Here is a 144,179-nt window from a genome sequence, read left to right as displayed (position 1 = left end):
GTTTCACATGATCTCTGTTTGCGGAATCCATGTTGGTTATGATGAAGGAGATTTGTATTATCTAAGAACGTCATAATACGAGAACATAAAACATGTTCCATTATTCTACAACAGATTGACGTAAGCGAAATAGGCCTATAATTATTCGCATCTGATTTATGACCCTTCTTGAAAATGGGAACGACCTGCGCTTTCTTTCAGTCGCTAGGTACTTTACGTTCTTCCAGAGATCTACGATAAATTGCTGATAGAAAGGGGGCAAGTTCTTTAGCATAATCACTGTAGAATCTTACGGGTATCTCGTCTGGTCCGGATGCTTTTCCGCTACTAAGTGATAGCAGTTGTTTTTCAATTCCGATATCGTTTATTTCAATATTTTCCATTTTGGCGTCCGTGCGACGGCTGAAGTCAGGGACCGTGTTACGATTTTCCGCAGTGAAACAGTTTCGGAACACTGAATTCAGTATTTCTGCCTTTCTTCGGTCGTCCTCTGTTTCGGTGCCATCGTGGTCAACGAGTGACTGAATAGGGGATTTAGATCCGCTTACCGATTTTACATATGACCAAAACTTTTTAGGGTTCTTGTTTAGATTGTTTACCAATGTTTTATGTTCGAATTCGTTGAATGCTTCTCTCATTGCTCTCTTTACGCTCTTTTTCGCTTCGTTCAGCTTTTCCTTATCAGCTATGATTCGACTACTCTTAAACCTATGATGAAGCTTTCTTTGTTTCCGTAGTACCTTTCGTACATGATTGTTATACCACGGTGGATCTTTCCCCTCGCTTTGGACCTTAGTCGGTACGAACTTATCTAAGGCGTACTGGACGATGTTTCTGAATTTTTTCCATTTTTGTTCCACATCCTCTTCCTCAGAAATGAACGTTTGATGGTGGTCACTCAGATATTCTGCGATTTGTGCCCTATCACTCTTGTTAAGCAAATATATTTTCCTTCCTTTCTTGGCATTTCTTATTACACTTGTAGTCATTGATGCAACCACTGACTTATGATCACTGATACCCTCTTCTACATTCACGGAGTCGAAAAGTTCCGGTCTATTTGTTGCTATGAGGTCTAAAACGTTAGCTTCACGAGTTGGTTCTCTAACTATCTGCTCGAAGTAATTCTCGGACAAGGCAGTCAGGATAATGTCACAAGAGTCTCTGTCCCTGGCTCCAGTTCTGATTGTGTGACTATCCCATTCTATACCTGGTAGATTGAAGTCTCCCCCTATTACAATAGTATGATCACGAAACTTCTTCACGACGTTCTGCAGGTTCTCTCTGAGGCGCTCAACTACTACGGTTGCTGATGCAGGTGGTCTATAGAAGCATCCGACTATCATATCTGACCCACCTTTGATACTTAACTTAACCCAGATTATTTCACATTCGCATTCGCTAATAACTTCACTGGATATTATTGAATTCTTTACTGCTATAAATACTCCTCCACCATTGGCGTTTATCCTATCCTTGCGGTATATATTCCATTCTGTGTCTAGGATTTCGTTACTGTTCACTTCCGGTTTTAACCAACTTTCCGTTCCTAATACTATATGCGCACTATTTCCTTCAATAAGCGATACTAATTCAGGAACCTTGCCCTGGATACTCCTGCAGTTTACCAATATTACGTTAACTTTTCCTGTTTTTGGTCTCTAAGGACGGACGTTCTTTATCAACGATGCTGATGTTCTCTCTGGTAAGCCGTCAGGTATTTTATCGTTTCGCCCAAGGGGGGGGGGGGGGGTCCCTCTAACCTAAAAAACCCCCGTGTGCACGCCACACGTACTCTGCTACCCTAGTAGCTGCTTCTTTTCACTTCCGCCTGAAGCTTTCAAATTTTTGTCTCATTCTCAGCGATTCTCTCTCTCCCCAATGGAATTCCAAACCACAATCCTCTTTTACTACTTCCTGTATGTCTTCCCTATGGCAACATCTACACTTAACACGCTCTGCAACACAGGAAAAGAGTAAGGCGATTCTACTTTTTAAGCGCAACTTTAAACTAGAACTAAGTCACTAAATTAGGCGTGCAGTTAAGCTACAGGTGTATGATTCAACGTAATAAGTCAGTTATGTACGCGTAATACAAGAACTCAGCAACTGCTTAATTGAAGTATGAGCTAATTAATCTGTTCACCATAAAATGTAAGTTTAAATACTACTTACCGCGAGCATTACCTGATTTTAGACTGTTTACCACTGGCACAGCACGACCTACTACACAATATGCAATTTTACATTATAATTTAAGCGCAACACGTCGGATGACAAAATTCTTAAACGGTCAGATGAAGAGAATGTAAAGAAACTTATTTAACCTATGAAAATCGTCAATTTTCCACTAGTAACATTGATGCAGCTGCAGACGGTCCCTAGTGCTGCGAAACAAATGTGAACTGCCAGATTCACATATCATGTACAGTTCAATGAAATAACAATGCGAGCTTAGACCATAGTTTCAATTATCGTTTATGTCCAGGCATACATATCAGTTACTTTAAGTAGCTACTGACAAAGTAGCTATGAGCTTTAGGCTATTTTGAAGAACTATGATTGAAAATGTTAACAGTACATAAGTTAACTACTAGAGACTACTACCGTACGTGTCTTACAAAGATATGAGAAAATTTAATACACTAAAAAGTTTTGATATTCAAAACAAAGAAAACTTCCTGAGATCGTTGAAGGAAAATATTAAGGAGATTCCACTTTTTAAGCTCAATTTCAGTTCCGTGACAGTCTTCACTTAGTCTCCGTCAGCTAGGAAATTTAAATGCCATGCATTGTGCTACGGTAGGAACATTAAATACTATTGTCAATCCCTCTTGTAATACAAACATAGTTCTCTTTGTATCCGTCTACAAGAAGGATAGTTGAAGTGATACACGGAACTACCGTCCACTATCTTTGACATCAATCTTTTGTAGAATCTTTGAACAAAATCTGAGCTCAAACATAATGAGTTTTGTCGACAACATAACCTCTTTCATACCAATAACCACGGCTACAATAAAGAGCGTAGTGTGAAATCCAGCTCTATCATTTTTCACGTGAGATAGTGAAAGTGACGGATCAACATAAGTAGGTGGACGTAATAATTTGTAACAATTTTTAATCTCTGTTGGTCCATTACGGCCAGGGGACATCGGCTGGCAATAAACTTTACCAACAGCCGCACGCTTTAAGATATTTTATTTTATTCTGAAAGCAACCACTTTCGGACGCTTTTATCATATCAACGAACATATCGCATAGCGCTATATCGTGATTTCCATTCTTTGTGCAACTGATTTATACGAGTTGAACTGCTGTCACACTTTCGTGTGAATCAGCTGCACGATTGGAATTCACGATATCCAGTTTTATGGCGCTGTACGATAAGTTCGTTGATTTGAAACATGCGTATGGGGCCTGAAGATCGCAAAATGAATTACCGAAACTGTTTGCTTTCAGAACAAGATATCTTAAAGTGTACGTTGTTGGTAAAGTTTATTGAATTGAAAACTAATAATTTTTGGCTGCCGAAAGGCAACTGACTCAGTACAACACCAAAGTTCGTTAAAAACAGTACAGTTATCTGTAATCATATGGGGTATCGTAGGACTAGTGACTAGACTGAAAATTTCTTGGTTGGGAGGACGTAGCGTGTTATCTTCGATGGGGAGTCATCCAAAGACGTTGAAGTACACTACTGGACATTAAAATTGCTACACCAGGAAGATTACTTGATACAGACGCGAAATTTAACCGACAGGAAGAAGATGCTGTGATATGAAAATGATTAGCTTTTCAGAGCACTCAGAGTGCCGGTGGCGACACCTACACCGTGCTGACATCAGGAAAGTTTCCAACCGATTTCGCATACACAAACAGCAGTTGACCGGCGTTGCCTGGTGAAACGTTGTTGTGATTCCTCGTGTAAGGAGGAGAAATTCGTGCCATCACGTTTCCGACTTTGATAACGGTCGGATTGTAGCCTATCGCAATTGCGGTTTATCGGATCGCGACATTGCTGCTCGCGTTGGTCGAGATCCAATGACTGTTAGCAGAATATGGAATCGGTGGGTTCAGGAGGGTAATACGGAACGCCGTGCTGGATCCCAACGGCCTCGTATCACTAGCCGTCGAGATGACAGGCATCTTATCTGCATGGCTGTAACGGATTGTGCAGCCATGTCTGGATCCCTGAGTCAACAGATGGGGACGTTTGAAAGACAATAACCATCTGCACGAACAGTTCGACGACGTTCGCAGCAGCATGGACTATCAGCTCGGAGACCATGGCTGCGGTTACCCTTAACGCTGCATCACAGACAAGAGCGCCTGCGATGGTGTACTCAACGACGAACCTGGGTGCACGAGTGGCAAAACCACATTTTTTTGGATGAATCCAGGTTCTGTTTACAGTATCATGGTGGTCGCATCGCGTTTGGCGACATCGCGGTGAACGCACATTGGAAGCGTGTATTCGTCATCGCCATACTGGCGTATCACCCGGCGTGATGGTATGGATGACATTGGTTACACGTCTCGGTCACCTCATGTTCGCATTGACGGCACTTTGAACAGTAGACGTTCATTTCAGATGTGTTGCGACCCGTGGCTCGACCCTTCATTCGAACCCCGCGAAACCCTACATTTCAGCAGGATAATGCACGACCGCATGTTGCAGGTCCTGTACGGGCCTTTCTGGACACAGAAAATGTTCGACTGCTGCCCTGGCCAGCACATTCTCCAGATCTCTCACCAACTGAAAACGTCTGGTCAATGGTGGCTTAGCAACTGCCGCGTCACAATACGCGAGTCACTACTCTTGATGAACTGTGGTGTCGTGTTGAAGCTGCATGGGCAGCTGTGCCTGTACACGCCATCCAAGCTCTGACTCAATGCCCAGGCGTATCAAGGCCGTTATTATGGCCAGAGGTGGCTGTTTTGGGTACTGATTTCTCAGGATCTATGCACCCAAATTGTGTGAAAATGTAACCATGTCAGTTCTAGTATAATATATTTGTCCAATGACTACTCATTTATCACCTGCATTTCTTCTTGGTATAGCAATTTTAATGGCCAGTAGTGTAATTTTGTTTGTGCCGTAGTGGAGTGCACTGGGATCCTTGATAATGTTGATTTACGGTAAGGCCTGTACCGTTACGCATAATTAGGCAAACTAATCGGCCGCCTGGTATCGGTACGAGGTAAGATGAATTTGAAAGCTAGTGGGCCCGGGGCACAATGCGCGCGGCAGCAGATCCTGCAAAATTACCGTTACGGGCCAGTCCAGGTACAAAGACGTGCAGCGTCGCCGGAAATGGCTAAATCCCAAAGCTGGAAATTTGGCGGCTGTTGATAGTACGGTTTTTGTGCAAGAGATGCACCAAAAACAGCGGAGTGTCAGGCAAGCCGAAAGATGGCTTCTTACAGCTCTCTGAGAATCTATAATAATTTACAAGTATTCAAGCAAATCTGAGAACATTTGCGATCTAAAGAAAGCGAGGCGCATGCATGGCACAACAGAATGTCAATATCTTTAAAACCACAGAAGTTATATTTCACGGCGAATAAACATTTTTACAGTGAACCTTTGAATTAACAACTTTTAAACGCGTCAGGCCATTTCAACACACGATATCTCAGATGATAGCATTGCACTATAACTGTCATCCGTGAAAGTCACTCACCAGTATCTGTTTTATTTATCGAGTTATGCCATCTTTCACGTCTTTTTTATTATTCAGATGTTTCTCAGAACATCATATAATCCACAATTACACAGCTTCTGAGTGCAGCATGAATACCTCATATTTTGTCACACTTGTATATTTATTTAATTAACAGTTTACTATTTTGCCAGTAACTTTATTTAAATATTAATTGGCTCTGAACACTATGGGACTTAACATCTGAAGTCATCAGTCCCCTAGAACTTAGAACTACTTAAACCCAACTAACCTAAGGACATCTCACACATCCATGCCCGAGGCAGGATTCGAAACTGCGACCATAGCTGTCGCGCGGTTCCGAACTGAAGCGTCTAGAACCGCTCGTCTACAGCGGCCGGCTAAATATTAATTACAATTGATATTACTAATTCATGGCAGTTTGAAAGGTGCTCAAAGGCATATGTTAGCTGACACCACCTTTGTAAATGACGCTTCTGAAACTGGCCTAAATAATTATTTAAACAATATTTAACGCCAGTCTTCTGACATTTATCATGAGTGTACTTGTGCAAGAATTCTGGCTTATTTATTTAGCTGGCTTATTTGTTTATGGAAAAACCTATGTTTGTATTTATTGTGAATGGGTTGGGTGCGACTGAATGTGTAGAATACGAGGGTTGTTTTTTAAGTAAGGGCCGTTCGCGCGTGTAGTCCCGTAGTTCGCGCGGAGCCGCAACAAGCCACCGCGCCACTTGCCGGCATCCTTCCCGTTCACACTGATGCAAGTTGCAGCTCTGTAGCTGACGTGTACGCATCGCTGTGCTACTTTATAATGTTTACGATTATTGAATCGCCCGCCGTGTGTGAGATACGGTCAGTGATACGTTTTTTGACCGCGAGAAGCCTATCAGCTGCAGAAATTCATCGTCAGTTAACAGAAGTTTATGGCTTGAATGCAATGAGTGAAGGTGAAGTGCGTGAATGGGTTAGAGAGTTTAAAAATGGCCGTCAAAACGTCCATGACGAAGAACGCTCAGGCCGGCCCTCTGTGATGACTGATGATTTGGTGGCTACAGTCGAAACAAAGATTCGTGAGGACAGAAGATTCACAATTTCCACTCTTTCTTTGGAATTTCCACAAGTTTCAAGATCGGTTTTGTACAAAATTGTTTCTGAAAACCTAAACTTTAAGAAACTGTGTTCTCGATGGGTACCCAGACTCCTCACAGAGGAGCACAAAGGGAAGAGATTTGCCACTTCATTGGACTTTTTGATTCGTTACGAGGAAGAAGGGGATGACATGTTGAGTCAAATTGTCACTGGAGATGAAACATGGGTATCCCATATTACTCCCGAAAGCAAGCGACAATCGATGGAATGGCGACACACAACCTCACCCGTCAAGGTCAAAGCCAAACAGACGCTGTCAAAGCGCAAGATTATGGCAACTGTGTTCTGGGACCGATGCGGTGTTTTGCTAGCGACGAGGAACGACAATCAACTCAGATGCCTACTGTGCAACTCTGAAGAAGCTCCGCAGAGCAATTCAGAACAAAAGGCGCGGCATGCTGACAAAAGGAGTTTTGCTCCTGCACGATAACGCTAGGCCTCACATCTCTCAAAAGACTCGGGATTTGATTGATTCTTTTGGCTGGGAAGTTTTGGACCATGCACCATACAGCCCCGATCTTGCTCCTAGCGATTTTCACCTTTTCCGGTACCTGAAACACCATCTTGGCGGGCAGCGCTTCAATGACGACGATGAAGTGAAAGCGGCCGTGAACTCTTGGCTGTCGGAGCAGGCGGCCGAATTCTTTGAAGAGGCAATTAAAAACTTAGTTGTACGTTATGACAAGTGCTTAAATAAACAAGGCAACTATGTAGAAAAATAGGTAAAAGTGTGTAGAATCAGAAAATAAAAGTTTTTTTACAGACGTATTTGTATCTTTTTTTAAAAAATAAAAACGGCCCTTACTTAAAAAACAACCATCGTATTTATTTATTTAAATATTATTGTAATAGTTTAGTCTGGGAAGTGGTCATGTTGATTGAAATTATGTCTGTAGAAGGTAGGAACGATTTCTTTTTGGTGGGGACGGCCTTCAGGCAATGAAAAAGCAGACAGAAGCAGAACACCACGGGAGTCAAGTGGAGACTGGGACATTTCGAATGAACAGATCAAGGAAACGATTGTGGACACATGGTTGTTTGTTCTGGAAGGAGGCAGACCTGCATATGGTGTCACGAGGTTTTTGATGCAGTGGGTGATAGATTGGGGGCAGTGAACGGCCAATACCATACTTCTGAAGGAACTTCATGTTTCGAGAGATCTGTATGTGCTCCAAAGTAGTTATCTTAACATTTTCTTCTTATATTACGGAACTGAGGGTAATCACAGTATGAGTTACAATTCTTTCTATTGCATGCATTAAGTTGTAAATCATCATACTGAACTCTGAACTGTTTGGGCTGGTGAATATTTTGTGTATTGCGATTACAGAATGGACTTAGTTTTTACGCATCTTTGACGACTGTTTAGTTTGGCGATTTTGCTACATTCTCATAACGTTCTCGAAGTAACTTTACTATATTTTATAAGGTATTTTCTATCTGTATTTAAACTGAATATCGTGGGATCACTTCCGTTTATTTGAGATATCCTTTCTTGAATAAACATTGTTAAACGTACTTGCCTGTGCTCTAAATTAGTTACAGGTGTTAGAATAGAACCCTTGTTATTAAATTATTCGTTTCTCTTTTATTTTGTATTTCTATGCATTTTATTATCTCGCAGTTCTAGCCAATGAATAGATTTTTTGTCTGCAGGATCACAGCTAAGAGTTATAACTTGCTGCTAATTAGCTACAGGGCATGAAAGTAAACGTGCACGGCTTGGCCCTATGATAACATAGAGAGCTGTGCAAAGCCCAGATGGCAATGGTACCTCTAACCGTAGGTAAAGTGGCAACTGAATTGCTCGTATGGGATGTTGTTTAGATAAGCAACTCAGCATTAAATATCGGTTGCTGTAGGACGCCTTGGCATAAAATAGAAACGTCAGACTCTTTTAATTGACACGGTTATGTACAATGAAGTACTACTTGTAAAAAAAACCTTATTAATATTCAGTCAGTTTTTGATAAGATTAAAAAGAGTGGCTGGGACTGGGAATTTGATGTAAATGTTTGAAGATGTAAGATTGGGTACCTAAAAAAAACACCAAAACTTAATCTGCTGTGGCTACAGTATCAGTGAGTTACGACTGTAGGCGCCCATGCTATATACTGTAAGTGTCTTGGCCGGCCGGTGTGGCCGAGCGGTTCTAGGCGCTTCAGTCGCAGGTTCAAATCCTGCCTCAGGCATGGAAGTGTGTGATGTCCTTAGGTTAGTTAGGTTTAAGTAGTTGTAAGTTCTAGGGGACTGATGACCTCAGAAGTTAAATCCCATAGTGCTCGGAGCCATTTGAACCATTTGTGTCTTTCTGTAAACATTTATGAAGATATAAAGTGGAGTGGCCACGGAAACTCAGTCGTAGGCAAAGCAGGCGGTAAACCTCGTCTCACTGTCTGAATTCTAGGAAATGTCAGCATCATTACAAGGAAGATAGCTTACAAGGTACTCTTTCTAGAGTACTGTTCAAGTTTTTGGGACCAAAGAAAATAAGTATAACGTGAAACAAATGTATAAATTGACGGATAACACGAATGATAACGTGTTTCCAGAATGAGATTTTCACTCTGCAGCGGAGTGTGCGCTGATATGAAATTGCCTGGCAGATTAAATCTGTGTGCCGGACCGATACTCGAACTCGGGACCTTTGCCTTTCGCGAGCAAGTGCTCTACTAACTTTTTTTTTTTAATCTCATTTTGCTCGTTATACTTCGTTGAAATTGTTCGTGCCGGACGTCCCTTGACGTCCGTTGAAGTTCATTATTGATCCATTCTCTCAGTTTTTTTATTACAGAGGGCAACTAACGCTCTGACCGAACACGCTGAGCTACCGTGCCGGCGAATCTCATTTTGTTCGTTTTATCTGCTCGGGGCGGACGTCGCAAGACACCCGCTTCGATTCGTCGTTGATCCATTTACTCAGGTTTTTTTTAAATTTTTTTTTTATTTTTTTATTTTACAGAGGGCAGCTAACCCTCTGACCGAACACGCTGAGTTACCATGCCGGCGTAACTGAGCTACCCAAGCACGACTCACGCCCCTTCCTCACAGCCTCACTTCTGCCAGTACCTCGTCTCCAACCTTCCAAACTTTACAGAGGTTCTCCTGCGAACCTTGCAAAACTATCACTCGTGAAAGAAAGGATATTGCGGAGACATGGCTTAGCCACAGCCTGGGGGATGTTTCCAGAATGAGAGTTTCACTCTGCAGCGGAGTGAGCGCTGATATGAAACTTCCTGGCAGATTAAAACTGTGTGACGGACCGAGACTCGAACTCGGGACCTTTGCCTTTCGCGGGCAAGTGCTCTACCAACCGACCTACCCAAGCACGACTCACGCCCCGTCGCAGGAGAGCTTCTGTAAAGTTCGGAAGGTAGGAGACGAGGTATTGGCAGAAGTGAGGCTGTGAGGGCGGGGCGTGAGTCGTGCTTGGGTAGCTCAGTTGGTAGAGCACTTGCCCGCGAAAGGCAAAGGTCCCGAGTTCGAGTCTCAGTCCGGCACACAGATAACATGTTTGTTTGACTCTGAGGAAAGCTTCATCGAAGCGCTTGAAAAATCTCAAGTGGTTGAAAGCCAGTTGTCCCAGAAAGTGTTCTTACAACGTTTCAAGAAGCAGTAGTAAGCGAGGAATACGGGAATGTACTGCAGTCTTCTTCGTATCTCTCCTGTAGGACCGTGAAGACAAGATTATACCAATTAAAATGTTGCAAGAGTGAATGGGACGGAAAAGTATCCTAAAATTTAGCACAATAAAAGGTATCCTCTGTCACGCAATTCTCAGTGTTCTTCAGAGTACGGATAGAGATGTACATGTAGCTGAAACGCCATAGAAGTAAATAACTATTAAAATAAAAATGAATTTTTGATATCCCACGGTTTTAAACCGGGCTACGTGCTGCAAAGTAATTTCTCATAGCCCCATACAGATCTCTATCCTCATGCAGATAGTCCTGAAAATTTGAGATGGTGAATTTTTGATAGCTATGAGAATACTTACAAAATTTAAAACGAAAAGTGCGGGGCGTGCGCAGTAGATAATGGTAAAGAAGTAAGCTATTCATGCATCAGTTAGTAAGCAGTATAATAGTAAGGATGTGAATTATTCATACATCAATTATGTATTGAATGCGAATCATGTTTTTCATAGCTGTTAAAAACACAGTCACATGTTTTCGGGACCATCTGTATGGAGTTAGGAATCTGCATGCGGCTAGAAGAAATTGTTTTAAGTTATTAGTTCGACTACAAAACATGACATATTAAAAATTCATTTTTATTTAAATAACTGTTTTCTACTTTTTAATCTTGTGTGTGTAAAACTTTTCAATCGGGTTCAAACATTTTGATGAAACACTTACGGTAAAGTTCACGTTTATTTCATTCACTTGACTCAACCAATATATTGCTTCCTTCTGCGGAGTGCCGGCCGCGGTGGTCTAGGGGTTCTAGGCGCTCAGTCAGGAACCGCGCGACTGCTACGGTCGCAGGTTCGAATCCTGCCTCGAGCATGGATGTGTGTGATGTCCTTAGGTTAGTTAGGTTTAAGTAGTTCTAAGTTCTAGGGGACTTATGACCACAGATGTTGAGTGCCATAGTGCTCAGAGCCATTTGAACCTTCTGCGGAGATCTCTCGAAAAGACCACGACGAAAAAAACTAGAGAGATTCAAGCTCATACAGAGGCTTACCAGCAACTGTTCTTCCCGCAAGCGATTCGCGATGTGACCAGGAAAAGGGGAAATGAGAGTGATAAATAAAGTACCCTCCACCAAACGTCAGAGAAGAAAACGGGGTAATACTGTGTTGTCGTCCAGTTCTTGGCTACATTTAAAACTTCAAGCCTCTACGTTCAATGGGAACATAACTCAAACTTCAAAGACAAGAAAGCAATATCCAGCTCCTCTTCTCATTTCTCTGTGCTACCAAAGCGCATGGATAGGAAAACAGTCCAGTAATGTTTGAGTACAACGTTAAGAGTGTGCTGCACGACATGATAACGTCCATTCACTAACTAGACATTACACTGAAAAGCGAAATGAAATGGAATGAGCAGGATTGTACTAGAGAAAACGAATGATCGACTTTGATATATTGGGAGAATTTTAGGAAAGTATTAAGGTCGGCACACACACGTCCGGGCCGTGTCACGGCCGAGCGTCGGACGAGTGGCGGCCGTGCTGCGGTCCGTTCCTGCAGGGGCCACACATGACCGGGGCACGTCCGTGCTTTGTTGTTCCTTGTAGTGACTCGGACGCGGTGATCTGTGTTTCTGTTTGTGAAAGTTGTAAAACATGTTCACTAATTTTCGTAATAGTGAATTAGGACTTATAGCACTTGCTTTAGACGAAGAGGAAAAAGAACGAAGGCAAACAAGAAGAAGAAAATTATGGATCCACAGTGCCTGGAAAACAAGACCAGTATAGGGAGAGTTTCTAACATTATTTTCTCATCTCATAGAAGATGAGTTTAAGTTTTATGAATATTTTAGGATGACGCAGTACACCTTCTGTGAACTTTTAAAGAAACCAGAACCAAGACTGAGAAAAAACGACACTTTCTGGAGAGTATCAGTTTCACCCAAAGAACGACTGGCTGTTTTTTTAAGGTAGGTTAAAGCAAAGTACACAGAACACAAATAAATAAGAAATTTTAAGGACAGCATTTTTATTTTATTACTTTAGTAATTGAAAGATAAATACATAAGTTAGTAAATATTACAGTTAAATTTCTACTAGCATAAGAAAAACAAATGAGTACTATTCGGTGAATCAATTTCTGAAGCTGATGAGGATGCAGGGGAACTTGGAGGATGATGGCTTTGGTTATTTATATACGAATTGTGGGAATCCCTTTACAGATCCAAAAGCTGCTGTGTAGGTTCTGTTGACTCGTTTTCCGCAGGTGAAAGATATAGTGTTGAAACAGATTTTGCTGAGGAATTAGAGGATGATGGATTGAATTGATGGACTGATACGTCATTCATGAGTTGCTTCAGTTCAAAGTCTTGTACAATTGAAAAAATCCTACTTTTAACTTGATGAAAAAGTAGTGGATGCAACGATTTTAGGGCTGGTGCTATACCAGCCAAAAAAGCATCAACTGGGTTTTGTATTTCTCTCTGCTTTTCAGCTTTTCTTCTGCCAAAATGTAAGCCATGAGCTGGCTTGATGCAGATTCTTGTGGTTGAACCTCATGCTGAAATTTTGGTTTCAGTGGTGGTTTCATAAACGTGTTCTTATTTGAAGTGACGGACGAATAAACTGAGGACGTCTGGGAATGCCGAGTGCGCTCCATCAAATTCTCTGCTTCATTACCCTGGGTTTTAATGGTCCATTCTTCATCTGCAATGTTTTCTTGTGTAAACTCTTTTTCGTTTTCAACAATAGACTGCTCTTCTTGGCAATCTGTATTTGATTCTTGTTATTGTCTTGCGTGTAAGGAACATTGGAAACTGTTTTTCGTTCTGCCATGTAAGGTAGCAGGAACTTTAAGAGATCTTCATACTTATATTTATGTTGATGAACAGCAGCTTGTCCTGAAACAGTTTTCCTTATCTGCAGGGTATTCCTTAGTTGGTCACGAAAAGATGCCCATTTTTTTGCATTCCTCTATTCCACCTGTAGCAAAAATAATTTAAATCGCGTATTTATATTACAAGGTTTAAAATGCTGCAAATATTTTATAGATTATACAGTATTTCTCATCTTATACAGTTCAATTTTTTTTTTCAGGCTCCTTGCTACAGGAGATTCCTTTAAAACTATTTCCTTAAGCTACAGGTTAGGAAAATCCACAGTTGGAGCTATCGTTCGTGACACCTCTAGAGCAGTTATCGATTTACTGTTAGAAGAGGTGATGCCTGTGCCGAATGAAGAAAAATGGAATGCTATAGCTGAGGAGTTTTGGATAAAATGGCAGTTTCCAAACTGCATTGGATCTTTAGATGGAAAGCACGTAACAATACAGGCTGCAAACAACTCAGGAAGTCCTATATGAATTACAAAAAAACATATTACATTGTGCTTCTTGCTCTGGTTGACCCATGTTATAATTTTATTGCAATAGACGTGGGAGCGTACGGAAAAAACTCTGATGGAGGCGTTCTAGTAAATTCAAACCTTGAAAAGTCATTGGAAAACAATAGCTTAGCGTCCCAAAGAGTAAAACTTTACCCGGAACTGATGTTGAACTTCCAATGGTAATTGTCGGCGATGAAGCTTTTCCTCTCAAAACATACTTGATGCGACCATATCCTGGCAGGAACTTAACAAATGACAAGGGTATATTTAATTATCATTTGAGTCGGGCAAGAAGAATATCCGAAAATGCATTCGGTATATTGCAACAGAAATTTCGAATATTTAGAAGAATCCTTCAGGGAGATCCTAAAATGATTGTGACGGCTGCGTGTGTACTGTACAACTTTATTCGAAAAATGGAAGGTTATAGGGTGCCCGAACAGAGGATGGATCAAAAGGAAACTGCTGAGGGATCCGGAAGATCATCAAATCTTCGAAACCTACCTCGAATTCGTGGGAGATCAACAGATGCTGCATTTACTGTACGAGAACAACTCAAAAAATTCCTGAATTCTCCACAAGGGACTGTGGAATGGCAAGAACATGTCGCCTTGGCGATATAACGATGACATAAACCAAACATCTGTTTGTAAAATAAAAAGTAAATAAATATCTTTCGGGTATTAAAACTTGTATAGTTTTTATCTTACCTTTGGCTTGTAGATCTGTTGCAATTGTCTTCCGAACTCTGTAATTGTACTCAATATTCCTATAATTTTCACTTCCCTGATCGTAAAGAACAGGAAACTTACGAACTTCTTCTATTAGTCGTTCCACATCCGTGTTTTGTACACAGAACAGTCTTGCGCAGTTGCACAGCTCACAAGACAACTCTACCATCAGGCCGTATCCGTCACGTGAAAAATTAAACACGGCGAATCCCGCCCGGCCCGGCCCCGGCCCGTTGACGTTCCCCGTGCACGGCCCGGTCAAGTGGGGCCCACTGCGCTACGTTTGTTTTAATGATGTATTTCGTTGTTCGGATGACGGCCGATACTCGGACGTGTCTGGGCACGGACTCGGTCCGGACATGTGTGTCCCGACCTTTACACTAAAAAGCGACACGAAATGGAACGAGTAGGATTATACTAGAGAAAACGAATGGTTGACTCCGATAAATTGGGAGAATTTTAGGAAAGTGTAACTCATTAATAAAAGTGAACGCGTATACAAAACTAATGCGACGAATTCTTTAGTATCGCTGGAGTGTCTGGGATCCCAACGAGATCGGATTAAAGAAAGAATTCGAAGCAGTTCAAAGGCTTGCTGCTACATTTCTCACCAGAAGTTCGATTAACACGCAAGTATTATGGGAAAGCCTCGTGAGCTCAAATAGGAGTCCCTGGAGGGAAGACGACCTTGTTTTCGTGAAACACTCGAGAAAATGCGGAGAACCATTATCTGAAGCTGACTGTGGCACGATACTAGTGCCGCCAACAAACATTTTGCAACTACTGCCGAGATAATATAATAGAAATTAAGGTTCGTACGGAGGTGCATCGATAATCATTTTTCCCTTGCTCCATTTGCGAGTGGAATATATAAGGAAACGACTGGTAGTGCTAAAAGGTACCCTTAGTGGTAAAAGGTACCCTCTGTCAGGCACCATACGGTGGCTTGCGGAGCATATATGTGGATGTAGATGGAGATAGTCCTGCAGGGCAGCTGATATGTCAGGCGTTGCCCATCTTTTCACCCCCAGTCCCACCCCCTGTCGAACAGACCGACAAGAAAGTCAACATTTCATTGTCGTCCTGTTCTGAGCTATGTTTCAAAATTTCAAATCTGTGACTCTTAAAATTAATTGCAATATTTGTATCGAACAGACAGAGAGATGCGAAAGCAGCCTAATAAATACTTGGTAATATTTACTATGGATGCTACCTGGTTTACTGTTAGTGTGTACTTTCACAGTGACTTATCATTAAATAATGCACAGCAAAAATGTGAAGCAAATTGTGTTTATGTTCTTGGTGGTCTTCGTGCTCGGAGTATCGTTACATTGTTGAAATAGATTGATGTAAATGAAATTCATGAACAATTTATGTTTTGTTAGCGACTGTCACTATATTTGGAATCAGTCAAATAATACAAATAGCTGGGGATATAAATGGCTCACACATGCATAGGATCAATCAATACGTAGGCTCAGTCGAGGAATGAGCAGATAGCAGACAACGGTTCACTAGGATATTGTAGTCGGTCGACAAAGTGAGTAGGGCGCGTACTTAATACGACAACAGGGGATATTGAACATGTACAAAATACGAATAACAGGGGATAAAGAACATCTACAAACAATGGCAACGCAAATGATCATATGTTTGCTTGCCTAGCGGAAGAGTGACTTAGCGATGCAGAAAAAAATCTGAATTGACAGACGATTAAACATAACGTCAACAATAACCTATTTACGAAGTTTCAAGAAAGTGAGGAGTCCAGGAACGTATTATAGCTCCCTACGCATCGATTTATCGGTAGGGAGCGCGAAGACAGAAGATCACAACTGCAGGACGCAACAGGTGTTCAAGCAGTCGTTCTTTACTTACTGTCTGGATAGGTTGTTGCTGTGATCTTCAGTCCGAATACTATTTTGATTTGGGTCACCACGCTACACAATCCCTTGAAAGCCTCTTCACCTCTACATAACTACCGGAATACACATCCATTTCAACCTGACCACTGGTAGTCAAGTCTTGTTCTCCACCTACAGTTTTTATCCCAACGCTTCCTTCCATTCCATTAGCAAAGCAACTATTCCTTGTCGTTTTAGAATTTCTCTTACCAGCCAATCCCCTGAGTGAAAATGTGCCTCAATCTGTAAAACCGAAACCCTTATCGTATCGCTTTGTTCTCAACCAGTCTGTATGTCTGACCGTCTGTCTGACTATTAAGAACCCTGTTTTTCAGGAACGGGTGGACGTAACAAAGTTCAAATTTATGTTACATGTTAAGGCCTATGGTCCCTTGGCAGTGTAAAAATTTTAAGCTTGTAAGTCAACTCAATCAATACTCATTAAAACCTACAGGGTATCACCCGTTGACCTAGAAACATAAAATTAGACAAGAAGGAAGTTTTCTCAGTACACGAAAAGGGAAAAATCCGAAAATTGTTAATTTGCAATTACGCATATGAAAAAAATATTTTTTGTCACTTAGCATCGATCTGTCTGTTCGTCTGACCGTCTGTAAAGACCCTTTTCTCTTGAACAGCTTGATACATAAACTTCATGTCACATAATAATGACTGCAGTCCCTTGTCAGTGTAAACATTTTAAGCTTCTAAGTCAATGTAATCAACAGATATGGCAATTTATGTCACAAATTTTGATAGTCGCAAACTCACTCAATATATCTGTAGAGTACTTCCCGTTGAAATAGAAACATGAAATTTGGCAAGAAGAAAGATTTTACAGCACGAGCGGAGTAAAAAATCTGAAAATTGTTAGATTGCAATTATATTACATAAAAAATGTCTTTTATCCGTTAGAGCATACGCTGCATTCATCATCTGTCAAAAGCTTAATAGGTAAACATCATTGCATGCAAACTTAAAATGTAAGTTTTAGTCATGTTTTAATAAGTAAATAAAAATATTTTATTAAATCTTCTATATCTACATATACGAACTGAAGTCCCCTGCTCGCTTCTTTTTGCATGTCCGTGCTAGTCCGAGGAATTACTGAAGAGATTTTGATATGGCCTTGGAATTCCCGTGACCGAGAACACGCCATTATCAATAACGGCAACAGGTACAAATCGTTGAGATTCTTGATTCCAGGATGGATGATACATGTTTGCACGGAACCACCAGCGAGCGAGTCTTACTCGCCCTCGTTCAATTTTGTCCTCACACATCATAAGTTGTCCGATACATTCACCTAATCTCTAGTATTCTTCAACAGAATTTCATTTCAAGATGAAGGGGTGACGTGATAACCTTGAAGGTAACAGAAATCCTATGTTTAAGAATACGTGGAAACCAAAACAATGTTTAAATGAAAGCTTGTTTATACAATTCAGTAACCGCTTTCGGTATAATCATCATCAGATTGATCTATCTCCTTAAATTTAGAAAAAGACGCAAAAATTTTTATTTGATTCATTTACTAGGTTTAAGGAGAGAAATTAGTCTGATGATGATCGTAACAATTGAAACGGGCTATTGTTTTGAGTGAACAAATTTGTGATCGAAGACTTTAGTTTTCACATATTCTCAAACATTTCAAAAGCTTCTGTTCTGTTCTTGTATCAACCGTTCATCGTTCACGTTTCTTTTCCGTACAAAGCTATTCTACAGACAAATACCTTCATAAATAAACTTCGGCTGAATAACCCGAGACAAAAGCTAACAGGTGATTTGTCACTTTCAGAAAAGATTTCCTAATACTTAAATTTACATTCAGTTTTAAAATATTTCTCTTTTTTCGGGAACGGTTTTCTAGTTACTGACAGTGTGGTTTCTGTTTCGGCCATCGTCATTTATTTTGCTGCCCAAACAGAAAAAAGTCATGCATTACTTCTTGAGTTTCAAATCCTACTCTAGCTCTCTCAAAATTACCCCCTTTCATTCGACTACATTCCTCTTGCACTTGGGGTGGGATACTTGCTCTAAGAGGCGGAAGAATTAGCAGTGATCAGCGGTATGAGAATATAGAAGGACGTATTAAAGACACACAATGTGTATCCTCAAGACATATGGCCTGTAACTGACAAAGTGTTATTATGATCTCTCCATTGGTAGAAAATTTCACATTAAGTCCTCAATCTGATCTCTGGGACGTCACTGCCAAGGGCGAGACAACTGTGAGAAAAAGATGCAATAGCCAACGAAAGTGTAGCCTACAACGAGACGGAACGTGGAATTTCAAAAGTTTGAACGTGGTACGGAAGTTGTAAAACCAGGAAAAGATAAATGCAAAGGCACAGTCTGGATGTAGAAGGGGTTAGTGAAGGAAAAAGGAAAGAAGATAGATTTAGTTCAGATGAACATAGGATAATATCAACAGCAGCTGGAAATGTTTTAAAACAAGGGGGATTAGTTATGAACGGTAATGTAGGGTAGAGAATGAGTTACTGGGAACGGTTCAGTTCGTAGCCTCACACAGTATTTTCTATATTGTCAAGAAATTAGTAATATAATTCCGTTTTACTACCCGAATCTTTTATCTGTTACGTTTCGACTGGTCCAGCGCGTCTGTTCTCGTAAACTTGTCGCATATCGGAACTTTTTGCTTTCGAAACAAGCCATGAATTTATAGTTTAACTATCAATGCGTTGGGATTAAAATTGCTAATAAACAGGAAATGGACAAAACTGACAACAAATTTGACAAGATGTAACCGTGTTTACACCTCGATGTGAACCTTTGCAAAAGACTATCGTACGAGGGTTGTCCAGAAAGTAAGTTCCGATCGGTCGCGAAATGGAAACCACTGGGAGAATCCGGTAAAGCTCTTTTCAGTTTTGAGTGAACAGTGAGCCCGTAAAGATGTGTCTCTCGCCAAGTATGTGGGCCTGGTTAGAGATTTCGCCTGTGCCATGCAGCCCACGTAACACAACTGTCGAGCAGTTCCTTCTTCATGCCAATTCTCGGCCGCACACTGCAGGGGCAATGAAGACGCTCCTGCGGCGTTTCCGATGAGAAGTGTTTGATCACCCACAATACAGTCCGTAACTGGATCCCCCATGAGTCTCATCTATGCTCACAAGAATCGCTGGCTATGAAGCCAAAATTTTTCCGTGGACAACGACCTGCAGAAAACACAGGCAGCTGCTTTATATGACGTGGATACTGGAAAGTGATACAACACTACGACAAAAGTCAAAGTTGAGCTGCGACTATGTAGAGAAGTGGGTGGAAGGTGTGCCTAACTGTTGCAAATAAAACGTTTCTGGTTTTCACTGTGGTTACCATTTCGCGACCGATCGGAACTTACTTTCTAGACAACCCTCATATACGGGGTTCAGTTCGTTTCATATGAGGTACATTCACAATTTTCTTCTAATATTAGAAGAAGAAATACGCCGGGAAAATTTCAGAAGTTACATTCACAATACTTGTCACTGAACTGACCACCTGAGATACCACTCTGATAGCGATATTAGGAAACAACATTGCGTGTATTCAGCACTAGGATCAGAGCAGCAACTAACTTAACGTTAGTGTTTGCTCTGTAAGGCCGAGACACTGCAACGTTCACTGAACAGTTGTCGAGGAGACACTGTTGGTAGCCCCTTAGTTCATATGGCGGTCAGTTGCTCAACAGCTGCACATCTACTCGCCTGTAGACACCTCCACAGCTACTGTTCACCCGTGTCATCTAAGGCTCGGGATACGCCTCAGTTGCCTCGGCGCCGCTTGGATACAGCCATTTCGCCGTACACGGTATACTTTAATCAAGACAGCACGCGAATGGCTTACAAACTTGGCCGTTTGGAAACTGCTTGCACCATTGGCCCAAAAGTCAATGATCAAGCTCTTTTGGACGTTGTAATGTCGTCCCTCCTTCCTAATTCCACCTATTGTCCACATTAGTCTTCTATGAAGATTTGAGAGGAGCGAAGATCACAATAAACTTTCTGGTTTACTCAGCTCGTCATGTAAAGTTGGCTCCATTTCACATTTCAGCTCCTCACGGCTGGATTGATCTAAATAAATTTGAAGCTTGTTGTTGCACAATTTTTGTTTTTACGTAAACCTGGTTTCTCACATTTTAGTATGTCATACAGTCTTTTGATTTTCACATTAATATAGCTGAAATTACATTGTTCGCACAAATACAAAAATACGTCCGATCACATCAGAGTCATGCTTACGTCTCTCGCACTGTCCGAAAATAACCATATTCCAAAGGGTTTACAATTTTTCCTAATAAATGAAATTATAATAGTTTCTGTTACATTGTTAATTTCGATTATTATTTCATAAATGAATCTAGAAACAAACATAGTAACCAGTACATTATTACGTAATTAATAATAGAAATTTTAAGTGTGTCAATAGTTCGTAATAATGTTTCAAAAAACAGTAATTTAAACTGTACATTCAGAACTAGTACTTGTCGATTGTAACATCGAGCCTGAAACAGTTTATAAAATAATTAATTTTCATAAATTTTAGCTTGAAATACAACCTACTGTGTATAAAATTATATGAACGGTTCCAGAAAAGCAACTGAGATAATATTGCCCTGTCCAAAATTCGAAAAATAATAGTGGTATCGACAAGTACTGTTGAGGAAAAGTAATGGTAGAGGAGTACGTCTCGTTACAACGTCAGACAATGATTGCACTGTCATCCGCGTCGCCCGGACACGATTTATGTACCCTCCACTGCCAGTGCTGCCACCTGTCGTCTGTGAGAGTTTGTTGCACGTTCATGTCGAACATAGATGGGGCCGTGTAAAGGCGAATTTTGCAGAAAAAAATTAAAATTTGTGGAGTTATCACATTATAGATGATTAAAAGGGTTATTTTTTTGTGAATCCACAGCAAACCAATGCTAATAACAACAGTTCAGGTATACATGCTGACGTTCCAAGGTGAGCTAGAAGAAACAGAGAATGTATATGAGGATGTTGGAATGGGTAGTTCAGTATATAAAGCAAGATGTTAACTAATATTCAGCTTGTTGTGCTTGGTGCTGTTCTCCTGTGCGTGAAGTGCTGTGTTTTTAGTTGTACATAGTGTTATTGTCTGTTATGTGCTATGCCATCTGTCGATACTTTTATGATCCAGTGTGTGGTTTTCTTTCGTGCGCAAGTTTTTTTACGGTTTTTATCTCCATTTTACAGTTCCCCCATTTTTGTCTGTTCTCTTCCGTACTGTTCCCCCTTTTTTTTATATCTATGTACGCCATATTTTCACCATTATGTTATTTTAAATGTCTTCTTTGTATAATTACTGTCTTTCGGATGAAGAGCAGCGCATATGCTGCTGCCAGCCCGCCCCAGATGGAGCACTGAAACACAATAAAGGCAAAAAAATGATTCAGCAGAGATTGGAACGCTGTACTAGTGTAAGAAATAGACGATGAAAAAGAGGGCTTAGTAATAATTATTACGGTAGAACGTAGGCTTGGTAGTAGGAATAACAGAGGAGAAAGACGGAGTTCAGCAATGGATTTCAGCTAATTGTAGCTAATAAACTGTTCAAAAATCACAAGAGTAGATGCTGTACTTGGAAAACGCCTGGAGATGCGATAAGATTCCAGCTGGATTACATCATGGACAGAGATTATAAAGTCAGATATTGGATTATAAGGCATACCCAGGAGCAGATACAGACCCGGAGCACAATTTAGTAATGATGAAGAGTATTATGAAGAGAAGAATCAATGTGTAAAGAAGTGTAATACTGATATGCGTTTGAGTTCTTTCATCTCTATGACTTCGGAAATGAGTACCACAGGTAGAGATGCACTTATGATGTTTGGGTTGATAATGGTAGCAAGACTTAAAGAAAATCAAGAGACTTTCTCAGGATTTGTCGACGTAGAAAAAGCGTTCGACGGTGGAAAATGGCGCAAGACGTTCGGTATTCTGAGACAAATTGTAGTAAACTATATGGAAAGACAGATAATGTACAATGTGTTCAGGAAACTAGAGGGAGAAATAAGATTGGAAGACGAAGAACTATGTTTTCTGATTAATAATTGCGTAAGTAAGGGATGTAGAAAGTTCAGTTTAACATCGAAGAAGCACTGACAGAAATAAAAGAAAGGTGCAACATTAGGATTAAAATACAAGGGAAAAATGTCAAAGATAGGATTAGCTGATGATGCTATCCTCAATGAATGAGAAAGATTTACAGGAAATGTCGAATGGAATGAACCGTTTGATAAGCACACACTTCGGACAAAGAGTAAACCGAAGGAAAACGAAAGTAATGAGGGGAAGCAGGAGTGAAATTGACCATAAACTTAACATCAATACTGGGGACCATGAAGCAGACGAAGCTACGATATTCTGATACCTTGGCTGCTACATAACACTTACGGGCGAAGCAAGGAAGACATAGAAAGTAGATTAGTACGTGAAAAGAGGGAATTCCTGATCAAGTGAAGTCTGCAAGTATCAGGCATCGGTCATGATATGAGGAAGACATTCTGATTGGTTGGTTGATTTGGGCGTAGGGGGCAAAACAGCGATGTTATCGGTCCATCGGATTAGTGAAGGATGGGGAAGGAAGTGGCAGTACCCTTTCAAAGAAACCATCCCGACATTTGATTAATAATCTCTTACAAAAGATTGTACGTTAAGAAGTATTGTTTGGAATGGAAATTAGAATCCTGTAAGCAGTTCATTCCTAGGTTTTTCATCTCTGGTAAAATTTGTTGATATGAAAAATACCATTGCACTGTGGTACGGAGCAACAATAGACTGTACGTTCCGCTGGGTAAGTGAGTCCAGAGTTCAGGCGAAGGCAACGGCATACCAGATACAACAGGATGCGCCTAGTAAAGAACTGTGATGTGACTGGCTCTGAGCACTATGGGACTTAACTTCTGAGGTCAGAACTCTGATTTCCCTAACAGTTTTTCATAAAAGTGACAATTAGCTGTGTTATTTACCACATATTTGATGAATTTTAAATTTAAATCACTTAGGGGTTCGAAATGAACAACAAAAAAAAAAAAAAACAAAAAACGAAAGAAATAATGTGCGATGTTCTAGTGCTGTTGCTGCTAAGAAGAACGATACTATGTTCGAGTCCAGATCCGGTCCAAGTTTCCATACATATCCTTCTGATATGCAGCTGATGGTTGTTTGTATCCGCAACTACGAACAAACTTCATGTATAAAAATAATGACCGAAACGAGACTTCTTCCAGCATTTACCAGTCTCGAGCGCTACCCCATTTTTTTGTATATATTGCAAGCTCCATGGAAATGCTCGTAGAACATACAACTTAGTTTAAAAATTTGGTTCCATCGAGAATCGAACCCCCCCCAACGTGACATGCAAGCGCTTTACCACAAATCACATTGATTTTCGGAAAATATATCTTATTTTATCGTATTAAAGATAGTTGGAAAAGGTTGAAGCCGATTTTCTCGAAAATTTACAAGATTTGCACGGAACTGCTTTGGGATATTTATATTTCAGATCTGAACTTCACGTACCAAAAACATAAAAATTACAAAAAATCCAGTTGCTACGTGGTCTCCTTGTTAGAGACAATAAAAGTAAATGACACCTTGACATGTAATCAGCCTGCTACACAATCAGTTTTAGGAACGTAGGAAAGCTGATTTACAGCCACAATTAAAAGAAATGGCTGATAATAATGCTGGGTGTCAGCCAAATGGAATCAGTATACAAGTTACAGACGCACGCACTGTTTCAAAAATGATTACTGGGCGGACGTCACGACCCTAAATCCTTGAGCCCTGTTGACCCGACGCCCTCGACGCCGCCTCCGGGCGTCGCGACGCCTCGATGTGACCGCCGGGCACGTGTCGACGCTCTCAAGTGAAGCACTCTCTGCCTGGAATGCGTCTTCTGGGAATAACTGCAACACCAGATACCGTGTTGCTAAATAGTACGAGCTAATGAACGTACGAGAGGCATTCAATAAGTAATGCAACACGTTTATTTTCTCTGCCAGTTTCGGGTGAAAAAACGCGGACTTTGTTCTAGAATGAAATTTTCACTCTACAGCGGAGTGTGCGCTGACATGAAACTTCCTGGCGGATTAAAACTGTGTGCTGGACCGAGACTCGAACTCGGGACCTTTGTCTTTCGCGGGCAAGTACTCTACCATCTGAACTATCCAAGCACGACTCAGGCTCAGCCCTCACAGCTTTAATTCGGCCAGTACCTCGTCTCCTTCCTTCCAAAGTTCACAGAAGCTGTCCTGCGAACCTTGCAGAACTAACACTCCTGGAAGAAAGGATATTGCGGAGACATGGCTTAGCCACAGTCTGGGAGACGTTTTTAGAATGAAATTTTCACTCTACAGCGGAGGGTGCGCTGATATGAAACTTCCTGGCAGATTAAAACTGTGTGTCGGACCGAGACTCGGGACGTTTGCCTTTGGCGGGCAAGTGCTTTACCAACTGAGCTACCCAAGCACCACTCAGGCCCCGTCCTCACAGAAGCTCTCCTGCGAACCTTGCAGAACTAGCACTCTTGGAAGAAACGATACTGCGGAGACTTGGCTTAGCCACAGCCTGGGGGATGTTTCTAGAATCAGCGCACACTACGCTGTAGAGTGAAAATTTCATTCTAGAACCATCTCCCAGGCTGTGGCTAAGCCATGTCTCCGCAATATCCTTTCTTCCAGGAGTACTAGTTCTGCAAGGTTCGCAGGAGAGCTTCTTTGAAGTTTGGAAGGTAGGAGACGAGGTACTGGCCGAATTAAAGCTGTGAGGACCGGGCGTGAGTCTTGCTTGGGTAGCTCTGTTGGTAGAGCACTTGCCCACGAAAGGCAAAGGTCCGGAGTTCGAGTCTCGGTTCAGCACACCGTTTTAATCTGCCAGGAAGTTTCATATCAGCGGAATTTGTTGTCAGACAACGTGGAGTATTCCCTTTTCAGCCCCTATAGTTTCGTGACGTCCCGATAGGTGGAGACGCTGTACGTAGCCATGAAAGTGGCGTCTGTAACGGAGGTACGCACCAAGCAGAGAGCTGTGAGTGAGTTTCTTTTGACGGAAAACCAGAGCATCACGGATATTCGTAGGCGTTTTTAGAATGTCTACAGAGACCTGGCAGTGAATAAAAGCTTGGTGAGTCGTTGGGCGAGGCGTCTGTTATATCGCATCAAGGTCGCGCTAACATGTCCGTTCTCTCGCGCGCCAGCCGACCGCACACAGCTGCGACCCCTTCAGTGTTGGAACGTGTGGACACTCTCATTGGAGATGGTCAACGGATCACAATCAAACATCTCGCAGCAGAACTGGACGTCTCCGTTGCTAGTGCTCGCAAAACTTTGTTAGCCAGATCTTTATCATCGACCCTAAAGGCCGCATCTGATACCTTACGACTTACATTTGTTTGGCCCAATAAAGGATGCACTCCACCGGAAGCAAAATGTAGATGATACACCAAGACGTTGGATCTGATGTCGACCAGCAGAGTAGTACTATGAGGGCATACAGGCCTCCTGACACAGTGTAGTAAGGCCGTCGCATCGAACGAAGATTATGTTGAAAAATAGGATTTTGTAGCCAAAAGAGTAGGAAATATCTTGGTGTATTGGAATCAAATGTGTTGCATTGATTACTGAACACCCTTCATAGAATTAGCGAAAATATTAAATAATAGTCTGTTACTTATCTTTGCGACTACTAAAACGTGGAATGTAGTGTAAATGATTTAGTGAACAGACTAGTAGATAAAATTACAGGGTTGGATAAATTACGGAAACGCCGTGAGAAATGCATGCTTGAGCATAATTGCAGAAGCAAGCTACGCTAGCAGGTTTTGCTGTTGTATTTGACAACGAACGCCTGCGCAAATTTCTCAGTTTGTTGTAGGTGTCAGTCCGGTCAGAACAGTGTTCCGTGTAGTTGTGAATGCATTATGTCGGAGCTAAGTGAAGTCAAACGTAAGCGTATTGTTAGCACTCGTATGGCGGGCGCTTCCGTAACCAAAATAGCCGAAGCGTTTCGAGACTAACTGTACTGAAGATCTATATCGTCTACAGGGAAAACGGAAAATCACCATCCGCTAAGTCACAACGCGGACAAAAGCGTGTGTTAAGTGATGGTGGCAGGCGGTCATTCAAGAGGACTGTGACGGAGAAAAAGATGACGACAGCCGCAAAAAGTCACTGCAGTAATGAATGTCGCATTAGCGAAGCCTCTCAGCACTGAAACAACACGAAGACAACTCCAGAAGCAAGGCGAGCTGGAATTCTTAAATCACTCATCAGTGATGCAGAAGCCCGCAAGAGGAGAACGTGGTGCCGAAGCCATACAATTGGGATTAAGAAGCAATGAAAGAATGTCGTTTTGTCGGATGCATCTTATTTCACACTGTTTCCTACTTCTGTCCGAGTTTACGTCTCAAGAGTGAAACGTGCGGCGGTTTAGGCTGCCATATCGAGGTATTCCATGGACCCCTTGGATATTCTGCAAGGTCGCATTTGTCCATGGATTTGTGACCATTTTGCCTGATCGTGGTACAACTTCTGTTCCCAAACAGCGATGCTTGGTTCCTAGACGATAGAGCCCGTGTTGACATAGATCTCATCGTTTGCTGAACACGGTTATGAATCGTCATCAACTTCCATGTCCGCCCCTGGTAGCTGAGTGGTCAGCGCGATGGAATGTCATACCTAACAGCCCGGGCTCGATTCCCGGCTGAGTCGGAGATTTTCTCCACTCAGGGACCGGGTGTTGTGTTCTTATCATAATTACATCCCAATGGACACGCAAGTCGCCGAAGTAGCGTCAACTCGAAAGACTTGCACCAGGCGAACGGTCTACCCGATGGGAGGCCCTAACTACACGCCATTTCCATTTCCATCCACCTCCATCATCGTTACCTCAGCTTACCACTATTTTGCAGGAAGAATAGATTCCCCTAAAAACCATACCCGTGCTGTATGTATCCATTTAGAGACGACTAGAAGCTGTTTTGAATGCCAACAGTTTCCTTAGACCGTAATAGGCATGGTAATGTGTTCTGTTTTTGACGTTTTTATATTTTATATTTTGACACCAAAGTGTCCTAAAAATGAAAGTTTACTATCACATGGGGATCAAATAATCAATTAATTAGGACCGAAGATAGATTACAAGCTCTCACATTCATTAACTCGTGCAAAAACCATGTCTCTGAAGAAAAGCAGTACTGTATTTACTGTAAAAATTATCTCCGATGAAGCGTTAAATATTTTTTTCGTTGCACAGTCTTATGGCGTCAATTTTGGGGAAAGTCAGTGCTTTTAAAATTATAATTAGCCAACAAAAGTGAAGTCAGAACAATCTGACGACCCAGTTTTCGAACTTGGTGCACTGTATTGTTCACGTGTCTTGAAATACTAATTCTACTATCCGTGAGCTATGCGGTTAAAAAAGAAACAGCAGACGGGGAAACGATTTGCGTCTTGATAAAACTTCTTTGACCACTGCTCACGAAAACAGTTCATCATTCTATAGGTTTGACAGATGAAAGGCGTTTCTGTGGCCCAGTGCTCTTATTGTGCACATTAGTTCCTCAGTTTAGAGTTTTTCAGTGCACTATATTATTTGTTGGTATATGACTGTAAATATGTTTAAGTTTCTATTACTTATACAGTCTTCCAAACCTTTGTGGGGGGTGTCACGAGAAACGGATTCTTAAAGATTTGGAGTTATTTGTAAAGTTGTTTAGAAGTAACTAAGTGTTATTCTTCTTAAATACTCGATGAACAGGCTGGGCAATTTGCGCATCGTGTGTTATGTTGCTTACTATAGTTTCTAGCTGTTATAATCTTATTTAACACGTTAAAGCTTCAACATATGATCACACTTAGTAATGAGTGGGTTATGAGAGCATTAAAAGCTTTTTAAGTTGGTCCATAATTATAGGAAATACACTAAAATCAATTTTTTTTTGCACTTAGAAGCAGTTAAATAGACAACCTGCAAAGCAGACTGTCCACCATGCACGGGATTAGGGTTTAGCAGTATAGATGAGCACTACATATCAAGAAAACTGCCCCATCCACAGAGCACCAATATGCAATATTTAACCGCATGATTCACACATAAACACTGGAAACACAATAAACTATATGAAATCATTGAGCTCATCATCTAACGACTTCTCTCTCTCTCTCTCTCTCCCTCTCTTGTAACTTCCTTGCTCTCGCTCTAATTCGACTGAATCTTCCGTGGTGGCACCTTCTCTATTATTACCGCTCTCCTTTACCCTCCCCCTCTATCTACATCATTTAAATCCAAAAATACCTCATCTACCAACTCAGAAAAGTAAATAAATATGGACATAAATAAAACTCCGTCGATCAAAAGATGACGTATAGACAAAGTAAGAACTGAATGACGTAGATACATTGCCCGCATCTCGTGGTCGCGCGGTAGCGTTCTCGCTTCCCACGCCCGGGTTCCCGGGTTCGATTCCCGGCGGGGTCAGGGATTTTCTCTGCCTCGTGATGGCTGGGTGTTGTGTGATGTCCTTAGGTTAGTTAGGTTTAAGTAGTTCTAAGTTCTAGGGGACTGATGACCATAGCTGTTAAGTCCCATAGTGCTCAGAGCCATTTGAACCATTTGACGTAGATACATTGGCAACACTACAGACATAAAATAGAAGGATATGCATTCAGTTAGGGGCACGAAATAAACCTTTGTGGTGGAATATTTAGTTGTGTTTTACACCAAGCAGTGTGTTGTGCTACCAGTCATAGTGAACTGGTCGAAAATAGCGGTACCACATGCAGGAACTTTCGTAAAATGTGTACGCAAATGACACTTCTGAATGTAAGCAAAAATAAAACTAAAATGCATTACGTTTTCAATTGCTTATGTAGCGGACTGTTTTGGTCCTAGAATAAAATCCAAAACTGTAAGTATTTTTGACAGTAGGTATCTGACGCAGCTTTAAGTGAATAATAAAACGCAACGCACTAAATATGTATGGTAAAATAAATACATATGTTCAAACATTGCAATACGAACTGTACAGCAACTATGGATATCATAGTCGCGAAAATGGAGAAAATAATGCAACGGTCGATACTTGTGAGTTTTTCATCCTTTAAAAAATGAAAAATTACTGTATCTACCGGAAATATTGGAGATAGGGCCATAAAGACAGGAAGAGATGGTATTGCACGGAAAGAAATGGAAGAAGGCAGTACCTATGGTTGACGACATAAACGAACCAACTACAAGCATAACACAACCTTCTCAGGCGTATAACTGTGTCTTCTGCTGATTAATACACCACTAGCGTTCATAAGAGAATCTTCTGGATTTCGATGTGTTTAACACAAACACCGTTCGTCTTAAGCTCTTATGACGACTTGTAGCTGGAGCAGATGTTATTAAATCTTACTAACACGAAGCTCTGTATTCGTAATAGTGAGAAAGAAGTTTAAGCAATGTTTCTTCAAACGGGAAACAGATGAAAGAATTTTATTATGTGCTTACTTTAAAAACTCAAACAACCGCTCAGAACTTGCATACAAACGATTTATCTTTGCTTACGAGTGGTTGGGTCCTAAGCGTTCTTGTAAATGATCGGCAACTGAAAATCGTCTAAAATTCAGGTAAAAACTTAATGGTATGTGAATAAAAGCAGCCACTCAATGGCGTAGCTAATTCACTAAGATAATTTATCCATGCATCTTGAGCATCCGAATTATTTGTACTTATGGGACGCAGAAACTGACACGTTTCTATCTTGTGCGTGTTTATTTCGTTTTAACGTTTATGCAGTTTCACAGACAGATTAGAAGTAAAAGGAATTTGAAATTTCATTGTTAGTACAGGCGGACTATGTTCGAAAGTACTACGGTTTTTGTATATGCGTTTCATTGGCATTTTTATAATTTGCGTTTGAGTGATACCAGGGTTAAACTTGGCTTAAAGCTTTGAACAGTTAAATGCAGTTTAGATACGTTAACTCTTTTGTTACTTGGAAAGAAGGGAGAGACACGGCGATTTTTTAGGATTTGTACTGCAGTCGATCGCATTATCGAGTCTCTGCCTTAAGAATGACATTTCGAAATCGATCAGTAGTACGAAAAAGCGACAGCGTCCCGAAAAACATCCAGTTTATAGCTTTAACCTTCAGCAGATTAGCTTTTAATGAACATTCAAATATTTGCAGGACGATATTTTCCCGCATTGCTTCCTGGTGCTGTGTGTCAAATCTTTCTTCATGCTTAGGAAAACGAGTATATTAATCGCACATACTCGTTATCAACATCGTACTTACACGGAACCGCCACGCTAACTCCGACGATTATTAACACTTACATTGATTGTAAGCAGCATAAAACATGAATCAAAGAAAAGTATCAAGAATCATAAGAAAATACACTACAAATAATGGAGAACCTTTAACAGTTACGATAACAAAAAAATTGCAAATAGAAAAACCCTAAAAACTGCGTCGAGGTGGAGAGCGCTTTAATACCGTTCAGCCTGTGACTGGAACTCTCGGTAAATACCGGATGGTAGTAGGTTCATCGTCTCCACTGTTCTGAGGTGTCGCCAGATAAATACGCATCTACAACTGTTGTCTCTGTGAAAACAGAATCATCTCCAGTTGTGCAGAGGCAGCTGTTACTATGCATCTGCGCTTATTCCCTCAATGAAAAACTTTTATTTATTGCTACAACTGAAATCATGCTTTGTTACGTGTAATCTGTACATTAAAATGTATTGCTTTTTCAAAAAAATTACATTCTTACGCACTACTGAAATTTAAATCGGGTATCCTCTGAATAACGTGTAATCTATATAGTAAATAAAAAGATTGTACAGTTTCCTGACTACCGAGTTTAAGACAAGAGTAATGGCTCGGATTTGTGAATACTCTGGACGTATTGACTCAGACTGACGTACATAAATATTCTTTATAGGTGAAAATTTGTCGAAATGTGCATGCATTCAACTGATTTATTGGCATCAAATTGACGCACTAACGTGTTTATCTAGCACTTGTCTCGTAAGTACAGGACCACAGAGTCACACCAATTTTCCCTACGATTGTCTTTATTACACTTCGTCTCCAAATTTTTCAACACATAAGGCGCCTGTTAGTAATATGATTGTAGTTAGATCTTTGCTGTATTTACAAAGAAAGTGACTTGTACATTGCCGCATTTCGATTTGCGTCCATTCCAGAGACAATTATTTGGCATTGCTGTAACTAATAAATAAATGTGTAAAACAGAGTAAATAAATGTAATATTACAGTTTCATACTTAGAATAATATTTAAACAAATAGTGTTGCCCGTAAGTCACATGGCACTTTCGGTTTGTTGTTGTAACATACGCAGTTCGATATGCACACTCCAGATATCCCTACTCTACGGTCGGCTACAAATGTTAAAAAAATAAAATACGTAATAGATCGAAACAACAAAATCAGCAGAAAGAATACTGAGGCGTTTGGAACGCGAATCTATGCTCACTGTGTCACGTGCGCCCAGCAGGGGTGATATCACTTTACGCCTCGTGCTTAGTACACTGGAGTGTCCTAGTGGACCGTCCAAGGCCGTAGGAGAGAAACAGCAACGTAATGGAAACAAACACGAAAACATGTTCCGCTACATTGTACTGGGGGATTCGTAACTGTGTCAGAGGTCGCAGTAAGTGAGGGAGTGTGTCGAGCCTCCGCGAACGTTACGACGTCACGACGCCGGCTGACGACATCACGTGCGGACGCCGCTGTGCGACAGATAACGGCCTCCCCTATATATTGGGCCGGTCCAGTGGCCACGGTACAGCGTCGCGACGTCTCTACAGCTCGTGGCATCACATCGACCGGCACCATGGCGTCTGCCAAAGTCATGGTGAATATCTGCTGCTGCCACTGCTGCTACTGCTCCTGCTGTCCGCTGCCATTGTTATGACGGCTTGAAATATGTGCTGGCTGGGGATTCGAACCCAGACCCTTAGCACTCAACTCTCTGACTCAACTATCTAGGATTGTATGGGAGGTATCTGGCCATCGTTGCCTCAGTCTCCCAACAGGTCGTTTACCGTTGGCTTTCAGCGAAAACCCGTTGTTTGCTGTTTCCCGTTCTTCTCGAAGTATTTGTCCGTTTCAGTGTACATATCATTGTCTTAGTTTCTCAATGATGGGTACCACACGCGAATTTGATCATTGGTCATATGATCACAAACTATCATGGCTGGGACCCACCGAATCATTTTAGTTTTCATCGCAGGAAGTCGTTGTTCTGTTTCTTTTGTTGTTAGCCAACATTGCGCACCATACAAGGTAACTAGGCTGTATATTTGAAGTATATTTCCTACTTGAATCGGTCTGGAATCTTCTTGTCCGCCATTTAACCCATGCAGTGCTGACACGGTTTACGATTTCGAGAACGAGTGGATCATCGACAGTGACTTTTGAGTCAAGATACTTGAAGACATTTGTCTCGTGAGATATGTGCTGTCGATCTTGATGGTGTGGTTCGTAAACTATTTATTTTCGCGGCTGGACAAGCAAAACTTATTCAGATAGTCCTGTGAATCGAATCTTCATAGAAGCAAATGGGGAAGAATCATTAGGTTGCTGCAAGACATCCATTCGGCCATGGCAAAACAGGGGGGGAAGTATACAGCTTATAGAGTGGCATATCAAGCGACGAAAATTTACGTTTTAGGAATCGAAGATGGGTTACTAATCACAAAATCACACATTGTAGCCGAAACGAAATATTTTTGGCATTGTTGCAGTAGCTACTTGCCGCACGGTGTCCTGTATACGTTCAATCTCGTCTAGCCAAACACTGTGCTACGTTTACGATTTATGACTATTCTCGTTACTTTAATAAATGTGCGAGTCAGAGACTTACAGCACGAGAGTATTTACGCGTTCGTATCTTTCGTTGCCTCTCAAGTCCTTTTTCAGAAGTTGAGTACACAGAAATTGTTGAGAATTGTAGGGAGATGTTCAAGCGATCTCCATAGAAACATTTTTGAGTAAGAATATGCGTGGAACTTCTGAGTTGGGAAGGAAGTCTACAGTTTCGATAATGATACTAGTTCGTGTTGAGCAAAGCACAGTAGTAGAGTGAACAGTTGAGAAGACTTCATCTGAATATGAAACTTCCTGGAAGATTAAAACTGTGTGCCGGACCGAGACTCGAACTCGGGACCTTTGCCTTTCGCGGGCAAGTTTCATATCTGCGCACACTCCGCTGCAGAGTGAAAATCTCATTCTTCATCTGAATAGTACAAGCGGTTTTAAGCCGGTCAACAGGCGAGTAGACACTGTGAAGGTCTGCGTGGCTAGTGGATAATGAGATACTATTTAGCCTCCCTGTCACACATTTGTTAGTGCATACCTTAAGAATATGACGTCTCGTCCACAACACCGAGCATGTTGGTATCGTTGTCGGAACACTCAACTTCCAATTAACCCTTGGTTTCCGCAAATCGCTTTACGCTTATCTCCTTCTCCAACCCAGGATATCCATGACTAGTGGCTGAATCTTGGTCTTCCTTCCTTCCTTCACCAACAGGTATTGGCTGTAGACCTATGTAAAGGACAGTGGACGAATTCTAGGTATTCGGTTATTCGAAGGGCAATCTGTCGCCTTCACCCTAAATACAGACTGCCTGCTCGAGATTTAAAGCCAAAAGTTCCAGAACGCACCTATTTTAATAATCCCGCAGTGTGCTGTGCAGGTCTGTAAGTTGAAATGTAATAATCTTTTTCCAGAACCGTCCCCTAATCGATCCTTCGGAGATCCTGCGTCCGGAACCCATCCACGCGGGGAAACCGATCGCCCAGTTCAGGGACTACACCATCGACGACACGGACCCAATCAAGGAGCGAGTCCGCAAGCTCTACTACGACATGCACAAGTACCAGACCGTCGACTTCGTCAAGAGTAAGTCCAGAAATGACGCGAATTATTCCTGACTGCTGGTTGCCGTGCACTAACTCTTACGGATATGCCGTCTATCTTACAGAACAGCATGCAAAGTGGCTGAAGTTCGACAAGTTCCGCGCGCCCATCATGGACACGCTGGAGAGGCTGAGCGGCATGCTGGACCAGAGTGACCCTGACGTCGACGTGCCCAACATCGTGCACGCCTTCCAGACGGCGGAGCGCATTCGCGAGGACCACCCGGACTGCGACTGGCTGCAGCTGACAGGACTGCTACATGACATGGGCAAGGTGAGCTCACACAAACACAACGAACTGGTCTTCTTTGAGACGAGTTATTTTATCCTGGAGGTTGTACACAGATGAAAGGATTAATAGATACGTTTTGTATGAAGTAAACGGCATGCTTTTTTCTCTTGCTTCACAAAACTTATTTTCGTAAGACGCAAGTGTCGGGTTAAGCCCATTTCCCAATACGCAACTAATTCCAAAGGTGGCAACCAATTGTGATCTTGAAAATGACTGACGACCCGAAACCCAGGTCGTATCAAGGTAAATCTGTGCGAAGAAACATAAAAATGTTTTTCATTTGGTTTATACGATATACAATATCTCACCAAGGATCTACAGTTGAATGAAATAAAATGAAAGGCTCTGTTTCCTTACTACTTAAATGCCAATCATAACTGAAGTGGTCTTGCAAAAACGGACGTTCGAACGCTATTACCGGATGTCTATCCAGGAGTCGTCAAGTGCATTTTCTCTGGTGTTTTGACGGATACTTGCAACTTAGATTTTCAATGTGTAGCTGGATTCAGTCAAAAGAAAAATTGCTCATCACGTCTTCCATGCGAAGCCCCGTGACGACGGGAAACGTCGGTTTGTTTTCCATTGCAAACTACATGATTTATAAAGTGGAATTTTATGTGTTCATGCAATAGAGTGGTCTCAAATTAGTCCGTCGCGATATTTAATTTATCGATTTGCCTTAACAAAGACGGTAAAACACGAAGAAAACCCAGTACGCCAGCAGCGACATCACGGCCCTGGATCGTTCTGACATACAGCAGTGCTGTTCGGTCGCAGCTCGAGACCGTCTTTCGATGTCCCTGTCAGTTCATATCAATAAAACGAATACCACAGTAGACTAATTTTGAACTTTTTTGTCCAATGAGCGCGTAAAATGCGGCTTAAAAGTAATTTCATTTGCAGTGGCAAACAGACTACCGTTTTCCCGCATGAAAGAAATGATGAGCAGTATTTGTTTGAGCTGACTTCAGCTACACATTGCAAAACCTAAATTGCAAACATCTGACAAAATAAGAGAGAAAATGCACCTGAGGACCCTTAGCATCGGCACTCTGTGTAAATCAATGTACAATCTGATATGACATCTGTCGCAGTCAATGCATATTAATCTGAATGTTGGAGAGAAGGAATCGTACCTCAACGCAAAACATAATTCAGTTTCAACAGACGTTTGTTCAAGACCAAATAACATTTAATCCATTAATCACTATTTCTTAAAATACAGAGAACATGAGAAGTTGATTTTTTTATTACTGGATACTTTTTGGCATCATTGATACAAGCGAGTCGTTTGCATCAAAAGTGATTCGCTCCGTCCAGTAAAGCTAAAGAAGGGTAATCAGTGTAATTACTATTAGGTACTGGTTTAGGAGACGTGACTGATGAAGTAAACCTGTCGTTCCAGATAATGGCGTTCTACGACGAGCCTCAGTGGGCTGTCACTGGAGACACTTTCCCTGTTGGCTGCGCTTGGGCTGACTCCATTGTCTACAGAAACACAACTTTCCACGATAACCCGGACACCCACAACCCCAAGTACAAGTAAGAAAACCTTCATGCAGAAATACAGGAATTTTTCGATCATTGTGACGTGACTTCGACGTAGAGAGACTAGCAACATGTTCAAGCAGTATGAAACGCTTATAGTGCGTAACCAACTTAGAAAACATTGTAATCTTACAGTACGAAGTACGGCATGTACACTCCCAACTGCGGCCTTGACAACGTGCTGATGGCCTGGGGACACGACGAATACGTCTACCGCCTGCTGAAGCACAACGGCTCCAAACTGCCAGAGATGGGCCACAAGATCATCCGCTTCCATTCCTTCTACCCGTGGCATTCATCTGGCGACTACATGCACCTCTGCAACGAGGAAGACATGGAAACCCTGAAATGGGTCCTAGAGTTCAAGTAAGTGTGAGGAAGAAACATGTTAATCACAGTGTTCACTACGAATTACTTGAAGCATACACCGAAAAAAAAAATTAGACACGGTTTCTTGAATGGCATAACGCAACCATATATTAAATTGGAAGTTATCGGCTTACTTGTGTCAAGGCTGCTACTGTCCCTGGCAAATTCAGTTTGTTTTATCTTCATGCCAGCTGCTTTCAACCCGAAAGACTTTTTTTCAAATGTCAAGTGACGTTTTCAGCACGACTTCAAATGTTCATTCGGAAAGTAGTTCTCTCAAGTGAGTGCCACTACGCGTTCAAAAACCTTAATGATGTTGTTGTTGTTGTTGTCTTCAGTCCTGAGACAGGTTTGATGCAGCTCTCCATGCTACTCCATCCTGTGCAAGCCTCTTCATCTCCCAGTACCTACCGCAACCTACATCCTTCTGAATCTGCTTAGTGTATTCATCTCTTGGTCTCCCTCTTCGATTTTTACCCTCCACGCTGCCCTCTAATACTAAATTGGTGATCCCTTGATGCCTCAGAACATGTCCTACCAACCGATCCCTTCTTCTAGTCAAGTTGTGCCACAAACTTCTCCCCAATCCTATTAAATACTTCCTCATTAGTTATGTGATCTACCCATCTAATCTTCAGCATTCTTCTGTAGCACCACATTTCGAAAGCTTCTATTCTCTTCTTGTCCAAACTATTTATCGTCCATGTTTCACTTCCATACATGGCTACACTCCATACAAATACTTTGAGAAAAGACTTCCTGACACTTAAATCTATAATCGACGTTAACAAATTTCTCTTCTTCACAAACGCTTTCCTTGCCGTTCCAGTCTACATTTTATATCCTCTCTACTTCGACCATCATCAGTTATTTTGCTCCCCAAATAGCAAAACTCCTTTACTACTTTAAGTGTCTCATTTCCTAATCTAATTCCCTCAGCATCACCCGACTTAATTCGACTACATCCCATTATCCTCGTTTTGCTTTTGTTGATGTTCATCTTATATCCTCCTTTCAAGACACTATACATTCCGTTCAACTGCTCTTCCAAGTCCTTTGCCGTCTCTGATAGAATTACAATGTCATCGGCGAACCTCAAAGTTTTCATTTCTTCTCCATGGATTTTAATACCTACTCCGAATTTTTCTTTTGTTTCCTTCACTGCTTGCTCAATATACAGATTGAATAAATCGGGGATACGCTATAGCCCTGTCTCACTCCCTTCCCAACCACTGCTTCCCATTCATGCCCCTCGACTCTTATAACTGCCATCTGGTTTCTGTACAAATTGCAAATAGCCTTTCGCTCCCTGTATTTGACCCCTGCCACCTTCAGATTTTGAAAGAGAGTATTCCAGTCAACATTGTCAAAAGCTTTCTCTAAGTCTACAAATGTTAGAAACGTAGGTTTTCCCTTCCTTAATCTAGCTTCTAAGATGAGTCGTAGGGTCAGAATTGCCTCACGTGTTCGAACATTTCTTGGAATCCAAACTGATCTTCCCCGATATCGGCTTCTACTAGTTTTTCCATCTTCTGTAAAGAATTCGCGTTAGTATTTTGCAGCTGTGACTTATTAAACCGATAGTTCGGTAATTTTCACATCTGTCAACACCTGCATTCTTTGGAATTGGAATTATTATATTCTTCTTGAAGTCTGAGGGTATTTCGCCTGTTTCATACATCTTGCTCACCAGATGGTAGAGTTTTGTCAGGACTGGCTCTCCCATGGCCGTCAGTAGTTCTAATGGGATGTTGTCTAGTCCGGGGGCCTTGTTTCGACTCAGGTCTGTCAGTGCTCTGTATCTCCCATTTCATCTTCATCTACATCCTCTTCCAATTCCATAATATTGTCCTCAAGTACATCGCCCTTGTATAGACCTATATACTCCTTCCACCATTCTGCTTTCCCTTCTTTGCTTAGAACTGGGTTTCCATCTGAGCTCTTGATGTTCATACAAGTGGTTCTCTTATCTCCAAAGGTCTCTTTAATCTTCCTGTAGGCAGTATCTATCTTACCCCTTGTGAGATAAGCCTCTACATTCTCACATTTGTCCTCTAGCCATCCCTGCTTAGCCATTTTGCACTTACGTCGATCTCATTTTTGAAACTTTTGTATTCCTCTTTGCCTGCTTCATTTACTGCACTTTTATATATTCTCCTTTCATCAATTAAATTCAATATATCTTCTGTTACCCAAGGATTTCTACTAGCCCTCGTCTTTTTACCTACTTGATCCTCTGCTGCCTTCACTACTTCATCCCTCAAAGCTACCCATTCTTCTTCTACTGCATTTCTTTCCCCCATTCCTGTTAATTGTTCCCTTATGCTCTCCCTGAAACACTGTACAACCTCTGGTTCTTTCAGTTTATCCAGGTCCCATCTCCTGAAATTCTCACCTTTTTGCAGTTTCTTCAGTTTTAATCTACAGTTCATAACCAATAGATTGTGATCAGAATCCACATCTGCCCCTGGAAATGTCTTACAATTTAAAACCTGGTTCCTAAATCTCAGTCTTTCCATTAGATAATCTATCTGAAACCTGTCAGTATCTCCAGGATTCTTCCATGTATACAGCCATCTTTTATGATTCTTGAACCAAGTGTTAGCTATGATTAAGTTGTTCTCTGTGCAAAATTCTACCAGGCGGCTTCCTCTTTCATTTCTTAGTGCCAATCCATATTCACCTACTATGTTTCCTTCTCTCCCTTTTCCTACTACCGAATTCCAGTCACCCATGGCTATTATATTTTCGTCACCCGTCACTATCTGAATTATTTCTTTTATGTCATCATACATTTCTTCAATTTATTCGTCATCTGCAGAGCTAGATGGCAAATAAACTTGTACAGTACTACTGTAGTAGGCGTGGGCTTCGTATCTATCTTGGCCACAATAATGCATTCACTATGCTGTTTGTAGTAGCTTACCCGCATTCCTTTTTTCCTATTCATTATTAGACCTACTCCTGCATTACCCCTATTTGATTTTGTATTTATAACCCTGTAGTCACCTGGACAGAAGTCTTGTTCCTCCTGCCACCGAACTTCACTAATTCCCACTATATCTAACTTTAACCTATCCATTTCCCTTTTTAAATTTTCTAACCTACCTGCCCGATTAAGGGATTTCACATTCCACGCTCCGATCCGTAGAACGCCAGTTTTCTTTCTCCTGATAACGACATCCTCTTGAGTAGTCCCCGCCCGGAGGTCCGAATGGGGGACTATTTTACCTCCGGAATATTTTACCCAACAGGACGCCATCATCCTTTAACCATACAGTAAAGCTGTATGCCCTCGGGAAAAATTACGGCTGCAGTTTCCCCTTGCTTTCAGCCGTTCGCAGTACCAGCACAGCAAGGCCGTTTTGGTTAGTGTTACAAGGACAGATCAGTCAATCATCCAGACTGTTGCCCTTGCAACTACTGAAAAGGCTGCTGCCCCTCTTCAGGAACCACACGTTTGTCTGGCCTCTCAACAGATACCCCTCCGTTGTGGTTGCACCTACGGTACGGCTATCTGTATCGCTGAGGCACGCAAGCCTCCCCACCAATGGCGAGGTCCTTGGTTCATGAGGGGGGGGGGGGGGGGGACCTTAATGATAGTCACACTTTATTGGAACAGATTCCGAAAGTGAACAAACGTTATGTTTTGTGACTTGTTATGAAGATGTTTGACGATTATTACTGCGTCTGGATATATATTGCTATACTTCATATGTCCATTCAATTTCGTAGCTTAGGAGAAGAAAGGAAGATTTGGTTTATCGCTCCACCGTCTACGAGGCCATTTGAGAAAAATTCAGCTGCGGCATTTTCAAAGGAAAAAACTGTGGTATTTGTCTTATTGTGTTAATGGATATCACCAGACACCGAAATCCGAATGGCTGGACGTGAGCCTCAACAACCTTTTGAGAATAGGTGGATCATATTTTGAAAAGATTTTGCTATTCACGCTGCGTCATTTCTTGCTATCATTTGAAAATGACAACTTTGGGCTGAAATTAATCACTCGTGTTACAGCAACGAATCTTGCAGATAAAGTAATTGCCTTTGTGGAAATAGTATCTTCAGCCCACAAGCTACATCACGTCTGCATTTAGAGACCAGTATCAAATTATCTGAATGCTATTTCTCATAAACTTGAATTTGGTACGTGTTCAAGATAGGAAACTCCATTCTCACAATTAATTACCTGCTGTGATAGTACATTTACAGAATCTGATTAAAATGCTTTACAACAGCATTTTTAAAATTAATCTCCTCCTTTACAGCAAATACGACCTCTACTCGAAGAGCGACGAGATGCCCGATATTGAGAAGCTGAAGCCATACTACCAGAGCCTCATCGACAAGTACGTGCCTGGCGTCCTCAGTTGGTAGGCAGCAAACACCCAGGCCTGTCACAGACCCATCATTCACAGCGAAACAACTAAATTATTCGTTTGTGCGAGAAATACGACGCTTTTTCATCACTGCCTAAAAATAAAGTCACTGAAAGACAGGATTCTGCTCATTTAATGTCATTATTGTGACAATTTTGCTCAAATAACTTATTTATTATGGTTCACTGTAAAGACTTTGTACAATTAACTTTTAAGTGTAAATTTATGTTGACTGTTATGCTCCATAACCACAAGTGTCTTGGGTGTAGCTTCAAATTTTTATAGCTCATACAAAACATCATCATGGTACCAGCAGATATTAACCATAACGTATTTGTGTTTATGCCTTGAAAGTATGAAATAGTTTTATTGTAATTGAAGACTGTTAATGTAACATACCGTTAAGTGCTATAGTTTGATAATTTTTTATAAATAAATTAAAATGATAATGAAGTTTTTGTTGCTTGTAATCTACTGATTTATTTACCTTTACCTTTTCCTTGTTTTGGAATCATTCAAACAAAATGTCATAATTGCCTACCTCCAAAGTTTCGAGTTGGGGGTGGGGTGCAATATGGAAACTACTTTCTATGTCTGGTCTGCATCAACGGTTGAAAAAAGATATTTTTCATTTCTGGCAAACTGAAAATAGTGTACAAAGAAAATAAAATGCACACTTGTCGGTAGTAGCACCAGTAAGAGTCGGAAGGTTTTAATTAATAACAGTTAAAAACACTTAATTATATTTTTTTCCAGTAATCGTCCTCTTGGGTAGGAACAAGACATATTAACGTCTATCTCTTGCGCTCTCCGAAAATAGTGAAGTAACGATTTTTGGATGCTGATTTAGGTTTAAGGTACGACGTACAATCTTCAAGATAAGAAACAATTAATTTCTAATTTTGTATATATACCTTTGAGAATAACATTCTTCCACGTGTGTTGCACTATACACATCTGGTAAAATGTTTTGTTTTGGTTGGTGCGGTGATAAACCGCTTGTTACAAGAAGACAGAGGTAATGACAGATGACTGCAACTATTGAACCGTAAACTGAATATTAACGAACCATATGTCACCTGAAACTGCAAGTTCCTTATAGGGTTCAGGAGCTTTCCGCCGCTAGAGTAGAATCAATGCGCAGCAACAAGTATTTTGAAGAAGATGGCTATAACTGAACACAAGGTTATATGCATTTGTGAGTTTGAAATAGATTTGGGAAGAACGTTTAGAGTTGAACGTTCTGCTGATGATATTGTCATTACAGTTGGCGGTCAGGTCTGAAGTGGACAAAACAACCATCACATCGTTCCCTTTAACCGATTTGGGGTAACGACAGGAAATCTATATGTGGACGGCCGACAGCAAATTAGTCTATATCAAGGTACCGCTTTCACTCAAATTGCTCGACATCTGCGTCGGAGGGTGCATTTCGACATTGCTGTGACATTCTACCTCGAACGAGGTAGGGTATTTGTTTATAGAATGTACAGTCTGATAAAACTACGCAAGCAGTTTAAAAATGCGACCTTTCAACAAAGTGGGAGTCAGTGTACAGAATATCGACGCTGCAACATTCTCCATACATCACTTGATCTTTCGGAATGTCGTTAATCAACTTTGGTTTCACAATACTCTGTTCCTAATTTGTTCTGTACCTTCTGGTTTACACCCCTACCTTGACTGCTATGTAGCAGCAACACTCTTCTTCCTGATCTCTTTTGTTATCGGCCTACACTTAGTTTCTTTGCTAGAAGTCTACGGCATCCTAGTATGACCTACAGCTGGACGAAGTTCTTCCCTCAAGCTTCAGGTAACAAGTTAAATGTATTAGATACCGTAAACTTAAATATAGTTGAAGTTAAAGAGTTGTTCCCTTTGGCCCAGTGCATCTTACTTTTCTCTTTTTCCGCTCAACCTGCCTGCTTGAAATGTCGCGTTATCCTATTCAACCTGAAGCAGACAAATCTTTGACTATTCATCGATTCCCTTGATTAGCTTTCCAGAGCCTACAGTTCCACTCGAGAGCCTCTTTGAGTTTCCCATTCAGATCCCCGCAACGAAACTCATATCCACAATCCTTGCCTCCTACTCCCTGTCTGTTTACCCCAAGGAAACATCCACGCTTATCATGCATTGCATCACAGACAAACATTTAAAAATGAAACTACATCACTTATCACACTTTAGACTACACTAATTTTCGTAATTTACGAACTGAAAAATTCAGACATGCAGTTTGGCGCTTCAGGTGTGTGGTATAACGTAAAAAGTTAGTTATGTCATCTTAGCAGTCAATTAACTGCAGTATGTGTTAATTCTCTCATTCAAAACAAAATGTAACTTTTAATTATTACTTATTACCAGCATACTTGATATTAGACAGCGTTTATTGCTGACACTAAACGGGCTACTAGGTATGTTGCGATTTTATCTTATAACTCAAATACGAAGACTCGGATCAAGAATTCCTCAGTCGCTTAGATGGAGTTGATATGAAGGAAAGAACTTACACTATGAAAATCGTCTATTTTTCACTAGTAACAGAAACACAGCTACGGACGTGTGCTAGCGCTGCCAACCATATGTGACTGGTAAGATTAATGTATCATGTGCAGTTCACTGAAATAAAAATGTGAGCTTTGGGCAGATTTTCAAATATCCTTTATGTGAAGGTGTACACCACAATTACTTCAGGTGGTAACCGACAAAACAAGCTGTAAGCTTTTGGAAAAGTATGAGTATAAACGTTAACAGTGCCCAAGTTAACAATAACACACTATTTCCGTCCGTTCTTACAAAGTTTGCGAGAAAATTTAATACACTAAAATGTTTTGAAATTCAAAACAAATGAGATTTTGCAGCATCATTCAAGAAAAATGTTAAGGTGATTCCACTTTCTAAGAGAAATTTCAGCTCCATGACAACCCTGAATTAGAGTTCATCGCCTCGAAAATTTACGTATACTACATTATGCTACGGGAGCAACACTAAATAGTGGCGTCACTCCTACATACAAACATAATTTTCTTTGTTGCCGTCTACAAGAAGGATAGTAGTAACGATACACAGAACTGCCGTCCAGTGTCCTTCTGTAAAATCTTAGAACATGCTCTGAGCTCAAACATAACGAGTTACGTCGATCAGCATGAACTATTCCAATGCCAACAAGCGTGGTTACCAAAAACAACGGTAGTGTGAAATCCAGCTCGCTCATTTTTCACATGAGATAGTGACAGCCATGGATCAAGATAATTAGATGGATGTAATAATTTTTGCTTGCTGTAAGACAACTGACTCAACACACTAACGTTTATTAAAGACAGTACAGTTATCTACAATCATATGGAGTATCATACGAAATTAGTGTTTAGACTGAAAATTTCTTGGTAGGGAGGACGTGGCATGTTATCTTCGACGGAGAGTGTTCCACAGACGTTGAATTAATGTCGCCTGTGCCATAGTGAAGACCACTGCGACCCTTGATGATCATGATTTACATTAAAGTCTTGGCGTACAGTACTGAAAGTAGTGTCAGACTTCATTTCCAGATGATACAGTTATCTATAATGAAGTACTATAGATAAAAAGAAGAAAAAAAAATGGCTCTGAGCACTATGGGACTCAACCGCCGAGGTCATAAGTCCCCTAGAACTTAGAACTACTTAAACCTAACTAACCTAAGGACAACACACACATCCATGCCCGAGGCAGGATTCGAACCTGCGACCGTAGCGGTCGCGCGGTTCCAGACTGTAGCGCCAGAACCGCTCGGCCACCAGCGGCCGGCGAAAAAAAAAAAAAAAAAAAGAAGCCTGCTATAATAGTTAGTGAGATCTTGATAAGATTAAACTGTGTGGCTAAAATTAGTAATCTTATTTAAATGTTTGGAATTAAAAAATCGGGTACCTACGAAAATACGAAAGCTTAATATACTATGCCTACGATATCAATGACTTAAAATTGTATGCACCAATTGTCTGGGTGTAAACATTTGTGAGAATACGAATGCTCGTTCGCGGGTAAATCTGGTGGTAGATTTCGTCTTACTGTTAGCATACCAGGAAATGCCAGCCATACTGCGGGGGAGACTGCTTACAAAATGCTCCTGAAAGTCATCCTACACTATTGTTCAAGATTTTGAGCTAAAGCAAATAAGCAAGTGACGTGAACGTGTACACTGAAGGATAACACGAATGTTCACAGGTTTTATTAGACTCAAGAAAAAGTATCATCGAAATCCTTCAAAAAGCCTAACTGGTTGACAGTTGCAGCGCTGCGCCAGTTGCCCCAGAAAGGTGTTCTTACAACGTTTCAAGAACTAGATGTAGGCGATTGCGGCAACATTCCTCTTGTCTCTCTCGTAAGACTGGAAAGAAGAGATTAGACTAACGTATTCCATACGCGAACTGGATGGGAAGAAACCTTAAAATTTAGTATAGTAGAAAGTATCCTCTGTCACGCACTTCACATTGGTTTTCAGACTATGGATAAGGATGTAGATGTAGTTGAAACACCACAGTGGCAAATAATTACTTAAATAAAAACGTTGTTAAATCGGACTGAATAGTACAAAATAATTTCTGCTAGCCCCATAAAGATTTCTAAGCCCACACGGATAGTCCTGAAAATTTGTGATTGCGAATTTTTAATAGCTATGAAAATACTTACAAGATTTAAAACGAACCCCGTGTGGCGTACGCTACACATAATAGTAAGTAACTGAACTATTCGTGCATATGTTGGTAACTAGTGTAATATTAAGGAGGTGAATTATTCATATATCAATTACGTATCGCATGCGAACAACGTTTTTCGATTTAAATGTTACTAGTATTTTCAAAGCTATTAAAAACTCACAGTCACTAATTTTTGGGACTATCTGTAAGGAATATATGTTGACTCTTACAGGGAAGACAACAACAACCAGCCACTTTTTAAAATGCTGTTCATTTATTTAAATAGCGCCGTTACCGGATTCGAACCGAAATATTCATCTTCAGACGGCTAGTTCATGTTAAGCTACATTTTACATTAGTTTTCACTATTTGTTTTCCCAGTTGATGAAATTTCCTCAGGGTGGTGGTGTCCTATAACCAAATACACGTTGTAAGAGAGTGTCTTTTTAACTGTAATTGTGTCTCATAGGGATTTTAAATGATGTAAACAAATTATTCTAGTGGAGATGTTTTGGTGACTTACGTTGAAAAAAAAAAAACCGCGCCATTACGTTCTCGTGCTGAAGCTTGTGATCATGCAGAAGCGAAGACTTTCTTTAAGACTTTCTTTAAGTATATAATCTGAAGCACCACTCGCACCATGTTTTACCACATGGAAGTATGTACACAAAGATGGCGATATCATAGCTATGACAATGCCAAAGACTTCCTCTCTCAGATATATCTCGATATGCGATATTAGAAATTTACAAATTACTTCTGTTCCATTACTTACTATTTATATTAAAAGAAACTTTTTAAAAATTAAGATAAAGCAGCCAGTTTGTTATAAAGTGACACATCAATATTAGGTATACATTGGAACGAAAGTAAATGATAAAGGATGGATCTCTGTAAATAAATATTACAACTATGGACATATTATGTAAATATTATGGCATACATCGGAAGCAAAGTAGATGATCTGGAATGGATGTACATAAATAAATATTACAACAGTGGACATTACATACCTTTTTCTATGATGAACCTTTAGGTTCGAAACCGGTAACGGCGTTATTTAAATAAATAAATTGTAAAAAGTGGCTGGTCGCTGTTGTCTTCTCTGTAAGTGTCAACCTATATTTTGTACACACCCACGGGCTCAGAATGTCAGTTTTAGGCAAAATGTCATCTGTATGGAGTTAAGAATCGGTATGAGGCTAGAAGAAATTATTTTAATTTACGAATTCGACTTCAAAATATGATATATTAAAAATTCTTTTTCATTTAAATAATTATTTTCTACTTTCTAGTCTCGTGTGTGTAATATTTTTCAATCGATTTCTAACAATTTTGATGAAAGACAAATGTAAAGTTCACTCTCATTTCATTCACGTGACTCGATCAATATATCGTTTCCTTATACGTACATCTGGTGAAAAGAGGACGAAGGTAAAAATTAAAGAGAGTCGACTTCACACAGACGCTTACAAGAAATCGTTCTTGTCGTAAGCAGTTCGCGACTGGAACAGGGAAAGTGGGAAATTGAAGTGATACAAAAAGCACCCTCGGGCCCAAGCCCGACAAGAAAGGGAATTAATATTGCACTGTCATCCTGTTCTGAGCTATGTTTAAAATTTAGAAACTGTAAATCTTAATATTAATTGCGAATTTGTACCGAAGAGACAGACAGACAGACACGAAAGTAACTAATAAATATTTAGTAATATTTGCTACCTGGTTTATTGTTAGTGGGTACTTTTACAGCTACGTACCGTAAAATAATAATGCACAGCCAAAAGTAAAGCATATTGATTCGTGCCCTCGGCGGTTTTTGTACTCTGTGTATCGTTTATTGTGATAGACTGACGCAAAGGAAATTCACGGATATTTTAGGTTTTCTCATCGACTGTCACCGTGTTTGGAATCAGTCACATAATAAAAATAGCTGGGGACATAAAATAGAATAATTACATATACTCAATTGAAGGTTCACTGGGAAAATAAAGTCAATCTACAAAGGGAGCAGGAGCGTACTAAATACAATAACAGAAGATACGGAATATCTACAAAATACGAATAACAGGGAATAAAGAACAGCTACAAAGAATGGCATCGCAGATGATCACCTGCTTGCTTTGGCTAGCAGAAGAGTGTCGCGGAGATGCTGAAAAACCTGAGTTGGCAAAAGCTGAAAGATGTCAACGGAACCCTATTTACGCAGTTTCAACAACTAGTAGTATGTGAAGAGTCTAGGACTATGTTACAGCTGTCTAGGTATCGATCGATTCCATAGAAATCACAAAAACAAAAGGAGACAATTACAGCACTCATACAGACATTTAAGGCGTCTCCACGCACTATATGGATCATTATTGTTGTGGTCTTCAGTCCGAAGACTGATTAGATTTAGTTCACCACGCTAGACGACCCCCGAAAGCCTCTTCATCCCCGCATAACTACCAGAATATACATCCATTTCAACATGGTGACTGGTGGTTGAGTCTTCGTCTCTCATCATAACTTCTACCCCCACACTTTCCTCCAGTAGCAATGTGACGCTCCTTGCTGTCTTAGCCGGCAGCTGTGGCTGAGCGGTTCTAGGCGCTTCAGTCCGGAACTGCGCTCCTGCTAAGGTCGCAGGTTCGAATCCTGCCTCGGGCATGGATGTGTGTGATGTCCTTAGGTTAGTTAGGTTTAAGTAGTTCTAAGTCTAGGGGACTGATGACCTCAGATGTTGAATCCCATAGTTCTTGGAGCCATTTGAACCATTTTTGAACCTTGCTGTCTTATTGTTTATCCTATTAACCAATCCCTTTACTCAAAGTGCACTATAATTTTTTTCTCTGAATTCTACTGATTACCTCTTCATTAGTTATCCGATACATTCATTTATTTTTTAGCATTATTATGTATCACTTCATTTCAAGAGGTAAAGATATGAAATGATATCATTGGAAATAACAGAAATCCAGTGTTTGAGAATACGTGGACACAGCCTTTGACTGCAAGTTTGTTTGCCCTATTCAAAAACCGCTTTCAATACTGTCACCATCAGACTGGTCCGTCGCCTTAAACTTAACAAAAGGATCAGAACATCTCATTTGCTCTTTTACCAAGTATAAGGAGATATATCAATGTGGTGATGATCGTAAGGATCGAAACCGTTTATTGATTAGGATGAACAAATTTGCGATCAAGGACTTTTGTTTTTCACGTATTCTCAAACAATTCAAAAGATTTAGTTCTGTTCTTGAATGATCGGTTTATCTTTCACGTTTCCTATCCGTACGAAGGCATTCTACAGAAAAATACCTTCAGGAAAGATTCCTAAAAGTTGATCTAATATTTAATTTTAATTTATTTCTCTTTCCAGTAACGGTTTTCTTGGTATTTACAGTCTGGTTTCTATTTCAACCATCGTCATTTATTGTGCTGCAAAAATAGCAAAAGTCATCCGTTACTTTTGCTATCTCAGTTCCTATTCCAATCCTCTCAAACTCGCTCTCTCTGATTTTACTACATTCGTGTTGCCCTTGGGGTGGGAAATGTACTCTAAGAGGAGTGAGAATCAGCCGTTCTCAAAGGTATGACGATGTAGAAGGAAGTATTAAAGACACACAGTGTATATCCACAGGAAGCTTGCCCCGTAATTGAAAAAGCATCACGATTATCTCTCCAGTGGCAAAAGACTCAGGATTAACCTCTCAGTCGGATCGCTAGGAGACCACAGCCAAAGGGGAAGATCACCATGAGATAAAGACGGAATAACCAATGAAAAGGTAGCATACTACGAGATGGAGCAGGCAATGCCTGAAATTTGAACTTGTAGGGAATTTACAAAATTGGAAAAGGTAAATACAAGGGTTCAATCTAGGTATAGTAGATTTCAATGACGTGAAATGGAAAGAAGATAAGGATTATTGATGAGATGAACATAGCTTAATATCGACTGTAGCTGAAAATTGTATAATAGGAGTGGGAATAGTTATAAACAGCTAAGTAGGGCAGAGATAGAGCTACTGAGAAAAGTTCAGTTTGTAGCCTCGCCCACTATTTTGTACATTTATCAAATAATTAGTACAGTAATCCAGCTGTCTTTTAACTGTTACGTTTTGAATGACCCAGCGCGTCTTTTCGAGTGAACTTGTCACGTAGCGGAACACTTTGGAATCGAAACAAGCTGTAAATCTATAGTTTAACTATTCTTGATAATAATGGACATTAATAACAACTATTCTGATATGCGAAATCGTGCTCAGATGTCGATCTGAATTATTGGAAAAGACTGTCATGTAAGATCCGATGCTTTTGGGCCTTAGCGGCTAAACATTCGTTTGCTGGGTACGGGCTCGGTGGCCCCGAGGTTCCTGAGCTGGGGACTGGTGAGCGCCGTCAGTCCTCTGTCACAGTAAGCTCGATAGTTTCCAAGACCGTTTGCCGATCGAAGAAGCGAGCTTCAAACGACAGATATCGAACGCGAGATTCTAAATCGATTACACGACTGTGATAGCGGGAGTTATGAGGAGAGTTTGCAGTGGTCACTACAGCAACGACATAAGAAGAACGTTGACTAAAATACTTGTAATTACAAAAGAAAAGACTTACCTCACTCGTCATAGACGGTCTCGTCATGAGCAAGTCCGTTTGATGTGTATGATACGGGAAGCATTCCCTTGTTGCCATAACCTGAGCAGACTCTTCCTATGTCACACAAAAATATGGGTAGAGTGTCACATGCGTCAACTTTTCCTTGCAACCGCAAGTTACGGGAATACAGATACTAAATCAAGTTGAGCTGGTCTCTTTCTATTGGACACCCTCCTCTTTTAATGGGAGATTTTACTGATTTCCACAGGCGCTCGATGTTCTGCGTGTGCACACTGCAATCATCGGAAGACACGAACTCTACAGAAGGGTTCACGAACTCGCGGTGGAATCCTTCTGTGTTTAATATCTTCTGGGATTGCTACCAGGCAGTATAAAGTTCTTTATCAAAGTCACCTTGTCTCTGGAAAGCACTTTTACCAAAAAGCTCTTCCGGGACTCTTGTGTGCCACCGAATACCCAAATATGTTGGAGTTCTTTCTTTAACAGTCGTTCTCTCTGGTTTTCCCTTCGAACTATGTGCGACTCGTCCACTTCAACAACTTTATTTGGTCCACCATATGTTACATAAGGTTGGAATTAGATTCTTCCACGTCAGGTAATCGGCCGAAGAAACGTCTACAACACCATACATCCCAACTCACAACCGACATAAAGCGTATAGGTTTCCATAGCAACTCACAGATAATTTGTCATTAACTCCCGCCTCCGTGATCGAATTAGAGTCGCACGTTCGATATCTATCGTTTGGGGCCCGCGGCTTCGATAGGCAAACATCGTACGACGGAGCGGCGGACCGTTGTGTGTCACAGGGAAGGGAGAACTTGGCTTGGCAGCTCGGATCACGAGGATGGTAAAAACCCATCCATCTCAAGGAGTGCCGCGCGCTGATGAGGTGTATGGCTGCTGAGGTGGAACAGTCAGTGGGCGACGACCTCTGATGAACCTGCCGCACCTCATCTGTACAATGTTTGCGGCATGTTGGTCTCTGTCTAGATGGACTTTTATTTCCCTAGCTACTTGTGGGACGGGGATGGATCCTTCGAAAATTTCCCTTCCTCCACCCCAACAGAAAGGGTTGGTCGCTGGAAGGAAGCAATGATCAATCTAATTTTTCAGAATGAACTCCCAAGTCAGGAGGACTGGCTATACGTGCCTACCTCGTCTCGCATAGCCAGTCCTCCTAACTCGGGAGTTCTTTCTGAAAGTTTTGTCTGGAATAACAGAACGCATGCTGGTCATCATAATGTGTTTTTAATAGTGAAATGGAAAGATGGCAGTTTTGAGAAGGTTTCACCCTTCTGTATTCAAAAGGGTTTAGGGGGAATCTGTGGCTCTTTGAAATTAGTAGTGTACAATGGGATATTGTTAGCGGAAACTCCTAATTCCCAGCAAGCAGCTAACCTCTAAAAAGCTAGATGTCTAGGAGAATATGCAATAGACACCGAACTGCACAATACATTGAACTGAAGCAAAGACGTTGTGACTTGCAGGGATCTAGTTGACATTCCCTGGGAGGAAGTGCAATGTGAGTGACCTCCAGAAGGTAGAGTGGACGTGCTTCGTGAAGAGTGTGGATTCTAAACGTCCTGAGCATATTAAGGCGGGTGTCCTGCGTCTAAGCGTGCAGCAGTTCTCTGTTTCAAATGCCAGCGCTTCGGGCATACCACTCTTGGGTGTCACGGAGAAGTCACTTGTGACAACTGTGGTAAGGCCGCTTACGAAGGAGTCGATTGTACAACCCCTCTGAAGTGTGTGAATTGCTCTGGGGCTCACTTTGTCTGGAATTGGGACTGCAGCATATACTCTGAAGAAAGAATGATACGAGAGCTTAAGACTAGGAAGGGCATCCCATATAAATATGCATAAAGCCCCCCCCCTCCCCCTCAACGTTCACTACCTCCATTTCTTCCGTTCTGAAACAGCCAGCACAGAAATTCGATACTGCTACACAAACGGAGATTGCTGGCTTCAGCATTAGTACCTGCGTTTGTCAATGGACTTGTGCTGCGGCAGTCATTTAGAAGCCTGTCTCTCCCCCAGAACTTCAGAAAGAGCCGTGGTTGCCGACATCGCGGAAATACCTGCACCTCCAAAGATTCAGTCTGGTCCACTGTCCAGCAATGCCACTACCACTTCTATAGTTGTGGTTCCGAAGCTTCTTCAGACTAAAAAATCCAAGTCGAAGACGAAGAATCGCCCACTGACAGAGATGGGAAGTACACAGTCCGACGATGTCGACGTCATCCTTTAGACGGCTCTCTCGTCTGTTCTTCAGAGGTGATGGACCTCGATGTCGGACAGGGACAGTCATCTCGCCCCAAGATTCAGCCTCCATCCATTGTGGGCTCCCCTCCCCGGCAAAAAGTTCGGATGAAAGTATTACTCTCGTGATAGATGGCTCCCTACTGTGTGAAACATTAATGGTTTCAGGACACATTTGGGGAACTGAAACTCCTAGCATGGTCACTAACACTATGCTTATGTTTACAGGAAACACATTTCCTGTGGGCATATACCCTCCGTCGAAATATGACTAGGAGAAGTGCCAAGGGAGCGGTTCCTACGTTTGTCAACAACACACACCGCTCCTTAGCTCTTTCCTTGGTTATTGACCTACAAGCAGTAACGTTGCTGTTCATGTGGGTCATAAGATCAGTATCTCCCCAATGTAGTTATCATCACAGGATGCGATAGATACTGCGCTCTAACAGGTATTATTGCACAACCTCCCCTCCCGTTTCTCCCAGTGGGTGATTTCAATGCCGACAATTTATTATGGTGCTCGAACTATACTTTCCTTAGGTGACGAGTCTCGGAGAGCCTCATGATGCCTTAGGAGCTGCGCATCCTCAACACAGGTAATACTACTCATTTCTCGCCTCCTAATGGGTCATCCTCAGTCATCGACCTCTCCTTGCAGACACAGCACACTGGGAAGCAACTGACGACCTTCATTCCAGTGACCACTCCCCACGGTGGACCCACCTACTGAATGAAGGAACAGAAGCCACCGAAATCGATGGCCAGAGGGCTAAATGGACGCTGTTCAGCAAGCTGCTGTGTTTGAACATCGCGACGGCGTCCAGGTCGTCTTAGGAGGGAACCTGTACCTCGGTGAACTGATGAGAGCCGTTCAGCAATCCGGGGTAGGCGTGCGGCTCTTCGACGGTTTAAATGCCGCAGGCAACCTCACTGCTTTTCGAGTCGCGAGAGCCCAGGCACGACGCGTGATGAAGGAGAGCAAGAAAAAATCATGGCAAGCGTTCCTGGACTCCATCAACCGTTCCACTTTTCTACAAAAGTGTGGGAAGCCATCAAGAGGCTTTCTGGCAAACGCAGTCATTTACCAGTAACAGCAATGATGAAACAAGGGTGCCTTCAAACGACATCTGGAGACATCGCTCAGACGATGGCAGAGATTTTGCCGCGACTACTGCCAATGCCAGTGGGGATCCGGCGTTTCTCCACTACCGTGCGACTGCGGAGAAGGGAAAGTTGGACTTCAATCCTGAGGCTTACAGCTACCCTTTCTCCAAGTGGGAGCTGGAATCGGCACAGTCTAAGACTCATGATACTACACGTGGTCACGACCAAATCCCGTATTGCATGTTTCGACATTTGCCAGCAGCGTGAAAGGAAATGCTCCGCGAGCTTTTCATCTGATATGGTAGACAGGTAACTTTCCCAACTCGTAGAGAGAAGCAATTCTGATACTTCTCCTAGAACCAAAAAAGGACCGCACGTGTCCCAGTAGTTATCGGAACGTCGCCTTAAGGAGCTGTGTAGGAAAGACCTGGTTAACCGTCATCTGGTCTGATCAGTGTACATTTCGGAGATTTCGGTCCACTGTCGGCAACCTGGCCCTGCTGGAGGCGGCTAATCAACAGGCTTTCGTGGCCACCTCCCCTTTCTGTCCAAGCGCTTTTTTAGGTCGTCAGTTATGCTGTCGGATCGTTTTGAGCAGGATCATGGAATTCCACAGGGCAATGTTTTAAGCGTTATCCTCTTTGCCATTGCCATAAACATTATCAAATCTACGGTAAGGAGGCCTGCACATTGCTCCTTATTTATGGACGATTTTGTTTTCTGTCCCTCCTCCATTGTTGCAACAGCGATCCGTCTGTTGCAACTTACAGAGCAAAAGTTAGAGAACTGGACGGTACAGACGCGTTTTCAGTTTTCTGCAGAAAAGTTTGCGTATCTTCACTTTAATCGTCTTCGCCGTGTTTTTAATTTACCTGATTTGCGAATGATGGACCTCATTCTACATTTAAAGACTCAGTGAGGTTTCTTGGCCTCATTTTAGACTCCAGACTGTCGTGGTTACCACACCTGAGAGATCTGGAAGCCAGGACCCAGAAAGGACTGAATATCATAAAGTGCTTTGGCCACAGGTCTTGGGGAGAACCAGAGCACGTCTGCTCCAGTTTTATAGAGCTTTTGAGCATTCACAGCTGGACTAAGGATGCATAGAGTACGAGTCATCGAGGCTTCCTTGCCTGAAGATTATTGACGCTATCCTCCATGACGGAATTAGGCTTGCCACAGGTGCCTACAGGACCATCTCCGTACACAGTCTCTGTGCTGAAGCTGGGAAACTGCCACTCACCATCCGGCAGCAGCTCCTCCTCATGGGGGGTCAGGCGTGTAAGTTCCTCGCAGCTCGTACTTCAACTGAATACTATACTGCTGCTCGTCCGCCTTTGGAATGTATTTTTTCCAATGGACCATGACCAACAATGCCGTTTGGGATTACAACATGTGCTGGAGTCCAGGGTTTTAAACGAATGCCGCCATTGTTACTGCAGAAGCCCAGGGCAATTTTAGATTTAGTGCAGTACGGCGGAGACTGCACTCCTGCATATGTTTTTAATACTTTATTTTCTGACATATCAGGTGAGCACAACAAACTCCGGTTCAAAAATGGTTCAAATGGCTCTGAGCACTATGGGACTTAACATTTGAGGTCATCAGCCCCCTAGAACTTAGAACTACTTAAACCTAACTAACCTAAGGACATCATACACACCCATGCCCGAGGCAGGATTCGAACCTGCAACGGTAGCGGTCGCGCGGTTCCAGACTGAAGCGCCTAGAACCGCTCGGCCACTCCAGCCGGCCTACAAACTATATAGTGGTCTTTACGGAGGGGTGAAACAGAGGCATTCCGTTAGTTGCTGTTTTCCCTGATTGTGTCCTCAAGGTTCGACTGCGTAGAGAATTATGCGATCTTGCGGGCGCTGGAGCAGATGTGTTTCAAGTGTTAGGTTCCTTTCTGTTCCGATTCCCTGAGTGCTCTTCACCATCTACAACGCTTGCACCCAGCAGATAAAGGTCACCCTCCTCCAACAACAACAGCTTTCTGCTGGCACCAGGGCACATGGGTATTGCGGGGAACGAAATGGCAGATGTTGCAGCCAAGGAAAAGTATCGTGATCCTCAATTATTTCAGTGTGCCATCCTCCTACACGCTATCTCCTCGCTGTTGAGGTACAGAGCCATGCGCCGATGGAAAGACGAGTGGCTGGAAGTAACAGTAACGTGTGTCTAATAAAGCCCACTACGCGGCCATGGCGCACCTCCTTTCAGCCACGAAGACGGGCTGAGGTACTCCTTACTCGTCTTCGCATAGGCCACAGTGCTCTGACGCGTGGTTTCTTGCTTTGGCGAGGCGACCCTCCGATGTGTTGTCTTTCTGGTGTAAAGAACACTGTGCGTCACATTTTACTAAACTGTGTTTTATTATCGTACCAAAGGGCAGCGGCAGATTCTTCGGAAGATTTCCCCTCCATTGTAAACGACGTTCAAACGAATGTGACGAGACTTTTAAAGATTTTTTAACAGTCCACCATTTTCCCAAGAGATGATCTTAATGTATTAACAGTGTGACAGGGTCATCCATCTTTTTTGTAATTGATCAGCCGGTCACATTTGCTTGTGCCCGTGTCTTAGATCTTCCGCCTTTTTCTTCTGTTGCAATCCCTGCTGGAGTACCTTTCATGCTTTCTCCGTTGTCTTAGGGGGTTTGACATAGAGTTATTGTTTATGAGTGAACGCGAGTGAAGTGCGAGTGAGTGCTTGAGTATCGTTTTGCAGGTTTCACTGTCTGTGAACCACAGTTTTTGTGATTTAACATTGGAAAATGTGTCAGGACGTTGATAAGCTCGCCCCAGAGCTCCCATATAGTCAAAACACACACTCAAAATACAGTGATGCTTTTTGTTAATATGGGGGTCACCTTCTTTCCATACAAATTACATTCACAATACACTTCACTGCACTGCCTAGCTGAGATATTCCTCTGATATCAATCACACAACAGCGTACGTATTCAGCACTGGAATAAGTGTAGGAACTAACAATTAGCGTATACCTCTGAAAATAAATACTAAAACTAAACGATAACGGTCGCCAGTCCTGAAGGAATAAAGTCTGTATTTTATTTTTGCAATTAATTAAGTAACATTACTGGGAGATTTTCTTTTAATATAGACGATTTACTTGAATAAGACATGGATGCAATCAGGAGCATTATGATATAGCTTTTAGCTTTCATACTTCGAAAAGCTAGTCCGAAAAAATACTGAAAATCGTTTGTGATAAACCTGAAAAATGAGCACAAGTCGAATTTAACCTTAACGATGGGAAAGGCGACTGTCTCAAACATACAGTCTCTTTTTTGGTAGGCATTTTCATTATTCACTTTTTTAAGTAAACCGTAGCTTAACGTTATCTTTAAAGTTAACAACACTTTCTGAAATCGTAGATTAGCACCAGACAAATTGAAATGACAAAGGAAAGACGACAATAAATGTTTGAAGGTAACATTAGCACAATGAACTAAAAAGAATTATTAAACTCTATTGTTCCAAATAATCAAAGTTCAAACACGTTTACTGATATGACTGTTACACCCCAGATAATTCTAAACACGAGAATTCGTGTAAGTTCTTTCTTGTAACTCATGGGCAGTCGTAAATCGTAGCGATGATCAATATTACACAGTTTCTTCGCGTCTCTGTCAATGTAGACAAAGGTAGCTCACCGTGCTAGCTCCTAGAGTCACTGTTCTTCGAATAGCAGTGGCGTAATTACTCTGCCTTCTTTATAGTCCGGAAAAATCTTGTATCTGAGACGACTTATAAGTGTGCGCTACTAACCGCACCACTTCCGTAGCCTTTTTATAAAGTCCCATGCACAATAATTAACAGTTTTAACTGAGCATTTCAAAACACCAGCTGCACCACAGAACTGCGTATAAGCTACTCCCACTCTGTTCTGTTCTAAGCTGGACCGCTGTGATCATGAAGGTTAGTGAAATGCACGCGAAAGGAAAAGACACAGTGTTTCTAAGGCTTACTTAACTGACAGTTACAGATCTGAACTGAAAGTGATATGAATCCTTGGGAATAGAGCAATCGTTCACAATTAAATGAAAGAAATCAGGATATATATATATATATATATATATATATATATATATATATATATATATATATATATATATATATATTCCAAGGTAGTTTTCAAAAAAGAACCAAAATATCAAAATTTATTGTGTCTTTACTTTACAAATGATGTGGTTGCTCTTATTAGAATTGGTAGCAGACCTACGCCAACAACAGTTCAATTATACATGCCGACGTCACAATAAAAACATGAAGAAATAGAGAAGGTACACTGTCCAGTCACGTTGATGTAAACACCTGTCAAAAGCCTGAGTAACCACCCTTTGCCGCTCAGTCCGCTGCGACACGTGCTGGAAGAGAGTCAACGAGATTCTCGCATATACCGACGGGAATATGGAGCCTTGCCAATGCCAGTGCTTTGGCCACCTGCATTAGGTTTCTCGGTTGAGAATCCAGTTGTGGACAGTCCGATCGAGGTAGTCCCACAGATCCTCGATTAGTTTTAAATCTGGGAAGCTTGTGGCCAGGACAGTACTGTAAACTTATGCTGGTGATCTTTGAAGCACGCAGATACACTGCGAACTGTGTAACATATTGCATTTTCCTACTGATAGGTGTCATCCTGCTGAAGAAAAACAAACTGCATATGGGTGTAGACATGAGCCCAAACGATAGATGCATACTTTGTGCCTTCTAGAATGTCAAGGTAACCCATGGAATGTCACGAAAACATTTCCCACTCCATAATGGTCCCTCCTCCGACCTGGAACCTCTGATGATTGTTGCAGCGTGTTTGCTTTCGGACGTTTCCCATTGATGGAGCATAAAATGTTATTAATCTGAAAAGATTACCTGTCGCCACTCAGTGGACGTCCAGTTGCTGTACTGGCTTGCAAATTCCGGCCTTCGTCGCTGAAGAACAGCAGTCAGCGGGGGAGCATGAACTAGGCCCCTGCTACGGAGGCTCCTATGCAGCAACGTTCGCTGAACGGTCGCTTAGGAAATACTGTTGGTAGCCCCTTCGTTCATCTGGGGGATCAGTTTCTCTACCTTGCACGTCTTTCACCCGAAGACATCCTCATAGCCGTCGTTCAGCTCTGTCATCCAAGACCAGTGGTGCACCACAGTTGTCTCGGCGCCGGTTTCCGATAGCGCTATTTTGCCATGCACGGCATACTTTAACAACGGCGGCACGCGAACATTAACGCGAACAGTACGCAGACCGAGTCCTTTGGAAAATTATTGCGCATTGGAACAACGATTGCACTTTATCTGCGTCCCCCGGACACGCTTTATACACTATCCTCTGCTAATGCCGCTATATAATGTCTGTACGTATGTTGATGTAGAACGTATGCGGTGGTCGCATTAATGTGACTGTACCACGTTATACATGTTCTTATCTGAATCGACAGCAAACCAACGCTACCAACGATAGCCAAGCGTACATCTCGAAGTCACAAGGAGAACGTGGTGAAACAGAGAAAGTATATGATGACAGAGAATGGGTACTTCACTACGTATGGCGAGATGATAAATAATACTCATGGCGGATTGGAATACGGTCTATTTTATGGAATAAACAACAAAGAAAGACGGCTTAGTCATATGTATTACGTGAGCATATAGGCTTGGTAGTAGGAATAAGAGAGGAGAAAGAGTAATTGAGTTCCGCAATGAATTTCAAATACTAATAGTAAATAAACTGTTCAAAAATCACAACAGTGGAATATGTACTTGGAAAATGACGGGAGGTGCGATAAGATATAGACTCAGACGACAGTTTATTAATTATGAAGAGTTGGGTGAAATTTAAGAGATTCGGATGGAAAAATTAATGCCCAAAAGAACAGGATGCTGAAATACTGAGGAATGATGATATGCTTTTGAGTTCTCTGAAGCGATAGAGATTGCGGTAATAAATACCACAGTAAGCACTATGTACGAAGAAAGAACAGAAATTCTCAAAGAGATTCAGGAATGAACTAATATGAATCATATAGGAATGAAATAAACTAGAATTGTAATGGATAAAGGGGAAATAATAGAAGGGAAAATGGGAAGAAATCGAGAAAGAAAAGTTCGTCGGGAGGACTTATTCAAAACAGTCTCCAGAGAAAATGAAAGCTAAGGCGGCAACCATTAACCGCAAGGTGGATATGTGGAAAGACTCATTGATGGCCCCTACGAGGAGGACTTGTAACCTAAGCTGGCAGAGGAAGGAAGCGGCGTCTAAATGACACCGAAACACTATTCACGTTAGTTTGTAGAGGCATACCGTCAGGCTTTTGGAAAAGTATCATTCACACAGTACAGAAGACAGCAGATAAGTGCGAGAAGTATCGGACATCCGGCTTTGCAGCTCGTGCACCAAAGTTGCTGGTAAGAATAATATACCGATTGTCTCAGAAATGTTGACAGACTTATAGAGAGTGCCACTAGAACCATCACCCCCTTCCCATACGTCGCCCCATCGGCACTAGACGCAACTTTTTAGGCTGAAAAACTGTAGGCGAGACGTATGAAAAGATGGAGCTTTCCGCTGAGTAGATAGGTCTTGCCTCCTATGAATGCGACCAACTGTTGCCTTATTGGATGAAGGTTTCGGAGAGGAGTTTCCATCCACAGTTTACTTTTCTCCTGTATACAGCAAAACATTGGAGATTTTAGGAGGTTCCAGGAGAGAAATAAGCTGGGGATAGTAACTCATTTCCGAAACCGTCATCCACTCAGGGAAGAGGGCACCGCATTCATTGGAGACAAGGCCTTTCTACGCAGCAACTAGCTCTATCTTCTCCATTGTCGATCACTGAATTGCAAACAACAGCGCGAGACTACAGTCACGTTTGTTGACGAAGGGGTGGGCTAGTGGCAGGCACCAGAGCCTGCAACTTCGACGCTATATAACGTCGTTCGATGACGTTTGCAGACACCGGTTCACATCCTCGCTTTGTTGCTTGGAACAGCCTCTACAATTCCTCTAAGTTTTTCGCAAAATTTATGGGACTCCCTATGTAGAAGAACGAAAAAGAACATTGAGAATCTGTCAGATGACCATCAGTTTCGCTTTCGTAAAGGTAAACGCACTAGAGACTCAGTTATGACGTTGCGTCTGATATAAAGGTACGTCACAGCATTTGTTGGAGTAGAAAAAGCGTTCGACAATGTGAAATGGTTCAATATGTTCTAAATTCTTGTTCAGATTGCAGCAGAACGTAGCGAACGACGGGTAATGTACAATATGTACAAGAAACGAAAGGGAACTAAATGGATAGAAAACGAAAAACGAAGAGCTTGGTTTAAAAATTGTGTAAGACAGGGATGTAGTCTTCCACCATTACTGTCCAATCTAAACATCGAAGAAGCAATGGGGGAAATAAAAGAAAGATTCAAGACTGGGATTAAAATTAAGGGAAAAATGATATCAGTGATAAGATTCTCTAATAATATTACTATTCTCGGTGAATGAGAAATAATTAAAGGAACTGCTAAAGGAGGAACACTGCAATAAGCACACACTATGGACTGAGAGTAAACCGAAGAAAAACAAAAGTAATGAGGGCTAGCAGGAACTGGGTGTTGTGTGATGTCCTTAGGTTAGTTAGGTTTAAGTAGTTCTAAGTCATGATGACCATAGATATTAAGTCTCATAGTGCTCAGAGCCATTTTTTTTTTTTTTTTGCTAGCAGGAGTGAGATTGGCGATAACCTTATCATGAAAACTGGAAGTGTTCTGCTACGATATTCTGCTATCTTGTAAGCTAAATAACAGGTAGTTGCGAAGGACGGGGGGCATAGAAAGCAGACTAGTACGGAGAAAGAGGGCATACCGGTCAAGAGACGTCTGTTAGTATCAAGCATCGCTCACAACATGAGCGAGACTTTTCTGAGAATGTGAGTTCGGAGTACAGCACTGAATGGTGGGAAAAACATAACAGAAGGGAACTGAGACGTTTGACATGTGATGGATTGGGATACATACAACAAAGGAAGTGGGTGCAAGTTCTGCTCAGAGTTGAAGAAACAAATTAAGAAATAAAAGGGAAAAGCGTCTTGAGTTTATAAGATGAACATCAACAAATTAACGAAAGTAGTTAGGGAAAGTTTTTGTTTGAGTCATCATTCTTCTGGCTGATCGGATGCGGTTTCTGAGAGAATGAGAATAATATCAACAAACAACGAAGTTTTCTTCTCCTTGAACTCTAATTCCTTTTCCTAGTTTCTCCCACCTTTTCTTATTGCTTGCTACAACCCTGTCTGATTCCTCGACTACCGTTTTCCTCTGACGTTCTGCGGGTCTGTAGTGTGCTTTCTTATATTACCACTTTATTAACAGGTTACATTTATTTCAGTGTTAGTTCTATGTCATTATTGTCTTACTAAACTTCTAGTCTTACTGTTTAGTCGTGTTGTAAAAAGCCGTTACTAGTAGTATAAGGTACGTACAAGGATACTACACGGAAATAGCATTTCTTTGTTTTTCTTTTTATATTACGGTGTATTAAGTTCAGAATTCAAATATCAATAAGCCAAAGCCATTCGATGTAACTCAAAAATTCTCTGGAAACGTAACTTTGAAGTTTTCCGATCAGTGTTAATATGGTAAAAAGAAAGTAAAAACAGTTTAGCTCTATGGTAGATTGTTTGCCAGACGCGTGGAAGAGTCTGGGTTGGATTCCTGAAGGTACATCTTCTTATAAAATACCGGTGATTAAGAAGCTATGTTTGCAATGAGAACTGGATTTTTATATGCAATAGACGGCTAGTTTTTCATCTGTCACCGCTCCTTCGATCTCTGACAATGTATATTGATGTAAAAAATGTCTAGTTGCACCGCGGTTCGGAGTCCACGTTAGATGTAGGTTCCCCTGTAACTGGCTGGGTGAGTCAGTTCAGAGTTCAGAGGCAGGCAACGGCGTACCTGCTCCAACAGGACCACCCCTAGTGTTAAAAACAATCTTCGGATTGATGACTGCATTACTTTACTTAAGGCATTAGAAATAGGAAGAAGTGCATTTTTCACAAAAATGACAATTAGATGTGTTAATTACCGTGTACTACTAATACTACTACTGCCACACAGGCCATGCAGTCCCGACGGTACTGATCGGCCGCCGTGTCATCCTCAGTCCATAGGCGTCACTGGATGCGGATATAGAGGGTGGTCAGCATACCGCTCTCCCTGACGTATGTCAGTTTCAGAGACCGGAGCCGCTACTTGTCTATCAAATAGCTCCTCAGTTTGTCTCACAAGGGCTGAGTGCACCCCGCTTGCCAACAGCGCTCGGCAGACCGGATGGTCACTCACCCAAGTGCTAGCCCAGCCCGACAGCGCTTGCCTTCGGTGATCCGACGGGAACCGGTGTTACCACTGCGGCAAGGCCGTTGGCGATAATTATCGTGTACTGATTATTGTTATCACGGAGTACTTGCCATCAAGACAGTGAGTGATTAACTTGAATGTTCATTGATTATTCATTTTTTTTCTTTTCCTCTTCCCAGAATCTCTTCATCCTTTTACTGTCTTTCTATTTCCTTCGCTCTGTCCATATTTTCCCTATTTTCTTCCTTTCTTTTGCTTCAGATTTCGTGTTTATAATTTTGTTTCTGAATCTGTCTCTTTTATTTACATTTCCATACTGATTCCTACATGATTACGTCTTCTTCTGTTCTTGAAACCAAATTGTTTTTTTGATTGAAGCGTTTACTACATCAAAAATCCTCTTTGTGAGTCTGCTGTTGTTCATTTTATGTATATGTCCATAGAATATTAGTCGACGTATTCTGATTATGTCTGAGAGTCTGTCTACGTGTTCGTATAGTTCTTTGCTTGGTCTCTTCATCCATACATCATCTCTGTGTAACGCTCCAAATATACACCCCTGGAAATGGAAAAAAGAACACATTGACACCGGTGTGTCAGACCCACCATACTTGCTCCGGACACTGCGAGAGGGCTGTACAAGCAATGATCACACGCACGGCACAGCGGACACACCAGGAACCGCGGTGTTGGCCGTCGAATGGCGCTAGCTGCGCAGCATTTGTGCACCGCCGCCGTCAGTGTCAGCCAGTTTGCCGTGGCATACGGAGCTCCATCGCAGTCTTTAACACTGGTAGCATGCCGCGACAGCGTGGACGTGAACCGTATGTGCAGTTGACGGACTTTGAGCGAGGGCGTATAGTGGGCATGCGGGAGGCCGGGTGGACGTACCGCCGAATTGCTCAACACGTGGGGCGTGAGGTCTCCACAGTACATCGATGTTGTCGGGAGTGGTCGGCGGAAGGTGCACGTGCCCGTCGACCTGGGACCGGACCGCAGCGACGCACGGATGCACGCCAAGACCGTAGGGTCCTACGCAGTCAACTACCCTGGCCAGCAAGATCTCCGAATCTGTCCCCCATTGAGCATGTTTGGGACTGGATGAAGCGTCGTCTCACGCGGTCTGCACGTCCAGCACGAACGCTGGTCCAACTGAGGCGCCAGGTGGAAATGGCATGGCAAGCCGTTCCACAGGACTACATCCAGCATCTCTACGATCGTCTCCATGGGAGAATAGCAGCCTGCATTGCTGCGAAAGGTGGATATACACTGTACTAGTGCCGACATTGTGCGTGCTCTGTTGCCTGTGTCTATGTGCCTGTGGTTCTGTCAGTGTGATCATGTGATGTATCTGACCCCAGGAATGTGTCAATAAAGTTTCCCCTTCCTGGGACAATGAATTCACGGTGTTCTTATTTCAATTTCCAGGAGTGTATTTCCAAGGATTTTACGTTATATTTTTTCTGTCTCTGTAATGCCTGACGCTTCGATTTTAGTCATTTGGATGCCTTTGATAGTACAACTGTATTGTAGTGCCTCATTTTGGCATGACTCGAAATGTTTGTTTTATTGCAATATATCTGCATTAATTTGTAAGTTTCCTGGACTTTCTGTATGTTCCCTTTTGGATGCCCTGTTGGACCTTCCGGTTAGTATATATTTCGCAAGGTGTTCAAATTTTTCCAGTCTCTTTATCTTCCAGTATTTCACATGCATGGCTTGTGTGTTTTTGTTGTTTTGTGGCATGTATTGCATTTTTTCGTATAGTACCTGTACACCTCTTTGGCAGAGACTTCATGTAAGCATTCCCGTGCTTCTTGTTCATCTTAATCTACATCTACATGTAAATCTACATCTACATCCATACTCTGCAAATGACACTTCACTGCCAGATAGAGGGTTCATCGAACCACCTTCACAGTAATTATCTGTTATTCTACTCTCGAACAGCGCGCAGAAGAAACGAACACTTGTATCTTTCCATGCGAGCTCTTATTTCCCTTATTTTATTACGAAGACCATTTCTCACTATATCGGTACGCGTCAACAAAATATTTTCGGATTTGTGGGAGAAAGTCAGTGATTGAAATTTTGTGACAAGATTCTGCCGCAATGAGAAACGCGATTGTTTTAGTGATGTCCATACCAAAACCTGTATAATGTCCGTGACATTTTCTTCACTATTTCTCGATAATACGAACGCGTTACTCTTCTTTGAACTTTCTCGATGTACTCCGTTAATCCTATCTGGCAAGGAACCCACATCGCGCATCGGTACTCCTAAAGAGGACGGACAGGCGTAGTGTAGGCAGTCTCTCTAGTAGATCTATTGCATATTTTAATGGTTCATCTAATAAATCGCGGTCTTTGGTTCACCTTCCCCACGACGTTGACTATGTGTTCTTTCCCGTTTTAAGTTATCTGTGATTCCTACATATTTAGATTTGATTGATTCATCGTGTAACCGAAATTTAACGAATTCCTTTCATGCGGGTGACCTCATACTGTTCATTATTTAGGATCAATTGCCAATTTTTGCATCAAACGGAAATCTTATTAAATCGTTTTTCAAGTAGTTTTGATATTCTGATAACTTTACTAGACAATAAACGTGAGCATCATCTGCGAACAATCTAAGATGGGTGCTCAGATACTTTCATAAATCCTTTACATAGATAAGGAACAAAAGAGGGCCTATAACACTATCTTGGGGAACACCAGAAATCACTTCCGTTTTACTGAATGACTTTTCGTCAGTTGCTACGTATTGTGACCTCTCTGGTAGGAAATCACGAATCCCGTGGCATAACTGAGACGGTATTCCATAAGCACGTAATTTTACTACAAGCCGCTTGTGAGTTACAGTGTTAAATGTGTTGTGGAAATCTAGAAATACGGAATCAGTTTGAAATCTCTTGTCAATAGCGCTCAACACTTCATGTGAGTAAAGAGTTAGTTATGTTTTACAAGAACGATGTTTTCTATATCCTTGTTGACTGCGTGTCAATAGATCGTCCTCTTCGAACACAATATTTGTTCCAAAATCCTACTGCATATCGACATTCATGACATAGGCCTGTAACTTGTGGGATTGCTCCTATTGCCTCTCCTGAATATTGGTGTGAACTATGAAACTTTGCAGTCTTTAGGTATGGATCTTCCGGTGAGTGAGTGCTTGTATGTGATTGTTAAGTACGGAGCTATTGTGTCGGCATATTCTGAATAGAACCTGACCACTACGGGACTTAACTTCTGAGGTTATCAGTCCCCTAGAACTTAGAACTACTTAAAACAAACTAACCTAAGGACATCACACACATCCATGCCCAGGGCAGGACTGAAGCCTGCGACCGTAGCGGTCGCGCGGTTCGAGACCGAAGCGCCTAGAACAGCTCGGTCACACCGGCCGGATAAATGATTTAAGTTGCTTCACTACCCTGAGGATATCTGCTTCTAAGTTACTCAGGTTGATAGCTGTTCGTGATTCGAATTCTGTAATATTTACTTCTTAGGTGAAGGAATTTCGAATGACTGTGATTAGTAACTCTGCTTTAGCAGCACTGTCGTCGATAGCATTTGTATTGCTATCGCGCAGAGAAGGCGTTGACTGAGTCTTGCCGCTAGCATACTCTACCTACGACCAAAATCCCTTTCGATTTTCTAACAAGTTTCTTGTCTATCGTTGCTGAGTGTTGCCAGGTCGCTTGCAAGTGCCAGGCATTTTATGATTGTCTTCTTGGACATGTTCTTCCTAACTGGATCACTTTTACTTTTTGTTCCCATTGTTTTTTAATTTTGTCCAATACCATGAGGAATAAAAGCAGTGAGAGACCATCTCCTCGTTGACGTATATCGAATAAGTCTGAAATTTCTCACATAAATTTTATTTTGGATGTGGTGTCCGTAAGTGCTATTTGCGTGAGTGTCCCAGTTTTATATCTGTTCCGTACTCTTCTAGTGTGTCAAAGAGAGTCTGCCTGTCCATGGTGTAGCACGCCTTCTTAAAGTTCACGAATGTGACTGCGGTGTTGTTCGTTTGATTGACGCTCAAGACCATTCAAGTTTCTTGATCTGTTGAACATAGGATATTCCTTTTGTGTAGCCTGTTCGATATTCATCTACCTCTGTATCAGATTGTGATTCTAATCGGTTGAGTAATGCTTTTACATTTAAATAACGCTGTCATGCGAAAAGAACGTAAAAGAAACAAAAACAGTATTCGCCGAAAGGGACTTGTTCCAGCGATTACCAATCTCGAGTGCTTCCTTTTTTTCTGTGTGTATTCTACGCTTCATGGAAATGCTCCTACGACATGGAGCTTTGCTTAAAATTTTGTTTCCACCGGCAGTAGAACACAAACCCCTTCCCTGTTGCTGTCAGTCACTCTGCCACAGAGCCACCCTGTTCGTAGGAAAAATAAACCATATTTTATCGTATTAAAGTCGGTTTTCTCGAAAATTTATGAGAGTTTCATCGAACTGCTTTGGGATAGTGTTATTTCAGTTCTGAACACAACGTACCATAAACATAAAATACATAAGAATCGAATTGTTGTGTGGTCTGCCTGCTAGACACCTTGACATGTAACCAGTCTGCTATACAACCAATTTAGGGACATATAAAGGGTGATTTTCAGTTACAATTTAAAAAAAGTAAATTGGCTGATAGTTATACTGGGTCGTCGCCAACTGGAGTCACTGCATAAGTTACAGAAGCAAGCACTGTTTGGAAAATGATTACTGGGTGGACGACACGACCCCAAGTCCTTGACATCTGTTGACTCGACGCCGGCTCCGGGCGTCGCGACGCCTCAATGTGACCGCCGGTCACGTGCCGACGCTCTCAAGTGCAACACCCCGTGCTTGAAACGCGCCTCCTGGAAATAATTACAACATCGTAACATGCGGGTAGGACTCCCAGATACCGTGATGCTAAAGAGTACGAGCTAACAAATATACGATAGGCGTTCAACAAGCAAGATAAAACATTTTTTTCCGGGCGGTTTTCGGTTGAAAAAATACGAAATTTGTTGTCGGACATCATGGAATATTCCCGCTTCAGCCCATACAGTTTCGTGAAGTTCCGACAGATAGCGTCGCTACATGTAGCCACCAAAATGGCGCTCGTAGTGGAGGTGCGTTCCAAGCAGAGAGCATCGAAGGTATTCATAGGCGCTTGCAGAATGTTTTCAGCGACCTGGCAGTTAACAAAAGCACGCTGAATCGTTGGGCGAGGAGTCTGTTACCATCGCTATGAGTTCCCGTTACGCTGTCCGATCTACCTGTGCCAACCGGCCGTACACAGCTACGACTTCTACAATGTTGGAAAGTGGGGACACTCTCATTCGATGTGATCAATGAATCACAATTAAACACCACGCCGCACAACTGGACGTCTCTGCTGATAGTGCACACAAAACTTCGTTGGATTGGTTTTCCCCATCCATCCTACAGCCCGCATCTCATACCTTATGACTTCCATCTGTTTAGCCAATAAAGGATGCATTCCAGCGGAAGCAGCACGTGGATGATGTTACAAGATGTCGGTTCCGATGTCGACCAGTAGATTGGTAACATGCAGGCGTACAGGTCTCCCAGCACGGTGACATAGGGTCGTCTCATTGACCGGAGATTATGTGGGAAAACAGGGTCTTGTAGTCAAAACGCCCGCATCTCGTGGTCGTGCGGTAGCGTTCTCGCTTTCCACGCCCGGGTTCCCGGGTTCGATTCCCGGCGGGGTCAGGGATTTTCTCTGCCTCGTGATGGCTGGGTGTTGTGTGATGTCCTTAGGTTAGTTAGGTTTAAGTAGTTCTAAGTTCTAGGGGACTGATGACCATAGTTGTTAAGTCCCATGGTGCTCAGAGCCATTTGAACCATTTTTTGTGGTCAAAACAGTAGGAAATAATTTGGTGCATTGAAATCCTGAATAAAACCAACTTCATTTTTAAAAAAAATAAAGTGTGTTGCATTTTTTATTAAACGCCGCTGGTAAAATTAGGGAAAATATTAAATAACGGTTCACTACTTATCGTCGCGACTGATAAAATTTATTCTATGTTGTTGACGCAAGTGTCGTACCGAAACACGTGGAATGGAACGTAAACTACTTAGCAAATAGAGTAGTTCATAAAATTATGCGGGGTTGGACAAAATATGGAAACGGCGTGAGGAATGCAAGCTTGAACATAAACGCAGATGCGATCCGCGCCAGTAGATTCTGCTGTTATATTTGACCACAAACAGTACCTGTGCAAAGTCCTGAGTAAGTTGCAGGTGTCAGTTGTGGTCAGAACAGTGTTATGTACAGTTGTGAGTGGTCTATGTACGAGCTAAGTGAAATTGAGCGTGGGCCAACTGTCGGTGCTGGTATGGTGGGTGAGTCCGTAACAAAAACAGACGAAGTACTTCAAGAGGCATTAAACATACCTACAATTCTTGATGTGATTCTAGACCTAAAAGAGTCCGTCGCATAAGCAGAGTTAAAGCATTTTAGTTTGGTTTTTGCTTACTTTCAGAAGTGTCGTTTGCTTACACACTTTTCAGAAGTTCCTGCATGTGGCGCTGCTGTTTTTGAGTAGCTCACTTACACTTGCAGCACAAAACATTTCATGAGGTAAAATACATCTGCATATTTCTCCACTGAGGTTTGTTTCGTTCCTATGACAAAACGCATGTTTGTCTATTTTATATGTGTAGAGCAGCTAAGGTATCCAAGACATTCGCTTTTCACTTTATCTGCAAATCGTCTTTTAATCTATGCTCACCCATATGTGCACCGTACTGTTTTATGTATGTGCAAGTGTATTTACCGCCTGAGTTGGATGAACGAATATTTTCGGAATTATTGATCTAGACAGACGAAGAGGCTGGCTGGAGGAGGAAGGGATAGTTATAAGGTCGGAGGGCGGCACCAGGGGAGGCTGACTCGAAATGGAGCCAGAAAGTCGTCAAAGAGAGAGAGTGTGTGTGTGTGTGTGTGAGAGAGAGAGAGAGAGAGAGAGAGTGAAAGATGGTACTATTTTTATTCTTAGACGATGAGTTCAAATATTTCGTATAGCGCCTTGTTTCCGAAGTTGTTCTGGAAATTAAGCATCTTTTATTATGAATAAAACGCACACAACACTGGTATAATATTCTACAATATTTACTACTTGTTACACCAACCGATTTTCAGCTGCTACGCCATCATCAGATACAAAGGTAAGTATGTGATGTACTGAAATTTTGTCAGAACAAAGATTTTAAAGTAGTGCATCTACAGAGTATCTCCATTTCCAGGGATGAATATGTTTATGTTAGATTTACGAATAAAACAAGAGGAACTATTTCAGTGTAAATGAGATGTACGAGTATTTAATTATTATGAAATATCTGACACAGTAAGTAATAAACTGTAGACAAATTAGAAGAGTTGTACAAAGAAGAAAATAATTCAACAATTAACTTTCGTAACATTTCTAAAGATGTGGCTGAACAAAAGAATCTTGTCTTAAATAGATCCTAAATTGGAAACAGATAAGAACGCACAATTCCATATATAGGAGAAGTCTCACAAAGCTTAAATCCAAGAACTTAAGAAGATTAGTTCTGGAGAAAATCTTATAGGATTCTGTAACCAGTAGAACTCAAGAATTTTAAACATACATTTTTCACATAAACATATCCACAAGTATTCGTGGGAAAGACCCTTATTACAGCAGAACTCATTAATTGGTTACATCATTACTAAGCAAAGATCCAAAATGGTAGCTCAAGACGGTAGAGCCATGCGGAAAGCCAGTTGGGATCTGAATATCAGTTTGGAAGAAAACCATCAAATACTGGACAAGTGACTATCCAGACCAATGATGAAAAAATGGAACAGACACAGTACAAGCTCTTTCTCCTACAGAAATTCAGCATAAAGGATTTATTTCAACGAAGTTTAGAGTGTGAACTAAAAATGGTGACGGAAGATTACACTGTTGAAATGGAATATGAAAATTTTAAACAAACATCTAGGAAAATTGCTCTATAAGTCCTGGGGACTGAAAGTAAGGGTGCAGACAAACAGGATCCTCCGTGGATTTCAGATGACCTTAAGAAATTGAGTTGGGAAAAGAAAAATTTATACAAAAATGGTTATCAATTAAATCACTTCCAGACACACAAAATGAAAAGAAAATAAATCAAGACTTAAGAAACAGAATGAAATTAGAATAGAACAAGGTGTGGGAACGGAAATGCATCCAGATTGAGACTTTAATAGGTGGATCACAAACGACAGAAGCATGGAGAACAATCACTGGTTTGAAGAAAATGCCAGCAAACAATGCAGTAGACAATGTAGTTAACGGTGTACAGTTGTTCCTGTTAAGCTGTGCTGACGATCAAGCTGTTGTAGCACAAGATGAATTCGATCTTGAGTTGATAATAGAGTGGTTATATCGGGAATTTGATAAATGGGAACTCCAAATGGGTCTGCCAAAAAACGAATATCTGATAGTGAATCTACATATACATCTACATGATTACTCTGCAATTCACATTTAAGTGCTTGGCAGAGGGTTCATCGAACCACAATCATACTATCTCCCTACCATTCCACTCCCGAACAGCGCGCGGGAAAAACGAACACCTAAACCTTTCTGTTCGAGTTCTGATTTCTCTTATTTTAATTTGATGGTCATTCCTACCTATGTAGGTTGGGCTCAACAAAATATTTTCGCATTCGGAACAGAAAGTTGGTGACTGAAATTTCGTAAATAGATCTCGCCGCGACGAAAAACGTCTTTGCTGTAATGACTTCCATCCCAATTCGCGTATCATATCTGCCACACTCTCTCCCCTATTACGTGATAATACAAAACGAGCTGCCCTTTCTTGCACCCTTTCGATGTCCTCCGTCAATCCCACCTGGTAAGGATCCCACACCGCGCAGCAATATTCTAACAGAGGACGAACGAGTGTAGTGTAAGCTGTCTCTTTAGTGGACTTGTTGCATCTTCTAAGTGTCCTGCCAATGAAACGCAACCTTTGGCTCGCCTTCCCCACAATATTATCTATGTGGTATTTCCAACTGAAGTTGTTAGTAATTTTAACACCCAGGTACTTAGTTGAATTGACGGCCTTGAGAATTGTACTATTTATCGAGTAATGGAATTCCAACGGATTTCTTTTGGAACTCATGTGGATCACCTCATACTTTTCGTTATTTAGCGTCAACTGCCACCTGCCACACCATACAGCAATCTTTTCTAAATCGCTTTGCAACTGATACTGGTCTTCGGATGACCTTACTAGACGGTAAATTACAGCATCATCTGCGAACAACCTAAGAGAACTGCTCAGATTGTCACCCAGGTCATTTATATAGATCAGGAACAGCAGAGGTACCAGGACGTTTCCCAGGGGAAAACCTGATATGACTTCAGTTTTACTCGATGATTCTCCGTCTATTACTACGAACTGCGACCTTCCTGACAGGAAATCATGAATCCAGTCGCACAACTGAGACGATACCCCATAGGCCCGCAGCTTGATTAGAAGTCGCTTGTGAGGAACTGTGTCAAAAGCTTTCCGGAAATCTAGAAATACGGAATCAACCTGAGATCCCCTGTCGATAGCGGCCATTACTTCGTGCGAATAAAGAGCTAACTACGTTGCACAAGAACGATGATTTCTGAAACCATGCTGATTACGTATCAATAGATCGTTCCCTTCGAGGTGATCATAATGTTTGAATACAGTATATGCTCCAAAACCCTACTGCAAACCGACTAAATTTGAAGTTCACATCAATGGGGGAGCAGTTATGAAACAAGTAGAAAAATTTAAATATTTAGGGGCATATATTGACAAAAATTGACTGGTAGCTACAGAAATAAAATTCAGAATACAACACACCAGAAAAGTAATAGAGTACATGAATTATTTCTGATAAGAAAAGAATAACAGTAAGAAAAGAGCGGGCAGGCTAATGGTTCAATCTGTTCTATGGAATTTAAATGCTGACCTGAAACGAAGAATAACAGCTGTGGAAATAGATTATTTGTGAAGGAGAGCCAGAATATCAGACTCGAAAAGAAAACTAATGAAGACAGATGAACATCTAGTTCTACACCTACATGGATTCTCTGCAAATCACACTGGAGGGTTCGTATAATCACCTTCACAACAATTCTTTATTATTCCAGTCTCTAGCAGCGCAGTTCTACACCTACATGGATTCTCTGCAAATCACACTGGAGGGTTCGTATAATCACCTTCACAACAATTCTTTATTATTCCAGTCTCTAGCAGCGCGCTGAAAAAACGAACACATGCCGTGCGAACTCTGATTACCCTTATTTTATTATGATGATCGTTTGTTCCTATGAAGCTCGGCGTCTACAAAAAATAGCAGAAAGTCGGTGATCGAAATTTCGTGAGGAAATTCCGCATAAAAGAAAAACGCCTTTGTTTTAACGATGTCCACCCCCAAATCATGTATCATGTCAGTGACACACTCTCCCCTATTTCGCGATAGTGACAAAAGTGCTGCTTTTCTTTGAACTTTCTCGATGTACTCCGTTAGTCCTATCTGTTAAAGATCCCAGACCGCGCAGCAATACTCCAAAAGGAGACGGACAAGCGTAGTGTAGGCACTATGCTTGCTTACTTTGCCTACTTTCATTTGTCATATGGTATAATATTTTGGGGTAACTCCTCAAGTGAAACAAAAGTTTTCAGAGACCAAAAGCGTGTAATGCGTATTATTTGTGGAGTAAATTCACGGACGTCCTGTAGAACTTCTTCAAAGAACTGGGTATACTCAGTTAATACATACAATACCAGGAACAAAAACGATCTGCACAAGGACTTAAAAGCACTTACTTTAGTTCAAAAAGGGGTCCACTACTCAGAAACACTCATCTTCAATAATTTGCCATTAAACATAAAAAATTTAGTTACAAATAAAGATCAGTTTAAAAGGAGCCCGAAAGACTTACTAGTGGCCAACTCCTTCTACTCCATTGACGAATTTTTTAATAGAAACAAATGATGTATATATTCGTACTATTAGTATTGTTATTTCAGCTTAAAAAAAATTGAGATGTTCCACATCCACGAGGATCTCCTCAGCACGGATCTATGGAAAGAAAAACTAATCTAATCTCTAATCTAATCTTTAGTATATCTGTTTTGCTGGTGCGCGTTCACAATAACATTTTCTTTGTGTCCTTTCCAATTTAAGTTGTTTTTAGTTAGAATTCCTAGGTCTTTAGTTCAATTTACGACCTTTAGATTTGACTGATTTATCGCGTAACCGAACTTTAATGGATCCCTTTTAGCACCCAAGTGGATGACTTCACACTGTTCATGACTTAGGATCAATTGTCAATTTTTGCACCATTCAGATATCTTTTCTAAATCGTTTTGCAATTTGCTTTGATATTCTTATTACTTTACTAGACGACACACTGATAGACAGAACTGAAAGAAAATCTCTAAACTGATGCAGACATGTGCTGAGAATCCCAGATTATTTGTGGACAAATAAAATTTTTGAATGGAAAGCACCTGGCGGACGAAAACGCGGGAGACCATGACGTCGTTGGAATGGTCACATAAGGAGAACAATGGAACAATTCGGGATACGCAAGGAGGAGGCACTGAATGGAGAAGCTTGGCAGAAGATAACAGGAATAAAAAAATTATTGCTATTAATTGATCTCTCTATTAATTAATCCTGTAATAATAATAAAGACAGTACTCTAGCTTCGAAAAAGAGTGGAATGTATAAAATTAATTGTAAATGTGACAAATTTTATGCATGCCAGTTTGTCAGGACAATATGTACCCGCTTGAAGGAACACCACAGAAGTTGGGATCGTAGAAAAGGAGATTCTACTTTTGTAGACAAACTGCTTAAAGAAGGTCATAGTTAGAAGGTGAAACGTGAAGTATTACACCACATTTATAAACGAAGGAAGATGAACTATCTTGAAATAATCGAAATTAATAAACACATGTCCACCAACCCAAGCCTAGCACTGAAGGACCAGACACAGTTCCCTTGCTCGTCACTTTTAACTGTAGACATTATTCATAATCCCATGCAGGCCATGTTGAAAATTATACTTCTTACTCAGATGTCTTAGTCCTTTATTTCAGTTACTATAAGTCCCCATACTGTGTTAAGAAATCTTGCATTATATAATCGCAGCCGCTTCGCTCATCTGCTTAATATCACTACTATATCTTATCTTTTTCTAATTTTTTCTAATTTACGACCTACTAAAAACAAGATTATTTTGTTCGTAACATCTTTGGAATATATCACCCAAGTTTATTGTTAAATTATTTTCTTCTGTGTACACCTATTGTACTTTGGCTATAGCTAATTACTTAATATGTCACATATTTATCATAATTTAATAATCTACGTCACATTTACACTTAAATAATCCCTCTCGTGTTATTATTTTCATCATGGCAGCAACACCAGCAACCGTTAAAAAATTGTCTCGAATGAAAAACAGTCGACACTTGCACTAATTACGTTTATTTTAAACCTTGACCATGGTTTCTGCTAAAATAATATAGCCTTCTTCAGAAGTCCTAAAAAGTGATCAAAATAGCATCTAGACCAGTAATACATTCTTAGCCCAGCGGCTGTGTCAAGATCAATATAATAAAATTACTTCAGCAGACACAAACCTGTTTCGATCATGATCGAAAATGTTATTCAGGCGGGCGCTGGGTTTGATTGACCTACGTTACCATACGTTTGTTTGACGTGAATGTGATCTCCCGTGACTGATTGGGACGAGTACCACAGGTTCATGTTTCCATACTTACTTGGTGGAACCTAAAGATGTAGCTGAGGCTTCGAAACCGGTCGTGCAATAAATGAGAAATTGATGTCATGTGAAGCTGATGTTTTGTAATGTGAATAAAAACAACAGAGTCCGAACATGAGCTCCCATTATGTGTTGTGACTTGTTATGGTCATATATTACAATTGTCTCTTTGTTTGGATGGATAGCGACACCCCATGTATCAATTCAGTCCTTTAGATTAATAAAAGGAAGGAAGACTTGGATTATCGCAGAAAAAAACCGGTCATGCCATTTTCAAGGGATCCATCGTGGCATTTGCCTAATGAGATTTACGTATATCACCACATCGTATATCCTGTGGTTTGGATGGGAGCTTGAACCGCCGACTTAACGGTCGCATGGACAGTGAATTATCACTGCGTCACCTTGATCAGTGGAACACGAGAGCTAACGTTTTGAAAGTATTTTGACATTCCTACTCAGTCATCCCTTGCTATCATTCGAATATAACCATTTTGGGCTGAAATGGACTTCTCGTGTTACTGCAACAAATCTTGCTGATAAACTAATTGCCTTGGTGGAAATTGTAGTTTTATATCACAAGACAGGTCGGCTTCAAATTATCTGACTGCCATCTTTCATAGAATTATATTTGGTATGTGTTCAAGTGGCGAAACTCCTTTCATGAGATATATTACCTATTGTGACAGAAGATTTAAAGAACCTAATTAAAATATTTATGACAATATTTTTAAAATTGATCTTCTCCATTGCAGCAAATACGACCTTTAGTCGAAGAACGACGAGATGCCCGATATTGAGAAGCTGAAGCCATACTACCAGAGCCTCATCGACAAGTACGTGCCTGGCGTCCTCAACTAGTAGACTGCAAACACCCAGGCCTATTACAGACCCATCATTCACCGCGAAACAACTAATTTATTCGTTTGTGCGAATTATTAAAAGCCCTTTCATCTCCGTCGAAAAACAAATACGATGCAAGCCAGAGTCCTGCGCATTTCATGCTGTCACAATGACAATTTTGCTCAAATAACGTATTTCTTACTGACACCTGTAAGAATTTGTACAACTAAATTTTAAGTATAAATTTATATGGCCTATTATGCACCATAACTCCAAGTATTTTCTGCATAGCTTCCAATTATTATTATAGCTCATGCAAGCTATCATCATTGTGTCAGTGGGTATTTAAAGTAAAGAATTCGTTTTCATATAATGCGATTACGAAATAGTTTTACTGTAACTGAAGACTGTTAATGTAGTGTAACAATAAGTGCTATAGTTTGTTAATTTTTTAAACAAATTAAAATGATAATAAAGTTACTATTGTTTGTAATCTGCAGAGTTATTTACTTTCACCTTTTCCTTGATTTGGAATTAGTCTGACAAAAAGTATTTGTGATGAGCTTCTGTACGTTAGTTAGTTGTTTAGTTAGTTACATTTTACCGAAATGTTATGGAACTAGTCGGTTTACAGGATATACACTCCTGGAAATGGAAAAAAGAACGCATTGACACCGGTGTGTCAGACCCACCATACTTGCTCCGGACACTGCGAGAGGGCTGTACAAGCAATGATCACACGCACGGCACAGCGGACACACCAGGAACCAAGGTGTTGGCCGTCGAATGGCGCTAGCTGCGCAGCATTTGTGCACCGCCGCCGTCAGTGTCAGCCAGTTTGCCGTGGCATACGGAGCTCCATCGCAGTCTTTAACACTGGTAGCATGCCGCGACAGCGTGGACGTGAACCGTATGTGCAGTTGACGGACTTTGAGCGAGGGCGTATAGTGGGCATGCGGGAGGCCGGGTGGACGTACCGCCGAATTGCTCAACACGTGGGGCGTGAGGTCTCCACAGTACATCGATGTTGTCGGGAGTGGTCGGCGGAAGGTGCACGTGCCCGTCGACCTGGGACCGGACCGCAGCGACGCACGGATGCACGCCAAGACCGTAGGATCCTACGCAGTGCCGTAGGGGACCGCACCGCCACTTCCCAGCAAATTAGGGACACTGTTGCTCCTGGGGTATCGGCGAGGACCATTCGCAACCGTCTCCATGAAGCTGGGCTACGGTCCCGCACACCGTTAGGCCGTCTTCCGCTCACGCCCCAACATCGTGCAGCCCGCCTCCAGTGGTGTCGCGACAGGCGTGAATGGAGGGACGAATGGAGACGTGTCGTCTTCAGCGATGAGAGTCGCTTCTGCCTTGGTGCCAATGATGGTCGTATGCGTGTTTGGCGCCGTGCAGGTGAGCGCCACAATCAGGACTGCATACGACCGAGGCACACAGGGCCAACACCCGGCATCATGGTGTGGGGAGCGATCTCCTACACTGGCCGTACACCACTGGTGATCGTCGAGGGGACACTGAATAGTGCACGGTACATCCAAACCGTCATCGAACCCATCGTTCTACCATTCCTAGACCGGCAAGGGAACTTGCTGTTCTAACAGGACAATGCACGTCCGCATGTATCCCGTGCCACCCAACGTGCTCTAGAAGGTGTAAGTCAACTACCCTGGCCAGCAAGATCTCCGGATCTGTCCCCCATTGAGCATGTTTGGGACTGGATGAAGCGTCGTCTCACGCGGTCTGCACGTCCAGCACGAACGCTGGTCCAACTGAGGCGCCAGGTGGAAATGGCATGGCAAGCCGTTCCACAGGACTACATCCAGCATCTCTACGATCGTCTCCATGGGAGAATAGCAGCCTGCATTGCTGCGAAAGGTGGATATACACTGTACTAGTGCCGACATTGTGCATGCTCTGTTGCCTGTGTCTATGTGCCTGTGGTTCTGTCAGTGTGATCATGTGATGTATCTGACCCCAGGAATGTGTCAATAAAGTTTCCCCTTCCTGGGACAATATATTCACGGTGTTCTTATTTCAATTTCCAGGAGTATATATATATATATATATATATATATATATATATATATATATATATATATATATATATATATTTGGTTATGAGAAACAGGAGAAATGATTTTAAGCTAGATTTAAGATTTGCTGTGCTACAAGTCAAGCATTTATGTTACTGTGAAAATGATCAATAAGCTTCTTTACTGCACATGGAACTCATTTCTGAGCCATTTACGATTAATAATGGTTAATAAAGTTGGTTTTACCCTCTAATAAAGCTGTGGGTGTGGACATCACTGGACTTCTCACATTCCAATGGATTATTTATGACGAATTTCATAATTTTTAATAATGGACTCCACACTTCTAATTCTGAAGATGAGTTTACAATGGACTCATAATTATCGATAAATACTATATATGTCTCATTCTTAAGTTTCGCCAGGGGGGAGGGGGGGGGGTGAGCAATACGGAAATTACTCTTCTGTGCCTACTCTGCAGCAATGGTTGATAACAGGTTATTCGTTCCTGATAATTTACAAGGAAAGTATGATACAAATTCGTCGCAGTTTCGCACTACACAGAATTAATAGTATTTGGAGATCTCTTAGGTAAATCTTCTTCAGCTAATCGTCCTCTTGGACAGGGACATGATAAATTTACGACTACCTGTTGCTCTCACCGGAATATTGAAGTAATGATGTTGATTTTTAGGCTGCTCGGCTACGTTTAGGGTATATTTCACAACCCTGAAGATAGGATATAATTATTTCTAATTTTTTGATTATGGTTTTGAGAGCAATATTCTCTCATGTGCGTTGCACTGTATACGTCTTTTTGAATCAGTTTTTTTTTTTTTTTGGTTAGAAAAACCACTTGTATCAAGAAGACAAAAAAATGGCTCTGAGCACTATGGGACTCAACTTCTGAGGTCATCAGTCCCCTAGAACTTAGAACTACTTAAACCTAACTAACCTAAGGACATCACACACATCCATGCCCGAGGCAGGATTCGAACCTGCGACCGTAGCGGTCACGCGGTTCCAGACTGAAGCGCCTTTAACCGCACGGCCACACCGGCCGGCTGTCAAGAAGACAGAATTAACGAGAGATGACTACACCTATTGACCCGTAAACTGAATATTAACAAACAACACATCAGCTGAAAGTGGGTGTTTGGAAGTTATGAAATTACGCCCCTAAATTGGTACACACCGCTAGAGTGGTACTACTGTGCTGTGGCAGGTACGGTGAAGAAGACGGTTATTATTGAGCACAAGGTTATGTTGCACAGTCGTGAGTTTACAAACGATTACGAAGCATATTGAGAGTTGAAGGCTCCGCTGATATTGCTGTTAGTATAGTTGGCGCACAGGTTCGAACTGGAAGAAGGAACCAACATATCATTCGCTTTATTGGATTTGGGGTGGATATAGAAAATCTAAATGTGGACAGCTGCAAGGGCATTTGTCCATCAAGATACGCTTTCACTCAAATTTCTCGACATTCCCGTTGCAGTTTGTATCTCGATATTGTTGCAACATTCCACCTCAATCGAGGAAGAGCGTTTATTTGCACTATGGTATTAACAATGTGATAAAAATTCACAAGCAATGATAAAACGTGTTCTGTAGTAGCATATTAGCATTTAATTTTATAAGAGGGTGGAGATCTTCCACGCTGTAACATATCAGAAAATTTTATTGATCTGCACGTTGATTAAAGGAAAAGTAAGCATTAAATTCGGAATAGCAACTTAGCAACATAAGGTTTTCCAGCATAAAATATCATTCTCATGTCACTTTCCAAATTCCTACCAAATCAGTTGAAAACTGATTTCCGTAAAAGTTACAAAAATAGTTCACATTTAATTTGCTTTTAGAAAATATGTTTTCCATAAGTCATTTCAGGCTAATCACAGTTGGAAATGGCATGCTTCCAGCATCCAAGAAGTCACGTTCGATTTTCCAATTTGGACTAACAACACCTGAAAACGATGGACAAATTTGAAGGAATGTTGTTCGTGTTTCGTTGTATGTGGCTTCTGTTTCTAAATTGACAAGTTAATCCTGACTCTATTGGCCCATAGTGGTATTGTCACTACCTGATCAAGAACAAGAACTGTCAACCCCCTCGTCATATGGCTCAGGAAGTACCAGCCATGAGTCGGTTTCTTCATCCAGGTTCCCAAACCTTAATTTGATTTCAGAGGCCGGACAGCAATGGACGATACCTACGCAGGATCCTCTCACCAGGTGGAAGCCCCACCAATATGTCAGTTCAGACCAGGTCCAACAGGGGCATTTTGCCACGCTGAGGTACGACAAACCATCTGCCGAAGTTGAGTAAAGGATTCTTTGCTGTCAATAGTATTTCCACTGGACCCTTTTTCCCATCACCATCACCAATCAACCCACAGAGTGCATCTGCACTCTTCATTGCATAAATAAAACTGACGGCAAGTGTCTGGACAAGTGTTGTGAACAGCGGGCCATTCCAGTGGTGGGTAAAGTGCATGGCACATTAGTGAACAGACCTCAATTCGAGAACGCCATGGAGTTTCCAGAGAGTAGACAGAATCACCCTGGAGGTGGGCCCCTGTTGGTAGTGCCGGCTCAAGCCACAGAATTATCACGTCTAGCGGCAGCTCGTAGACTAGCAGCCAGGGTGTAATGCAGCCTAGGTGTAGGTAAAGGTGACTGGCCCTCGTGGGACCGACACCTGACGTGTATTATGTCTGGACGACGGCAGTAGTCGAAGACAGTGTACTTGAGCTAGGGTGTGAGCGGTGAGTATTCACAGCTCCGTTGTGACAGGGCGTCACCTTCAGTCACATACATAGGTGACCAACATAGTGCAGTGTTGGGTCACAGCATGGGAAATTCAGCCCGTTGCAAGTGGGCTGGGGGTCTTGCAGTATGCCGTTTCAGCAACATTTGTGCCCCAGCGCCAAAAGTTCATAGACAGCTCACTTGCCCGCTTCGCCACGCGTTTTGAAGTCTAACTTCTCAAACAGGTATCTACAACATGATCGTGGGTGCCGCACATTTTTGAGCAACGGAGACTTTTTTTTTGTTGAAGATAAGGTACAACAAAGCATTACCCTGGACGATGTTTTTTAATTAAAAAATGCAATATATATCTTCTTGCAGATTTATTTCTCGTAAGGATTTGCAATGATTCGAAGTGCAAATGTGGTTGAACTAAGTTGCTTTAGGAGTTCCAGTTGAAATCTGATCTATATGGCACCTCAAAGTTTTGAACTTACCATCGTGATCATTACTTTCTTATCATGTGTTGCACTTATCATAGATGTAGTACCTCCATATGTGCACAAATGAACATGTTGTGTCTTTTTTCCGATTGAGAGTGAGAATGTTTGCAGAAATCCAGTCAATGGAACTTTTAAAACCGTTATTTACCACTCACTTCCTACGTTGTTGTATGTATATTTCGATTGATAACCATACTAGCGCTATTCCCAAGAAGAATTAATTCTGCTTGTTGCGTATTAGATAGAAGGTTGTTTACGTACACGAGAAACAATAGTAAACCTAAGATTCAGCCTTGTGGAAGCCCATAAATTATTTCTCTATAGTCAGTTGAATCTCACTGCTTGCATTACTTGAATTATTAAGCACAGCTTTCTGCGTTCTTTTGGTTGCATACCGTTTCATTCATTGGTTGGCTATACCATCATTTCCATTAAACCTCCGTTTGTCTAGGGGAATATTATGATTCGCAAAGTCAAATGCCTGTGACAGGTCACAGAAAATAGCAACAGGTGCTGGTTTGTTATTTAGTGCCTTACAATGTGGCGAGTGAGGTCGCAAATGGCATTCTCAGTAGAGAAACTCTTCTAGATGGAAACTGTAACTTCCTAAGGATGTTCTTGTACCTCAGTGGTTTAGTATTCTAGAACAAATCACTTCAAAAATTTTGTAAAATGATGCCATTAGCGAAAGGATCGATATTTGATTAAATCGCTCTTGTCACCTTCTTTATAGATGGGTTTAACAATGACATATTTGAGTGACTCTGAAAAATGTCCTGAGTCAGTGACGCATTACGTATATCAGGAAAGACAGTGTGTATTATATGGGATGCATCTTGGGTACCCTTTTGGAAACACCATTAAATCCAAATGAGCTTTTATTTTTAAGCGAGTATATAACTTTCTTAACTGTAGAAGAAGAAATGGGCGAGACATCCATATGATTGAGTTTTCTGTGAGTTGCTATTCCACCATACTGATGTGATTTTTCTTCTTGATTTATTTGTCAGGATATTTTCTACTACGTTTACGAAATGATTACTAAACACAACTGCTACATATGACTGGTCATTTATAGGCCTCCCATTTAAATCAGTAGTCATGCTACACTGTCCTGTGGCCTGTTGTCCTCTTATTTCACTACATTCAGTCTAGATTCAGGCTGTTGCCAGAGTTTCTGATTACTGAAATAATATGCATATTCCTAGAATTTTTATAACTTTTCTTGATAATTTTGAGTAGTTTTTGTGGCGTGCAGCTTCTGCGTCACCTTTAATTGTCCCTGCCAACACATAAATTTTCCAGTTCTTTTTAAAAGATTTTTTATACCCGTAGTGATATACGCTTTTTCAGACGGATGTATGTCTTTTCTGATTAACTCCAACGAAAAGCTGTTTTCAGATGATGATGTGAATTTATTATGGAACAGATTAAGTTTTATTTCAACGCTTAGTTCCTTACAGATCTCGTCCCAGGCCATCTCTTGTAAACCATTCTTACAAACATTTGTACTGGATTCGTTAATTATTCAGACAGATATCTGCTGAGGAGTACCTATACTGTAAGCACTATCTTATTTGTCCTAACTGTGTATCATAATCAGAGAGAGCATTTGTTACTGTGTATACAGTTTTTTTCTGACCTTCGGCTTCTTCAATACGGTACCAATTAGTGTGTGTATGTTTGTAGTTTATTCATTTTTCCAAATTTTACGTTTACTGGAACTCAGCAGATAGCTAAAGGCAATTCCTGCCTTACGTAGTGCTGCAGAATAAGGCAGTAGTGAGTTCGAAAAGTTTGATACGTAGGCACTGGGAACAACTAGACCATATGGCGCGGCAGTGAATCACAAAAGTGGGTAGAGGAACGCAAGCCTTGAGAATAAATCTTGGTCGGTGGCCATTAGCTAGGGGAGCCATGAGGATCTGGTGTGACAAGGCCAATTTTACTTTATTAAATATTAATGATTTAAGTTCACTTTTGGAGTAAATGGTACTACGAGGGCCACAGGTCGTAAGTGTTTCACTACAATAATAATATTGTGCAGAAAGCCAGTAAATCCAGTAACCAGTTGAATATTATTAACTTTCCGTAGATGCACGAAGGGCTACGAAGTCTTTTGATAAAAGCAAGACGTTTCGACTGTGCACCAATCTCGCCAGCGGGCGGTGGAACATACTGAAAGCTAATTGGTATGTGATAGTCGACTTTCGATTTCTCCCATGTTCTCGGGTTTTATTAACTTTGTGTGAATTTTACAGTACTAAACTGTTACTATTTTATGGTGTTGGCAAAAAAGAACCACGTTGTAATGGAATCCGGCGACTTCTTTCATATATATTAGGTACCTCTACCACCACTTAAATCACATGTCTCCTGTTTGCATCTTCTGAAGAATCCAATGCGTTACAGGAGCTGCTTACAGGGACAGAATCTACGAGAACTTCGCAAAGGACAGGTGGGAGGAAATCCTACGCACTGATTCACTAAAATAATCCATGAAAGGGTCTTCTTAAGCGGCGCAGTCTCAGGTGGAAAGGCATGCTGTAGGCAACGTAAAATAATACCTTCTATGGCATCGTGGCTGAACTGAGAAACTTGTATGGAGATATGACACAGCTAGGGTATTTTGAAAGCCCTACTGTGTCTTTCCAGCTATGTTGGAAATTTAATTACTGAGATCAAATTGTAGTGTGCAATTAAGGTTTATGGGTCATTGTTCTCATCAAAATGCTTTGCTTTAGAAAATGCACATTGAAATCAGCACAGGCTATTAACTGATTGCTGCTGCCAGACAAATGACTCAGTAAGGAATCCATTCGTCTCATGGACAGTTCAAAATTTCCTCTTGGGGTTCTACATACAGTTACGATTTTCCAGTATGAATTCATAAGCACACAGTTCTATGCAGTCCTCGAAGACTGGTAATGGCCTGGAGAATGGGAGGTGAACCCACTCCCCTCTATACCGCAACCAGTTATCCTACAGACAGAGAATGACGTGGAAGGTGCTCAGTACTGCTGGGCCTCATCACTGCCTGTGGGTGGAGTTTACATTTAAAAACTTCTGTGTGCTGATCACTTGTTTCAATATTTTGTACTTGTGTTCTGTCTTAATAAAAGTGACAACTCTTCCTTTCCCCGTATTGGTTCTACACGAGTGAGATGCTAGACTGTAATCTTTTATGTTTAACTTCTCTGACATTGTGGCTTTGTGGTTCTCAGAGAGCTCTCTAAATTTTCCAAACGAAAGAGAAGCTCTTATTTAATCCTCTAATGTGCTGATGAAGTAGGCTAACCGTACTTTTATATGCTTTATAACCCGTTTTCAGGGAGTCTTCTGCTTAACTTCTTTCACAACAGTGTGCGTGATTCTTGACTAACCTAAAAAATTAAGCACAGGGATATCGTTTTATGCGACAATGGCCCATATATCTTCAATGCAAGAAGCTCAGCAGCTCGGCCCACCTATCCTTCTCCCTCTATTAAGGTTTGGGTTAGGTCATGTCTAGTACATCCCCATCTCCCAATGGTAACAACACAGTATTCATATGAGATTTCATTTCAGCCAGCAGCAGCCTGCGACACTCCATGTTCACATGGCTCATAGCTAGTCCTGATGCTATGAGATCTCCACAAAACTCGTACATGTTTAAGAAGTTGCTACTCCTACTCCCTGTCGTCTTCGATCATCCCGCTCTCCGCTCGACCTACTATGGTCAGCTGATGCTCTTTGTCAAAATTCTAACATAAATTCCAAATGTTCTCTTTGCCTGGCTTAGGCTAGCACTTGGCTGCACAAGACTTGTAACTTGATATCTTATTCCTAATTTGTTCTGCACCTTGTGGCCTATATCCCCGCCTTGACTACTATGTAGCAGCGACACTCTTCTTCCTGAACTCTTTTGTTACCGACATACACTTAGTTTCTTTGCTAGAAGTCTACTACACCCTAATATGACCTGCAGCTGCACAAGATTCGCCTCCTCCAACTTCAGGTAACAAGTCAAATGCACTATATATTTTAAAGTCAAATATAGTTGAAATTGAAGTGTTGTTCCATTTGATCCATTAGTTATCATTTTGACACGGTTCTCATGCCCTTTTCTACTGGTCCAACTGTTAAGAGTTTCGCTTAGTCTAATTCAGCCTGAAGGGCACATATCGTTGCTTCCTGTCCCGCCATTCTCTTGTATTTTTGCAAAACCTACAATTCCGTTCTAGAGCCTCGTTGAACTCACCATGCAGTCTTCCACTATAGTCACCCAAATGAAACTCCAATCAGCAATCCTCACAACCTGTCACAACCCTGTCTATCTGCTGGATGGCAATATCCACACTTACTAACCATTGCAACACATACATGGACTTAAAAATAGAACTAAATCACATATATACTTTACAGCATATGAATTTTCGTTACTTCAATCCGCAATAGTTAGACGTACAGTTTATTGCTTCAGGTGTCTGATATAAATTAAGACGTTAGTTATATATGGCAAAACAAGAACTCACCATTTACTTGACTGTAGTATATGTTAATTAACTTAGTCTTAATAAAACGTAATTTTTAATCTCTGTTTATCATGAGCATTACTTAATATTAGACAATGTTTGGTATTGGCGCAATACGATCTACAAGTGATGCGATGCTACCTTTTAATCAATTTTACATTATAAAAGTAAGTGTATAATACGCGAACCGCTAAAACTCTGAAACCAGATATGGTACGAATAAGGGAGCTATGTATGTGGTGTGCTGGCCCTCTGCCAACCCCCCGCCCCCACCCCACCAACATGCATAAGGAAGATTCCCGTTATTACGTGAAGTGCGTGCTTTTGAAGATATAAGGGCTGACACGTTTCGCCCTCTAAAAATTTATAGAACATTCAAGAACACTCAAAAGTATTCAAGAACATTTCACAACATTCCAGAATGTTCCATAATGATCCGAGACGTTCTGCAATGTGCGGGAACAGTCCGGAACATTTGGGAAGTTTCCAGAACATTCGAGAACATCCCGGAACATCGCAAATCATTGTGGAACATTCCGGTACGCTCTCGAATGTTGTGCAATGTTTTGGGACATTGTGGACCATTCAAAACGTTTTTGGTATGTTCTGGAATTCGACACTGGTGGGGCTAGCGATTAGTAGAGACCCGTCGTGGGTTCCGGCGTCAGTTTACTATTAGTGACCAAGGGAGAAACAGAAAAATCAGTGCAGTGAGTGAATAAAAACAAATACTGCGACTAACAAAAAATATGAAAGTTGAACTATCGAAAGACGAGACAACAGCATATTTTGCTCAATAAGTTGTGAATGTGGGCGAAGGCACATATCTTACTGACCAGACGACCGACCTGGTTAAACACAACAATGATTTCTGCAACACAGCCACTGTCGAAAACGAAGTCATCGACCAAATTTATCCAAACATTGTTCATAACTGTATCTATCTGGACTGGCTATTTAAAAGGACAATTTTGGCAACTAAAAATAATTCTGTGGGCGATGTCAACTTTAATACTCAAAAGAAAATTCCAAGTGAGGAGAGAATATACAGATCGATCGACACTATGGTAGACGTTGAAAAAAGTGTGAACCTCCCTACAGAATTTCTAAACTCTTTGCAAGTACGACGAATGCCATTACACTGCGTTCGACTTACAACTGGATTTACTATCATACTACACAGAAATCTCAACTCAAGAAAACTGTGTAAAGGAACAATGATGATCGTCAAACAGCTATCTAATAACATCATCGAAGCCGACCTTATGACTCTATTTAGCCCTAGAATACGACTGATCTTTACTGAACTGCCACTCCAGTATAAAAGACTGCAATTTACAATGAAAATGACTTACAGTTTTGCAGTTAGCAAAGCAAAGGGACAAACTTTAAAATATTGCCGCAATCAAAATTTTTTACGTTTTCTTCTTTAAGAAGTATTGCAAATTGTTAGAATATGATTTCAATTTTTTTTACCTCATATACTTTAAAGTTTATTCTTTTATTCAAACTGCTACACAGTCTCGTATCAACTCCCTGAACAAAGCCGGGTACCCAGGTAGTTTAGAAATAAAGCTGCAGATCACGAAATACTCAGTTGCCCAGGTGAAGGAGATACTCGTATAAAGAAGTGAACTTATTTATCCTACGAAAATTGTCTATTTTTCATTAGTAACACAGCTACAGTTTGGCACCAGGGCTGCCAACCAGATATGAATTACATGATTGATGTATCATGTATAGTTCACTGAAATAACAATAGAAGCTTAGGCAATATTTTCAGTTATCCTGTACGGCATCGTATACACCTCATTTGCATCAAGCAGAAATTTACAAATTAGCTATAAGCTTTAGACAATTTTAGAAAAAGAGCCAGTGAAATATTAACAGTACATACGATAACAACCTCAGATTATTTCCTTACGTGTCTTATGAAGTCTATGAGAAAATGTTATACATTAGAAATGTTTTGAAATTCAAATCAAAGAAGAATTCACAACATCAGTGAAAAAAGAATCAAGGTGATTCCATTGTTAAGAGCATTTTAATAATATTGTCACTCCATTTTCTAACTACATAGTTTCCTTAGTACCCTTCTACGAAGAGGATTTCCGAAGCGAGACGAAGAACTACCATCTAATATCCTGGATATCCATCTTTCGTTGGATCTTGGAACATATTCTGACTTCAAACATAATGAAGTATGTCGACCAGCATAACCTCTTCCATACTAACAAGCATGGCTACCGAAACCATCAGTAATGCGAAATTCATCTCGCTCATTTTTCACATGATTTACTCAAAGCCATGGATCAAAATAATTAGGTGGATGTAAAATTTGTTGGTTTCTGGAACGCAGCTGACTCAGTACGCGCCAACGTTTATTAAAGACGGTACTGTTGTTTATAATCACATGTGGTGTCATACGAACTTAGTGATAAGAGTGAAAATTTCTTGGTAGTGGAGACGCAACATATTATCTTGGACGGAGAGTCATCCACAGACGTTGAAACAACCTCATGTGTGCCGTAGTGAAGTGCAGGGGGAGCCTTGATAGATTTGTTTTATATTAAGGGGACACAGTCGCGAAGGAATCTCATAAGGAATCAACATTAAAATGAGTAAACTTCAGGTACAGTTTCCAAAGAGACTAGTAAAGACCCGAAACTTTACAGTATACTGATGAAACGCCATCCTTAAACTTATAAAAATTAGTTGCAGTGTTTCATCTATGTTATGAATAATGCTTTTCTTTTCTAGAAGAAAAAAAAAACAATTCTAACTTTTTTTAAACAGCTTGGATATTTCAGTAAAAATCTATTGGGTATGTGACGGGATTGTCAACGCATAAAATTATCCAATGTTTCCGCCAACTTCGCAAATGTCTTTCTTCAAAGTGTTTTCACAAAAAAAGGTTTTTATTTAACACAAGTAATTTGGATCTGTAGTTGATTATTTGCCAGACGCGTAGCAAAGTCTGGGTTGGGTTCCTAAAGGAATCAAATTTTTATACAAAGGTGCATGTTCTTATAAAATATCGGTGATTAATAAGTTATGTTTGCATTGAGAACTGGATTTTATATGCTATAGAAGCCTAGTTTTTTTATCTGTCACTTACCACTCCTTTCTTCTCTGGCAATACTTACTGATGTGAAAGATGTCGAGTTGCACGTTGGGTCGGAGTTCACGTTAGATACAGGTTCCCCTATAACCGGCTAGGTGTCCTTTCAGAGGAAGGCAACGGCGTACCTTATGCAACAAGACCACGTCTAGTAGAGCAATGTGGTGTTCAAAACAATCTTCGGATATATGACTGCTTTACTTTACTTATCTCATTAGAAATAAGAAGTGTATTTTTCACAAAAATGACAATTAAATGTGTTGATTACCGTATATTGATTATTATTATTATACTTTCTTGCCATTAAGACAGTTATTAACTTGAATGTTACATGATTATTCATTTCTTTCTTGTTTCCTTCTTCTTTTTCTCTTCCCAAAACCCCTTCCTCCTTGGGCTGTATTCCTGTTTCCTTTACTCTGTCCGTATTTTCACCGTTTTCTTCCTATATTTTACTTCAAACTTCGTGTTCATAATTTTGTCTCTGAATTTGACTCTTTAATTTATCATTTTCCTCCTAATTCCTGCATGATTATGTCTTCTTCTATTCCTTGAAACCAAATGGTTCATTTTTGATTGAAGCCTTTACTACATCAAAAATCCTCTTTGTGACTCTACTGCTGTTCATTTTATGTGTATGCCCATAAAATACTGCTCGACTTTTTCTGATTACGTCTGCAAGTCTGTCTGTGTGTTCATATAATTTGGTCTCTTCATCCATATGCCATCTCTGTGTAACGCACCAAATATTTATCGCAGAATTTTACGTTATATTTTTTCTGTCCCTGAGATGCCTGAAGCTTCGTTTGTAATCGTTTCTCACGCGTAGAGTTCTTCTGATAGTACAACTGTGTTGTAGTGCCTCAGTCTGGTATGTCTCGACATTTTTGTTTTATTTTAGAGTGTCATCATCAGTTTCTACGTTTCCTGAAATCTTTCTGTTCGTTCTTTGTTGGATGCCATGTGACCCACCTGTTTGTATATATTTCGCAAGATAATTGAATTTTTCCACTCTGTTAATCTTTCCGTATTTTACATGCATGGCTTGTGAGTTTCTGTTCTTTCATGTCATGTATTGCATTTTGTCGGATGGTACCTGTACATCTGTTTGGCAGACACTTCATTTAAGCATTCCCGAGCTTCTTGTGCTTCTTAATCTACATCTACATTTATATCTACATGGATACTCTGCAAATAACACTTAAGTGAGTGGTAGAGGGTTCATCGAACCACCTTCACAGCAGTTATCTGTTATTCTACTCTCGAACAGTGAGCAGAAGAAACGAACACTTATATCTTTCCATGTAAGCTCTGATTTCCCATATTTTATTTTGATGATAGTTTCATCTATGTCGTCGGCCGTCAAAAAATATTTTCTCATTTGGAGGAGAAGATAAGGGATTGAAATTTCGTGAGAAGATTACGCGTCAACGAGAAACACTTTTGTTTTAATGATGTCCACCCCATGTCCTGTGTCATGTATGTTACACTTTCTCTCCTATCACTCAATAACACAAAAAGTGCTACTCTTCGTTGAACCTCCTCAATATACTCCGTTGTTCCTATCTGGCTAGGATCCCATGCAGCAGTACTCCAAAAGAGGACGGACAAGCTTAGTGTAGGCAGTCTCTTTTGTAGATCTGTTGCGACTTTTAAGTGTTCTGCCAAATAAATCGCAGTCTTTGGTTCGCCTTCCCCACGACGTTTTTTGTGTGTTCTTTCCAATTTAAATTTGTTGTAATTGTAATTCCTAAATATTTAGTTGAATTTACGGCCTTTAGGTTTGACTGTTTACCGTGTAAGCAAAATTTAACTGATTCCTTCTCGCACTTTATGGATGACTTCACAATGTTCATTATTTAGGATCATTTGCCAATTTTCGCGCCATGTGCATATCTTACATAAATCGTTATGCAATTAGTTTTGATAGTCTGATAGCTTTACTAGCATCATGCTCCCTGCTCCCTGCCGCCGGTGGTTAAGCAGCTGTCAGCAGCAAGTCGTAAACTCTTTGCTCACTTATTTGTTACATAGTTTAATTCTTAATTTCTTTGCGTGTTTTTGGGTACTTGCATTGTTTAATTCATAAATTTCGGACGTATTATAGTATTTGAGAGTTGTAGCATCGTGTTTTAGTACCTGAATAGTGTAAAATCGCGTAGTCTCCTGCCGCCGTGCAGTGTGTTAGCAGTGCGCAAGTAGCAACATTACTGCATTTACTAGGCAATCTTGTACTTTAATAACCGTTTAAATTTTTTGTCGAATTATTTGTGCTCTCTGTAGATTAGTTCAGACGTTCTTTGCACAACAGTTTTTAGCATGGATAGGGACTGCTACTGCTGTGTTCGGATGCGGGCTGAGTTGGCATCCCTTCGCTCCCAGCTTCAGGCAATGTTGGCTTCGGTCACACAGCTTGACGCTGTTGCCAATGGGCATCACTGTGGGGGTCCAGATGGGGGTTTATCGGGGACGGCCAGCTCGTCCCACGCATCCCCCGATCGGACTACGGCTGTGGCTGCCCGGGATACTGCCCACATTGAGGCTGACCCCTCACCTGTGGTAGAGTGGGAGGTCGTCTCGAGGTGTGGCAGGGGGCGAAAGACATTCCAGAGGGCTGAACAGATGGCCTCTCCAGTTTGTCTGACGAACCGGTTTCATGCTCTGTCTCCAGCTGATACTGATCTTCGGCCGGACATGGCTGCTCGTCCTGTTCCAGAGGTTACCCCTCAGTCTGCAAGATCCGGATGGTCGCAGAGGGTGGGCTGACTGGTAGCTGGGAGCTCCAACGCCAGGCGCGTAATGGGGCCCCTTAGGGATATGGCAGCAAAAGAGGGGAAGAAAACCAATGTGCATTCCGGGGGGAGTCATTCCAGATGTGGAAAGGGTTCTTCCAGATGCCATGAAGGGTACAGGGTGCACCCATCTGCACGTGAACGCTTATGTCGGCACCAATGATGCTTGTCGCTATGAATCGGAGGAAATCCTCTCTGGCTTCCGGCGACTACCTGATTTGGTGAAGACTGCCAGTCTCGCTAGCGGGATGAAAGCAGAGCTCACCATCTACAGCATCGTCGACATGACTGACTGCGGACTTTTGGTACAGAGCCGAGTGGAGGGTCTGAATCAGAGGCTGAGAGGGTTCTGCGACCGTGTGGGCTGCAGATTCCTCGACTTGCGCGATAGGGTGGTGGGGCTTCGGGTTCCGCTGGATAGGTCAGGAGTCCACTACACACAGCAGGCGGCTACACGGGTATCAGGGGTTGTGTGGCGTGGACTGGGCGGTTTTTTAGGTTAGATGGCCTCGGGCAAGTACAGAAAGGGCAACAGCCTCAAAGGGTGTGGGGAAAAGTCAGGATATGCGGGGACCAAGCAGCAGTCGGTATGGTAATTGTAAACTGACGAAGCTGCATTGGTAAAGTACCGGAAATTCAAGCGCTGATAGAAAGCACCGAAGCTGAAATCGTTATAGGTACGGAAAGCTGGCTGAAGTCAGAGACAAATTCTGCCGAAATTTTTACAAAGGCACAGAAAGTGTTTAGAAAGGATAGATTGCATGCAACCGGAGGTGGCGTGTTTGTCGCTGTTAGTAGTAGTTTATCCTGTAGTGAAGTAGAAGTGGATAGTTCCTGTGAATTATTATGGGTGGAGGTTACACTCAACAACCGAGCTAGGTTAATAATCGGCTCCTTTTACCGACCTCCCGACTCAGCAGCATTAGTGGCAGAACAACTGAGAGAAAATCTGGAATACTTTTTACATAAATATCCTCAGCATGTTATAGTCTTAGGTGGAGATTTCAATTTACCAGATATAGACTGGGACACTCAGGTGTTTAGGATGGGTGGTAGGGACAGAGCATCGAGTGACATTATACTGAGTGCACTATCCGAAAATTACCTCGAGCAATTAAACAGAGAACCGACTCGTGGAGATAACATCTTGGACCTCCTGACAACAAAAGACCCGAACTTTTCGACTCTGTAAGCGCAGAACAGGGAATCAGTGATCATAAGTCCGTTGCAGAATCCCTGAATATGGAAGTAAATAGGAATATAAAAAAAGGGAGGAAGGTGTATCTGTTTAGCAAGAGTAATAGAAGGCAGATTTCAGACTACCTAACAGATCAAAACGAAAATTTCTGTTCCGACACTGACAATGTAGAGTGTTTATGGAAAAAGTTCAAGGCCATCGTAAAATGCGTTTTAGACAGGTACGTGCCGAGTAAAACTGCGAGGGACGGGAAAAACCCACCGTGGTACAACAACAAAGTTAGGAAACTACTGCGAAAGCAAACAGAGCTTCACTGCAAGTTTAAACGCAGCCAAAACCTCTCAGACAAACAGAAGCTAAACATTGTCTAAGTTAGCGTAAGGAGGGCTATGCGTGAAGCATTCAGCGAATTCAAAAGTAATATTCTATGTACCGACTTGACAGAAAATCCTAGCAAGTTCTAGTCTTACGTTAAATCAGTAAGTGGCTCGAAACAGCATATCCAGACACTCTGGGATGATGATGGCATTGAAACAGAAGATGACACGCGTAAAGCTGAAATACTAAACACCTTTTTCCAAAGATGTTCCACAGAGGAAGACCGCTGTGCAATTGCTTCTCTAAATCCTCGCACAGACGAAAAAATGGCTGACATCGAAATAAGTGTCCAAGGAATAGACAAGCAACTGAAATCACTCAACAGAGGAAAGTCCACTGGACTTGACGGGATACCAATTCGATTCTACACAGAGTACGCGAAAGAACTTGCCCCCCTTCTAACAGCCGTGTACCGCAGGTCTCTAGAGGAACGGAAGGTTCCAAATGATTGGAAAAGAGCACAGGTAGTCCCAGTCTTCAAGAAGGGTCGTCGGGCAGATGCGCAAAACTATAGACCTATATCTCTGACGTCGATCTGTTGTAGAATTTTAGAACATGTTTTTTGCTCGCGTATCATGTCGTTTCTGGGAACCTAAAATCTACTCTGTAGGAATCAACATAGATTCCGGAAACAGCGATCATGTGAGACCCAACTCGCTTTATTTCTTCATGAGACCCAGAAGATATTAGATGCCATTTTCCTTGACTTCAGGAAGGCGTTCGATACAGTTCCGCACTGTCGCCTGATAAACAAAGTAAGAGCCTACGGAATATCAGACCAGCTGGATTGAAGTGTTTTTAGCAAACAGAACACAGCATGTTGTTCTCAATAGAGAGACGTCTACAGACGTTAAAGTAACCCCTGACGTGCCACAGGGGAGTGTTATGGGACCATTACTTATCACAATATATATAAATGACCTAGTAGATAGTGTCGGAAGTTCCGTACGGCTTTTCGCGGATGATGCCGTAGTATACAGAGAAGTTGCAACATTAGAAAATTGCAGCGAAATGCAGGAAGATCTGCAGCGGATAGGCACTTGGTGCAGGGAGTGGCAACTGACCCTTAACATAGACAAATGTAATGTATTGCGAATACATAGAAAGAAGGATCCTTTTTTGTATGATTATATGATAGTGGAACAAACACTGGTAGCAGTTACTTCTGTAAAATATCTGGGAGTATGCGTGCGGAACGATTTGAAGTGGAATGATCATATAAAATTAATTGTTGGTAAGGCGGGTACCAGGTTGAGATTCATTGGGAGAGTCCTTAGAAAATATAGTCAATCAACAAAGGAGATGGCTTACAAAACACTCGTTCGACGTATATTTGAATATTGCTAATCAGTGTGGGATCCGTACCAGGTCGGGTTGAGAGGGGAGATAGAGAAGATCCAAAGAAAAGCGGCGCGTTTCGTCACAGGGTTATTTGGTAAGCGTGATAGCGTTACGGAGATGTTTAGCAAACTCAAGTGGCACACTCTGCAAGAGAGGCACTCTGCATCGCGGTGTAGCTTGCTGTCCAGGTTTCGAGAGGGTGCGTTTCTGGATGAGGTATCGAATATATTGCTTCCCCCTACTTATACCTTCCGAGGAGATCACGAATGTAAAATTAGAGACATTCGAGCACGCACGGAGGCTTTCCGGCAATCGTTCTTCCCGCGAACCATACGCAACAGGAAAGGAGGTACTGACAGTGGCACGTAAAGTGCCCTCCGCCACACACCGTTGGGTGGCTTGCGGAGTATAAATGTAGATGTAGATGTATATCTGCAAACAACGTAAGATAGCTGCTCAGATTGTTTCCGAAATCGTTTACATAGATAAGGAACAACAGAGGGCCTTTAACACTATCTTGGGGAACACCAAAAATCCCTTCTGTTTTACTCGACGACTTTCCCTCAGTTACTACGAACTGTGACCTCTCTGATAGGAAATCACGAATCTAGTGGCATAACGAAGACGGTATTCCATAAGCACGCAGTTTTACTACAAGCCGCTTGTGTAGTACAGTGTCAAAAGCCTTCTATAAATCTAGAAATCTCTTAGCAACAGCGCTCAACACTTCGTTAGTTGTGTTTTACCAGATAGATGTTTTCTAAATCCGTGTTGACTGTGTGTCTATAGATCCTTCTCTTCGAAGTAAATCGTAATGTTCAAACACAATATTTGTTCCAAAATCCTGCTGCATATCGACATTAATGTCATGGGCCAGTGATTTATTGGATTGCTCCTACTGCCTCTCCTGAATACTGGTGTGAACTATGAAACTTTGCAGTCTTTAGGTAGGGATCTTACGTCGAGCGAGCGGTTGTATGTGATTGTTAAGTATGGAGCAATAGCGTCCGCATATTCTGAAAAGAATCTGACTGGTATACAGTATGGACCGAACTTGCTTTTGTTAAGCGATTTAATCTGCTTCACTACTTTGAGGATATTTGCTTCTAAGTTACTCATGTTGGCAGCTGTTATTGATTCGAATACTGTAATATTTACTTCGTCTTCTTAGGTGAAGGAATTTCGAATGGCTGTGATTAGTAACCCTGCTTCAACAGCACTGTCGTCGATAATATTTCCATTGCTGTTGCACAGAGAAGACAATGACTGTGTCCTGCCACTAGCATACTTTACATACGAGGAGAATCTCTTTGGATTTTCTGACAGGTTTCTTGTCTACTATTGCTGACTATTTCCAGGTCATCTCCATATGCCAGGCATTTTATAATAGTCTTTTTTGGACATATTCTTCCTAACTTAATCCCTTTAACTTTTCTTCCCCCTGATAATTTTGTCGAATACCATGTGGAATAAAAGCGTTGAGAGCCCATCTCCTTGTGTGAAACCTGTACGTAGCTCGAATGGGTCTGAGATTTCTCACACAAATTTTACTTTGGGTGTGGTATCCGTGAGTGCCAGTTGTATGCGTGTCCCAGTTTTTCTATCTGCTCCATATTCTTGTAGTGTGTTAAGGGAAGTCTGCCTGTCTAGGGTGTCGTAGGCCTTTTTACAGTTCACGAAAATTACTACAGTGTTGTTCATTTGACTGACCTCCAAGAGCGTTCGCAGATTCCAGATCTATTGTACATAGGATCTTGCTTCACTGAAGCCTATGTGGTATTCATCTAACTTTGTATTGGCTTGTTGTTCTAATCGGTTGAGTAACGGCTTTATATTTCAATGAAACTAGTATCCGAAGTGACTGAAAAAGAAACGAAAAAAGTAATGACCGAAACTTCTTCCATCAATTACCTGTTTCGAGAGCCACTTTTTTCTGTGTGTATTCTACGCTTCATTGAAATGCTCCTACTACATGCAGCTTTGTTTAAAAATTTGATTCCATCGGCAGTAGAACGCAACCCCTTCCTCCGTGGCTGTCAATCACTCTGCCGCAGAGCCACATTGCCCATAGGAAAAATAAACCTTATTTTATCGTATTAAAGTCGGTTTTTTCGAAAATTTATGAGAGTTTCATCGAACTGCTTTGGGATAGTGTTATTTCATTTCTGAACACAACGTACCATAAGCATAAAAAATATAACAAACAAATTGCTGTATGCTCTGCCTGCTACACACCTTGACATGTAATCAGTCTGCCATACAACCATTTTAGGAACATGTAAAGGGTGATTTTCAGTCAAAATTAAAAATAAGTAAATTGGCTCATAGCTCTACTGGGTCGCCGCCACTGGAGTCACTGCACAAGATACAGACGCACTGTTTGGAAAATGATTACTGAGTGGAGGTCACGACCCTAAATCCTTGACCCCTGTTGACCCGACGCTCACGACGCCGGCTCCGGGCGTCGCGACGCCTCAATGTGACCACCAGACACGTGCCGACGCTCTCAAGCAGAACACTGTCTACTTGAAACGCGCCTCCTGGAAATAATGAAAACAGCATTATATGCAGACAGAACTACGAATACCGTGATTCCAAAGAGTAGGGGTAACAAACATAGGAGGGGCACTCCATAAGTAATACAACACTTCTCTGCGGATTTCGGTTGAAAAAACATGTAATTTTCTGTCAGACATCGTGAAGTATCCCGCTTCAGCCCCTACAGTTTCATGAAGCTACGATTGATGAAGGAGCTATACGTAATCATTAAAATGGCGTCCGTAAAGCAGAGAGCTGTCACTGAATATATTTTGTCGGAAAACCAGAGCATCGAAGATATTCATAGGCGCTTGCAGAACGGCTACAGAGACATGGCAGTGAACAAAATCACGCTAAGTGATTTGGCGAGGCGTCTTTTATCATTGCTACGAGTTTGCTCTACGGTGCCCGATCTCCCGCGCGCCAGCCGGTCGCACACCGCCGTGAATCTTGCAATGCTGTAACATGCGGACACTCTCAATCGAGGTGATCGATCGATCACAATCAAACATCACACTGCAGAAATGGACTTCGTTGAACTGGTCTTCCTCATCCATCCTACAGTACGCATCTCACAACTTTCATCTGTTTGGCCAATAAAGGATACTCTCCACCGAAAGCAGCTCGTGGACGATGTAGCAAGACGTCTGTTCCGACGTCGAACAGAAGATTGGTACCACGCCGGTATACAGGCCTCCCGCCGATGCGGTGTTGTAAGCCGTCGCATTGAGGGGAGATTGCGTTGAAAAAATAAGGTTTTGTAACCAAGAGAGTAGGAAATAATGTGATGCATTGGAATCCGGGATAAAACCAACCCGTTTTTTTTCTTTAAAAAAATATGTTGCGTTATTTATTGAATGCCCCTCGTAGAATTAAGGAAAATATGAAATAATGGTCTACTACTTATCATGGCGACTGATAAAACTTGTTCTATGTTGTTGACACAAGTGTCATAACGAAATATGTGCAAATTAAAGTAAACGATATAGCGACAGAGTAGTGCATAGAACTACATATGTTGGACAAAATATGGAAACATTGCGAGAAATGCAGCTTGAGCATAAATGGAGGTGCAAATTAAGCTAGTACGTTCTGCTGCTGTATTTGATCAGAAACGGCATCCGTGAAGAGTCCTGAGTACGTTGCAGGTGTCAGTCGCGATCACAACTGTGTTCGGTATAGCTGTGAGTGCATTATGTAAGCTAAGTGAAGTCAATCGGCGGCAAATTGTTGGTGCTCGTATGGTGGATATTTCCATAATTAAAACAGCCAAAGTGTTTCGAGAGACACTGCAGATATACTTACAGTTTTGTATCTGATTGTAGACCTAAAACATGTGTTTTTTTAATGCATTTTATTTTGATATTTACTTACATTCGGAAGTGCTGTTTGCATATACATTCTTCAGAAGTTCCCGCTTACGGCACTGCTGATTATGACTAGTTTACTCTGACTTCCAGCACAAACACTTCCTGACATAAAATACAACTAAATATTCCTCCACGGAGGTTTATTTCCGTCCTCTGACGAAGCCCATGTTCGTGTATTTTATATGTGTAGTGTTTCTAATGTATCTACAACAGTCGGATTTCACTTTATCTGCAGATTATCTTCTAAGCTACTCTCTCCCATAGGTGCTGTTTTACGTATGTCTGAATTTATTTACTACCAAAGTTGGAAGAAGTAGTATTCTCGGGTTTAAACGATCTAGATAGACGAAGGGGAGGAGAGAGGGGTAGTTATATGGTGGAGAGGCCGGCAAAAGGTGAGGCTGACTCGAAATGGTGTGAAGAACCGATGAAGGAGAGAGGCAGACACACACACACACACACACACACACACAGAGAGAGAGAGAGAGAGAGAGAGAGAGAGAGAAGGGGGTGGGGAGACAGAGAGAGTGAGAGATGGTATTATTTTTATTTTTAAATTATGAATTCAGTAGTTTCGTAGTCTTCCCCTGGTAGTTGAGTGGTCAGCGCGACGGAATGTCCTACCTAATGGCACGAGCTCCATTCCCGGCTGGGTCGGAGATTTTCTCAGCTCAGGGACTGGGTGATGTGCTCTCGTTATCATCATTATTTCATCCCCATGGACACGCAAGTCACCGAAGTGGCGTCATCTCGAAAGACTTGCACCAGGTGAATGGTCTACCCGACGGGAGGCCCCAGCCACACGGCATTTCCAATAGTTTCGTACAGCGTCTTGTTTCCAATGTTTGTGTGGAAATTAAGCATCTTTTTATCGATTATGAATGAAACACACACAATACTGGTGTAATATTCTACAATATTTATTATTTGTTACACGGACCGATTTTCGGCTATTGCGCCATCACCAGGCAAAATGATAAGCATGAGGTGCAGTGAAATTTTGTCGGATCATACACCTGGAAGTAGTGCATTTACATAATATCTCCATTTCCAGAGACGAAAACGTTAATGACAATATTAGGAATAAAACAAGAGGGATTATTTCAGTGTAACTGAGATGTACGGTTATTTAACTATGATAAAATATGTGACACATTAAGTAAAAAAATATACACAAATTACAACAGTTGTACATAGAAGAAAATAATTTAACAAGAAACTTTGGTGACTTACTCCAAAGATGTGGCTGAACAAAATAATCATGTCTTTAATGGGTCCTAAATTACGAAAAGATAAGAGCGCACGATTCCTTATTTAGGAGAAGTCTCACTGGATGTAGCCAGAAAACTTAAATCAGGGAACATAAAAACATTTTATGTACACAGCACTGTTGGAGACTTTTTGCCCAATGGTAAAGACCTCACGCCAGCTTTGGTAAAGAGTGGACATTAATAAACAGGTGTCCATCAACTCAACTTAGTGCTGAATGACCTATTCGCCACCTCTAAATACGGATACTAATCATAATCCCAACCAGCCCATGTTTTAAATTACCCCTCTTACATATCCCAGTTCTTTATTTCAGTTAATTTCTCTCGCTGTGTTAAAAATTGTTTTGTATAACCACACTGTATCACTGTCCTGCTTAAAGTAACCATTATATCTTATTTGTTTCTAATTCAGGAACTATTAAAGAAAACATTATTTTGTTCAGCCACGTGTTTGGAATACGTCACTAAAGTTTATTGTTAAATTGGTTTCTTCTGGGTACAACTGTTTTAAACTGTCTAAAGTTCATTACTTGATATCTTAAATATTTTAATATTTCACTATAAAAATACAGCAACCAGCCATTTTTAATGTGGTTTATTTACGCGAATATGCATTTCGGGTTTACACCCATCTTCAGCTGTCAAATAACATGTATCTTCAGTTTCTACAGTGGTACAATCTCGACAGCAGTTTGGATGCTGCAGCTGGCCTGTGCAAAAGTTTATTCTTTTATCCAAACTGCTACACAATCTCTTATCAACCCCCTGAGCAAAGCCACGTACCCCAGCTAGTTTAGAAATAAAACTCCAGATCACGAAAATCCTCAGTTGCCCAGCACAACCTAAGACTCATAAAGTTAACTGTCCCATACGTCCAATTGTTAATTCTTGGAGCAGCCCAACTTATAAAATCAGTAAGAAACTGAATGAGATCATTAGCAACACATTCAAATTTGAAGAGACATACTCAGTAAAGAACAGTTATGAACTTATTAATTGTCTAAAGGAAATTCAGATTCCTGATACTGCTAGGTTTGCATCACTTGACATCATAAACCTCTACACAAACATACCGGTCAAAGAAACAATAGAAATAATTAAAAACAACTTACTTAAACATAAAAAATTTGGCATTACCAGAAATATATGAATTCATTGATCTATTTACACTAGTACTATCACACAACAATTTTTCTTTTTATAACAAAATGTACCAGCAGAAAGAGGGCCTGGCTATGGGTAGCTGCCTTGCCAGTTTGCTTGTAGATATTTTCATCAATAACTTAGAATGTAAATTTTTTAAAGAAATTCCCCAGATAGTATGCAAGATAATTTACTACAAAAGGTATGTTGATGATATAATAATCTTATTTGATGGCACAGCAGAAGAAATTGATAACCTTGCAAAAGAAATGAATAAAATGCATCAGAACTTCATCTTCACTGTAGAACACCAAACAGAAGTAGGTTTAAATTTTCTGGATCTCTGCAGAAGTAGCTCCAACAACAAACACAAATTTCAAGTATACAGGAAACCAACATACACAGATAACACAATTATTAAATCATCCTGCCACCCGGATAAACATAAGATGGCTTCATACAGAGCAATGCTAAACAGAATGCACAAAATACCACTAGAACCAGCTGACCAAATAGAAGAACTAAATACCATCAAAGCAATTGCTTACAATGGTTTCAATCCAAAATTAATAGATGAACTAAACTCTAAGATAAATCCCCACGTAACCAAATACAATAACAAAACAGCATTAAAGAATACCACAACACAGCCAAAAGAAAAATATGTAAGCTTGCCATTTGTAGGAAAGCTGTCATATAAAATAGCAAACCTGTTCCGAGGAACAAATATCAAAATCAGCTACTATACAAATAACAAAATAAAGGACAAAGCTATCCATAACATTAAAAATAATACCAAACCGTACAATCAATCAGGAATATACAAACTTAACTGCAACTCATGCCCAAAAACATACATAGGCCAAACAGGGAGAAACTTCAACATACAGTTTCGAGAACACGTGGGCTCTTCGTTTAAAAAACTTGAATAAATCCACTTACGCCCAACATGTAGCAGAAGAAGAACATCAAGTAACAGACATATCCCATAACCTACAAGCTCTCCACCTAGCCAACAAAGGAAGAAGAATGAACCTCCTAGAAGAAATCGAAATTTATTCACATAAACGTGCATCCGCTTCTGACATACTTAACGACCAAACAGAGCTACCAAACCGAATATTTCTGAAAAACTTCCACACTTTACTTATCAACCACTTACTAAGCACAATCCAGAAATAACATAATCTAATATAAACCCAACAAATGCATGTAATAATATACAACATAAAAATCTTAATTCTATCTTTGTTATATTGTAAATGTATGAATTACTGCTTTGTATAAATGTGTTATGTTAGTTTATTACCTTCAATAATCCCAAAAAAGTTGTATACATCGTACTTAGAATACTTCTATCACCCAAGTCAATGTTTAAAAAACAGTAGCTTATCTTAGAACCTCAAAACTTTCGTAAAATATAACTCTGTCCATAGATAAACCGCTTGTATGTGAACAAAAACTGTCAGTCGACAACATGGCGGATAACGCAGTGCGCCTGTGTAAAATACGTGACAAAAAGTGTTTGTGTTGTTGCAAAAAAGAAGAAAAGCCAAGAAACAACAAGGAGAGGAGAATGTAAGTAAAATGAACAACTGATAGTGCGTAACTTTAAACTCGCGAAATGGAAGTAAATGATTGGAATCGTTGCTTTTGCACAGGCCAGCTGCAGCATCCAAACTGCTGTCGAGATTGTACCACTGTAGAAACTGAAGATACATGTTATTTGACAGCTGAAGATGGATGAAAACCCGAAATGCATATTCGCATAAATAAAACGCATTAAAAAGTGGTTGGTTGCTGTATTTTAATAGTGAAATATCATTATCCACGGCCACAGAGCTCAACAGTCCAAATAAAATGGACAAATTGTTATTGATATATTTTATCTTAATTAAATAATCGTACTTCGCATTACACCGAAATAATCCCAGTTGTTTTATTCCTAATTACAATATTAACATTTTCATCTCTGGAAATGGAGATATTTTGTAGATGTAGTATTTTAAAATCTTTGATCCGACAAAATTTCACAGCACCATTCACTCGCGGATAGCAGAGTTCAAATTCCGTTCAGACATACTGTGGTTTTTGTGTATACGCCTCACGGTCATTTTCATAATTTGCGTTCGAATTATTAACCAGGAACGAATTTGGATTAAAGCTTTGAGCAGTTAGATGTAAGGGCATGTAATTGTTTTGTTATACGAAAAGAGAGGTTTTGTGCTGTAGTTTGTCGTGTTGTTGACTCTCTTTTTTAACCTTTATGCAGCTGCTTCATTGTAAAATCGGTATTAACGCAAAAACATCAAATTTGTAGCCACGACATGCAGTAAATTAGCGATTAAGGAACATTCACATATTTTAGGGAAGTTATTCTTCACGTTACTTTCTAGTGTCACGTGTTTAATCTTCATACATCCTTAAGGGGAGGTTTACTATCTTTGCCCGAAAAAAGTATGTTTTTGAGAATTTTTTTCTCAGGATATGTTACAGATATCAATGTCAAATTTGGTCAAAGCATTTATTGATATTTCCTCTACGAACCGTAATTTTTTCGGCCCTAAATGTCGAAGGCAAAAGGCGGAAGTGCCGTCGGAACGAAACAAAATTTCGATGTAGACCTCCACGCGCGGTATGTCACAGTTTAGACGGCTCGTCAGAAATCAAAATTGAGTTGACGTTGGCGATGTATATAAGATTCTTTAGGAGTTGTACCTCGCTTACGTTATTTGGACCATAGGAAACAAAATGGCGGCCATTTGAAAAAAATAGGGTTTTTTCCATTGATTTTTCGCCTTCGTCGGCCAATTAAAAATATTTATAGTTGATGGATCGGAATAAAAGTGGTACAACTCCTAGACTATTTCGTTAACTTCGTCGGAATTAAAGAATCATGCCAATCGGTTCAGTAGATTTGAAGTTACCATACCGAGCGATAAAAAAAAGTCATTTCGAGAAAAACCATTATGAAGTTTTGACTACATATAAATGCAATATTATGCAACTTATGTTCAGTCTGCTATTCCGGGTCCATAAACTAGTCCTTCCTCTTCCTCATAGAGGGCGTTCTGCTCGATATGGGCCATCCTGCGCTGCTCCAGAGCCGCTCGTACGGCCGGTGACAAGCGGTTTTCGGACGCTTGAATCGGGTGATCGTCCGAATGCTTGGCGAACTGCGTCGAATAGAATAGAGTGACGTCCATCTTTGTCATGGTCTTCAAAATTGCTGAATACCCTTCCTTGAAGCTGTTCACTGCCAGGAAAGTCGCAATCTCCACAGTCTTCGCACCAGAATACAAATGCTTGGGGGCTGAATTCTAAACACACGTGTTCAAACTTTCATTTGAATCTCGCGTGTTTTCTCCCAAGCACCAGTACAATAACTCGTCCTCCGAAAGAAAAAAAAACTGATGCGTGAAAAAGGTCGATTTCAGGCAGGAGCGTTTTTTTTCAACCGCGAATAACAAACATTTCCGTTCCGTATTCGGAAAAGCCGTATCAGGGGTGGATTCTAAACACTTTCATGGACCCAAAAATGCAATTAAAAAAAATCGATTTTTTGAACCAAAAGATAGTAAACCTCCCCTTAAGGAACAAAATAATAATTGCAAATACTCACTATCCACGTCGTGAGTACAATACGGGAACATACACTCACTTACTTTATACGGAACCGTTACGCCAACTTCGACAATTAACTCCTGCATTCAGTATGAGAGTAATAGAATAAGAAGCAAATAAAAATATCAAGAAATGTATGTTAAGATTCCACAAATTATGATGAACTTATAACGCTAATTCCATATTTAAAAAATTGAAAAAGCCGTAAAACCGCATCGAGGTGGAGAGTGCTTGAATAAAATTCAGACAGCAACCAACACATCAGAGATAATGGTTTCATCGTTTACAGTCCCATGAGACGTCGCCAGCTGAAAACCAACTGCTAACTGTTGTCTCTATGAAAACAGAATCTCTTCCAGTCAGTGGGATGTGTCTTGCTGAAGCAACTACTACTGCGCATCTGGCCATATTTCCATAACAAACAAGTCTTACTTATTGCTTTCTTAATGCGTGTAATCAATACAGTAAATTTTGTTCTTTCAGAAAGCAAAATTCTTATGTGCTTTTGAAACTCCACATTGTATGTAAATGAATAGAAGAAGGTAGAACACTTTTCTAGCATCACTACAATAAGCTTAATGGCTTGGATCTGTGGTTAAATTGAAGGTAATGACTCAGGCTAACATATATAAATCTTCTCAGCAGGTGAAAATTGTTCGAAATACGTGTACATTCAACGGTTTGACTGGAAACACACTCCATGAGTACTGTAATTATCTAGTCCTTGTGCGTAATTATATGGCCATAAAATCAAACAAATTTTCGTTAAAATATTACACTTTGTTTCCAAATTTTTAAAGACGTGGAGCACCTCTTAGCGGTATGATAATTGTAAATGGACCTCTGTGGTACTTACATATGAAAGATAACCTGTCCTTCTTTAACGTATTTTGATTTGTGTTCGTACGAGCGATAGTTGTTTGCTAATGAATAAATGTGTAAAATAGGACAAATAAGTGTAATACTAAATTTTAGTTCTTAGCGAAATATATAAGCAAACAGTGATGACCACAAGTCATATGACAGTTTCTCTTTCATGCTGGTGACATGCACTGTACGCTAAGCAAACTCTATAGACATTCCTACTCTATGCTCGGCTACAAGAAATAGAGTTGTTTAATAGATCGAAACGACAACCGCAATAGAAAATTACAAAGACGTTGTTGATGCGAATCTAGCCTGAGCCACAGGGGTGAGATCACACTGTCGGCCGTGATTAGTGCATCGGAGTGTCCTAGTGGACCATCCAACACCGTAGGAGAAAAACAGCAACGTAAGGGGGGAAAAAACTACGAAAACACGTTTCGAAATAATGTACTGTGTGATTCGTGATTGTGATCGGAGGAAGCGAGGGAGTGTGTGGAGCCTCCGCGAACGTTACGACGTCACGACGCCGGCTGACGACGTCACGTGCGGACGCCGCTGTGCGACAGATAACGGCGTCCCCTATATATTGGGCCGCCCCAGTGGCCACGGCACAGCGTCGCGACGTCTCTACAGCTCGTGGCACCACACCGACCAGCACCATGGCGTCTGCTAAAGTCATGGTGAATATCTGCTGCCGCCATTGCTGCTACTGCTGACGCTATCCGCTGCCAGTTCATTAACGGAACTTATGACGGGTTAAAGTATCTGCTGGCCGGGTATTCGAACCGAGACCCTTAGCAGGCAACTCTCTTATTGACTCAACTATCCACGGCTGCTACGTCAGGAAATGCAGAGGCTACGAAAGTCGAGGGTGGAATCTGAGCGCCGACCAGCACTCAGTTTTAGTCTCTTAATGAAGTTTCATAACATTGCGTTGCTTACCGACATATTCATTCTTTCTCATCTCTCTCCAGAAATGTGTCCGGATCAGACCTTAAGATTCTCTTTGCGCATTAATTATGTGTCCGGATCAGACCTTAAGGTTCTCTCAGTTCTCTTTGCGCATTAATTATGTGTCCGGATCAGACCTTAAGGTTCTCTCAGTTCTCTTTGCGCATTAATTTGCTTGGTTAAGTTATAGAACTACACTCCTGGAAATGGAAAAAAGAACACATTGACACCGGTGTGTCAGACCCACCATACTTGCTCCGGACACTGCGAGAGGGCTGTACAAGCAATGATCACACGCACGGCACAGCGGACACACCAGGAACCGCGGTGTTGGCCGTCGAATGGCGCTAGCTGCGCAGCATTTGTGCACCGCCGCCGTCAGTGTCAGCCAGTTTGCCGTGGCATACGGAGCTCCATCGCAGTCTTTAACACTGGTAGCATGCCGCGACAGCGTGGACGTGAACCGTATGTGCAGTTGACGGACTTTGAGCGAGGGCGTATAGTGGGCATGCGGGAGGCCGGGTGGACGTACCGCCGAATTGCTCAACACGTGGGGCGTGAGGTCTCCACAGTACATCGATGTTGTCGGGAGTGGTCGGCGGAAGGTGCACGTGCCCGTCGACCTGGGACCGGACCGCAGCGACGCACGGATGCACGCCAAGACCGTAGGATCCTACGCAGTGCCGTAGGGGACCGCACCGCCACTTCCCAGCAAATTAGGGACACTGTTGCTCCTGGGGTATCGGCGAGGACCATTCGCAACCGTCTCCATGAAGCTGGGCTACGGTCCCGCACACCGTTAGGCCGTCTTCCGCTCACGCCCCAACATCGTGCAGCCCACCTCCAGTGTTGTCGCGACAGGCGTGAATGGAGGGACGAATGGAGACGTGTCGTCTTCAGCGATTAGAGTCGCTTCTGCCTTGGTGCCAATGATGGTCGTATGCGTGTTTGGCGCCGTGCAGGTGAGCGCCACAATCAGGACTGCATACGACCGAGGCACACAGGGCCAACACCCGGCATCATGGTGTGGGGAGCGATCTCCTACACTGGCCGTACACCACTGGTGATCGTCGAGGGGACACTGAATAGTGCACGGTACATCCAAACCGTCATCGAACCCATCGTTCTACCATTCCTAGACCGGCAAGGGAACTTGCTGTTCCAACAGGACAATGCACGTCCGCATGTATCCCGTGCCACCCAACGTGCTCTAGAAGGTGTAAGTCAACTACCCTGGCCAGCAAAATCTCCGGATCTGTCCCCCATTGAGCATGTTTGGGACTGGATGAAGCGTCGTCTCACGCGGTCTGCACGTCCAGCACGAACGCTGGTCCAACTGAGGCGGCAGGTGGAAATGGCATGGCAAGCCGTTCCACAGGACTACATCCAGCATCTCTACGATCGTCTCCATGGGAGAATAGCAGCCTGCATTGCTGCGAAAGGTGGATATACACTGTACTAGTGCCGACATTGTGCATGCTCTGTTGCCTGTGTCTATGTGCCTGTGGTTCTGTCAGTGTGATCATGTGATGTATCTGACCCCAGGAATGTGTCAATAAAGTTTCCCCTTCCTGGGACAATGAATTCACGGTGTTCTTATTTCAATTTCCAGGAGTGTACTATCATTAAATCGGAAGTGTATGGGTCAGAGAAATCCTATGATTTGATATTGTTTCCTGATCTGCTCGATGTGCGTGCCCTTTCCAGTATAATCGTCATTCCCTCAGTTCTCAAAGACAGGTACCGAGTACGAAATTCATCACTGGCCATGTGCTCTTGAAGTCTCAGGCGAAGGGCCCACCGATTCATTTTGGTGTTCATTACAGTAAGTCGTTGCTCTGCTTCCTTTGTAGCTGGCCAATGTTCTCGTAACTCGTTGGATTCGAGAGCGGTGTATTCCCGACTTGGGTAGGTACGAGATATTTTTATCACAAGGCACACCAGTCATTGTCTGCCTTTAAACCCGTATATTGCTAACGCGTTTCATGATTTCGTGAACGAGTGAGCCGATGGTAGTGATTTTTGAGCCAATATACTTGACAATATTCGTCTCTGGCACATCTGTGCTGTCGATCTGGATGGTGTGGTTTGTAAATCATAAACTTTCGCGGCTGCTAATGTCAAACTTATTTAGATATTCGATGCTGTCAGTTGGCGTGGTCGGATGAATCTTTCGGAGATTCTCGGTTTGCATTCCCATCTGCAGACTACAGTTTCAAGAGACGTTGCGGCTAACATGAAGGTTCGATTCACATCTTGGATCATTACTGCCTTAGAAGCGAGCCACGGTGTGAATCTTACCTCCATAGATGCTTCAACCGCTGTTGGAATTGTCCATTGCAAAGGATGAAGAATTATTAGGTTTCTCAAAGACGTCCATTCGACCTAGGCACAACAACGTGGAATATATTAATTAGAGTGTCGTATCTAGTAACGAAAATTTATATTTTACAAGTTAGGAGTGGGTTACTTATCACAGAAAAACATTTTGCAGCCGGCACAAAATATACACCGCATTATTGCAGTAGCTACATGCGGTATGGCCTGCTGTACGTGTTTACTCTCATCTAGTCGAGCACTGTCCTTTTACGATTTTTGACTACTTCTGTTATTTAAAAAAATAGAGATATAGCACAAAGAAATTTACGCGTTCAGCATCTTTCGTTGCTCCACATGTACGTTACTCAGGAGTTAAGCACGGAGAAACTATTGATAACTGCAAGGACATGATGAAGCGATCTTGATAACGTTTCTTTCTAAGAAAAAGCTTTGAACTTTGTATCGGAAACCAAGCTTACTGTTGCAATAGTGATAATAGTTAAGACGGAGTTAAGCGAAGCACGCCAGAGTGAACAGTTGACAAGACATCATGGAGTATTATACCTGTTTTTAAACTGGTCAAAACGTAAGTAGTCACTGAAAAGATCTGCGTGGCTAGTTGATAATGAGGTACTAGCTAGCCTATTTGCCACAGTTTAGTTAGTCTTGTACGTTAAGCATTAGACGTCTCGTACACAACAGCGAGTGTGTTGGTGTAGTGGGCATCTGGTTATCTCTTGGTTGCCCCTGATCGCTTTAGGCTTATCTCCTTTCCCACGCAAGTAGCATATCCGTGTTCAGCCCTTTCATCGTTGGCAGCTCGCTGAATCTTGATCTTCCTTCCTGGCTTCATGCACAGTTATTGGCAGCAGACCGACAAGCAGTGGAGTGGAGGAGTTTAGACCTTGAGTTTTCCAAAGAACGTCCTCTCACCTTTTCTCTAAATCTGGATACCCTGATGGAGATTTGAACTTCTCCAGAATGGGACTGTCCTAATAATCCCGCATTGTCGTGTGCAGGTTTGTAAGTTGTAATGTAATATTTTTTTCCAGAATCGTCCTCTGATCGACCCTTCGGAGATCCTGCGTCCGGAACCGATCCACGCAGGGAAACCGATCGCCCAGTTCAGGGACTACACCATCGACGACACGGACCCCATCAAGGAGCGAGTCCGCAAGCTCTACTACGACATGCACAAGTACCAGACCGTCGACTTCGTCAAGAGTAAGTCCTCTCAGCGCAACCAGAGTTGCTGCGAATTATTCCTGATTGCTGGTTGCCGTGCACTAACTCTTACGGATATGTCGTCTATCTGACAGAACAGCACGCCAAGTGGCTGAAGTTCGACAAGTTCCGCGCGCCCATCATGGACACGCTGGAGAGGCTGAGCGGCATGCTGGACCAGAGTGACCCTGACGTCGACGTGCCCAACATCGTGCACGCCTTCCAGACGGCGGAGCGCATTCGCGAGGACCACCCGGACTGCGACTGGCTCCAGCTGACAGGACTGCTTCACGACATGGGCAAGGTGAGCTCACACGAACACAACGAACTGGTCTTTAAGACGAGCTGTTGTGTCTTCGTGTTTCTCCTGCGGATGAAGGCATTAACAGAAAAATTTTGAATAAAATAAAGAACTGTTTTATCTTGCTTCACAAAACTTAATTTTCATAAGACACAGGTTTTGGGTTGTAAGCCCATTTTCCGGTATACAACTAATTCCAGAGATAGCATCCAATTATGAACCTGAAAAGGACTTACGACCTGTGAGGTCGTACGAAGGTAAAGCTTTGTGAAACAAGACAAAAAAAGTGTTACGTTTGGTTTGTTCTATATACAATGTCACACCAAGGAACTATAATGGAATGAATTAAAATGAAACGATCTATTTTCTTATTACTTAAATACCAATCATAATAGAAGCGTTCTTGCAAAAATACTGCTTGCAACTCTATTATAACAGGTTCTTCTCCGAATAATCGTCAGGAGCATTTTCTCGCCGGCCGATGTGGCCGTGCGGTTCTAGGCGCTTCAGTCTGGAACCACGTGACCGCTTCGGTCGCAGGTTCGAAACCTGCCTCGGGCATGGATGTGTGTGATGTCCTTAGGTTAGTTAGGTTTAAGTAGTTCTACGTTCTAGGGGACTGATGACCACAGATGTTAAGTCCCATAGTGCTCATAGCCATTTGAGCCATTTTGAGCATTTTCTCTGGTATTTCCGCAGATATACGCAATTTCTTTTTTGCAGTGTGTAGTTGGGATCAACCCAAACAAATACGGCTTATCACGTCTTTCATGCGAATTCAGTGTCGGTGGGTAACGATGATTTGTTTCCCGTTACAAATGAGAGGAAAATTTTACGTGATTATTCAAAAGAGCGGTATCAGATTAGTTTAGTACGCAGTTCTATCGGTATGTATTAACAGGGACATGCCCGCATCTCGTGGTCGTGCGGTAGCGTTCTCGCTTCCCACGCCCGGGTTCCCGGGTTCGATTCCCGGCGGGGTCAGGGTTTTCTCTGCCTCGTGATGGCTGGGTGTTGTGTGCTGTCCTTAGGTTAGTTAGGTTTAAGTAGTTCTAAGTTCTAGGGGACTTATGACCACAGCAGTTGAGTCCCATAGTGCTCAGAGCCATTTGAACCATATTAACAGGGACAATAAAACAGGAAGAATAACCAATATTTCAGCAGCGAGAGCACTGCTCTGTATCGCACTGACCTCCATGCAGCAGTGCTGCTCAGTCGCTGCTGTATTACTGATTATTCTTCGTGTTTCGCTGCCTCTGTTAATACGCACCGATAAAACGAATACCGAATCAGAGTAACGTTTAACTAATGTATGCCATTCCGCTTTGAAAGTTATTTTCTTTGTAATGGAAAACAAACCGACATTATCCGTTGATGCTGGGGGTCACATGGAAGACATGATGAGGAATCTTTGTTTTGGCAGATTTCGCTACCCACTGCAAAGCCTAAATTCGAAATACCTTCCAAAAGCACCAGAGGAAATGCACCTGAGTACCATTTGGAAAGTGAGCTTGTGTAAATAAATCACTGTAGAATCTGAAGTGACATGTTTGCCAGCCATTTGCATATTAATCTGAGCGTTGGAGAGAAGGAACCTCTCCTCAAGGCCGAACAGAATCTGGTCCAATACACTTTTATTAAAGACGAAATAAAACACTATTTCTTAAAACGCAGGTAACATGTGAAGAAAATTTCTTGACAACTGGATACTTTTTGGCATCATTCACACCTGCGACAACTTTGCGTCGAACATCATTCGCGCCATTCAGTAGAAATGAGGGTAATTAATGCATTTACTGTCAGGTATTGATTTAGGAGACGTGGTTAATTAAGTAAACCTACCGTTCCAGATAATGGCGTTCTACGACGAGCCACAGTGGGCCGTCACTGGAGACACTTTCCCTGTTGGCTGCGCTTGGGCCGACTCCATTGTCTACAGAAACACCACTTTCCACGACAACCCGGACACATACAACCCGAAGTACAAGTAAGGAAACATTCATGTAAAAGCAGAGGAATTTTGTGATCATTGTGATGTTTCTTTGCCGTAGGGAAACTAGTCACATGTTCGCACGCTATGAAACGCTTAAAATGCATAACAAAATTACAAAAAATTGTACTGTTACAGTACGAAGTACGGCATGTACACTCCGAACTGCGGCCTGGACAACGTGCTAATGGCCTGGGGACACGACGAATACGTCTACCACCTGCTGAAGCACAACGGCTCCAAACTGCCAGAGATGGGACACAAGATCATCCGCTTCCACTCCTTCTACCCGTGGCACTCGTCTGGTGACTACATGCACCTCTGCAACGAGGAAGACATGGAAACCCTGAAATGGGTGCTAGAGTTCAAGTAAGTGTGAAGAAGAAACACGTTAATCACATTGTTCACTGCGAATTCCTTAATTCATACTCTGAAAAAAAAAAAAGGTTGACACGGTTTCTTTAATAGGATAACTCAATCGCATTTTAAACTGGAACTTAACGGCTTTCTAGCGTCAAGGCTTTTAGTTTCTCTAGCAAATACTGCTTGTTTTATCATCATGCCTCCTGCTTTCAGACCAAAAATCCTTTTCAAATGTTATGAGGTTACTTACTGGGCATAAGTTTAAATGTTCTTTCGAAATGTAGCCCTCTCAGGGTAGGTGTCACTACACATCGAACACTTTAATGATCCTCCCACTTTATAAGAAAGAATGTTTGACAGTGCGAACATCCGCAACTGCGGAATATATTTGTATAACAAAAAATTTCCGCTTATTTTGCCTGAAATTTCTTATTTATTGCACGAGCGGTCTCGAAGCCCAAAGCCTCAGGTGCCATTACGGAAACATTAATTTATATGTCATGCTATTCAGCCAGGCGCAGTGGTTGCTGGTCCTACGTTACCATACGTTTGTTTGACGTGAGTGTGTTCTCTCATGACTGATTGGCACGAGTGCTACAAATGTTTCCATAATTACTTGGTGGCACCTGAAGATGTAGCTTGAGGCTTCGAAACCGGTCGTGCAATAAATGAGAAATTGCTGGCATCTGAAGCAGATATTTTATTATGTTAATTACAACAACAGATTCCGAACGAGAGGTCGCATTAAGTTTTGCGACTTGTTATGGTGATACATGACAATTGTTACTGTGTTTGGATGAACAGTGACGATTCGTATATCTAGTCAATACTTTAGCTTAATAAAAGGAAGGAAGACTTGGATAATCGCAGAAAAAAATCTGTCGCACTGTTTTCAAAGGAACTAGCGTGGCATTTGCCTGATGCGATTTACGTATACCGCCAAATCCTGAATCCGGATGGCTGGATGGGAGCTTGAACCGCCTAGTTAACGGATGCATGGCCAGTGAATTATCACTGCGTCTCCTGCATCAGTGGAACAAGAGAGTTAATGTTTTGAAAGTATTTTGACGCTCATACTTAATCATCCCTTGCTATCATTGGGATATGACCACTTTGATCTGAAACTGGCTTCTAGTGTTACTGCAACAAATTTTGCAGGTAAAGTAATTGCCTTGGTGGAAATGGTGTCTTTATATCACAAAATAGTGCACATCTTTGTTTAGAGATCGGCTTCAAATCATCTGACTCCCTTTTTTCACAGATTTACATTTCATTATGTCTTCGAGATACGGAACTCTCTTCACGCGATTTAAGACCTACTGTGGCAGTAGATTTACGGAACACAGTTAAAATATTTTACGACAGTATTTTTAAAATTGATCTTCTCCATTGCAGCAAATACGATCTGTACTCGAAGAGTGACGAGATGCCCGATATTGAGAAGCTGAAGCCATACTACCAGAGCCTCATTGACAAGTACGTGCCTGGCGTCCTCAACTGGTAGGCAGCAAACACCCAGGCCTGTCACATACACATCATTCACCGCAGAACAACTAAATTATTCTTTTGTGTGAATTATTAAACGGACTTTCATCACTGCCAAAAATAAATTCGTTGAAACAGTACTGCGCATTTCATGCTGTCGTAGTGACAATTTTGCTCAAATAACATATTTATAACTTTTTTCAAACGTAGGAATTATGCAGCCAACCGATTGCAAATAACTGTTTGGTACAAATGACCTAGGTTTCGACACCTACTATGAGTGTCTTCTGACGAGGACATCTTTAGTATATGGTTACTGAGAAACAGAAATGTTTCAAACGGTAGTACTTATTACTGTCACCTGTAAAGAATTTGTACAATTAACATTGAAATATAAATTTATGTGGACAATCATGCTTTATAACTTCAAGTATTTTGGGCAAGGCTTCCAATCATTATAGCACAAACAAAATATCATCATGGTGCCAGTAGGTATTAAACGTAACGTTTTTGTATTCGTCCAATGAATATACAAAATAGTTTTATTGTAAGTGAAGACTGTTAATGTAACATAACATTAAGTGTCAAAGATTGCTGTTTTTTTAAACACATTAAAATGATAATAAAGTTATTATTGTTTGTAATCTACTGAGTTATTTATCTTCACCTTTTAATTGATAAACAATTGTTGTTGTTGCGGTCTTCAGTACAGGGACTGGTTTGATGCAGCTCTCCATGCTACTCCATCATATGCAAGCCTCTTCATCTCTAAGTAACTACTGCAACCTACACCCCTCTGAATCTGCTTTGTGTATTCATCTCTTGGTCTCCCTCTACGATTTTTGCCCTCCAATACTAATTCGGCGATCCCTTGATGTCTCAGAACATGTCCAACCAATCGATCCCTTCTTCTAGTCAATCTGTGTCACAAATTCCTCTTCTCCCCAATTCTGTTCAGTGCCTCCTCATTAGTTACATGACGTACCCATCTAATCTTTAGCGTTCCTCGGTAGCATCACATTTCGAAAGCTTCTATTTTCTTCTTGTCTAAACTATTTATCGTCCATGTTTCACTTCCATACATAGATAGCTACGCTCCATACAAATACTTTGAGAAAAGACTTCCTGACACTTAAATCTATACTCCACGTTAACAAATTTCTCTTCTTCAGAAACGCATTCCTTGCCATTCCAGTCTACATTTTATATCCTCTCTACTTCGACCAGCATCAGTTAACTTGCTTCCTAAATAGCAAAACTTATTCACTACTTTAAGTTGGTTGGTTTTGGGGAAGGAGACCAGACAGCGTGGTCATCGGTCTCATCGGATTAGGGTGGTGGTGGTGGTGGTTAGTGTTTAACGTCCCGTCGACAACGAGGTCAGTAGAGACGGAGCTCATGCTCGGGTTAGGGAAGGATTGGGAAGGAAATCGGCCGTGCCCTTTCAAAGGAACCATCCCGGCATTTGCCTGAAGCGATTTAGGGAAATCACGGAAAACCTAAATCAGGATGGCCGGACGCGGGATTGAACCGTCGTCCTCCCGAATGCGAGTCCAGTGTCTAACCACTGCGCTCACTACTTTAAGTGTCTCATTTTCTAATCTAATTCCCTCAGCATCATCTGATTCAACTTGACTACATTCCATTATCCTTGTTTAGCTTTTGTTGATGTTCATCTTATATCCTCCTTTCAAAACACTGTCTATTCCATTCAACTGCTCTTCCAGGTCCTTTGCTGTCTCTGACAGAATTACAATGTCATCGGCAAACGTCAAAATTTTTATTTCTCCTCCATGGATTTTAATTCCTACTCCAAATTTTTCTTTTGTTTCCTTTATTGCATGCGCCATATACAGATTGAATAAAATCAGGGATAGGCTGCAACCCTGTCCCACTCCCTTCCCAATCACTGCTTCCTTTTCATATCCCACGGCTCTAATAACTGCCACCTGGTTTCTGTACAAATTGTAAATAGCTTTTCACTCCCTGTGTTTTACACCTGCTACCTTCAGAATTTGAAAGTATTTCAGTCAACATTGTCAAAATCTTTCTCTAAGTCTACAAATGCTAGAAACGTCAGTTTGCCTTCCCTTAATCTATCTTCTAAGATAATTCGTAGGGCCTTACGTGTTCCGACATTTCTACGAAATCCAAACTGATCTTCCCCGAAGTCGGCTTCTACGTTTTTCCATTCGTCTGTAAAGAATTCAAGTTAGTACTTTGGAGCCGTGACTTATTAAACTGATAGTCTGCTAATTTTCACACGTGTCAACACCTGCTTTTTTTGGGATTGGAATTATTATATTCTTCTTGAGGTCTGTCTCATACATCTAGGTCACCATATGGTAGTGTTTCTTCAGGACTGGCTCTGCCAAGGCTATCAATAGTTCTAATGAATTTTGTCTACTCTCAGGGCCTTGTTTTGACTTAGGTCTTTCAGTGCTCTGTCAAATTCTTGACGCAGTATCATATCTCCCATTACATATTCACCTTCGTCCTCTTCCATTTCCATAAGTATTACCCTCAAGTAGATGGCCTTGTATAGACCCTCATTATACTCCTTCCACCTTTCTGCTTTCCCTTTTCTGCTTAGAGCTAGTTTTCCATCTGCGCTCTTGGTATTAATACAAGTTGTTCAGTTTTCTTCAAAGGTCTCTTTAATTTTCCTGTAGGCAGTATCTATCTTACCCCTAGTAATATATGCCTCTACATACGTACATTTTTCCTCTAGCCATCCCTGTTTAGCCATTTTGCACTTCCTGTCGATCTAATTTTTGAGTCGTTTGTATTCCTTTTTGCCTGCTTCATTTACTGCATTTTTAAGTGTTCTCCTTTCATCAACTAAATTCAGTATCTCTTCTGTTAACCAAGGATTTCTACTAGACCTCGTCTTTTTACCTACTTGTGCCTCTGCTGCGTTCACTATTTCATCTCTCAAAGCTACCCATTCTTCTTCTACTGTATTTCGTTCCCCGTTATTGTCAATCGTTCCCTAATGCTTTCTCTGAAGCTCTCTACAGCCTCTGGTTCTTTCAGTTTATCGAGGTCCCATCTGTTTAACTTCCCACTTTTTGCAGTTTCTTCAGTTTTAATCCACAGTTCATAACCGACAGATTGTGGTCAGAGTCCACATCTGCCTCTGTAAATGTCTTACAATTTAAAACCTGGTTCCTAAATCTCTGTCTTACCATTATATAATCCATCTGAAATCTTCCAATGTCTCCAGGCCTGTTCCACGTATACAACCTTCTTTCATGATTGTTAAACCAACTTAAAGTTATGATTAAGTTATGCTCTGCGCAAAATTCTACCAGGCGGTTTCCTCTTTCACTCCTTACCCCCATTCCATATTCACCTACTACTTTTCCTTCTCTTCCTTTTCCTACTGTAGAATTCCAGTCCTCCATGACTATTAAATTTTCATCTCCCTTCACTATCTGAACAATTTCTTTTGTCTCATCATACATTTCTTCAATCTATTCGTCATCTGCGGAGCTAGTTGGCATATAAACTTGTACTTCTGTGGTAGGCGTGGGCTTCGTGTCTATCTTGGCTACAATAATGCGTTCACTATGCTGTTCGTAGTAGCTTACCCAGGATCGTATTTTTTATTCATTATTAAACCTACTCCTGCATTACCCCTATTTGATTTTGTATTTATCATCTGACCGGAGGTATTGTTCCTCCTGCCACCGAACTTCTCTAATTCCCACTATATCTAACTTTAACCTATCCGTTTCCCTTTTCAAATTTTCTAAGCTACTTACCCGATTAAAGGATTTCACATTCTACGCTCCGATCCACAGAACGCCAGTTTTGTTTCTCCTGATAACGACGTCGCTGTGGAGGCTATATGATGCATGTTCAGGGGACGCAAAAAATAGTGCAGTGTTGTTGCAATGCAGAAATGAAGCGATTTAACTGATGTCCAAAAGAATACGATCATTAGCTTGCAGGCCAAAGGTGGAAGCATTTCAGAAACGGTTAATTTTGTAAACTGTTCATATGCTGTCGTGGTTAAAGTACACCATCCATGGGAAAGTGGTGCTTCCAAAACTCGCATCGAGGCAGCTGTGGTTCACCACGGGCCACAGATGACAGGGGTGAACTACGGCTGTGAAGGTGTGTTCCGGCAAATAGAAGTGCAACTGTTGAGCAACTGACAGCCCAGAGGAACCAAGAGGCTACTAACAGCGTCTCCTCACAGACCGTTCAGCGAACATTGCTGCGTATAGGTCTCGACAACAGGCGCCTGGTTCATGCACCCACGCTGTCTGCTTTTAATTGACGTTGAATGCTGCAGTTTGCACGCCATTATTGCAACTGGACGCCCATAAGTGGTGACTGGTGGCCTTTTCGGATGGATCACGTTTTGGGCACCATCGGATGGATGGCCGTTGGGAGTACGTGAAACGTCTAGAAGCAAACATGTTCAACAATTGTCGGAGAGTTTCAAGAATTATGGTCTGGGGAATGTTCTCATGGCATTCCCTGGGAGATCTCGTCATTTTCGAAGGCACAGTGGATAAACACACATACGCATCTATACTTGGCGATCTTGCCCACTCTTACAAGCAGTTTGTTTTCCGTCGCCATGATGACATCTAGCAGCAGGACAATTCACGTGGCACACTGCTCACAGTGCACGTGTATGGTTCGAAGAGCACAAGGATGTGTTTATCGTACCCTCCCCCCACCGCCCACCCCCCCTGGGAAACAAATTCCTAGATTTAAACCGGCTAAGCCGCGCGGAGTGGCCGCGAGGTTAGAAATGTCACTGATTATGCTGTACCTCCCGCCAGAAGTTCGAGTCCTCCCTCGGGCATGGGTGTGTGTGTTGTTCTTAGCATAAGTTAGTTTGAGTAGTCTGTAAGTCTAGGGATCGATGAACTCAGCTGTTTGGTCGCTTAGGAATTCACACACACATACATTTTAAATCCAATAAAGACTCTGTGGGACCAAGTCGGTCGAAGTTGGCATGCCTGCACATCACTATCTCTACCGTTCACAGCCTCATTGGCTCTCTTCTCTTCCTGCATGTCTCGCAATGGTCTGAAATGCAATAGGTGGTTATTCAGGATTTTCACAGGTGGTCATATTAATGAGACTGGATAGTGTGAATACTACAAGAACGAAATAAATTGGAAGTGCAGGGGAGCCAAGATGAGATAACTAAAGTGAAGATATCCGAAAAGAAACGGTCCTCGGAAGGTCGTCTTAATCATACTCAGAAGTCAAAAGAATCTTCGGTGAAATTAAAAGCAAGGCGGCAACTGTCAATCGCAGGGAATAGAGCAGATAGATGGAAAGAGTCATTAATGACCCCTACGAGGTGCAGGACTGTGTTATAACGTGGCTGAGGAAGAAACCAGAGTCGAAGTGAAACAAAATGACTATTAACATTGCCGGCCGGGGTGACCGAGCGGTTCTAGGCGCTACATTCTGGAACGCTACGGTCGCAAGTTCGATTCCTGCCTCGGGCGTGGATGTGCGTGATGTCCTTAGGTTAGTTAGGTTTAAGTAGTTCTAAGTTCTAGGGGACTGATGCCCTCAGACGTTAAGTCCAATAGTGCTCAGAGCAATTTGAAGTATTCACTTTAGTTTATATACTACATAAATTTGGAGACGCACGATTAGACTTCTGGAAAAATACCATCGACACGGCGCCGAAGGTAGCAAAGCCAGATAAGTGCGATAATTATCTGTCATTCGGATTTGCAGCTGATGCATGTAGGTTTTTGCAAGACTATTATACAGAAGAACCGAAAAGTAAATTGAGAATCTGTTAAATGGCGATATATTGGCTATCGGGAAAGTAAAGAGACGGGTGATGCAGTTGTGACCTTGCGACTGAATGTTACGAAACATCAAGAGACGTTCACTGGATTTATCGACGTAGAAAAAGCGTTCGACAGCGTAAAATGGTACAAAGTGTTCCAATTCTGATACAAACCTGTGAAGACTCTAGGGAATGACAGATTATGTACAATATGTAGAGAAAACGAGAGGAAAAAATAAGAATGTAAGACGAATAACGAAGTGCTCGGATTAAAAAAACTGTGCGAGAAAGGAATTTAGAAATTCGCTCTTACTGTTCAATGTAAATATCGAAGATTCAATGAAGGAAATAAAGGAAAGATTCAGGATTAGAATTAAAATTCAGGAGGAAAGGAAAGCAATTATAACTTTCGCTAATGACTTTGCTATCCTGGGCGAATGACAAAGAATTACAGAATTACAGGAGTTGTCGAATTGAACGAACCGTGCATTAAGCACACACTAAGGACTGAGAAGAAATCGAAGAGAAACGAAAGTAATGAAGTGTATCAGGAGTGAGATTATCGATAAATTTTGAATCAAGATTGGGGGCCACGAAGAGGACGATGTAATGACATTCCGTTAACTTCGAAGATAAATAACACGTACGGGCGAAGTAAGGAGGACATAAAAAGATTATTAGTAATGGAAACGAAGACATTCCTGGTGAAGAGGAGTCTGCTAGTATCAAGCATCGGTCATAATGTGAGGAAGACATTTCTGAGAATGTACCTTCAAAGTGCAGCATCGTATGCTGAGAAAAACGGATAAGAAGAGGATCGAGGCGTTTCAGATGTGGAGCTGTAGAATTATTGGAATAGATATGGCAATCCAGGAGACTTCAAGAGCTATTCTGAGGTGAATAAACAAATTAAGACATCAAAGGGAATTGCGTCTTGCCGTTGTAAGATGAACATGAACAAATCAACAAAAGTAACACATGGGTTAGGGAATTTTTTGTTTGAGTAACCAGGCATCTGGCTGATACGATGTGGTCTTTGAGAGAACAGCTTAAGCAGACCACTAAGTTTTCTTCTACTTGAACTTTAGTTCCCTTTGCGATATTCTCCTTGCAGTGCACAGGTTGTATAATATTTGGGATAGGTTACGAGCCGATCTGACTCCTTAATTATCGGTTCCCTTTGATGTCCATAGAACATGTAGAATGCTTTCTTCTATTATCACTTTCTGAACCGATCATTTTCATTTCAGTCTTAGTTTGTGTGATTATTGCCCTACTTAACATCTAGTCTTGTAGTGTAGTATAAAACTGTTACTTGCAGCGTAAGATACGTAAAGGACACCACATGGCAATCGAAGTTTTGCATTTTTTACATACCCTAAAACAAATCTCATTCAGTGGAGCAGAAGTCTCTTCACTGATGATGACACCAGCTTCTAATTGAGCCTGGTGTAGACGTGTCTGGACACGCCCCGGACAGCTTTGGGATACCAGCCTGACTGTCACCCACCACACGACTCGACAACTAGGAGTGGTAGTCTGGGGTGCCAGTTCTTTTCACTGCAGGACCCCTTTGGTTGTCATAAGCGGCACCCTTGAAGCACAGTGGCACCCGTTTTGTTGCCCTTCACGGCAACCTATCCTGGGCTTACTTTTCAGCAAGATAATGCCCCTCCACACACGGCGAGAGTTTCTACTGCTTGTCTTTGTGATTGCCAACCCTACCTTGGCCAGCAAGGTAGCCGGATTTCTCCCCAGTTGAGAATGTTTGGAACATTATGGGCAGGGCCCTACTACCAACTCGAAAATTCGGATCTAACGCGCCGATTATCGGACATAGTGTGGCTCGATCCCTCAGGACGACATCCAATTGCTTTATCAGTCGCTGCCAAGCCGAATAACTGCTTGCATAAGGGTCAGAGGTGGGCCAGCCCGTTACTCATTTCTTCACGTTGTGAAGCTCTTTCTCTTGAATAAATGATTCAAGTTTTCTGAATTTTTACTTATTTGTCTGTCTGAACATGTGCATCGCATCTACCGATTTACGTCCCATTCGGATAAGTCCATCGTGGTGTGCCGCTTCTTTTTGTCTTACAGTATATTTGTAGCACATGAATTTTAGAACTCAAATATGAATAAGCCAAAGCCGTTCCATGCAGCACATGAAAATTTTCGAGAAAATGAATTTTGAAGTTGTCCGAGCAGCGTTAATACGCTAGAGAAAGGACGTTACTTAACAAAAGTAGCATGGCTCTGCAGTAGAGTGTTTGCTTGATATGCGGAAAAGGCTGGGTACGATTCCTAGAGGAAACAAATTTTCATGATCTACGAGTATTTTCGTTTAACATAACGATGAAAAAATTGATTTTTAACTTTCTGAATGTAAACTATCATGATTAACAATCATTTATGGATGATCGGCAATTAAGGAGTTATGTCTATAGTGAAAGGTGGATTTTTGTATGCAGTACAGACCTAGGCATTTTTATCTGTCACTTAGTCCTTTCACCTCTGGCCATCGTTGATGTGAAAAATGTCGAGATGCAGAGTTGTACGAAGTCCACATTACACTGTAATTCCCCCTATAACCGGGTGGCTAAGTGAGTTCAGAGGAACGCAACGGTATACAACTTCCAACGAGACCATGCCATGTGGTGTTCAAAACAGTCTTTGCTTTGATGACTGCTTTGTGTTTCTTACGTAATTAGAAATACAAAGACCCACATTTTTCATAAAAATGACTGGGTATGTTAACTGGCAAATATTTAATGAATTTTAAACTGAAATGACGTAGGTATTCGAACTGAGACGGAAAAATTGAAAAAAATAATGACAGAAAGGAAACTTGATCCAGAAGTTAGCAGTCCCGAGCGCTACGGTTTCTTCTCTGTGTGCATTATACACTTTATGGAAATACTCGTAGAACATACACCTGTCGTTATTGTTGTGGTCTTCAGTCCAGAGACTGGTATGAAGCAGCTTTCCATGCTACTCTATCCTGTCCAAGCTGCTTCATCTCCCAGTACCTACCGCAACCTATATACTTCTGAATCTGCTTAGTGTATTCATCTCATGGTCTCCCTCTACGATTTTTCCCTCCACGCTGCCCTCGAATACTCAATTCGTGATCCCTTGATGCCTCAGAACATGTCCTACCAACCGATCCCTTCTTCTAGTCAAGTTGTGCCACAAACTCCTCTTCTCCCCAATTCTAATCAATACCTCCTCATTAGTTATGTGATCTACCCATCTAATCTTCAGCATTCTTCTGTAGCACCACATTTCGAAAGCTTCTATTCTCTTCTTGCCCGAACTATTTACCGTCCATGTTTCACTTCCACACATGGCTACACTCCGTACAAATACTCTCAGAAACGACTTCCTGACACTTAAATCTATACTCACCACATTGATAGTCAGAAAAAAAATCTCAACACCAGGAAGGAGTTGTTTGACATAAACGAAACTTGGTAGGCGCGTTTCCTCATCTGAAAGATGAAGTCTATTCAGCTTTTGCGCTAATCGTATAACAGTGACGCCAGTAGCGCCGCATTGAGGATGCAAATCATGTTTGCTGTACATACCACTGTCACCGTCGTGATCATTAATTACCTTTGATATTAAACATGGTGAGTTGTCCCACCTCAGTTACACGGCTCGCAGACATCTTTCGCTCTATTCCATGGATTACACTAGTCGCAGACAGTTGGGGTACACTAATTCCTTCCCGGGGGGTACGGTGTGGCGGTAGGAAGGGCATCCGGCCACCCCTTCCACTAACATTGCCACATCCGATTAACCATGGCGACCCTGCGTATCGGCGGGAAAAAGGCACAAGCAAAGAATTAAACATGGTGAGTTGATGTCAGTCAAGAATGTCTTTAAGGCAAAAAAGTCGCCATTGTCAGCACCTCATCGACTCTGAACAAGATCGTGTAACAGGGCTACAAGAAGCGGGATGTTCCTTCTGCGTTACTGCAGAAAGATTTGACAGAAATATAGCCACTGTATGTAATTTCTGGCAGCGATAGTCACGAGAATGTACGTACGGTCGCAAGAAGAGCTCCACACCATCACGTGGCAGTAATGAGAGGGAACAGAATCCCGTTCGTGGTATGGCCCTCGCGAATCGTACTGCATCTGCAGCAACAATTCAGGCATCAGCTGGCACCGCAGTGACACAACGAACTTTTACAAATCCATTACTTCAAAGATGGGTCGGAGCCAGACGGCCTGTGGCATGCACTCCACTGGCCCCATATCACCGTCATTTGCGACTCCAGTAGTGTCAAGCGAGAGCTCATTGGAGGGCAGTGTGGAGGCCTGTTACGTTTTCCGATAAAAGCTAATTTTGCTCCAATGCCAGTGATGAGCGTATGTTGGTTAGAAGGGGGTCACTTCGTCGGCTCCAACCAACCAGTCTGCGTGCTGGAAACACTGGACCTACACATGGAGTTAAACTCGCGAGTGCGACTTCGTATGACACCAGGAACACTCTCATGGTTATCCCACGCACCCTGCTACAAATTTGTTCTTGAGTCTGGTGATTGATCCCTTCGTGCAGCCATTCATGAACAGCATTACAGGGAGTGCTTTCCAACAGGATAACGCTAGCCCACATACCGCTCTTGTAACCCAACATGCTCTACAGAGTGCCGACATGTTGCCTTGGCCTGCCCGATTACCAGATCTGTCTCCAGTCGAGCACATATCGGACGACAGCTTCAGCATCACCCAAAAACGGCATTAACCGTCCCTGTACTGATCGACCAAGTGTAACAGGCATGGAACTCCATCCCACAAACTGACATCCGACGCCTGTAAAACACATTACATTCACAATTGCATGCTTGCATTCAACAGTACGTCGATTACACCAGTTATTAATGTACCGGCATTTCACACTTGCAAACGGCTTAGATTAACCTGTGATCATGTAGTGTTAATCTCTAGACAAACGTAATGCCTACGTCTTGTCACGGTCCGCACGGCCCCCCCCCCCCCCCCCCGTCGGAAGTTCGAGCCCTCCCTCGGGCATGGGTGTGTCTGTTGTCCTTAGCGTACGTTAGTTTAAGTTAGATTAAGTAGTGTGTAAGCTTAGGAACCGATGACCTCAGCTGTTGGACCCACAAGACCTTACCACGAATTTCCAAATTTCATTACTCTACATCAGTTTTTAGTGTTGCGATTATTTTTCGTCAGAATATACCTTACTGTATCATGTTAATGATGAGTGGAAAACTTCGAAGTAAATTTTCTGCATGGAGCTGGGATTTTGGTATTTCAGTTCTGAACTTCACGTACTGTAAATATGACACATTGCGTAGAGCACCTTGAAAAGTAATCGGCCTTCTGTACAACCGTTTTAAGAAACATACGAAAGCTGATTTTCAGTCACAATTAAAAAAGAAACAAATAAATTGGCTGATACTAATGCTGGGTGCCCGCCAACTGGAACCACTGTACTCGTTACAGACGCATGCATAGTTTGGAAAATGATTACTGGACGGACGTCACTACGCTAAATCTTTGAGCCCTGTTGGCACGACGCCCTCGACGCCGCCTCCGGGCGTCGCGACGCCTCAATGTCACCACCGGGCACGTGCCGACTGTAGTGTTGGCAGATTTGCCAACACTGTGTTGCTAGAGGAGGCCGATATGCACGCGTTTAATTACACGCAGACTGGCGTGTGGTCTGGAACAGGTCAGAGAAATAAGACTAGCAAAACAGGAGGTAACTGGTAGAATACTTAACTTTAATCCATAATCGGTGTACATCGCTCTTGTACAGATATAGTCTCCATTTCACTGTACACTGGTAATGGCGCCTTGCTAGGTCGTAGCCAATGACTTAGCTGAAGGCTATGCTAACTATCGTCTCGGCAAATGAGAGCGTATTGGTCAGTGTAGCTTCGCTAGCAAAGTCGGCTGTACAACTGGGGCGAGTGCCAGGACGTCTCTCTAGACCTGCCGTGTGGTGGCGCTCGGTCTGCATCACTGACAGTGGCGACACGCGGGTCCGACGTATACTAGCGGACCGCGGCCGATTTAAAGGCTACCACCTAGCAAGTGTGGTGTCTGGCGGTGACACCACACCGACACTCTCAAGTGTAACACTCTCTCCTCGGTACGCGTTTTCTGAAATAATTAGAACACTGTCACATGTAGATCTGCTAATCAGATACCGTGCTGCTGAACAGTACTCCATAACGAACATAGAATTAGGGGAAATACTGAATAATCGTGTACTACTTATCATCGCGACTGATAAAACTTATTCTGTGTTCTTGACAAAAGTTTCCTGATGAAAGTCGTGGAACGTGATGTAAATGATTTGGTGAACAGAGTAGAGGACAAAATTAGTGGGGATGGACAAAATATGGTAACACCAGCAGAAATACATACGCAATCATAAATGTTGATGCAGACTAAGGCAGAAGGTTTCGTCGTAGTATTTGACCACGAACGACACTTGTCCCCAGTGTCCTCAGCACGCTGGGGGCGTCAGTCGTGGTAACAACATTATTCTGTGTAGTTGTGATTGCGTTATGTCGGACCCTAGTGAAGCCGAACGTGGGCAGATTGTGGGAACTCGTATGGTGGGTGTTTCCGGGTCTAATATAGCCAAAGCGATTGGTGTTTCAAAAGGCATCGTGTCGAAGATTTATACCGTATACAGTGAAAGCGGATAAACGTCATCCTCTAAGTCGCAATGCGGACGGAAATGAGTGATCGAACCAACAGTCATTGAAAAGCACTTGACGAAAAATAGTAGTTACTACAAAAGCCACTGCAGATGTCGCATTCTCGAACCTTGTCAGGAACCAAAACAATTCGAAGGAAACTGCATAACCAGGAAACTGCAGTGAGAGCTGCAATTCCAAAACCATCGATCAGTAATGTAAATTCTCGTAACATGAAAACATGGTGCAAAGGCCATAAAACCTGGATTAAGAAGCGATGAAAGAATGTCATTTGGTCGGATGGATCTTTCTTCACACTGTTCCGAACTTCTGGCCAAGTTTACGTCTGCAGAGTGAAACGTGGCGGCAGTTCGGTGATGATTGAGCAGCCGTTTCGTGGTATTCCATGAGCCCCATGTGCACTTTTCAAGGTCAAATGGTTCAAATGGGGACTTAACATCTGAAGTTATCAGTCACCTATAACTTAGAAATATTTAAACCTAACTAACCTAAGGACATCACACACATCCATGCCCAAGGCAGGTTTCGAGCCTGCGACCGTAATGGTCACGCGGTTCCAGACTGAAGCGTCTAGAACCGCTCGGTCACACCGGCCGGCTTTTCAAGGTCACATTACTGTCAAGGAATATGTGACCATTCTGGCTTATCATGTTTATCCCATGGTACAATGTTTCTTCCCCAGTGACAAATTGTTGTGTTACAAGACGATAGGGCTGGTGTTGACATAGATCGCAGCGCCAAGTACTGGTTTCGTGAGCACGAGCATGAATCGCTATCCACTTCCATCATCGTTAGCTTAACTTGAATATATACTGTAGGAAAAATCAAATAGAATTGTATTTATGGTCTTTTAAAATTTTTGTCTATCTCCTGTAGCTCTCAGCTTTTGAGATTGACTGTTAACTGCGACAAAACACATTGTTGGGAAGCAAACTTTTGCTATGACAAGGAGATCATATAATTTGTGAAAGATATTTTCAGGACTTAGGACTGAAGATAGATTACAATGTCCCACATTCATTAACCTGTGCAGAAACTACATCTTTAAAGAAACTGACTAGTGCGTTTACTATAAAAATTATGTCCATTGTTCGCGACATAAAAAGGTGAATTTTTTTTTTCGTTCCACAGTCTTCTTGACATCAACTCTGGGGAATTTATATGCTTTTAAAATTATTCTTAGCCAGTAAAAGAGTGGTCAAAACAACCTCACGAGCCAGATAGCCAGCCAGCCGTTGTGGCCGAGCGGTTCAAGGCGCTGTAGTCCGGAACCGCGCTGCTGCTACGGTCGCAGATTCGAATCCTGCCTCGGGCATCGATGTGTGTAATATCCTTAGTTTAGTTAGGTTTAAGTAGTTCTAAGTCTAGGGGACTGATGACCTCAGATGTTAAGTCCCATAGTGCTTAGAGCCATTTGAACCATTTGAACCAGACTGAAAACTTCGTGATTTGTATTGTTCATGAGTCTCGAAATTCTAACAATGCTATCCGTACATATATACTCGCTTTTGAGCCATGTGTTTAAAAAAGGAAATTTCATGTTCACTCAGTGAACAGCAGGCGGGCGAAAGATTTGCGTTTTGATAATACTTCCTTGACCCCTGTGTATGAATAGAGTACACCTTTATTCACTTTCAAGAGAATTCCAACAGAAGTGAAAACAAAATTATGAGCTCTAGACTTTCAAATTCCAGTTGAAAAGCCTTTTTATGGACCATTGATTTTATTCTGTAGAATAGTTCTTAGAGCTTTGTACTGGAGAGTATGGTTTGTCGTACATATAATTGTAAATATGTTTCTTTTAATTTTTTATAAGATTTCTGTGAATGACGTAGCGACTCCTTCTATGACGAGCTAATGGGCTTGCAGTGTGGCGTATGAACATTATCTTGCGAAACAGAAAGGTGTGGTGGGATCCGGACAAAGCCCATGGCTCCATTTAATGAACGTTGACGAAGTGCAGCGACCAGACTGTATGTGGTTTCTGGGAGTAAAGGGGGTTAGATGATTAGAACTCTTCGACGATCTAGTTGGTTGAGACGAACACTGAAGAAGGTAGCGAAAGGAAACGGGTATAGCCCTTGCAAATAAACTGTCGTGACATTTCCAGTGAGAGATTTAGCGAAAGCCTGAGGAAGTTAAAGCCAACTGGATGGCTGGCGAGTTTTTCGCTTTTGCTCTGGACCACTAATTCGCCATGTCGGACTTTTTTAAGCAGTGTCACACACTGGTACAGGAAGATACGGGGATGAATCCCTACCACTGCATAAGAAATGCCTATCGACGTTCATCATATAGGTAGCAGCATTTCAAAAAATTGAAACTGACAGTACAATCTAAGTAACTACTGACCAGTTACATGAGTTCTTCATTTAATCAGTTTTTCATTTCTTCATAAATACCAGAATATCATAAATACTGGAATTAATCATTAACACATTCCCAAACATTAGCTGAAAGCATAATAATGTAGCACCATTTCAATTACGTTTCCATCGAACCACCAGCGAAGCCAAGACTCGATGTAATTCCGAGACTGTGCTCTCGGATAGCTATCTTAGGGTATCTCTTCCCTGCCTTCGACTGTCTTCCAGTTTTACTACTGTCTTTAGATCATACGCTGGATTCGAATCAACTATTGTTATCTTTCATGTCAAACAAACGTAATCGCAATCTGTAGTTACACAAACAGTAGGAAATAATAACTAGACTCTCGTATAGTTAAGCATTAATTCAATGACAGCGAATAAAAATATGTTTGCAAGTCATCAGAATTCTTTTCTGTATGTCCTGTTTTGCCGTGTTGTGACAGTCAGTGTACTTTGTTATTACAGTCATTTATGTTGGGCCACCGTCTGAGAGCTTAATGGACCTCAACTTCCTGTTTCATATATCATTTTCTGTTTACAGTAACGTTCTAAGGGGTTGTCTGCCCGCAGGTGCGTAGGAATCGCTGGAAGTTTGTCTCTGTAGAGGTTCATCTTAAAGTACTCAACGAAGGTGCGTGGATGGCACCGAGGGTACTGCCAAACTGGGGGATCTCGGAGGAACCCTTTGCCGTTTTAATTTTGTTGCACATCCTCGTTGTAGCGCCACAGGAATACGCGGAACAGGAAGGCTAAAAAAGCTGCTTCGGACCATGTTTTAATTTCGTCGAATGGTTTTGAATGGTCCCTAGTTATTATACCCTGTGCATCCGAGCAGATACTGCTGTCGCGCTATGCTCCAATGGGGTTAGATCACGTTCAAAGAGGTTACAGCCCCACGATGTTGTTGGAGAACAACTGAATCGTGTCTAAGGTTGTCAAGAACTTTCTGCTGCACACCACACTGTCTGTTCGACTGCTCGCACTGTAGTTTTACACCGCAAAGTGTGTGTAAATGTCCGACGCAATGGAAGCGATGGTTTCATTGACGCCCTTTAGAATCTTGAGGTCATTTCATAACGATGTTGAGAGGTGGTGTGTCTGAAATGTTTTCCTCATTCAACCATGAGAAAACGACGTGAGTTCAACGCGGTTCTGTCCCTGTCACAGAGGCGCCAAGAGAAGGGGTAAGATGTGTGTAAGGTGAAAGTGATGGCCTTCCCATCGTGTGTCACATCCACGGTGGCGTGGGGCAAAATTGTGGTTAAATTTGGGGCCAGTGTGACATGGTTACTCCAGCTTGTACCTCACATGAACTTTTGAGCACTTGCCTTTCTTCCCGATGTGTCGACACCTTTAGTGAGCGAGGTGGCGCAGTTGCTAGCACACTGGACTCGCATTCGGGAGGACGACGGTTCAAACCCGTCTCCGGCCATCCTGATTTAGGTTCTCCGTGATTTCCCTAAATCGTTTCAGGTAAATACCGGGATGGTTTCTTTGAAAGGGCACTGCCGATTTCCTTCCCAGTCCTTCCCTAATCAGAGCTTGTGATCCGTCTCTAATGACCTCGTCGTCGACGGGACGTTAAAGTGTAATCTCCTCCTTCTGTCGACACACTGCTACTCGAAATTCGCCTAGACGGAGGGTAAGGTCGCCGGACGCCACGCTTTTACATCTCTACGCAGGAAGATTGTAGGAAAATTTGAGCCAAATTTTCAACTTCCGCAAAAATGTGACCCTTCAATTTTTTTGCGCAGTGTACCGTGTGGTCAGAAACAGTATGAAGGGCCTGAGACGGTGTTGCGGGATAGATTGTATTGAGAAATAATTGTTAAAAAATCGATACGTTGCGCCGTTTCAGAGTCAATCAGGCCCTTGCGTGCGCAAATTCAAGCTGACCGCCATATACAGCTTGTATAGAAGCGAACCTGGGGCGTTTTCAGATATATCGGTAGCCTAATAACAATACGAAGTGTGTTTTTCAAGTAATTACCGTTTTGAAATGAAAAAAAGACTTGATAAGATATCTCAATAATTTTATTTTTACATGAATCTACTTTTCTAAATAATTTCCGTCAATATTGAGGCACTTGTCATAACGTTGCACCAGTTTATGAATACCCTCCTCATTGAAGTCTGCCGCCTGACTTGTTAACCACTGCATCACCACTGTTTTGACTTCGTCATCGTCTTGAAGATGCTGACCGCCCAGGTGTTTCTTCAAGTGCAAGGAACAGATGGTAGTCACTGGGCGCAAGATCGGAGCTGTACGGAGGATGATCTAGAGTTTCCCATCGAAAAGATGTGGTGAGATCTTTGGTCTGATTTTCTACATGCGGACGGGCATTGTCTTGCAGCAAAACGATGCCGTCGCTCAACTTGCCACGTCTTTCGTTCTGAATTGAACAGCGCAGATTGTGCAGTGTCTTACAGTAAGGTGCTGCAGTGATTGTCTCATTACGAGGCAGAAATTCCACAAGCAATACTCCCCCAAAAAACTGTGCACATGACTTTCCTGGGAGAATCTGTTTGCTTAAACTTCACTTTTGTGGGTGAATCTGAATGCCGCCATTCCATGAACTGTTGCTTTGATTCTGGTGTGACATAGGCCACCCATGTTTCATCACCCGCAGCACTTTGGCTTAAGAAATCGTCACCGTCGTTGTGGTGCCGCTTAAGAAAAGTCAATGCACTGTGTAAACGTTTAGTTTTGTGCACATCCGTCAATATTTTGGGTACCCAACGTGCGCACAATTTTCGGTAATTCAAGTGCTCGGTCACAGTGCCATACAAAACACTACGAGAAACATTAGGAAACTCGTCCCACAAGGAGGAAGTCGTAAAGCGTTTGTTTTCTCTCACCTTATTGTCCACTTCCTCCACCAAACTTTCATTAACGACCGAAGGACGCCCACTCCATTGTTCATCATGCACATTTGTGCGGCCATCTTTAAATGCTCTCACCCACTTTCTTACCATACCGTCACTCGTAATGTTTTCTCCGTAAACTGCACACCTCTCACGATGAATATCGATCGCTTTTAGGCCTTTAGCACTAAGAAATCTCATAACAGCCCGTACTTCACAGCGAGACTCACGATTATTGGAGGCATCATAAACACTCATTACACAACGTAAACAAGAAAGAATCAGACTGGAATGGCGTCAGTGCGTAGACAACAGATGTAGGTGCCCAGTGCGCATGCGCAGAACGCCGACCGCAGCGCTGCGGCTGCGGTGTGACAAAACACTACTTACTTAAAAAACAAGCCTCTTAATAATAATGATAATAATAAGTAGTGGAAGAAGAATAGACGAAGTCGTGCACATTGACAGTTTTTAGATAATGAGGGATTAATATTGTCTGGTATTTTTTCTGAGTTCTGCTCTGTATCATCTGGAGAAAAAACGCCTTTTGGACCGACTGTAGAAATCAACGACATTCTCTCGTAGAGGTCTGAGATACGGGTTGAAAGGATAATCATGTTGCCTTTTTTCCACTGTGAATAATGAAGGGCAAATAAAGAGAAAATCTGCACATAAGATACCATTTAGTAAAAAGGGTTGAAGCAAGGGAAATAACAAGAAATGAAATATGTAGCGAGTAAGTCGATTAGTATCGCCTATTTGTAATGCTTATGTCCCAGTGGAACTCACGACAGGACACACTGTATATTCCACGATAAACAAAAATAGCGTAGTTCAAACAGTGGTTTCAATGGATACTGTAGGTGGAATTCTATTCACACACTGACACTTGTCGTTGTGAAAGTTGGGCCATGCTAAAAATCTTCGGACAATGTATTTTACTACCTCCACGGGTGACGACGTACTGACTCTTAGAGCGACATTGCATAAGCGCCATGGACGGAAAAGGATTTCTTATGAGGAGCAGTCTTTTGTACTTCACCTTAGCGACTTCCCGTAATCACTGGAGTGCATTTCCTTACCTTTAAAGGCGAAAACAGCACATCAAACATTTAGAACAATAAAAACTAATTTTGGTGGACGGAAATAATTTGTTTCTTAACAATTCAAGTAACAATGTGGCTGAATGTTAGAGACGATTCGTACGAGTAATAAAATGCGATTCCACGTACCTCCGACCACAGAGTACTGAAATAAATATTCACGAATGGCCGCGGAAGATCTGTGCACCCCGTTGAATCTCCGTATTTTACCAAATCAGGGCCAATGCTTGAGAACTGTACATCGTCAGATCACGGGGGTGTTTTTTGCGTGCAATATTTTGACGACTGACGTTGTCGTCTCCGTAAGGGGCTGCGAGCGACAGTCACAAAAATGTAACCGTAAACACAACTATACATCCAGTAACATACAGTGCATCAAAAAAATTACCAAACTCTCTTAAATTACATTTAAATTTATGTTATACGGTTAGATTTCCCATAAATATCGACACTGCAAATCTTGTCTCGGATAGTGAGCTGAGCACTACCGTATGGAAAGTTGTTTTTGTATTCTGATAATGAAAGAAGTTTGATTGTCCATATTTAGCTGACGATTGAAAGAGCAGCAACAGAATTCAATCTCCATTGTTACACATGACTGACTGACAATTCATACAGTTCAACAGATGATTAAATACAGATTTTAAAACTACACCAGAAGACGCAACGTGAAGGTTGCGAGACCGGTAATGTGGGTCTCTAATCGACTTTAATAAGTACAACTACAGAGGATTATTGGAATTTCCATTAGCTTTTATATTTTAGTAGTCTCAACACCTGTTTTTAAACACCTGCTGTACTGTATGAATTGTCAATCAGTTATGTGTAACTATTTCAGTTGTGGCTGCCCAAGTTTTAAAATTATCCATCCTTATAGTTCACTAAGTTTCTCGAATGAAATTCCAAACTTTCTGCACAGTCTTACGGACGGCATGCATACGACGGTATGGATGTTTCTCTGACTGTAGCGTGGAGGAAGAAATGTATGCGTAGATGAGCATGCTGGATGACCTGCAATGTTTCTCACGGATGTCGCTTATTTTACAGAACAGCATGCAAAGTGGCTGAAGTTCGACAAGTTCCGGGAGCCCATCATGGACACGCTGGAGAGACTGAGCGGCATGCTGGACCAGAGTGACCCCGACGTCGACGGGCCCAACATCGTTCACGCCTTCCAGACGGCGGAACGCATTCACAACTACCGGACTGTGACTGGCTGCAGCTGACAGGACTGCTTCATAAAATGGGCAAGGTGAGAAGATACTTAAGATACTAACCCAGCCACTCTGGAGATTCGAATGGCTTCAACAGACTCAGAAAAATATGTGATTCTAATAACTTGTATCTATTTTTCACAGACAGAAGATGTGAAAACTCTTAGATGACATGGTCATAGAAAACTAGATTTCATGGTGTCTCAACGCTCAAGTTTTTCTTTCCTTACTTTTACGTTTAAGGGCTTCTCCACTCTTCAGCAACTGACTTGTATTCCCATTCACTAGCGTTCACAATCATTGGAGTCTTCCTATTTCAAACTTTTCATTCTAGTTATTCCAGTCACTCCCGCTCTCCATGTTTTTCTCAGCCGTTTCAGTCTCCTGCTTCCTGGTGCCGATCATTCAAGAACTGCTTTTGGCCATCGTCATATCACCGAAGATCTCTTTCCTGAATTCCTTGGACGACTGGTAGTTCCATATCTATTGTTTCCTTAATATCCTCGTGTCTCCTCCTCTCAGTTCTACATATCTTGGCATGGTCCCAATAACCAAGATTTCTTTCCGAAATTCTTTGCACAACTGCTAGTTTCATATCCATTATCCCCTTAATCTCCTCATGTCTTCTCCTCTCTATCCTGGCAGCTCTGCTTATTCCAGCCATTCCCCAGGGTCCATCCTGCTGCAGCACATATTAGTAGAATTTCAACTATTGTTTGCAGAAACCTCATCTTTTATATTGCCCTGCACTACAGAACTCCATTTTGCATCTTAATTATACCTGTTACGTGGTACATCCTGCCTTCAAAATCTGCTAAACAGCTTCCCGAGCTTCTCCAGCTACTTTGTATTTATTTCTATCCATTTAATTCTCAGAGCTTAACTACGTGCGGTGTAATTACTTCTTTTCATCGACGACTCCGTAGTCGTCCCTTCAGTTCTTACCATTTTTTCGCTTTCCCGTTCTAAAGACTTAACCGCTGCTTCCTCAACAGACTGTTTCAGGAAACCATACAATTTTTTTGGCGCTCCAGTCCTTCTCCACTGCGTCCCATTTTAATTCTTGCGAAAGGAAACTTTCCCCACTTTCCTCTTGTAGTAGATGTATCCCATAGTTTGGGTCCTCTACAGTTATACTTTCAACATACTCCTCCTTCTGCTCCGGCTTTATCTTTGTCTTGCCCGCATCTCGTGGTCGTGCGGTAGCGTTCTCGCTTCCCACGCCCGGGTTCCCGGGTTCGATTCCCGGCGGGGTCAGGGATTTTCTCTGCCTCGTGATGGCTGGGTGTTGTGTGCTGTCCTTAGGTTAGTTAGGTTTAAGTAGTTCCAAGTTCTAGGGGACTGATGACCATAGATGTTAAGTCCCATAGTGCTCAGAGCCATATCTTTGTCTTGAACGGAAAAGCAATTTCAAAAGTAGCTATTTAATGGTTGGACCAAACTCTGTTTCTGTTTTTACGTTTATATCTTGTACCTTAACCACCCGCTGTCTTCGCACTATTGCGTAGTCTATAATTGACTTTAGCTTCCTTGATGGATTAGCCCAGAAGTTTTCACGAATTTCTTTATGTGAGAACATGAATACTTTTGAACATTAAGAATTTAAGCAACTTCCTACCGTTACCATTCTGTACATACTCTCCCCAATGATCTAGAACGTCATCATTTAATATTTTTGGAGTTCATCTACTTATGTCCTCCATGATTAATAATTCATGTCCATCTGAACATTTGTCACCAACTTCTTGTAGGTCGTCGAAGAAATTTCTTTTCTTCGGCTCAGCGGCAACTCCTTTATTGCCATACGCCCCAATAGATTTAATTTTTGTCCGAAAAATTTTTGTTGCTACACTGAGTTTTCTTTTCACTAACTTCCTCCCAATTGATTGCACCTTGTTTCCATTTTCCTTTAATAAGAACTCCTACCCTTGATTTAATTACTCTTCTCGTCACATTTTTTGTTTTACTATTGTGTCATTGCCAGAATATTGTCAGTTTTTCCTGCTAACCTTTGTGCGTTCCATTTTTCACAAATGAGAGTCCTTGTTCTTAACCAGAGTCTACGCCTTTCAACCCATCCGACATTTTTTTTTTTAGAAACTTAACAAAGCCTGTTTTTATTGGAATGGGATGCCAAATCCCAGCCGAACCCCCAACCTACAGGACCGGATTTTTCCTCATTATTTACTCTCCTAGATAGCCTGGATTTTAAAACTCGTAGTTGCAAAGGATTGACTATGTGCCGTTTTGGTTTAAAGATGTTATTAAATTACAATAAATTACAGTTTTGTAGTGAAACTGACCGACACTTATTTGCCCTCTCCATAATCCCAATCACCTTTTCTGCCCAGCGGGTTTAGCGGGCGTATCAATTCCTTACTACATCAGTCCACTTAATATTCGTCTGTAGCACACAACTGAAATGCTTCGGCTCTGTTCTGGTCTGCTTTTCCCACTATCCATGATTCACTACCATGCAATGCTGTGCCCCAAACGTACATTTTCAGAAATTTATTCCTCAAATTAAGGCCAATGTTTGATACTAGTAGACTTTTCGTGACCAGGAATGCCCCGATTTCCAGAACTACTCTGTTCCTTACTCCGTCTACTTTTTGACCCCAATTTTTATATTAAGTTTCTCACTATTCACATTTCTGCTACATCTCATTATCTTTGTCTTTTTCTGGTTTACGCTCAGTCGACATTCTGTAGTCATTACAATGTTCATTCCATTTAAAACATCTCGTAATACTTCTTCACATTCACTGAAGAACAACAGAGAATCCTATCATTGACATTCTTTCACCCTGAATTGTAATCCCACTCTTGAATCTTTCTTTTATTTGTGTCATTGCTTCAATGTACAGACCGAACAGTAGGGCCGAAATACTGCATCCCTGTCTTACGCCCTTTTTAATCCGAACACTTGGTTCTTGGCCTTCTTGGTCTTCTTACCTTTTTGGTCCCTATTGGTTCTTATACTTACCGTACGTTACTCGTCTTCCCCCAAAGCTTAGTCTTACTTTTCTTAGTATCTCGAAGATTACGCACCATTTTGCAATGTTGAACGCTTTTGATAGGTCAACGAATGCTAGGAGCGTGTCTTGATTTTTCTTCAGTTTTGCTTCCATTATGAACGGCAATGTCATAACTGCCCTATGCTATCTTTAACCTTCCTAAAGCCCAATTTGTTTTACATTCTTCTGTATATTATTCTTGTGAGCAAGTTGGGCGTGTGAGCTGTTTAACCGATTGTGCTTTAATTCTCGCACTCGTCGGCTATTAATATCTCAAGAACTGTGCGGACGATGTTTTTCCGAAAGTTTGATGGTTTATCACCAAATTCATAGTCTACACACCAACGTGAACAATAGCTTTTTGCTACTTCCCCAAACGATTTTAGAAATTCCTTCTGCCTTATTTGATACCAAATCGTCCAAAGCTTTTATAAACAATAATTCTAATATACGATCCCGTATCCCTTCCCCGTCCACTACTGTTTCTTCTACTCATGTTTAGCTTAACCATATCAGAGTTTTTGTTAGGAACCTCCAACTATTCCTGGTAGGAAAATACTATGTGAGACGATACCTTGTGCCATCGGAGTCCCTTACTTCTGAATCCTGTCTCAAATGACACTGTGACTTACGGGACGTCATACCCCAATTTTCCTTCCCTTTTACTTGCTGCGTCCACCACTTCGTAGGTCCAAGTTTATAGACGCTTTGAAAAAAGGAAGTAAGTTTAGGGCTTAACGTCGACATCGAGGTCATTAGAGACGGAGCACAAGCTCGGATTGTTTTAAGGATGGGGTAAGAAATCGGTCGTTGCCTTTCAAATGAAAAATACCAGGAATTTTAGTGGAGCGATTTAAGCAAGTCGCAGAAAACTCTAATCCCGATGACTGGACCATGATTTGAACCGTCTTCCTCCTGAATGTGAGGCTATCGTGCTGAACACCTCACCCCCTAGCTCGGTCTCTACGTGCTTTGGAACCCAACGGGATATCAACTCCCTTCCCAGATGCACGGCAAGGATGGTGTCATGGATGCACTTGACAGGTTTCTCTGTTGGTTACGAGCATTGGATGGCTTGTAGAACACAAAAGAAGTAAAAACTGATCTTGAATTTCGTAACCAGTGTTCGTTTCACATACTTCAGTGTCGTTAAGGTTGCATGTACTGTGTAGTTATAAGTAAAGTGCAGCTGCTCCAGTGTGGGCTGCAATTGGTAGATATTCTAACGCGGTAATGCAGAATCGATTTAAGCTGAAAAAAAAATCCTTTCAAGTTTGGCCACCAGGTGCAAATCTGGCGCTGCACAGCATCTCGTCGACGTCTCCGGTGCTCATATTGAGCAAATTGTGTAAGCAGGGATTAATAATATCATCACCATTACAACTTTCTCACTTTTTTGACCGTTTCTGCCCACGGCCCCTTCCTATTTCATTACATATAGAAACACATCTGTAAGTCTTTCTTGCACTGATTGCCCCAGATTGGCACCAGGTGGCTAAAACTGGAACTACAGGGTTCCACATTAATGCATTAGAGTATGTACTAAGTTTGGCTGCCATTCGATAGTTAAAGCCCACAGGAAATCTGTGGGTAACTGGACTTTAATTATAACCACCTGGCACATTAGTCTGAAATAATTTCATAATCGGAATGTGTGATTGTAGCGCTTAGCTTTTCATGCATGTTATTGTAGCTTTGAAGTGGCATATTTCTGTACGTAAACCCTCTAAATAATAGCACTTCCCGCTGCAACCCTTTAAATGCCCCGTGGAGACACTCTCCATTATTGCATCTAAAGAGCATTTACTGTATACCAGTATATCCTAATTTGAAGACTTTCGTAAATTATCTTTCGACTTTTTTCGTATGTGAGTTCGTACAAAACGATTTCTCTTCATTTCAGCAAGTACGGCCTGTAATCGAAGAGCGATAAACTTCCAGACATCGAAGCCCTCATTCCTCATTATCAGAACGTCATAGACAAGTACGTCCCAGGAGTGCTCAACTGGCCCACCTCCAATCCTGTCAAGCTCTACAAAGTAAATAGCTCGGTAGAGTACCTGGCAACGACACCTGAAACAACATTCAGCGGTTTGGTCACTTGTATCAATATTTAGCCCCCTCTACGCGACTGACATCATTAATTGTTCATATGGTGCAATGCTTTTCATTTAAGTAATGCCACACTGGGGTGCGTTGTTAAAAACTATCATTAGCTGGTTCGTATCAGTGTTTCGCTGTTATAAGATTGCTGGATCTCGTTAAATTTTGTAAATGAGGTATTTTAAGTTTATGTGAAGTTACTGCCTCGAGTAGCAGTCGTTTTATTGAATCGATGGACTACTGAATCGTTTAAGAAGGTGCCTTCCATTTTAATTTTATTTAGTTTATGTACCACGCATTAGCTATGACATTGCAATCACCTATTAGTACATTGATCTGAACATTTGTTTCCTTCACGTAAGATTGTAAACATATTGAAGTATAGGGATTGATATTTAAAAATAATAAACTTAGTTTAATTACGTGATACTCAGGAGACAATGTGCCCATGAAAAATGTGTTTTGATATTTTGCAATGTAAGTGCGTTATGTTCATAAAATATTGTATGAAATTTAGAAATTAAAGTGCTTTCTGTTATAAAAATTGTTTTTCTGATCTTACTTTTCTTTTCCTGTGTACAAATCGTTTTATAATAACAATTAAAATAACGGTTCGTAAATTTAATGTACCCGGCCAAACTGAACCGTTATCATGACAGGTCACGCAAGATTGTCCAAACGAGAATGTCACAAACGTATTGCTGCAATCGAATTTAGAGTTTCAAATGACGAAAAAATGGTCACAAATATTCTTCTTATTCAGATTGCTCCATGAAAACAGTGAAAGAAACAAAGTTACGAATTAGAGAAAGTCTTACGTAATAAAACATTACAAAACAAAAAAAAATCACAAAATATTGTCACATTATTGATTAAGCCCTAAAAACGAGATTTCTTAGAAGAGTTAAATACATAACGCCAATAAACAGGATTAGAAACGAAAGAGTAAGAAAAATAATTACAAATATACACTCTCATGAATGAACACCCTAGAAACATTTGAGGTGGTATAACCTCCTGGACGGAATAGACGTTGGAAAGTTACCCATTTCCTTAAATGCTGACCCAATCTATTTTTTTAAATGGTGACCCAGCTGACCTATATCCTGGTTACCCCATGGGAATAGTGGTCACCTAGGAGTGGAATTATAATCATTCAAGGGGAATGGTGGACATCCAAGCGGTAATGGTGGCCACCATCATTAATCGTTTACTCTTACCTGTTTACCATTACCTGTAGATCGTTTATTGTTCACAGTTTATGGTTCAACATTTGAAATTCAGTGTTCATTGTTCACTGTTTAGCATTCAACACTGACTGTTCGTATTCATTATCCAACTGGCCTTCATTCTCCATTGACCATATTTTTCTCCACTTATTATCATTTTCCACTGATCATAATTCTCTCCATTGATCATTGTTCTCCACTGACCATCAGAGCCCACTGAACATCACTCTCTTCACTGTACAACATGTTCACTATTGACCAGAAATCTCTGCTGATAATAACTGTCCATTGACCATTCCTTCCTTCCGCAAATCGTGTAAGTTGTGTGTGAGTGTGGTGACATTTTTATTACGTGGTCGTGTTATTTTGTGGTTTATTATAGGAAATATATGACGTAAACGTTTTAGAGAGCAGTTCTGAATGGCAAAAGTTTTAGAGAACTATACTTAAGATTGTAGCGGCTTGTTTGGTACTGAAGTCCAATCATTTTGTGCCAGTTGCCACACGTTTAGAACCTGCCACTGGTTCTACAATCAGAAGGAAGTGAATGTCTCAAATCACATGTGTTGAGGCATGGAAATAGCATATGTTAGAGTTCACAGTCATGTTTCAGACACCATTTTAACGAATGTGTGTGGAAAGTAACGCAGGAGATTTAAGGTGAATGGAGAAAATATTGGTAAAGGAGAGAATAATGTTCAAAGGAGAATTATAATCAGTGGAAAATAATGGTCAGTGGACAGAATTCTGGTCAATGGAGAAACGCAAACATTAAGAGTCTGGATATAAAAATTACACCCTTTTGCGTTCCTGATTAACTTTTTTGACATCTTAGAATATTGTGTCATTTGACAAACGTCATAAATGTGCTAAATATTTAATTGGAGTGTTTGTTGCATCTTACCCTATGAGACAGAAAATTGAAGTTTGAATGTTTATTATTGCAGCCATATGTTGGTGAAGACAGGCAGTAGATGACATATATCAGCAGTTGACTTTATTTCGAGTTTTGCGGAATGTTGTTTAAAGCAAAGTCCATGTTATTCAACTACATATTAATAACTAATTACATACGAGTACATTTTAGAAGGAAGCGTTGGATTTTAAATTATAGTGGATATGTTTTATACACTCTCTAATTTTGTACAGCAAATGATATATAGCTTCCGATGAAATACGCGAATGTGACTGGTGAGCCAGTACATTAAATTATTTATAGTAAATAATGAAAACATAGTTGACAATATTTTTTGCACCCAGGTACTTTTTAACTCTCTCTCTCTCTCTCTCTCTCTCTCTCTGTGTGTGTGTGTGTGTGTTTTGTTTCCATGTGTTTATACGCTATTTTACGTAAACATTTTTTTAGTTTCAAGGAACAATGCAAATTAACGCCATTTTTACACACCCTTTTCATATTATGCCAGAGGTATGTATGTGTATGTAATTAACTTGGAGCTTCATGGAAATATTATAAGTTGACTCGATTTTCATGTATAATTTTAATGGTTCACAGTGACTGATGGGAAACATGTGGGAGGGGAAGGGAGGGGTGGGGCATAAAGCACACTTACACTAGTTCCACCAACTTGAGTTTTTAAAAATTTCTTTGTTTATTTATTCGGTGTCTAATTTTAATAGTTCGCTTTGGTTGGTTGGAGAGATGAGTATGGGCTTGAGAGAGGATTTTCAAATAATGGAGTAGGGCTAGTTTCTCAATCTTGTATTTTTTGTTAACTCTTTCACTTTTTAATATTGCACTGTGGTTGGTTAGAAAAAGTGAAAGGTAGTGTGTCTTGATGAATCAATTGAGGATGATGGCATCACTGATAATGTTGCCCCTGTATATTGGGAACCCTCACAAATGGCCGCCATCTTGTATTATGATGTCGGTGGTGGCACATAAATTCGATACCTCTTTTGAGTGTAATGTAGGCTGGATTCGCCATAGCATTCCTACTGTGCTGTGTATCAAGCATCATTGGTAGCGGGAAACTGAGACATGTACTGCTGAAGTTGTAAATTTTGAATCAATGAGCAAATTCTGTAGGTAAATCTACATGTGTGGTAGAATATGTGTACTTGGTAGAGAGAGCTGTAAATTGAGAGACTTGAGAATGAAACAGAAACCGAGCGAGGTGGCGCAGTGGTTAGCACACCGGACTCGCATTCGGGAGGACGACGGTGCAATCCCGTCTCCAGCCATCCTGATTTAGGTTTTCCGTGATTTCCCTAAATCGTTTCAGGCAAATGCCGAGATGGTTCCTTTGAAAGGGCACGGCCGCTTTCCTTCCCAATCCTTCCCTAACCCGAGCTTGCGCTCCGTCTCTAATGACCTCGTTGCCGACGGGACATTAAACACTAACCACCACCACCAATGAAACAGATGAAATTAACTGAGCAGCCCTTTCAGTACTGTCTGTGAGAAATGGCGGAAATGAGTACTATTACTGTTTGCATACACTCAGCCAACTATTGAATTATTATAATTCTTATTATTGTTATTATTAATATTATTATTATTACTTCCCGTATGAAGAGACTGATTCTACTCAAAATGACCATGGGTTTAATCCTTGTCTTTCTGCAGTACCACAGTTACCATAATACGCAAAATTACCTTACAGGTATTGCTAATGATACATGTAAAAAGGCATGATGGTATAATCCTTGTCATTGTTTAGTACAGTGCTTGTCATAACAGATGACGTTATCTTGTCAGTATCATTAATAGTACTTAAAAATTGGCATCACGATCTCGTTGCTCTATTGTGTTCTTAGGGTGCACCATGCTCTACTATTCGACCGAAAATCACATTCAGTTTATCCGCTATTCCACGTGTTTTTTCGTTCCTCAGTCCTGTCTTGTTAACAGCATACCTTTAATTCATACAGCTATATGCATTATCGTTTGGCTGAAGTAAAGGAGGAATAATTGGCAATAGATTAAAAGTGTTCATTAAAAAGATTAATTTACCATAGAAGG

At 41.5% G+C, this 144,179-nt stretch overlaps 1 protein-coding gene across 3 annotated transcripts; it reads left to right on the top strand.

Annotated features, from left to right (window-relative positions):
* Window positions 1–32,339: 32,339 nt before the first annotated feature.
* Window positions 32,340–115,376, top strand: LOC126195395 (inositol oxygenase-like). Of its 3 annotated transcripts, none has more exons than XM_049933988.1 (6): window positions 32,340–32,395; window positions 34,276–34,447; window positions 34,530–34,738; window positions 36,162–36,298; window positions 36,440–36,670; window positions 40,945–41,174. In XM_049933988.1, exons 1-6 carry the CDS (start codon window positions 32,375–32,377, stop codon window positions 41,051–41,053), a joined length of 879 nt encoding a protein of 292 aa, XP_049789945.1. In that variant the 5' UTR covers window positions 32,340–32,374; the 3' UTR covers window positions 41,054–41,174. The 3 variants fall into 3 exon arrangements, with proteins under 3 accessions (XP_049789945.1, XP_049789947.1, XP_049789944.1); XM_049933990.1 differs by lacking the exons at window positions 34,276–34,447; window positions 34,530–34,738; window positions 36,162–36,298; window positions 36,440–36,670; window positions 40,945–41,174 and adding exons at window positions 110,503–110,674; window positions 110,770–110,978; window positions 112,826–112,962; window positions 113,104–113,334; window positions 114,724–115,375 and having other exon boundaries at window positions 32,341–32,395; XM_049933987.1 differs by lacking the exons at window positions 32,340–32,395; window positions 34,276–34,447; window positions 34,530–34,738; ... (1 more) ...; window positions 36,440–36,670; window positions 40,945–41,174 and adding exons at window positions 106,806–106,860; window positions 110,503–110,674; window positions 110,770–110,978; ... (1 more) ...; window positions 113,104–113,334; window positions 114,724–115,376.
* The last annotated feature ends 28,803 nt before the right edge of the window (window positions 115,377–144,179 follow it).

This window comes from Schistocerca nitens, chromosome 7 (genome assembly GCF_023898315.1).
Source record: "Schistocerca nitens isolate TAMUIC-IGC-003100 chromosome 7, iqSchNite1.1, whole genome shotgun sequence".
NCBI classification, from domain to species: Eukaryota; Metazoa; Arthropoda; class Insecta; order Orthoptera; family Acrididae; genus Schistocerca; species Schistocerca nitens.
Note: the sequence above shows the minus strand (reverse complement) of the source record. Positions and strands in the feature narration are given on the sequence as shown.

Excerpts from the sequence above, each read along its gene's own strand:
- LOC126195395 (XM_049933987.1), top strand. The coding sequence starts at position 106,840 with ATGGCGTCTGCTAAAGTCATG. Across the intron at positions 110,675-110,769 it reads GACCGTCGACTTCGTCAAGA|AACAGCACGCCAAGTGGCTG; the intron begins GTAAGTCCTCTC and ends TCTATCTGACAG. Across the intron at positions 113,335-114,723 it reads AAATGGGTGCTAGAGTTCAA|CAAATACGATCTGTACTCGA; the intron begins GTAAGTGTGAAG and ends TCTCCATTGCAG.